At 45.7% G+C, this 114,462-nt stretch overlaps 1 protein-coding gene across 2 annotated transcripts; it reads left to right on the top strand.

Annotated features, from left to right (window-relative positions):
• The first annotated feature begins 249 nt into the window (after positions 1 to 249).
• CLCN4 (chloride voltage-gated channel 4) lies at positions 250 to 77,472 on the top strand. Of its 2 annotated transcripts, XM_077146152.1 has the most exons (12): positions 250 to 338; positions 24,801 to 24,941; positions 28,170 to 28,269; positions 32,189 to 32,376; positions 34,941 to 35,063; positions 47,621 to 47,827; positions 47,949 to 48,029; positions 48,979 to 49,524; positions 52,195 to 52,381; positions 53,360 to 53,758; positions 59,702 to 59,918; positions 73,297 to 77,472. In XM_077146152.1, the coding sequence occupies exons 2-12, from the start codon at positions 24,816 to 24,818 to the stop codon at positions 73,385 to 73,387; spliced, it is 2,265 nt and encodes a 754-aa protein (XP_077002267.1). In that variant the 5' UTR covers positions 250 to 338; positions 24,801 to 24,815; the 3' UTR covers positions 73,388 to 77,472. The 2 variants fall into 2 exon arrangements, with proteins under 2 accessions (XP_077002267.1, XP_077002268.1); XM_077146153.1 differs by lacking the exon at positions 34,941 to 35,063.
• The last annotated feature ends 36,990 nt before the right edge of the window (positions 77,473 to 114,462 follow it).

Here is a 114,462-nt window from a genome sequence, read left to right as displayed (position 1 = left end):
TTTGGGAATCCTGTTACCTGCGTGGAACCTGTGAGAATCCAGACTTCTGTGCGCTCTGTATTTCCCTTCCTCTCTAGGGAAAGGCCCTGCAGCGCTGCACACAGCCAGCCCTTCGCCCTGACGGGGCGGGGCCGGAGCCAGGACCCCCCGGCCCCCGAGCACCTCCCGGCGCCCTTGGGGGTCTCTCCCCTCCCTCCCGCGCCTGGCCCGAGGGCGTCACGCGGCGGCGTCGGGCCCGCCTCCCGGTGACGTCAGTGCGCTCGCCCCGTCGCGCCGAAGAAAGGATGCTCCGGGCTGCCGGCCAGGTGGGCGGCCGTCCGCGCCCCGCGGCCCTGCAGGTAAGCGGCGCCGTCGCGGGGGGGCCCCGGCCCGCGGAGCTGCAGCCGGGCCGCGCCGCGGGGACAGGAGGGGACGCCCCCCTGCGCTGCCCGCGGGCCCCCCGCGCCGCCCGGGGCTTGGCGTGCCCATCCCGAGGAGGTGGGCAGGGGCGAGGCAGGAAGACGTGTCGGGAGCCCCTGGCTCGGGAGGAACCATCTGGAAACCGTGACCAGCCAGGCGTTATCAGGCGAGAGAGAGGCTTTTCAAAGATAACCGCCAACTGTTTTCCAAATGTCATTGTGCTTCTTGAATAATGGCACATTTACGAATTCTCCTGACAGGGGTTTGTCGTCGGTCGTTAGCCGCATTTCAAAGCAAAAAACGTGCTGGGGAGTGGAAACTTCTTGCTTAGCCGTTTAAGAGCTAGATGTGCGATCTAAACCGTTTTGCCTTATTTTGCGAGGTGTCTGCATTGAAAGGAGGTATGTCAGAAATGAAGATTTTTTTTTCTTCCAGGTGTTTTAAGTAGATTAAAAATAACTATCCAAATGCAGCCTCCAGAGATAACATGCAAGTGAAAGAGAGTGAATCAGCTACATCATCTCCCAGAACAAAATGGTCTTTAGAGGGGGCGGGGTAGAGAGGAACAGCAAAAAAAGAAAAACAAACACCCCCCTGCCCCAAACCCAAAAGACACATAAGAATTTCTAGCGTTCTTTTTAATTCCCTTGCTGAATAATTAGCATGCTGAAAGAAGGGGCTCGGTGACTCAGCGGCAGACGGAGGGGGTCAGGTGACTTCTCAGTTCTAGCCTGGTGGGGTGGGATTCTAGTGGATGCTTTAGAGAATTCCCACCTAGGTTTACATTCTTTTCTGTGGTTCAGAAGGAAACCGCAGCCAGGAGATGTGTGGCCAGCCTTAGGAGGAGAATGTGGCATTATTTTTTGACAAACATGACTCCTTTGCATTTGGAAGCTGTGGCGTCAGTAAACTAGTGGAACTCACGGGTTACATAATTTGACCCACCAGCAGCGTTTGGGGGAGCTGTAAAGCAATGCTATTTTCATTGATAATTGAAGAAGACATTTCTTTCAAGGGTTCAATACACTTTGATGTGTTGCTGCGGTAATTCAGTAATGTTTTTATTGCGTCTTTGTAGAGATGATGTAATGGGGGCACGGGATTCCACTTCTGATTTTGGGATTTGTAACCTTGCATGAGTCACTTTGAGTCTTTGGGCCTCCGTTTTCTTGTCCTCAAAGTGGCAGAGTCATTTAGCTTGTGGGGCCCTCCTACTGGGTAGCCTTGAGGATTCTCTGCTATGGGGCATGTCCCAGGCGTCGCAGGCCAGCAGCAGCCCTAGGCTCCACCCACCAGATGTCCTCCCCCAGTTGAGATGACCCAAAATGTCTCCAGACATTGCTAAATGTCCCCTGGGGGGCAGCATCGCACCTCCCCCCACCCCCACCCCCACCCCCATTGAGAACCACCCATTTCGATGGTCTCTAAATATTCTTTTGGGCTCCAACTTTTACAAACTCATTTTTCTATGATTCATTTGATCCTGAGCCCTTGGTCCGAAGGCCAATTCCCTTTCATATTGTCATATGTATTGGATAGTACATGGGAAGGCCTTTTTATGCTGTGGCTCCCAGAAATAGCTTGTGTCACCTGGGGAGGGCTGTTTTTATGACAGTCATACCTGGGCAGCTAGCTTGGCAGAAAGGAGCGTGCGTTAGGAAAAGAGACAAAAAGCAGCAGACCCGAGGCGCGGGGGAACCTGCTGGGGCTTAGGTGTTGGGCGGAGCTGCAGGATGTCACTTGTCCTGTTATGTACTGGCTCTGTACCTGGGGTGCGCCCTAAAAGCTGAGCGTCCCCGTCCTGGCATGTAAAGCTGGGAACACTGGCTCCCACTCAGAGGCCTTGTGAGGATTAGACAGTCTAGTGCTTGATGATCAGCACAAAGCGCTTTGAAAACCACTGGGGCTATTTTTATGTGACTGGCTATTAGATGGTTTGAGGAGCTGGGATGGCCTTGTGGTGAGGTAGGCTGCCTGGAAGATGGCTGCCAGGGCTCTCCGCCCTCTCGCATCCACAGCCTTGCCTAATCCTCTCCCCTTGAGTATGCTCCGGACCTAGGGACTCCCTTCAAGTAAATACAGCGTGGCGGAGGTGATGACTGTCACTGACAAGACTATGGTTTCTGCCTTGCCTCGAGGGCCTTTTCTCTCTCACATGGGTCATGTGTGCTGGGTGAGAAAGCTGCCATGGCATGCAGCTCTCTTGAGCATCTCCCTGGTGCATCTCCCTGGTGCAGCCAGACCCCAGGGCCCTCAGCCCAGCTGCCCCTGGCGAGCAGAAACCTGCGAACAGCCACGTGAGGGAGCTTGGGAGCAGAGCCTACAGGCCCAGTTGAGTGCAGCTTTGCAAGAGACCAGAAGCCAGAGACACCCAGCTCAGCCACCTGTGGGTTTCTGACACAGAAACAGTAAGAGAATGTACGTACGTTATGGCCAGCTGCTATGTTTTGGGGGTAATTTATTATGCAGCAATCGATAACTAATACATGTGTTCATGTAGAAGAATCTTGTGTTTTGGAGATGTGTGCTGAAATATTTAGAGATGAAGTCTCATGACAACCAAAATTTTACTTTCAAATGGGTCCGTCTGAGAGAGAGAAAGAGATGAGGCCAATATGGCACAGTAGGAACAGTTGTTGAGTCTGATGGGTAATGTCCATCAGCCTCCTCTTGATATTGTTCTGTGTATTTGAAAATGTTTGTAATAATTTTTTTTAAGGTAGAAAAGAAATTTCTGGACTCTGCCCACAGGGTCTTGGATTCAGTATGTCTGGGGGTGAGGCCCGAGGGATGCATTTTTAGCTCTCCCTCCAAATTGGGACCTGCTCCCAGAGGTTCCCACCTTGCTTACCTCCTCTCCACTCCTCCCAGACTGATGGAGTCCATAGAGATGGTTCATCTGTTTTCTCCCCACTGGGGGGGGGGTGGTGTTGAGTGTGGGGACTGCTCCCCTCCCCGCCCCCCGCAGAAAATACCACTCTGGCATGTTGGCTGCAGGGGGGGCGTTTGTTAGCCCCATTTTCAGTAGTTGGCTGGAGATGCACTCTCCTTCTCAAGGGCAGCAATGAGTTGCCTTTATGGGTCAACAGTTACTTGCTTCTCATTGAAAGAGTAATACACGTATATAGTGAAAATTTGGGGCCATATCAAGGTTATACAATGAAAATGAAGTTTCCCTTTCATTCGCAACCCCCTGATACCCTTCCCCAAAGGCAACTGCTGAGTTTCCCATTTATTCTTTCAGAAAAGGTCAGTGTGTGACCTCACCTGTATAATTGTATATATCACTTTCCTCTTATTTTCCTTTATGGAGATAGAACTTACCTAGAGCAAAATGCATGGCTCTTATATCAGGTGGTTTTGACAAGTAAAGACCGAGAGCATTACCTGTACCCCTGGGAAGTCCCATCTTGCCCCCTTTAGCCAAACCCTGTGCTACCAGGTTACTTTTGCCCACTGTTGAACCTCAGACAAATGGAATACTATAGGCAGTATGCTTTTATGTCTGGCTTTTCACTCAGCATGATTTTGAGGCTCCTTTTGTTGTTGCAGTGGTTCATTGTGTTTTCTAGTAAGTAGCCTTTGGGGTTAGTCTATATTTGGATAAACTAAAAAGCCTCTGTAAAGAGGAAAAGTTCCCTTGGGATTATGTAAAAATGATTATGACTTAGAAGTTCAAGCTTCAAAAACAAAGCAACCCTTCCATGCCGCTGATGAGGAAGAGATGACCAGAGAAGCTGAGTGACTTGCCCCAGTCGTGTGACCGATAGTGACAGAGCTGGCCAGCAGCCCAGGGCTCCTGATGTCCTGCACAGGGTTTTCTTTCCCCCTGCTCTAGACTCTGGGAAGGCAGGAGCCATGTTTGGCTCATCTGTCACTGGAGACAACACCATATAGTAGGTGCCACATAGTACTTGATGAATGAGCAAGTAAGTGAAATGTTGGTAGCCTGAGAAAAGGCCTCTCGGTATCATGGGAATTAGAAAGGCATTTCCAAAAGATGTGAGCCTCAATATTTGTTCATCCATTATTCCTTCATTTATTTCTTCATTTGACAGTTATTCATTGGGTCCCTAGTACATGTGTAGGCCAAAGTTTTTCCATCTTGGCCTAGGGACCTTTGGGCCTGGATGGTTTTTCGTTCTGGGGCAGGGGAGGCGGGGGGCACTGCCCTGTGCATTGCGTGACATTGAGCAGCATCCCCTGGCTTCTACTCTCTGGATGCCAGGAGCACTCTTCCCACACCAAGTTTTGATAACCTGAAATGTCTCCAGATATTGCCAGATGTCCCCTGTGGAGACCCATCTGTCTGAGTAGTGGGACACACTGTAGAACCAAATGGGCAAGGTTCACGCCCCCCATGGAGCTGATAGTCAAGGTGCAGAAAGAGAAATGAACTATTGTGCAGGGTGTGCTGTTGAGTGAAATAAAGGAGGGGACGAGGGTGGACAGCGCTGGATTCAGAATGCTGGTTTAGACGGGAGGTCAGGCAGGCCTCTCTCAGCAGCTGACACTTAACCAGAGACTCAGGTGAAGTGAGGGAGTGAGCCACATGAACATCTAGAGTGGAATATTCAGGGCAGAGGGGACAGCCAGTGTCAAGGCCCTGGGGCAGCAAGGAGGTTGGTGTGTCCAGAGAACACATGGTGGGAAGTGCTTGGCAGGGGTGGCCAGGGCAGACCGTTTGTGGACTTGGAGGTCATGGCATCACCTCTGGATGGTTTGAAATACTACGCAAAGTCACTGGATGCCTTTGGGTGGGGGAGTGACAGGTTTGGATGACTCTGGCTACTGTGAGGAGCACGGTCAGAGGTGGGTGAGAGAGAAAGCAGGGTGGCTGGCCAGGAGGCTGGACAGTGACCAGGTAAGCGGGGACCTGGGTGACCCACTGAGCTGGCCTGTGTATTTAACTTATCTAGCACCAGTTTGTGCTAGACAGCAGGGTGGCCCCTTGGTTCTCTAAGCAGCCTGGTCCAGTGGGGTGACATTGTAGATGTGTAACTATAGCATTCGGGATCGAGGACACAGAGGCCATCCATATCTCCTCTGTCCTGGATCAGGGCCAGCATCCTACTTGATAGGGAACAGGGGTGTCATAGAGTCAGCAAAGGTGACGGCATGTGTATTCAGCAGGTGACACCAGCCAGGCCCATCCTGGATGAAGTTGGTGTGTCCTCAGGGCTGTTGTTTGGCAGTGGGGATTCTTGGGGTTGTCACTGGAGCCCTGGATACAGCTTTATTGCTGCCCTCGGACCTACCACACTGGTTCCTGTGGCGGGGCTACAGCTTGGCTGTTTTCTGAGCCTGGAATGCTAAGTCCCATGCCTTACCTGCTGGCTGAGCACATGTCACCCATGCTCCATGCCACCTTCTCCGAGCAGCCTTACCGTGTTACCATTGTCCCCTCCTGAGGTCTCAGACCTGTACCAGGGGTGACCTGGTGGCAAAGGCAAGGGTGGAAAGAGAAGGCTGTGTGCTGAGTGTCTCCTTCTGGGGAGGGCATCTGCCTTCCTGTCCTGGGCAGCCAGTTATAGGCCCAAGGTGGGTTTGGGATTTGGGGATTGGCCAAAGTGTGCCCTGCACATAAACGCTCCATTTCCTCCATCCCCTGGGAAGGCTGCTGCTTGTCCCGTGGGCCGGGCCTGCTGACTCATTCTCATGGCTGGCACCGTTTCTCTTACGTGGGCCCACTGCAGCCGCCTTCATTAGTCCTTCCTCTGGGTGGCTGTGTGTACCTGCCTCTTGGTTCTTGGTTTACCTTCTGTTTTTATTTGGCCGAATGTGAAGTTTGTTTCATTTCAGCTGAAGCTGTGAAGGTGAGGGCTGGGTTAAAAGTGGTTTGTGGTTGGGCAGGTCACGGTGGCTCAGTGGCAGAGTTCCCACCTGCCATGCCGGAGACCCAGGTTCGATTCCTGGTGCCTGCCCATGTTAAAAAGGTAAAAAAAAAAAAAAGTGCTTCCTGGTTGGCAGATAGGAGGCCCAACCACGAAGGTTCCAGCAGAGCTGTCTTCCCTGTTGGCTTCGTCAAGCCCTCTGACAGTACCCCTTTCCCCCTGCCCTGAGGCAAGGCAGTCGGAGCGCAGCTGAGCCAGTTCTCCCCAGCTCCCTGCCCTCCAACCCGCTGCCCACAGGCACACGGAGGCGGGCTGCCGGGGCCCCTCCCCTCCCCTTTACACCGTCGTGGGCATCAGCATCCATGGCGGCTCGCTCTAATCCATGGGGGCGTCATGCAGGCAGGAGCTAGGTTGCTGTGGAGGATAGCCCATCAGTAAACGATCAGCGGAAGGCCAGTCTGAGGGGCCCAGGAGAGAGAGGGGACCCTAGCGGCACCCCAACAGGATGGCCTTCAGGGCGTGGGGACCTCCGCCCACCTGGGAGGCCAGAGGGTCAGCGAGGGGCACTTCTTTAATTGAGCTCTTTGTGCACAGTTTAGGAGAGGCTTGGCCAGCAGGGCCCTCTGGGGGAAGCAGCTGCCCTCAGGCCCTGAGGGGACTGCGGCCTACTTGGCTGTCATCTGAGGAAGGGCTCCAAGGGGCCTGAATCTGTGTCCCCTGCTACCTCTATGTGGCTTGGGCACGTGACTCAACCTCGCCCTCGGCCTCAGTTTGCTCATCTGTAGCATGGGTTTGGGGCTGGGAGTCCCAAACACCACAATACATGAAAAGTGCTTAGAACAGCACTTGCCCACCCCCAGCCCTGTACAGAGCTGTTGGTGGTGTTGCTGTTATTATTATTATGGAAAGAGAGCCTCTGGGGAAATTCTGCATCTTTGGCTCTTGGCACCAGGGACACAGCCCTCAACGCCCACGGGCTGGGGGCGGGAAACACTGCCTCCATTGTGTGGCCCGCGCCGCCTGCTCCGGCTCGGGCTGTGTTCCAAATGGGCCGAGTGGCCCTGTGGCCCTGCGGCTGTAGAAACAGGCAGGGGGGCCGGTCATGGTCCCACGCCAGCCCCCCACTCCTCTTTAAGCCAGACTGTGGTTGAGGGAATGCCAGTGAGTGCTGGGGGTTGGGAGGTGGGCCAAGGAGGAAGGAGAGGGAGGAAAACGGAAGTGCCCCTCCTCCCTTTCTGGGGGGCGTGTTGGCGCCAGGCAAAACTTTGAAACAGGCGAAATTTAATCCCCGCATTTCCTTGTGCATGTTCTTCTACTCTGAGCTCCTCTCTCCTTAACACTCAGGTTTGCCCCTGTGGCCCTTGGCCCCTCACCAGGTGACCCCTGCCACCGCCAGCGCCTCCCCACCTGCCCCCCTCTCGGGAGCCCCTCTCTGGAGGGGTCTGAAGGGGTGGCGGCTCCCGGCCTGCTCACGGCCTGAGGTGTCTGCATTTTAAAAAGCACAACTCCACAATCTCAGATGCATTGGAAGTGGGAGGAGTTTCAGGCAAGGTGGCCAAGTGAGCTGACAAGCCTTGGCTGGGGTGGGAGCCGGCCTGCAAGATGGCACCTGAGCTCCTGCCTCCGGGCCTTCGCGCTGTGGGTAGGCCCTTCCACAGCCCCGCACCACAGGATGGGGCAGAGGTGACGCATGTGCCTCCTGGGGCTGGGTCACCAGAGACTTGACTGCTTCTGCCTTGCTCCCTCTGATCTCTTGCTCGGAAGAAAGTCACACATGTTGCATGGAGACACCGGCATGGAGGGGAACAGGGCCTCGTGCCAGCAGCCAGCCCCATTCTACCAGCCTTGCGAGGGGGCTGCCCTGGAAGCGGCGCCTCCAGCCCTCGCCATCAAGCCTTTGGATGCCTGCAGCCCCTGTTCACATCCCCTCAGCCAGAAGGACCCAGCCAAGCAGCTCCAAAATCTGGACCTATGGAAACTGTGTAAGAAAATAAATGGTTTCATTGTTTTAAGCTGCAGCGTTTGGGGGTGATTTATCGTGCAGATTTGGGTAACTCACACACCTGGTAAGAGCCCACTTTTCTGGGCGGTGGGTGGTGGCCTGGTGCCGCCATCTCCCTGGGTCAGTGCCGCCCCAGGCTGCAGCTGCCTCCTTCCGGCCCCTTCTGAAGCTCTGGTTGCTCCGTATTTGTTCACGTTTCTCTCTCTCCCTCTCCTTCTCCCTCTGTACGATTGGGTTCATGCAGGGTTTGATATACTGATTATGAATTAGGGCATATTGATAAGTTTGGGTATATTGATTATAAGTAAATAGGCAACTGCCTATATTTCATGAGAACCTTTATTTCTGTGGACATCTTCACAGCGTAGAGCCTTCAGTAAAACAGCCCCAAATACCAACGGGATTTGAACATCTGGTCGTGATGCCGACACCCAGCAATCGCAGCTGGGGGATGTAATTTCCTGTGTGAGCCGTCCGCCTTTGCTTTGAGCCCCAGTGACACGGGGCTCACCCTGCAATGCAGCGGGCATCCCGTGTCCTGTGTCCACTCCATAGTGGCTCTGCCAGCCTTTTGACCTGAATGATTTCTGCAGGAGGTTGTTATGACAGGACATGATGCATACAGGCATTTTCAAAGGAAAGGAAGGTATTTCACGGGCACTTCAAAGAGATGTTGCAGCATGCCAATTAAAATTTAACCTTTGTGAAGCGAGGTGGTAAGATTTCATTCTAGCCTGATGGCTTTTCTGGATTGTTTGTTTTATCAAAATAAAATATACATGTAGAGAAGTACATGAATTGTAAGTCTGCCACTTGATAAGTTTTCACAAAGTGAGCACACCTGGGGGACTGGCACCCAGACTAAGAAACAATATTACAGGCCCTCAGAAGCTCTTCATGTCCCCTCCAGTCACTCCCCAGCCCAGGGGTAACCACTGGCCTGACTCTGACAGCACGCCTTAGTTTTGCCTGTTTGGAACTTTCTATCAAGGAACCTGTGTTCTCTCTGGCTGTATCGGCCCTCGTCGCTGCACACATAGCCTAGCAGTTTTCTTTGTACGCTGTGGATCTTGTTTCTCTCACTCTTATTCTCTATCATGCCTTTGAGCAATTTGGTTACAGTATTCCTGGGAATGGTTTTCACTGTTTTTTTTGTGTGTGTGTGTGTGTGTGTGTGTGTGTGCGTGCTTGGCGTTCATTGAGCATGTTCTGTCTATGGGATGAGACTCTAATAGCTTAAATATTTGTACAGAACAGAATTTCTTTCAGTTGATCAACGTTTATTTCAGAGAAACTTCTTGAGAGTATTGAAAGGAAGTTTTAAAACCACTGGCTGCTTGAGCCTTCGCCTCCTCCAGGGGGTAAGGGAGGAGGGCCGTCCCCGGGGTGAGATGGTGGCACTGCTAGCTGCTGTTATGGGTTCGCGTCCCACTCCCTGGGCCCCAGCAATTCTGGGTCCGCGGCCCGAGGTTGCGCGTCAGCCAGGATGCCTGCTGCTGGAATTAGGGCGATGTCTGTCTTTATGTTTGCCAAGCTTCTTAGGTTTAATGGATACTGTTACCATTTAGAAGAGATCAGCAAACATTTCCTTAAAGGTCCAGAGAGTAAGTTAAGATGACGATGACAGGCCTCAGTTCTCAAGTGGCTCATAGTCAAATGCAGGAGTAAGCAAGGTTGTAGATTATTATTCCACGAAATGCAGTTTATAAATTAGATTGATATTAACAAACAAAACACTACTGAAAGGCCACAGGGGGAGTAGGAAGGGAACAGAGTGTTCTATTAAGCTAGTGGTTCTCCAGATATGGTCCCTGGTTCCTTAGCATCAGCCTCCCTGGGAGCGTGTTAAAAATGCATGTTTTTGGCCCCACCCCAGATCTGCTGAAGCAGACCCTCTGGGGGGTGGGGCGGACACCCTGGTCGTGCTGGTATCCACCAAAGCTTGTGAACCGTGAGCCTTGGGCAGTGATGGGACAGCAGTGTGTTGCTGGGGAGTGGGCGGCCAGCCACTTCCGTGCTCAGACTGTCCCTGAATGCCCAGGGACCTTGTACAACTTGGGCCCTTTTGCTGCAGAGGGCTCAGCAGTTGCAATGCTGCAGAGGGCTCAGCAATTGCAATCAGTAAGCTATATCCGGGAGCCGTTTCTGGGTTTCCTACATGGAAGGGAATTTTTGATTTGCCTGTAACCATTTTTCCCTTTTGTGGATCATGCCTTTGGTGTCATATCTAAGACCTCTTCGCCTGACCTTGGGTCATGAAGATTTTATGCATTTGTATGGAGCCATAAAACTCTCTCACATGGGTTCGGGATGGGCAGAGCCTTCACAGGTTGATAGAAAATGCCACGTGATTCTGCCTCCAGGACCCTCCTGACCCTCTGCCCTCGGCTTCTTCATCTCCTCACACACTGCTTCTTTCTGTCCCCTGCCCTTGTCCTTCTTCCCAGGTTTCGGAGTTTGGCCTTGTCTCTCTTCTTTCTTCTTGACCTCCTCGCCATTCAGTGTGTGTGTGGTTCACAGGCCAGGAGCGGCAGCATTCCTTGGAGCCCAGGCCCCACCTAGACCCGCTGAAGGAGAAGCTGCACTTTAACAAGGTGCTGGGTGATGCAAATATACATGAAGTGTGGGAGTGCTGGACAGGGTGCCACAGCTGGGAAAGAATCCTGGGCCCCCAGGCCCCAGGCTCCGCAGGGCGTCCCCCTGCCTCTCTTGCTTGCCCCCACCAGGCTTTCTTGGCCCCAGTCAGTGCTGTTGGCATTCGGGGCCAGATGCTTCTTTGTGGTGGGGTCGTGTTGGGTGTTGTAGGACATTGAGTGGCGTCCCTGTCTTCCATCTACTCAAAGCCGGGAGCACATTCTCCCCCAGTCATCACCACCAGAAGTATCTCTGGACATTGCCATGGGAGACTGTGCCCTGGGTCGGGGGTCAGATCACCCACAAGTCCTGCCCCAGAGTGAAACTTGCCTGCAGTGGAGGACCACGTTGGGTGGCCATGACCTGTGGACTTGCACAGTTCGGAGATCATCAGTTGGCTCCAGGGCTACCAAATCTGTCCCTACAGAGAAGTGCCTGGCTGTCTTGTTTGATTGTTTTTGGATCAAGGTAGGATTTCTCTGGCGTGGCCCTTTTTGGCAGGGTGGTATGGAGTGGAGGGGGCCGTCCCACACATTGCCGGAGGCTCAGCGGCATTCCCGGCCTCACCCACTAGATGCCAAGAGCACTCCTCCCCGTTAGGACAGATGTCTACAGACGTTTCCCCAGGTACCCACAATGTGCAGATTCTGCCTCTTCTGTTTGAAACGGGCTGTTTTTCCATGGTCCCTGCCTGCTGTCCTCATTCCCTCCTGCTGTGAACACTTGGGATGGGAGGTGGCCCTGGGAAAGAGACTCCCTTTCTCCCCTGGGCTGTGGGCAATCTCGTGTGGGTCCCACAGTCCCCCCACAGCTTGTCACTGAGCCAGGGTCTCAGAGCCTGGGCCATGTGCCCACATGGGGGGCCAGGGGCCAGGTTTGTTACCAAATGAAGGTGGATGGGTCAGTTTCAGAGAAGCCACAGAAACAGCCCCTGTGGGCCATGCTAGTGCTCCTCTGCTGAGCTTTCATCCAGTGACAAGGCCATTAGCCAAAACCCTAGGAGTAGTGATGTAGTATTGGCCCCTGTTCCCGGGGCTGGCCCTTTCTGAGATGTCTCAGAACTCCCCATGGGGTGGTCTGGGCAGCACCAGGGCAGGGGAATAGACTGCAGCCCCGAGGGGCTGGTCACTCGGGACACAGGCCTTTCTGGCCCCTTCCTGCCCTGCCTTCAGCCTTAGTGCTTTTATTTTACCCCGTTCACTTGAGTATTTGCTTGTTTTTAACTTTATTAAAATAAATTTTTTTTGTTTTGGGTTGATTTTACAGAAAAGTTGCAAAGATAATATAGAGAGATTGTGATAAGCCTCACTCAGCTTTATTAACTGCTAACATTTTTCAAAATTAAGAAACTGAAATATATATCTTAACTATTAACTGAACTCCAGGCTTTATTGGACTTCACCATTTTTTCCAGTTATGTCCTATTTCTGTTCCAAGTAAGATAGCTTTGTGATGCTCTTTGGTAGGGTAAAAAAGATACTGTGGTCTCAGGAGCAAGTTCTGTGAGTGGAGTGACCTGATCTAGAGCCTCTGGATTGGCTCTTTCACCTTGAGCACAGGGGCTTGGGCTTTGGTGGCACTCGGGCCTGTCCCCCAGCTCTGCCACCTGAAGAGCCTGCTGCTTGGGCAAGTCGGTTCCCCCCCAGGCCTCAGTTGCCTCATTTGTACAATGCAGGTGGTGAAGTCCTCTCCAGTTGTGATGGTTCCTGCAGTCCTCCATAGCAGCGTGCTGTTTTGTTTTTTTTAATGCAATTTTATTGAGATATATACACACACCAAACCAACCAGCTGAAGTATACAATCAGTGGCTCACTGTCTCATCATACAGTTGTGCAAACATTACCATGATCAGTTTTAGAACCATTGCTCCAGAAAAAGAAATAAAAATAAAAAGACAACCCAAAACAAGTCATATACCTTATTCCCCCTATTATTATTATTACTAACAGTTTTATTCACATACCATACAATCCATCCTAAGTGTACAATTGATGGCTCTTGGTATAATCAATTAGTTATGCATTCACAACTACAGTTCAATATGAGAACATTCTCATTTCTTACGAAGAAAAAGATCCAATACCCCTTATTATTGACATTTAACTTTGATATACTATACTGTCTTTGTTACCATTAATGCAAGAGTATTACAATGCTACTGTTAACTATAGACCTTAGTTTACATTAATTGTATTTTTTTTCCATAAACCACCCTATTATTAACACCTTGTAATAGTGATGTACGTTTGTTCTAGTTTTATAGTATTTATACAATTAACCACCATATTGTCCACTCTAGGTTTTGCTAAATTATACAGTCCCAGTTTTTATCCTCTAGCTTTCCTTCTGGTGACATATGTGACACTAGCCTTCCTTTTCCAGCCATAATCTACTCAGCTTTGTTAATTACACTTACAGTATTGTGCTACCCATTTCCAAACTTTTACAGTCAACCTTATTGAACATTCTATACTCCTTAAGCATCGATTGCCCAATCTCTGCCCTCTCTCTATCTCCTGTTAACCTATGCTTTCAACTTTAACTCTCCGAGTTCCCTCATTATAGTTAGTTCATATTAGTGAGACTATATAATCTCTGTCTTTTTGTTTCTGGCTTATTTCACTCAACATGTCCTCAAGGTTCATCCACCTCATTGCATGCCTCATGACTTCATTCCTTTCTGCAGCCGCACAATATTCCATTGTATGTATACATCTCAGTTTGCCTTTGGTCCATCAGTCGCTGGACCCTTGTGCTACCTCCATCCATTGGCAGTTGTGAATAATGCCACCATATACATTGGTGAGCAAATGTCTATTCAGGCCTCTGCCTTCGTTTCTTCTGACTACATACCTAGTAAAAGGATTGCTAGGTAATATGGCACTTCTATACTTAGCCTCCTGTGGAGCCACCACACTGCCCTCCATAGGGGCTGCACCAGTCTGCTCACCTACCGACAGTGAATAGGTACACCTCTTTCTCCGCATCTCCTCCAGCACTTGTTGCTTTCTCTTTATTTTTTAAAGCAGTTTTATTCCCACACCATACAGTCCATTTTAACTGTACACTCAGTGGCTCCTGGTATAATCCATACTCATGCTTCCGGACCACAGTCTCTATGAGAACATTTCCATTTCTTCTGAGAAGAAAGAAAGAAAAAATATCCCATACCCCTCCCTTATACCTCCCTCTTGTTTACATTTAGCTTGAGTGTATTGCCTCTGTTACAATTAATGAAGAATATTACAGTGTTACTGTTAACTATAGATCCTACTTTGCATTAATTATATTTTTCCATATACCATCCCATTTTAACACCTTGTAATAGTGACATACATTTGTTCTCATTCATGTAAAAACTTTCTTATGCTTGTACAATTAACCACCATCACTGTCCACTGTAGGTTTTGCTAAGTTATGCAATCCTAGTTCTTGCCCTCTAGCTTTCCTCCTGGTGACATATGTGACTCTAGCCTTCCTCTTTCGGCCATAGCGTGCTATTTTTAAAGCATCTTTTCCTTCGTAAAACACTGTGCCTCAAAAAGACAATGAGTGTATTTAGATATCCCTCAAGTCCGTTTACAGCTATACAGAGCTGGTCTGTCCCACACAGGCCCCATCTGCCTGTCCCATCGTGTCGCCCCCTCCAGGCACTCGCTCTGCTCTGGGCCTTGGCTTCTAACATCGTGATAGCCCCTGGGTCATCTCATTGGCCCAGCTGGGCCACTCGGCTCTCCCCGAACAATGGGTTGGCTTCTGAAGAGCCTGACTCGAGTCTCATGTCCCCACCTGGAGCTGAACCATGGTCCTTTCTGCCTGAGCCTCAGGGGCTGCAGAGAGCGGGGAAGGGCTTGTTCTGCAAAGACAGCTTGTGTTGGTGACACTGGAGGGAGGACCATGTGCCACCAGGGCAAACACAACAGATGTTGGACAGGCCATCATTTAAACACTTTTTAAAATTGGGAAGTCTAACAGACATGCTGAAGCGGGCAGGGACCTAAACGTATAGCTTAGTGAATTGTAACAGAAACCCTTGTACTATCGCCACCTGGTCTGGGAAATAGAACGTGTGGGCATGTCATGCCTGCCTCCCCCTAGAGGAGACTGCTCTCCTGACTTCCCTTCTATCTGCTTTTCTTCAGAGTTCCCATTGACTTACGCACCTGAGCATCATAGCTTCCTTCTGCCTGCTTCTGAACATGATATAAATGAGATCACAGCATGTTTTCTGATGTGTCTGGATACTTTTGCTCATTATAAGCACATTTTGGGGAGCCCTTGCGTCAAAGGGTAGGTAGAAGAAGAGAAGCCACGGAAGGTGACTGCAGAGGAATGGGCCCAGGTACGGGAGTGAGTGACTCTCATATCACCAGCACAGAGGTCTGGAGCCATGGGCTGGGGTGTCAGGTGGTCCCCAGGGACCTGAGTTAGGAGTTAGGGCTTGAGGTCCTAAGGCCAGGGGAAGGATGGCAGGTAAGGCAGAAAGGGGTTGTCTCTTTGCACCGAGGAGCTTCACATTCAGTCTGACAAGGCTGGTGGATGGCAGGAGGTATAGGTTGCAGCGAGATGGAGAAAGGAGGAGGCAGTCTGTCTGTCTCAGAGAACAGATGGAGGTTTGCCGGGGGACCAGCACCAGCTTCCCCAGCGTGGGCTGCAGGGACCTTTCGCAAAGCCCCCTCTGGTGGCCGTATGGTGTAATGACACCCCCCTCTGCCGCTGCTGTCAGCACCAAGCAGCAGCAGCTTGCAGGCGTTAGCTCCTGAGCTCAGTGCCTTGGGTAAGCCACAGAGGTTGCAAGAAGGACTTGGCAAAGCCTGCTGGCGAGGACTCATTGGCGCTTCAGGAAAATCTGTAAGAAGTGAAGCTTTTTTGGCTGTATTTCTTGGGGCACCATCCTGTTCTGTGGTCCTCTGCTCCAGTCGTTTGGTTCTAGAATTTATCTTGTGTCCTGTTCCTTTCATAGTATTTTGCAAGCAGTATGGATAGCCTTGCACATTTTATTAAAGCTCTGACATGACCAGTTTTTGTTCATGAGCCAAGAGCGCCTGGCATGTTGAAGCATTAGAATAGCTCATGGGATGGAGAAATGTTGTAGGCTGTGATAGATATCTCTGTGGGAATGTTTGTATGTGTGTGTGCATGGGGGTGGGGTTAGGAGCAACCTGTTATTTTCCCAAAGCTTCAAGGTTGAAATGTTGCTAGTGAGATCCTTTAGTTGAATTTCCCAGGTCTCGTTCTCTTAAGTAATCCTATGATGGAGGACTGTAGCTACTTATCTCTGTGCTAATCACAGTGGATCAGAATAATTTGCATGCTGGGTTTAGTTGGAAGGGGAAGCTCATAGGCATGCTGGTGGCTCTGGGCCTCCAGGGAGCCTGGCAGGTAGCAGGTACCCAGTCAGTGTTTGGGGTAGATAAAGCAGGGGTCGGGAAGCCATAGCTCCCTGGCCAAATCCAGCCTGCCACCTGTTTTTGTAAATAAAATTTTATTTCATTGGCACCCATCCATCCACATTCATTTACATACTGTATATGGCTGCAGAGTTGAGCCATCGAGACTGAAATTGTCTGGCCCACCAGGCTGAAAAAGTTTACCATCTGGCCCTTTATGGGACATGTTTGCACCCCCTGAATGTCAATTAAGTTGCTGCGAGGGGGCAGGAAGGAGAAAGGTGGCGAGAACAGCTTGTTGGGGAAGCTCATGAGATCAGGAGGAGATTTTAATAGCAGTTTATCTCAGGCCCTTGCAGGCAGGGGACTCTGCTGGTGGTTACCACCTGTGCTGGCTAGCCTGCCTTGCTGATCAGATGGAGACTTTTCATTTTTAAATTTGAGTTATGACCTTTCTTTCCATCTGCCCAAGTCTTCTGGGGATTAGCTAATAGAGAAAGTTTGCCTGTCATATGCCATGGAATGATCTGGGGGAGGAAAACTGGCATGAAAATTGTCAGGTTCTGATGGCACCTGGAGGGACAAGTGGGAGGTCTGCAGTATGGCATTTATGAGTGGATATGCAGAAAATAGTTCAGCGTGGTTCAGAAGGGCTCCAAGTGGGAGACAACCCGGATGCCCATCCACCGTAGAATGGATAAGTTCATTGTGGTTTATTTCCATAATCGAATTCAAGAGAGCAGAGGTTGACAAACAACAGTCGCAGGCCAAATCCAGCCCTCTGCCTGCTTTTGTACAGCTTGTGAGCTAAAAATGGTTTTTATATTTTTCAGTGGTTGAAAAAAAATCCAAAGAAGAATATTGTGTGACGTGAAAATTATATGAAATTCAATTTTAGCGTTGTTGAGAAAGGTTTATTGGCATATAGCCACAGTCATCCATTCCTTTAGGTATTGTCAGGGACTACTTTGGGGTCACAGTGGCCGAGTTGAATAGTCCCACCAAAGACCTCAAGGCCTGCAGAGCCTCAGATATTTACTGAGCAAAGCCTCAAGTATTTAGTATCTGGCCCCCTACAGAAAAAGTTTGATGACCCTGTTTTCGAACAAATAGAACGAACACATGACAATTACCCTTGACAATGTGAATGGCTCTTACAACATAATGTAGAACAAAAGCAGGTGGGAACTAAAGATTTCATTTATATAAAGTTCTAAGTCAGGGAAAAGTAATCTGTGCTGAGAGAGTCAGGATAGTGGTTACCTTGAGGGCAGGGAGGGCCTGAAAGGGGGCTGGCGGGGCCTTCTGCGGGCCGGTGGTGTGGGTGAGTTCCCTTCGCTGAAGTTCACGCCACTGTGCTCCTGGGACTTGGGCGTTATTATGGGTGTAATTTACTTCAATAGAAAGTGCACTTGAGAAAAATGATTTTAGTCTGGCAGTTCCTCAAAAGGTTAGACATAGAGTTACCAGATGATCCGGCAGCTCTACTCCTAGGTAGATTGTATGAAGCCTCCAGGAGGATTGAAAACACGTGCTCATGCAAAAACTTGTACACAAATGCTCAGAGCAGCATTATTCATGATAGGCAAAAATGGAAACAACCAAATGTCCCTCCATAGGTGGGTGGATAAATAAAATGAGCTCTATTCATACACTGGGACACGAATCGGCCGTAAAAAGGGCCACAGTGCTGATACATGCTATGATATGGACGGACCTTGAAGACAAGATGCTGAGTGAAAGCAGCCAGCATATTGTCTTCATTTTGTGTGATTCTACCTATATGAGATGTCCAGAATAAGCAAATCCAGAGGGATAGAAAGGAGGTTCGTGGTTAACTAGTGCTAGGGGTGGGTGGAATGGGTATGGGGTTCCTTGTAGGGGGGATGAAATGTTGGAATCGGACAGTGGTAATGGTTGTGCAACCTTGTGACTGTACTAAAATCCAGTTAGTTGTAGTTGTTAAATCTCAACTTTAAAAAAATGCTTAAAATGTGTGTTAGTTAGATTCAGTTGTTAACTTGGCCAGGTGAGCATACCTAGTCTTGTTGCTGCAGATATAAACCAACAGTATGTGAACCTCATCTGTTGCCAATTATATCTACAGTCAGCTAGGAGGCATGTCTGCTGCAATGAGTGACGTTTGACTTAATTGGCTGGTGCTTAAATGAGAGATTGCAACGTAGCACTGCTAAGCAGCTTGGCATTCCTCATCTCAGCACTAGCAGCTCAGCCCAGGCCTTTGGAGATGCAGAAAGAAGTCACCCCAGGGAAAGTTGTTGGAACCCAGGGGCCGGGAGAAAAGACCAGCAGAGACCATCTTGTGCCTTCCACGTAAGAAAGAATCTCAGTGGAAAGTTAGCTGCCTTTCCTCTGAAGAACCAACAAAATAAATCCCCTTTTATTAAAAGCCAATCCGTCTCTGGTGTGTTGCATTCCGGCAGCTAGCAAACCAGAACAAAATGTAAAGCTGGCTCCTTTAGCTGCCCACGTGTCTGTACAGGCCGGGAGGAAAGGGTTCTGAGGCTAGACCCCTCACTCACTCGCTCTTGCTGCTCTTCCGAGTGCAGGTAACCCAAAGGTGGACGGAGAAAAGCCCGACTTTCCTATCCGGTAACCCAGACCCATCCAGCTTCTCCAGACTGCTCCACAGCCTTGTGGAATAGCTTTGGAGCAATTTCTGGAATTTAACTAAAATGGGTAACATTAGATTTTTGTTCACTAAAACTGCAGTTCTCAGAAAAACAGGATGGACTGAAAGATACGAGATAACTCACTTCCTATACTTTCTCTGCAGTTTTTGCCCAATTTAATCCCCGCTTTGCTGATCTGTGTGTTTCCTTGGTCTGACCAGAGAAAAATTGGAATTGTCTGGAATCATCTGGAATTCTGGTTGTAGCTACTAGTGTGCATTTCCCTCTGATAAGCACAGACTGCCAGTTTTTTACTGGTAACAGCAAGAGGCCATTGCTTACCTATAGGTTTCTCTTTATGTATATTTATCAATCTCTTCTGGATTTAGTGAAATGTTTTGGTCCCTCCTGGTAGGTGTTAGTGCAGCAGTGGTCAGGGGTAGCTTTTGAAGGTGTCCCTTTTGAGGTTATGAGCTAATCATAATTTCCCTGACACTGCTCTGTACTGACTGATGTAAAACACCTGGAAACCAAGATAACGCTGAAATTTCTGGAAAGTTCCATAGTCCTAAACATTATCTGTGGTAGAGATAAATAGTTATGATGAATAAAAACAGGTCTGCTTGTCCCTGAGAGAGTGAAGGGCTGGTGCTGAGCTTCTGTTGCTGGCTCACGCCCTCAGAGGGGAAAGCATCTGTTAAACTGCCTGGCCCAGGACCCTGGTTTTCGAGAGGAGGGTGGTGAGAGTCAGGGAGGGTAAGCTGAGAATATCCCATGGTAATTTAGGGCCAGCCTGGGGACTAAAACATGGATCTCTCATTTAGTGTAGCTTTTCCTCTTCAAATAGATGCATTTCAGATTTGAAAGAAAATAGTCTCTGACAAGTGTAAATGCTTGGAAGAGGTTTTAGGAAAAGGTATTAAAAAGGCAGGAATAGATTCATATTTAAAGGCCTCACTAGTTCTTTTAAAAAAAAAACTAGAGAAACTGTAGGTTTATAGAAAAATCATACAGATGGTACAGAGTTCCCATATATCCCCCTATTATTAACACTTTGCATTAGTGTGGTACATTTGTTATAAATGTTATCATAATTGCCTTATTAATGATAGCCCATGGTTTACATTAGGGCTCCTTGCTTGTGTTATACAGTCCTATGGTTTGTTTTCTTTAAGTTTTATTCTAGTAGCATATATACAACCTAAATTGCCCCCTTTAACCACATTCAATATATAATTCGGTGCTGTTAATCATGTCCATGATGTGCTCTCACAACCACCCTTCTAGAACCTTGGCATGTTCCTGTCAAGAGACGGGGTATCTATTTCCCCTGTCTTTGAACCTGGGTGGAGTTTTGTGGTTGCCTTCATGAATAGAATGTGGGAAAGGGACACTGCATGACTTCTGAGTTAGGTCAGACCAGGTGGTACTGCTTCTGTCTGGTCTCTCTCTTGAGACACTTGCTAGGTAAGAACTCCCACCATCTATATTAACTTATTTAATCTTCACCACAAGTATTTTGGGTGCAGGTACTACTCCTATTCCCATTTTGCAGATGGGAAAACTGAGGCAAAGAGAGCCAAAAGCCCAGGCAGAACCCTACGGCCGGGCACTATTTGGGCCTGATCCTTAGCTCAGCAGTCTGTTTTTTCAGCTCCCTCTTGGGATATCACCATGAGGCCCACAGATGAGATGAAAGAGAACTGGGTTCTAGAGGGTAAATAAGAACTTTCCAGGTAGAGTAAAGGAAGGGTGTTCAAGGTAGAGGGAATAGCTTCTGACAGACGTTTGTTCTGACTTTCTGATAGCCTTGATTAGCTTTGGTTGTTCAGTCAAGCCTTGAATATACTCTTCGTTTCTGTCCTTCTTGATTTGGGTGATTTCTTGCTTGCTTTTCTCTTCTGGAAACCATTATGTTATTGCCGACACCCAATTACACTAAGTCCAGTTTCCCTTTACATGGTGCAGATATCTCCTGACAAGTCTCTTGTTCTAAGGGTGAGCTACCCGATTCAGAGTTGCTTTCCATATCAGACTTGTAAAATACATTGTTAACACACACTCTTCTTCACGGGCCTTGGGTACAGTGAAATGTTTTACTGGACAGAGTCTGTTGTCTCCTTCCATTGGAGCCTTGGACCTTGGCCTCCTGGGATCTCCTGCACAAACTGATTCAAATTCTCTTCTTGGTAACTTTGTCATCTGCTGCTGCTCCAGTCTTCCTCCCCTGTGGTTATTTGCTCTGCAGTCCTGCAGCTACCTTTATATAGCCTTCAGTTCTCCTCTCCTCTGAAGCACAAGTAAAATGTATCTGTGATCCATTGTTACTTATTGCTACATAACAACCCTCTCAAAAAACTCATTGGCTTAAAATAGTGACTACTGATTCCTCTCATGAATCTATAGCTTCTAGGTGGTTCGATTGGGTCACATTAGGCTGGGCTCACTCATGAATCTGTGGCTGGTAGGGACTGGTTGATTTAGGATGGCCTCAGCTGAGATGACCCAGCTTGACTCCATGTGGTCTCTCATCTATTGATGGGCTAGCTTAGGCTTTTTCTCATGGTAGAGGCAGAATTCCAAGAGAAAAAGCAGAGGCTGCAAGGCCATTTCGGGTCTAGGCTCAGAACAGGCACACTGCTACTTCTGCAGCCAGATTCAGGGGGTGGAGAATTCCACTCCATATCTGGATGAAGAGGAGCTGCAAGGTCACATTGAAAAAGCTGTGGATACAACAAGTCAACAATGAAAAGGCAACTCAGTTGAAAAATGGGCTTGAATAGATTTTTCTCCAGAGGGCTACAAATGGCCAATAAGCACATGAAAAGGTACTCAACCTCATTAGCCATTAGGGAAATGCAAGTCAAAAACCACAATGGGATGTCACCTCATACCCAGTAGGATGACTATTACTACAACATGGAAAACAAAATGTTGCCCATGATGGAGAGAAATATGAACCCTGTGCATTGTTGGTGGTATTATAAAGTGGTGAAGCTGCTGTGGAAAACAGTTTGGTGGTTCCTCAGAAAGTTAAGCATAGAATTAGCATATGATCCAGCTATTCCACTTTTAGATATATACTGAAAATAAGTAAACACAAGGACTCAGATATTTGTACACCATTGTTCATAAAAGCATTATTCACAATAGCAAACAGGTGCAAACAACCCAAGTGGCCATCAACAAGTGTATGGATAAACAAACTGTGGTCTATCCATAAGCGGGAATATTATTCAGCCTTAACAAGGAATGAAGTTCTGGTACATGCTACGACATGGATACACTTTGAAGACATTGTGTTGAATGAAAGAAGCCAGACACCAAAGGACAAATATTGTATTATTCCACTTATATGAAATACCTAGAATAAAATTTCATAGAGACAGAAACTAGATTACAAGTTACCAGGAGTTAGGGGGTGAGGGGAATGGGGAGTTACTGCTTAATGGGGGCAGAGTTTCTTTTGAGAAGATGGTAATATCTTGCTGATGGATGGTGGTGATGGTGGCACAGTATTGTGAATGTAATTAATATATTGAATTGTACACATGAAAGTGGTATTTTAAAATAGGAAATTTGGGGTTGTATATATGTTACCACAATACAAATTAAAAAAAAAAAAAGACTGTAGATTCAGGGAGTGGGGGAGAATGCAGACCATTTTGCAATCAGTCTACCGCATGGGTGAGTTTTTCTACAGAGGACCAGACGGTGAATGTTTTGGACTTTGTGGGCCATGGGGTCTCTAGCAGAACCACTCATCTTTGCCATAGCAGCGTGAAAGCTGCCACAAGCAGTAGTAAAAGAGTGTGTGTGGTGGGTACCAATCAAACCTTATTTCTAAAAGCAGCCGGTAGACTGGAGTTGGCCCAAAGGCTGCAGTTTGCTGCCCCCCACTCATGATCAAGTCTGAGTCCTTCCTTGGAACCATGGCCTTGAGGCCATCAGCAGAGATGTCTCCCACCAGCAGAAACAAGTGGGAGAGAAGAAATAGAAGAAGAGTTCCCCTCTAGGGTGCAAATGAATAATCGCCCATGTGGCAGGTTGCTCCTTTTACTTTATTGAGCTGGCAGAAGTTAAATTCATATCTCAGTGAAGTCCTTGGGGTTCATTCCCTATTGCCCCTGCATCTGGCTGGACTCTAGTTCCTCATCCATCTCCACCCCCCAGATGGTTCCCCCCTAGGGCTCTTTTCCTTTCTGCTCCCTGCCTGCTGTCTTCCTGCACGTCTCCAGGTCCTCCTGGCCTCTCTTCTCCAATGCTGCCCCATCCTTGCACTGGCCAGGCCCTGCAGACTAGATCATGTTTCTTTTGCTCTGTGTCTCCCCTGACCATGTCAGTTTCCCCTAAAGTTTAAAGACATAATTGTTCTCTGAGTACCTTGTCATTTCAGGCGTTAGTGCCTAGGTTGATTTGAGATGTAGTTAAATTTCAGACGACACCAACTCCTTTCTCAATAGAGTGTCCAGATGTCTCCTCTTCCGTCTCCTGGCTGCCCGCTGTGGTCGGCAGTATGTCACCTTATTCTTCTTATCCGACATGTTCTTTACCACATAAAAGAGGCCATTTCCATCCTGGTTTTATGGAAGTGAGAATGAAGCGTTGGCTTTCTAATTTTGCTCCTTCCCTTATACTGTTGGCTGCTACTGACTTCTGCAGTGTGGTGCTCCTCCCGGGTACTTGTCGGCGGGTAGAGTTTTCCACTTGGCTCTGCTCAGACTTCAAGCTGGAAGGGCCTTTCCAAGTTTGAAAGCAGCCGAGTTGCACAGACAGGCAATAAATCCATCATGATGGCACTTTATTGCTTGTAAGGTGATTACCCTGCTTTGCCCCTAGCGACTTTTCTATTTGATTAAAATGCAGTTTCATCAGCCCATGGCTGGGTCCCCCAGTATAAAAATCCATCATGGCAATGAGAGCAGGCCACGCGCAAATATTTTTATAACCATCCTTCATTCTTTAACCATCTCTTCCAGCCCTTTTGTGGTCCTCCCCCATAACTCAAATTTCCATGCTCTTTGCCCAAGTCATTTTTATTTTGTGCTCATTCCAACCTCTTGTCTTCTTAAGAGCTCATTATTTTTTCTGCCAACTGTAGGGATACTGGTGGTGCACGTCGGGCCTGCTGCCAAGTGTTTTCTGCCTCTCAAATGAGCTCCTATATGATTTGGAAGGTGGGCTGAAAAGTCAGTATAACATGGAAGATGAGATGTGTCGGTTAGGTTGCGATCGTTTTCTAGGCAAAGCGGAGTGGGAGTGGAATCGTTATCTTAGGTCGGAAAGGAGAAAACCCTCCACTTTGCCACTGGTCTGGCAGCAGCATCCCTTTGCACTATATTTTAAGAAAAATTCAAAATGAGTACCTGCATCCCAAGCTCGTGGGAGGGACTTCACCCATCCAGCGGGTTCCCACCTCCCTTGCCCTGCTCCGCAGGAGCCACTGGTGGGGGGAGCAGGGTGGGGGTGGGGGCTCTTCCACGTGCAGGTGGTCTCGCCTCATTCCTGTTAATTAAAGCCTTGCTAGCATTTGTACTCTGCTACCCTTGTACATTTTAAATATCTGCCGCCGTGACGATCACACGGGCTGCCTGCCTGAGTTGTCCATTTTTTCTCCCCGGAGAACCAATTATAGACTCAGTTACATGTTGCATAGATCCTGAGTGCCGGGCCCGTCCCTGTTTATCCCTCCGGCCATCTTAATTTTATGCCATGCCTTGGTGGAATGTGCAGTTTTTCGGAAATGCATGTATCTCGTTACAACCGAGAGGCCCAAGCTGAATCGCTTCCTCACGCCAGAAAAGGACACGCGTCCATTGCCAGCTCTCTGTCGGATCTCTGCCGGGTCCCTGCCAGGTCCCTGCGGCTGCCCCGCTCACATTTGCTACCGCCAGCTCTCCTCTTCCAGGTGTAACTAGGAGAGATGAGTAGCTCTGGAAACTTGATGGATTTCCTCGACGAGCCGTTCCCTGATGTGGGGACATACGAGGACTTCCACACCATCGACTGGCTGAGGGAAAAGTCGCGGGACACCGACCGACACAGAAAGGTATGTGGCCTTCGTGAGTGTGCGTGGAAAGGATTCCTTCCCGCAGCGGCAGCATGTTTTCCCTCAGTAGTAGCTTTCATTCAATAGCGGGGACTTGGGTTTCTGTGCCGTGCACCGGGCTGGGCCAGTGGGAGAGACAGAGGTACCAGGTGCTCTGGGCTCTGAGGAGGACCAGGAAGGGACCCTGGAACCAGGTCATCTGGGGTCACAGCCTGCCCTTGACACCTGCACGCTGGGTGGCTTTTGAAAATGGGTGCCGTTTCTGGGCCCGATCTTCTCTTTTGTCAAGGTGGAGGTAATTATGCTGAAGAGTAAATGGGATTGTGTGCTTGTGAACAGGACAATTACAGTACCTGGCATCTGACTGGCAGTCAGTCTATGTTAGTGGCCACAGTGGACTTTGGAGTCCAGTGCCAAGGGTTCACATAGGAGGGACAGCCAGGAAAGGGATTTTCGGAGTGGGTGATACTTCAATTGGGTCTTAATGAATGACTGGGTTTACTGGGCAGAGAAAGAGGAAAGGATTCTAAGTGCCATGGCAGCCTCCTTGTTGAGACACAGGGCCCCGAAAGGATGTGGCGCATTTGGGCAGTGTCCAGGGGCTCTGAGGTGCCAGTTGTGGCTTCACAGCCCGGGATGCAGAGGTGAGTCTGGAACATGGACGGCAGGGCCATGTTTGCAGCAAACAGGTGGACCTTGGGGAGGAATTCGTGTTTTGTCTCAAAAGCAAGGACTCTAATCAAGGTGCAGGGCGGAGGGAGAGGCAGGAGGCTGTGCAGTCGGTTCTGGACGAGGAGGAAGAAGGCCTGACTGAAGAGGCTTAAGTGCAAATGGACAGAGGGGCTTAGGCTCAAAAATTATCTGGGGGTGGAGTGGTGGTCAGGATTGAGGGGGTCAACCCCTGGGCTGGTGCCTTTAACTTCAAGGAGGAATGGGGGAGACACAGCTTTCAGGGAGAGGACAGTGAGTTTTGTCTTGGACGCTTTTCGTCGGAGCTGCTTGCCTGATGTGCAGCTCAGGGTCTCTGGTTGGCAGGTGGGGCTAGCTCCACACCGTTGAAGGGAGAGGTGAGGGCTGCAATGGAGGATGATGGGTCCTTGGCAGTGGTGAAGGTGGCCAAGGACAGAAAGGAAGAATGTAAGGAGGCAGCCAGGACCCTGGGTAGGGCCAGCATTTAGCAGGTATGGGTGTGGGAGGTGGACTCAGAGCTGGTGAGGATGCTCAGAAGCAGGAGGTGGCGGTGAAGGAGGGGAGCCTGCCAACAGTGGTCCCCAGGGAGAAGAGGAGAGAGGGTCATGGGGGGCCACTAACAGGGTCAACCCTTCATAGAGAGGGGAAGTAGGAGAAGCAAGGGGAGCCTACTTGAGGGTCGTCTCAGGGTGATTGCTGAGCTGGGGAGTGTGATGGCGTCGTGACCCTTTCTTGGAGGTTGGCGGTGAAAGGAGGAGGACAGGTGGTCAGGAGTGAGGCAGAGTCCAGGCAGGCCTGTAGGAGGAGGGACACAGACATTTCTGGAGGGTGGGGGAAGAAAGACACTGGATAGGGATAATGAATGACTCAAGGTTAGTAAGTCATTCATTCATTCAGGCAGAATGTCTCAAACCTTTCCAATACACCAGTCAGAGGGCTGGGTACCAAGGATATACCCGAAGATGAATAAAATTGCCCTCCTGCCCACACTGATCTAGAACAGGGGATGGCCAACTTTTGTGTGTGAAGAGCCACAGTTAAATAAATTTTCGGACCTAAGCTTTACATTTTCACCTAAGTTTTTTTCTTTTTTTTTTTTTTTTACAGCCTTTAAAAATGTAAAATCGTTCTTAGCTCATAGGCAATACAAAATAGGTTGTGAGGTCCCCACCCCAGCTCTGAAGTCGAATAGGGAAGATTAACAGGAAACATTTAACTTATTGAATGTCAGGGGCCATGGCAGAGAAGATAAAGGAACTGTGTGCCTGCCAGAAATGGGCAGAGGTCAGATTTCCCAGATGTGAGTCTGCTTCCTGACATCTTGAGGAAGGAGCGAGGGCTGGCCTAGGTGAAGGAAGGCAAGGGCGTGTTCCACCCTTAGGGATGTGAAGCCCCAGCCGCGGGTGAAATAGCATAAAGTAGAGAACTGGGGACATGGCAGCGGGTTCCTTATGGCTGCCCCACGGGGTCCATGTGGAAGAGAGTGGAGAGGAGGGCAGGGGCTAGATCCTAGGCAGTGTAACTCCAGAAGGAAGAGAGGAAAACAGCCCATTCTTGAGATTCCCTCTGGATGAGGGAAGCTGCCTGGGGTTGATAGTTGACAGTGACAACGGGAAAAATGGTAGAGCTGGAGGTCCAAGGCTCAAAGGTGGACATTGGTGGGAGACCAGTGACCTGATACTGACATTGAACATCTGGAAATCTCTTGGCTTTTGGCTCCAACATGGAGGAAAATGTGGGAGATGGAGCAGTCGTCACTCTAGAACAGGGGTTAGCAAACTACAGCCTCCAGGCCAGATCTGCTTTTTCAGTTGTTTTTACCAATAGTTTTCTTGGCACCCAGCCATACCTTATTTGTCTATGGATTGTCCAAGGTGGAGAGGCCGTGTGGCCTGCCAAGCCAAAACATTCTCTGTCCGGCCCTCTACAGAAGACGTTTGCTGGCCTCTCCTCTAAAGGGTTGTGTGGGGAATGATGGTCTCAGAGGAATGTAGGCTTCTGTTAACACAAGGAAGTGAAGGGTGGTCTTGTGATGTATGTGGACACGCTTCTGACAGGGTCAACGTGGTCTTGCCTGGCAAATTCAGAGCTCTTGCTGTGAAAATTTGGCCTTGAAAACAAAAGGAAATTTAGTCTCTGTTAAAAAGGATCTTTTATGAACAGCCCTTACAATGTAAGGTAAGCAGTACTATCTCATCCTCGAAATAACATTGAATTAATTGATGTCTCCCTTCAGAACACCTTTTAAATAATCAGAGATTAACGCACATTTAGTATGCTTTTTTAAAAATTAAGTGAATCTTCTTTTTGTGTGCTAATTCTTTGGAGACTGTGATGGTGTGTTGGTAGCTCTGTGATCAGGAAAGCCTGTTTTGTCATCGGGGTGGGGAACAGGCAGAATATTGTGGTTGGGGATTCACCTGCCTAATTACATGACCTTTCTCAAACGCCCTGTTTCTCAAGGAAACAGTTTCAGGGAAGGAAGCATGAATGGGAAAAGGTGTCTGGCTCAACTGCTGTGCTCTGCTCTGCTTCTAGATCACCAGCAAAAGCAAGGAGTCCATATGGGAGTTCATCAAGGGCCTGCTGGATGCCTGGTCGGGATGGGTCGTGATGCTGCTCATTGGCCTGCTGGCAGGTAAGGGAGGGAGCTGGAGCTCCTGGGGCAGGGCTGGAGGTGCGCCTCAAACTACCCAGCACCAGCTGTTTAGAATGAAATTCAGAATATGGAGTGTTTCTTTTTTACTCCCATCCAAGGGATCTATTATTTGAAATATATAAGAGCAAAATACATGGCTGTATATTTAATATAACAGTCTATCATCAATAAGGCATGACCCCAAGCACAGGCGTCTGGAGAGCTGTAATTACAGAGTTGGCCGGCTCTTTCCACCCAGTGTGAGGGTTTCTTACCATACTAGGTTTTATTGAAAGCACACATTTCCCATTCTCTAGTACTTGTTTTTTTAGAAGGGAACAAAATACAGGAACTTTGAGATCCCCAATAATAAAACACCTCATAAGATTGGCTTTTAGTGATATGGGCAGGTTATGTAATGAATTTTAAACATCCTAAGATACTCCAAATAATGCTAGTCACCCATAGATCCGAGGTCGACCTAGGGGAAAGATCTCTAGCCAATCATTGATCTTACTCTGTGTCCTTCATTTTTATAACTCCAATACCATATTTGGTACCCTGTATTTCTGATCCCTAGATGTTTCCAGAGTGAATGGATGAGAAACCTGCCCTCTCAACATGAAAACACACGGACTTGGCATAGAAATAGTTTCTTGAGACATTTCTATTTAGAGGGATGTGAAGGTTATTGTATGAGAATAAAAAGTTTGAACATGTCAAAGGGGTCCATTAAAATCCCCTAAATATAACAGGATAATAGTTATTGTTAGAGGATTGACCCAGGAATTAATTATAAATTAGGTAGAATATAGTCAGGGCTGTAAGAAAGACAGAACACTAAAGGGCAGAAATGTAATTCTGTGATTGCAGAGAATTTCAATTCCTGGGTGATACTTGTTCAATTGTAGATATGATCATAGAAGGGGCTTGGAACGGCTCTGTCCATCGTAGCATGTCATAAATGAAGATGCTTGAAGGTGGATGACGTGGGAGATGGCTGCGAATTTTGATGTCCTTATTTAGAATAGATTTATAAGATATTACAGTTTGCTGTCATTTCTAGCTGCTAAGGAGGAGAAAGAAAGAGGGGAATTGAAGAACCTTAGAATAGCTCTTCTGGTGTCTAGCTAGAGTACACACACAGTCTGGATTCATTGACTAATTTCGGAGCCAGATCGGGCTATTGCAAACAAATCTGGATTTTGACCAGTTGCCTTCAGTTGCAACCAGATTTCTGTCAGTTCTTTCAGGAAAACCTACTACTGCCCGACAACCTGTGCAGAGTAGTGGAACAGTAGCTCTGGAGATCATGCCCTGGCATTGGGGGCTTTCCCCTTTCCGGGAGGGGAGGACTCGGGTCCCATTGCCTGGCCTATGGCCCCCGTGGCACTCTCTGCAAAGGAGACCCAGCAGCGTCTCTTCTGCAGGGCATGTACAGGGAGTGACCACTGAGTGTCGCTGTTGTACCACAGATGGAAGTGTAGTCACTGCCGCGCGGCCAGAGCGCTTCCATCGGCAGTGAATGTGGAGTGGGAAATCGTGTGATTATGAATGCCTGTATAATGGTGGGACTTGGCGAGATCATCAGTCTTGTCCCTGAATATCTGCACGACCCCCTCCTGTACCTTCTTTAGGTCTTCGTTCAAATGCCACCTCCATCTACAGCATTCCCTGAGCACGCTTTCTCAAATCACATCCCTCCCTGTCCTGTCTCTCATCCCCCTCAGCTGCTTTGTTTCTTTTTTTATTTTTGAAATAGTTCTCTGAGATAGAAATCACATACCATTCTACTCACCCACTTAAAGTGTTCAGTTCAGGGCTTTTTACTGTGTTTGCAGTTTTGCAAAATGACCACCATCTGATGCCAAAATATTTCATCACTCCAAAAAGAACCTCCATACCCAATAGCCATTGCCCCCCGAACCCCCTCCCCCGAACCCCTGGCAAACACTTATCTACTTGCTATCTCTATAGATTTGCCTGTTCTAGATATTTCACATCGATGGTATCACAGTATGTGGTCTTTTGCGACTGGATTTTTTCACTTTGCATAATGTGTATTGTAGCATGTGTCAGCGCTTCATTCCTTTTTATGACTGTGTTGTATTCCATTGTGTGGCTAGGCCACATTTTGTGTTTCCATTCATCTGTTGATGATGGACACTTGGGTTGTTTCCACCTCTTGCCAATTGTGAATAATGCTGCTGTGAACATTCGTGTACAAGTTTTTGAATGGATGTACAATCTCTTTTTTCTTGGGTGTATACCTAGGAGTAGAATTGCAGGTCCAAATGGAAAGTCTGTGTTTAACTTTCTGAGGACCTGCTGGACTATTTTCCAAAGAGGCTGCACCATTTTAGCCTGCTTTATTTTTCTCTCTTGCATTTACCACCTTCAAATGAAGGCCCACTTTACTTAATTTTTTTGTCTGTTGTCTGGAGAGAAGGCTCTTGCAGTGGTTCAGGCCAGAAACAGTCCCAAGATGGTGGTCTAAAGGGCAGCAGAGGCAGAGGGGAAGGGGGGAAGTAGAGAGATGCAAGAGCTGTTTCACAGGTAGAATCACCATGGTGGGATTGGCTGGAAGAGAGAAGCATACCTAGGTTTCTCGTTTGGACAAGCACCTGGGCTGTAGGGCTGCTCTCTCACCTGAGCCTAAAGCTGAGGTTGGGCGGAAGATCATTTAGTTCAACATTGGACCCAGTGAGTTTGAATGGAGCTGCCCAGTAGACCCAGGAAGGCAAATAGACTTCATATCGTTTGACAGTTCTTCTCCATGGCATTGGCTACCCTGGGCTCTGTTAAAAAGGTTTGTGAGTGTGTGTCCACGAGAGTGTCATGATTGATTAGCAACATCTGCCAGGGGCACGTAGAGGCTGACGGCATGGGCTGTCTTCTTTTTCACCCTACAGTAGGTGGGGGGGTGCCTGGAAAAGGCCTGGCAATTGATGTACCTTTTTGGCTTTGCAGTAAACAGAAGGGCATGAATAAGGCTGCCTGGGTCAAGAGCCTAATGTGAAAAGAGAGAAAGGGCCTAAGTCAAGCTGTGAGGAAATATACCTTTTAGTAGTTGGGTAGACGAGTAGGGGAAGAGACAGGAGACTGAGAAAACCAAACAGCTAGCAGGAAACCAGGAGGCGCTAATGTTGTAGAAGCCAAGGGAATTAGATGTTTCTAGAAGGGTGAAGTGGTCGCCCATGTGCACTGATGCCAAGAGATCTGGAAGAGTGATTGGCAAACTTTTGCCAGGAAGTCAGTGTTTTCGGTTTTTTTCTGCTGTTGTAATGTGAAAGTAGTCATAGACAGTACGTAAATGGGTGGGCTTGGCTGTGTGCCAGTAAAACTTTATTTATTGAAAGGGGTAGTGGGTGGGCATTGGCCAGCAGGCCTTGGTTTTCAGGGCTAACGGAGGGCATTCCCTTAGCAACATAGACGTCTGGGGGGGGTGCCTAGGGCTGCGGAGCAGGTGGGATGGGAAGCGCATAAGGACAAGGAAAGAGACTGTGGTGGCTGGAGGGGCAGGTGGGACGGAGAGAGGGAGAAAGAAGGCCGTGTTATCAGCACAGGGCCTGAGGTGGGGGAGGAGTGGGATCCAGGGCCAAGGCGGGTGGGCCCTGGCGCCAAGGGGTTGGCAGGGGGTGTGGAGACGAGGCCTGGCCTGGGGCACTCCTCACAGGGCCCTGCGCTGGGCCTTCTGTGTCCTGCTGTCCCCCTCCATTCAGTTATTTCCCTGTACAGAGCCGCAGGTGCTTACCCCAAATACAAAAAATCCAACAAGTGCTAACTAATGCGGTGTCCCCTGAGATGCTCCCCCAGAGAGTGGCAGCCACCCGATGGCCCACGTCCTCCTGTGGCAGCTCCCCACCCGCACACGCACTCTGGGCACTGCGGGGTGAGTGCTCACCTCTCCTTCCCTCAGGCACCCTGGCTGGGGTCATCGACCTCGCCGTGGACTGGATGACGGACCTGAAGGAGGGGGTCTGCCTGTCCGCCTTCTGGTACAGCCACGAGCAGTGCTGCTGGACTTCCAACGAGACCACGTTTGAGGACAGGGACAAGTGTCCCCTGTGGCAGAAGTGGTCGGAGCTGCTGGTAAACCAGTCAGAGGTGGGTGTCAGGGCGGGGTTCCTGGGAAGTCACCCCTGCTTTCATCCTGGCAGGACTTGGTTTTTCATAGCCCTGCTGCTACCACTCGAATTCAGGCGGAAAACTCTTGCCCCCTGTTTTAGGGGTACAGTCTTTTTTCTAAACGCCTTTTATGTATTTGCCTTTATCCTTCTTACTGAGGGTGTTTGTTGATTATGCTTCTAATTAAGGAGAAAAGATAAGTTTTTTTTTTTTAATGGCAACTTTATTGACATGGAATTCACATACCATATAATACACTGATTTAATCCATAGAATTCAGGGGTTTTCTAGTATATTCACAGACTTGTGCTATCATCACCATGATCGTTTTAGAACATTTTCATCATGCTTCACCCCCCCTTGTCCTGCCAATCCGTGTTCCCATTAGCAGTCACTCCCCCCTGCCCCTGCCTTCTGTCTCTATGAACTTGTTTATTCTAGATGTTTCATGTAAGTAGAACATACACCATTTGTCCTTTTGTGTCTAGCTTCTTTTACTCAGCATAATGTCTTCAGGGTCCATTCATGTTGTAGCATTCATCAGAACTTCAGTCCTTTTTAGGCCTGAATAGTATTTCATTGTGTGCACACACCACATTTTATTTATCTATCTATCCACTGATGGACACCTGGGTTGCTTCCACTTTTGGGCTATTGTGAATAATGCTGATATGCACATTGGTGTGCAAATTGTTGTGGGAATACACATTTCCTTTCTTTTGGGTCTCTACCTAGGGTGGAATGGCTGGGTTGCAGGGGAACTCTATGCTTATTCTTTTGTAGAACTGCCAGGCGATTTTCCAAAGTGGCTGCCCCAGCCGTGCGAAAGGGTTCCGGATTCTCCACATGCTAGCCGAGGCTGGTTATTATCTGCCTTTTTGATTATAAGCCCTTCTAGGGTGTGAAGTGGAATCTCTGTGCTTTGTCATCTTTCAGTGCATTTTAGGAGCTCATTAAAGTGGTTTCTAGGACTGCTCCCGCACAGGGGATATGGTGGCGAACCCTGGGGGTGGGCCCTTGCCTTCGGGGCCTTGGGTGCTACTTAGCTCTGGGAAACGGTTAACTTCTAACCCAATTCAGTTGTCAGCACAACAGCTAGGAGCCGCTAGGTGAAGGGGTGGGAGGCCAGGTGGCCAAGCTTCCCGTTAGGGCAAATGTGAGGCCCGTTCAGGCTGGAGCTCTCCTGGGGAGATACATTGAATCCATGTTCCATCGCTGCCCTCCCCCGCAGCTCTTACCCGAGCCAAGGGCGTTTGGAATGCACTTTGCTGTTTTACTAAACCTCTTTGTGCGTGAAATTGAAAATGGATTCCTCCAAATCTCTGAAGTAGACAGGGATCTTGAAATCTCACACCTTCTCACTGCTCTCCATTATCCCCAAATACCTGCCCTGCTTGGGTTGCTGGGCGCGGCCTGCGGCGCTGGCCAGGCGCCAGATTTGATTTATTTCTTCTCTCCCTTGCAGGACGTACTTGGGGGAAATATGGCCGGCTGTCTTTTCAACCATTTTTAAGATTTATACTTTGATTCAAAGAATTACTGTTAGCGAGAGTGAGAAGTTAGTTTTAGTCTCCCAAAAAAGGACATGTTTAAGTGGTTGAAAGATATCCCTCAGTCTGGTTTTTCAACACATTGGGTGTGAATATATGTGCTCGGAAGGCCGGAGCTGCCTCCGGGACAGGTTTTTGCATCTTAACAGGCACACACATGTGGCCGTGGCCATGGCCTGCCTCACACCCGACCTCTATTTCCTTCCCCCGGACTTGAGTAAAATCCAGATGGCTGCCGGGCTGAAGAGACCACAGATGGTGGGTTTGGCCAGAAAGCGTTCTCTTCCCATCAGATAATTTGGAATAAATGGTTCAGTAAATTACTCTGAAGGAGCTGATGGCTTTTCCCCCTCTAATAGTGCTTCTCAGTTGTCAGCATGCATCAAAATGCCCTGGAGGGTGGGTTAAAATATATTTGCTGGACCCTTCTCCTGGAATTTCTGATTCAGCAAGTCAGGGGTATGGCCCGAGAATGTGCATTTCTAACAGTCTCCCTAGCAGTGCTCATGCTGCTGGTCCTGGGACAACATGTGGAGTAGCAGGATTCCAAAATACAGCTCAGACCCCTGTTTGCTGGCAGTGGGGTTGCTTGCTGTGGCTTGGGTGTGGTCTTAACAAAAGTGTAGAGACCCATCCACTGCAGAGGGCACAAAGCGAATCTTCCAGGGGCTCGCTGGCAGCATTGTCTGCACTTCCCTTTCATTAGCGCTTGTGCAAGGGGCGCTTTCCCACCAAGTTTCCTTCATGGTGTCCATTCCTGCTGAGCTCTCCCCTGCGCCACCCACTCTTGGGGATGCAGCCAGGGCCGGGCCTGCGGGTACTGCATACAGCGGGAGCCCCGGCAGAGAGGGCTGGCGGCGGCCTTTGTGTTCCCACAGCTGGGCGGGAACCTGCCGCCGCCAGCTTCGCTCTCACAGTGGACGCGCGGGGGTGGGTCCAGGCGCCGGTACTTGAGGACTCACGTTTTCTTTCCCGTCTGTGTGTATTGTGTAGGGTGCCAGTGCTTACATTCTGAATTACCTAATGTACATCCTGTGGGCGCTGCTCTTTGCATTTTTGGCCGTCTCCCTGGTGCGGGTGTTTGCTCCATATGCCTGCGGCTCTGGCATACCAGAGGTGAGTGGTGTCCGAATTTCTTTTGGACCAATAATGATAGCAAGTCCTTGGCTAGCACTTAGGTGCCAGGCACGGTTACCAGCATGTTACAGGTGTTAACTCCTTTACTCGCTGTGATAAGCCACTGAGGTGGGGACCGTTGGTATTGGTCTCTATTTGATGGATCAAATGACTGAAGCACCGAGAGGTTAAGAAACTTGCCCAAGCCACCAGCTGGTGAGTCAGGAGCTGCCCAGAGAGGTCTGGCTCCAAAATGTAGATGCTTAACCAGCTATGCTCTGTCACTGCTCATACTATTAAAGCCTTGTCTTTGCAAGTTTGGCATAACTCCTAAAGCCTGTGGAGTGGGACTTCTTTAACCTCAACGCATAAATGTGGCTCCGTAACAATGTGTGAGCACATCTGTGATGTCATGTGCAAAGAGGCCATCGTGGAGGCTTGGTGCCAAGAGAGTTTACTGATAATTAAACGCCTTATCACGCTTTGTTCTTTTCCTGAGAAGGGAACAGTCTGAATTCCACACCCAGTGCAAGCACTGCATGTGTACCCCTGTGAGTTTTAATTCTGATAGGTTTTAGCACCTCCATGTAATGAAACGATGAATGAAGTGACATCATCAATTAAGGGGCATGTCTGAGACAAAACTTTAAACCTAGGAGGTTCTGCTAGGTAGAATGGCAGTAAGTGAGCTGATTCCCGAAAAGCCCAGACAGTGAGAATTTTAGCCAGAAATAATTTTAAAAGCCCTCCTATCTATAACTGGTGTGGTTAAGTTCTCCTTCAAGTTGGTCCTTCAGCAGTGTCTGTAGACATGAAGATGGTTTGTGGCCTGATTGTGACATAGATCCCCTGTGTTCCCTACTCTCCATGCCTGCACCCTTGGGTGGTACCCTCCGGCACTGATGCTGGGCTCAGCCACGTGACATGCCCTGGCCAGTGAGACCAGAAAAGCATCTGTGTGCACCGGGGCCCAGGCTGCTCTTGTAGTCGGAGCCCTCCTGTGGACAAGCCTGGGCTCACCTGTGGTAGGACACATGATCCCAATGAGAGGCCCCAGCCATCCCAGCCACACCATCCATGGTCTCCAGTCCCGGGAACAGGCCCAGCACAAACTGGAGGACTACCCAGCTGATCCTGGCCCCAACTGCCAACTAGCAGAATCATGAGCTAAACAAATAGTTGTTCTTTGAAGCAACTTAAGTTCTGGGGTGGCTCGTTAGGCAGCTAAAGTGGATTCATGTGCTAATGCAAAAAGTGGCAAAACTTAGGCAAAGACATCATATAGTTGAAAATTAGTTACTCAGTTGAAATACTGGATAAATCAACTGAGAAAGACACTCTGAAAAAATTTTTCCCCCTCAGAAGACAGAAGAAGGCATAGCCTTAAAGGTAGAAAGTCATACTAATAAAAGAAACCTTGCCTGGATCTTGGTAGATAGATAAAGCTAAGGAAACTTGCATAGGTAGCTTGGAAATAAAATGGTCAGCATGGAACCTTGCCCCTAGAATAAATAGAATGGAGGCTTGTCTTCAAAAACCCAAAGTAGAGTTTACAAGGTTCCTAAACTAAAAGATCAAGGGCCAAATATGCAAGGAACCTCCTGGAGAGTCTTCTAAAATTGGAAACAGCATTTCACTGCATATCCTTATATGGTGCCAGGCATGCAAGAAAAGATGGAAGGTGAAAGAATTAGCATGAATCCTGGTACCTAGAAAAGTGAAGTACTATTGAGGTTCTTCTATTCCAACTGTGCTCTTCAAATATATGAGAAGTTTTATTTGCAAAGAATTCCACAGAGAGAAGAGAGATACTGGAAAAACCAGGCCTTCTCACCTCCAAGGTTTTTTCCTTAGTGGGAAGGAGAAAGAGGTGAAGAGAAAACCAGTGATGCCTGGGAAAAGCTGAAGTCATTATCTTTCCTGGATTTCTACTGTGCTTCTTGAGATTTCAGATAGGTGAATATAATAAAAATAATGGAGGCAAAGAACTTGATCAGTATTTTCTTTTGGTACTGAGTCTTTATTTTCCTGCTTTTGATGATAATATAAACACTTGGGGTTAAGGCCAAAATTTAAGTAACTCAAATGGAAAGAGGGGTGTTGAAATAGGGGACTGGGGATGGGTGTGACTTAGGCCATGGGTCAATAAACGTTTTCTGTAAAGGGTCAGATAGTAAATATTTTGGGCTTTAGGGGCCACATGCTGTCTGTTTCAGCTCCTTAATTCTGCCATTATAGTGTGAAAGCAGCTATAGATAATATGTAAATTAACAAGCATCGTGTGCCAATAAAACTTTATTTGTAAACACTGAAATTTGCATTTCATGTAATTTTCTTGCAAAATAATCTTGAGATTTTTTTTTCAACCATTCAGACTTGTGACCAGCACTCTCAGCTTGCAGGATGTAAAAAACAGGTAGTAGGCTGTGCAGAAACAGGCAACTGGCTGAATTTGGCCTGTGGGCCACAGTTTGTTGACCCCTGACTTGGATACATATAGCGGTTGCAGATACAGTTTAGAGGACAGGATTCAGCCTCCAGATATGGGTGTGTTGGCTGACTTCAGCATTCTCAAAAGCAGCTAAGATATCTGGCAACATACAAATATGAAGAGATTCCATGCAAATATTTGGATTTCCAGCTTTTGAAAAAGTAGGAAAATGTGGCAGCCCTGGACCCCAGTTCCTAGAGGGCAAAAATTGCCTGGAGTTGAACAGACAAGTTTCTACTCTTCAATTGTCCACAGGTCCAACCTAGCCACCTGCTTCCCTTGTGTACATTACTTGCCTGGCTCTGGAGGCATCTGAGCATGCAACCCGTGACTTACAGTTCAGGTTTATACTACTACTTTCTAATATTAGTGTTTGGTAAGGTTTTTGGCAAATACTATTTCACTCCAAGGCTGGCCAGTAGTTTTATTATGATAATGGTGGAAAGATTTTGTAAAAACATTCATTCATTTGGTAAACTTTCTTTGGTGTAATTTATTGGATCTATAGAATTGAAAATATGTAGTCCCTGTCCACAGGGAGGTCATTGTCATAGGTCAGGATGAGAGGGCCACAATATCAAGCTCCTCTTGTCACAGGGAAGTGCAGTGGTCCAGGCCATCCATGGAAAGGCCTGGAGTGATCAACAGAAGCTTTGAGCAACCAGCAAGAACATACAGAAACATCTTTCACAATGTTAAAAAAAAAACAGTTAAATGACTGCAGTAACAGGGTGAGTACTGAATCCAGAAAAAGGCTGCTTCAAAGTGGTAGGATCTCAGAGCATTCTGGCTGTCCTCGCCCCCATCCCCTCACTGGCTCAATGCAGAGCCACCTGCACTCCCAGTGTGGATCCCTGGTCCCAGTTCTAGAGGGAGTAGAGTAACCCTACTGACATGTTAGGAGCATATATGCCTGGCCAAGTCTGTCTGGTGGTGGCCAGAGAGACTCACTGTCCCAGAGCTTTCCCTGCATGTAGAAAGCAGCTCATGGAACTCTCTTACAGAATGCTATGGGAAAGTAGTCAAATTGTGCTGTCTGGGGCAAGGGATTGCTGGCTGTAGGACATGCAGAGCAGTGACCTGATCATCAGAAAACTATTTCCTAGGGAAGAGGGGGCATTTGGAACCATGTAAATGGGGGAATTCCCAGGGCATGTGCCCAAGACAAGACACATGTGCACAAACGATCAGGGAGGCCTCTGCTTTGGCCTGGAGCTATCCGCTAAACTCATTGTATGACTAAACCCTGAAGGAGCACACTGGCACAGGTCAGTATGCAAAGACTAAGAAAGGTGTTTTCTTTTTTTCCATTTTTCGTCATCTTTTTGTTGTTGTTGTTGTTAGCATCTGATACCCAGGGAAAGCTCTGTCATAACACTAGCTGGATGCGAGCTTAAGGAACAAATGTCTCTGTGTCTAAATTCTAGTGATTATATGTTAAAATATCAAAATGCCCAGGTTTCAACAAAAGATTATAAAACGTACAAAGAAACAGGAAGTGATGGCCCAGGCAAAGGAGAAAATTAAAGCATTAGAAACATCAGTGAGGAGGACCAGACCTGGGACATTCCAGACAAAGACTGTGAAAAAATGGTCCTAAGTATACTTAAAGAGCTAAAGGAAAAATGGATAAAGAACTCAGGAAAATGATAGATGAGCACTGTTTAAGTTTGTTAAAGCTGCTGGAATGCAATATACCAGAAATGGACCGGCTTTTAAAAGGAAATTTAAGTTGCAAGTTTACAGTTCTAAGGCCATGAAAATGTCCAAATTAAGGCACCAAAAAGAGGTTATGTTCACTCAAGAAAGGCTGATACCATCTGGAAACCTCTGTCAGCTGGAAAGGCATGTGGCTGGCGTCTGCTGGTGTCTCTGGTTTCTGGACACCTCTGTCAGCTGGGGAGGTACATGATGATGTCTGCTAGCTTTCTCTCCTCATTTCGTAAGGCTTCCCTGGAGGTATTTTCCTTCTGCATCTCCAAAAATCCCTGGCTGCGTGGGCTCTATGTCACTAAAGCTTTTTCTAAAATGATTCTCTCTTAAAGGGCTCCAGTAAGCACCCCCACCTTGAGTGGGTGGAGACACATCTCCATGGAAACCTTCTAATCAAAAGTTACCACCCACAAGTGGTGGGTCACATCTCTATGGAAACAATCAAAAAGATCCCACCCAGCAATATTGAGTGAGGATTAAAGAACATGACTTTTCTGGGATACATGACAGTTTCAAACCGTCACAAACACAAAGAGACTATCAATATAGAGATGGAAATTATGTCAAAGAATCAAACAGAGCTGAAGACCACAGTTACAGAAATTAAAAATTCCCTTGAGGGGTTCAACAGCAGATTGGAGCTGACAGAAAATCAGTGAACCTGAAGATACGACAACTGGAATCATTCAGTCTGAGGTGAGGGAAGAGGAAAGAATAAAGAAAGGTGAACAGAGCCTGAGGAACCTGTGGGACACCATCAAATGTACCAAATACACAACTTGTGCAAGTCTCAGAAGGAGAAGAAAGGGAGAGTCGGAATGTTCAAAGAAATAGTGGCTGAAATTCCCAAATTTAATTAAAGACATAAATATACACATCCCAGATGCCCAATGAGCTCCAAACTGGGTAAACCCTAATAGACCCACATTGGGGCACATTAAAATCACACTGTTGAATGCTAAAGATAGAACTCTGAAAGCCGCAAGAGAGATGCATCATATCACATACAAGGGAGTCTCCCTAAGATTAAGTGTTGATTTCTCATCACAAACATGTAGGCAAGAAAGCAGTGGGATGACATATTTAAAATGCTAAAAGCAGACAATTGCCAACCAAGAATTCTATATCCAGCAAAACTGTCTTTCAAAAATGAGGGAGAGCTCAGGCCATGGTGGCTTAGCAGGCAGAATTCTTGCCTGCCATGCCAGAGACCAGGGTTCTATTCCTGCTGCCTGCCCATGTTTAAAAAAAAATGAGGGAGAGATTAAGACATTCTCAGATAAACAAAAGCTGGGGGAATCGTTACCATTAGACTGATCCTGTAAGAGATGCTAAAGAGATTTCATGCAGTTTGAAAGGAAAGGACAATAGGCAATAAGGTGAAGACACATGAAGAAATAAAGATCTCTGGTGTGGGTAGTGACATAGGTAAATCTGAATGCCAGGACTAGGGTATTTTCGGTGTGGAACTCCACTGTTTACTTCTACAGGCGCTAAAAGGCAATTGCATAAAAGGTAATGATCAAACAGTGGAATTGGACTCATAACGTACGAATGTGTAATTTGCGATAAGAGTTACATAAAGTGTGGGGGGGTGCATACAGAGGTATTGGAACATAGTTTGTGTATACCATTGAAGTAAAAGTTAGTATCAAAGCAAAAGAGTTTGTTATAGATTTGGAATGTTAAATTTAAGTCCCGTGGTAACTACAAAGAAAATGTAAGAGAATATGCAAGCTCATAGAGACGGAAATTAGAGTATAGGTTCCCAGGGGTGGGGGCCAGGGAGAATGGGGAGTTCATGCATAATGAGGATAAGGTTTCTGTTTGGGGAGATGGGAAAGTGTTAGTAATGGAGGAGGGTGAGGGCACCACAGCGTGGTGAATATGATTCATCCCTCTGGATGCTGTACTCTGGAGTGGTTGAGAAAGGAAAGTTAATGTTGTATATATGTTCCCACAATTGAGAAAAAGAAAGAGCAACTGAAGAGATAATGGCAGTTAATTTCAATATATGACCCTGCATAGGATCTATCAAAGTAGGGAAAAAGTCTCGAAGGGACATTATTGGGACATATGAAAAAATTGGAATATAGACTGCAAGCTTTATATCAATGTTAAATTTTTTGAACTTGGTAACTATACTTAAGGTGATTACATAAGTGAATATCCTTGTTCTTAGGAAATGTACATGGCAGTGTTAAGTGTTCAAGGAATATGATATATACAGCCTACACTCAACTGTCCAGAAATTGGATTGGTAAATAGAAAGACAGATAGAATATGATACGGCAGAATGTTAAAATTAGTGGATCTGGGTATCTGATAGTGGTGGTAGGGATAAGTTCTGTATGTGGGATTTGTATATTTTTGTTACTTTCCTATAACTTCAAAAGTATTTCTAAATAAAAAGTTAAAAAAAGGGATTGTCAAAGGAAAAGCTGCACATGGTCTGTCTTCTGTCTTTTGTTGGCTTATATTAATGTATTGCTTCAGGAACCAGAAAAGCATGCTGAATTACCATCCTACATTCTAAATATAGTCAGTTCTGCTGTAACACAACACATGCATTCCTAAAAATCACCAGGTTGTGCAAAATCACACAATAAAAACTAAAGAGTTTATGGGGAAAATGGGGTTGGGGCATAGGGCTCAAAAACTTTGTGACACATCTAAAAAAGATAGGAACCCAATAAAAATGATAGTACAATTTTAACGTATTAAATGGTTAAGAAATATGTAACTATGACAATGAATACATTATTTCCCCTTGAAAAAGACCTGAAGTGGGCATTGGAAAGGTTGCAGTGACTTACAGTGAAATGATGCAAGGAGGATTATCTGTAATCAGAGGGTGAGTTCTGTCCCCAGAGGTGGATGGGTGTGGCTGGTAGATATACGACGTGGGTGCATGCAAACATTTCGTATATTCTTGGGCGGTTTGGTTCAGCAGGGTGCAGTGTTTAGTGTTCACCTGGGGTTTCTCCTGAATGAAGTCACACATAAGCAGACATTGAATTTGTATTATGCTCAGATTGTTCCCTAAAATACCAACTGCATTGAAACAAAGCATTATAATAGAGCTGAAGATATAGCTGAGGGCTGAAAACTGAGCCTGAGGCCCCCTGAATGATTAAAAGAACAGATTGTTGTTGGCATCTCATTTATGATCCTGCTACCCAACAGTGGCATTTTTGACACAAGCCCTTCAAAGGCAAAGCCATGGCCAAGGGAGAATTGATGGGAAATTTAACAAGCATTAAATGGCCTGGTGGGCAATCTCATCTTCCCCTCCCCAAGAACCGAAGCTTTGTGGCTTGGCTTGTGAAAGTCTGTGGGCATCTTATAGACCACCGGGGAGCTGGAAAATGAGCCTTCTCTGTGATGGGCAGGCTGGACTGTGCCTTCTTCCAAGATGGGCATCTTTTTTTTTTGCATTCAGCACTAAATTTCCTACATGATGAAAGCACAAGGAGCACAGTGATGTGACTGCAACTCAGCAAAAGTAGCATCGAGTGAAAAAGTACATTGTAGGAGAATACCTTAAGTATGATTCCATTTCTATAGATCCATCAACAGGCCAAATGAAACCACATACTATTTAGAGATTAACATATCTGGTAAAACTACAGAGACCAGCATGGAAATGATGGGGGCAGATTTGGAAGGTTCCATGGGAGAAGGAGACACAGGGCCTTCAAAGTGCCCACTCTAGTGTTTCTTAAGCTTGGTAACTGGTACATGGGGGGCTCAGTTTATTAATATTCTTTTACTTATATATAAGTACATAATAGTTGCATTTCTCTATTTATAAAAGAGCTCACAATAATCTTTTATAAGGTATCAGGAGCCAAAGTAGAGGTTTTATAATTAACATTTGGTTATAGGGACTTAGCGGGAGCAAAGTTTTCATCATTATTATATTAGAGCTTTAAATTCCTAAATTGAGGATGCAATGCATATTCCAGTTCTTGGTAGAAAGGGGCAGGGCAAAAAGTCAACGTAAGTAAATATTTCATGGATAGAAAGAACTTCCTTCCAGTTAAAATCCAATGAAATATGTAAACCGACTTCATTCCAGTGGGGCCGTGGAGATATTCTCCTTCATTTTAACAAGGAGACAAACTGAGTGATTTAGATCTTATATTGATCATCGTCAGAACTGCTCCCTGCTGGAAGCTGTTATATGAAATACTGTGTAAGAGCAGACTTTGAATACAGTGCATGTATGCGCATTTGAAAGTTGCTCTTCCTCACTGGTATTTGCTTCTGAAGCCTTCTGATTACTTGGAAAGAAATTTCCTTTGGAAACATTCTTTTTAAATGCATAATTTAAAGAAAGCTTTTTTTCTGTGTAGTAAATGCTCCATGAAGTTTGCTTTAATTTCCTTGGCTACTCAAGCAAGTACCATGGGGTAGGTTGTTTAAGCAATGGGAATTTATTAGCTCATGGTTTTGAGGCTGGGAGAAGTCCACATCAAGGCGAAGCTTTCTCCCTGAAGACGGTGGCATTCTGGGGAGCTGACTGCCAGTGATCCTTGGTCCTTAGCTTTTCTGTCAAATGGCTGTGCACATGGTGGCCTCTCCCTTCTCTTCCGGGTTCCCTTGGTTTCAGCTTCTGGCTGCTACCTCTATGGCTTTCTCTCTTATCTGTCTGGATTTCATTCTGCCTATAAAGGACTCCATCAATAGGACTAAGACCCATCCTGACCGAGGTGGGCCACACCTTAACTGAAGTAATCTCATTAAAAAAGTCCTTCTTACGGTGGGTTCACACCCACAGGAATGGATTAAGTTTAGGAACACGTTTTTCTGGCATGCATACAGTTTGAAACCACCACAGTCTACCCTTTGGACCCCCAAAAGACAGTTCTTTCTGTGTGCAAAATGCATTCATTCCATCATATTATCCCCAAAGCCTTAAGTCATTTCAGAGGCAATGCCAAGTACAAAGTCCCATTACAATTGGCTATGGGTGTGGTCTCTCCTGGGGCACTATTCCCCTCCCTCTGTGGACTTGTGAAATTCAGAGAGCAAGTTATCTGCTTCCCCTCTGCAACGGAGGGGCAGGCATAGGATAGTAGTTCCCATTCCCGTAGGGAGAAATTGGAAGGAAATCAGGGTCACAAGTCTCAAACAATTCTGAAACCCTGCAGGGCAAACTCCATTAGATTTCAAGGTCTGAGAGTCATCTGTGGATTGATGTTTTGTCCTCAGGGCCTGAGGGAGCAGCAGCCCCACCCCTTCCAAACCCTTGCTCTTTCCCTGCTCTCCTGGGAGGCTGGTGTGAGGGCCCCACCCTCTCCAGGCATTGGGATGGGGTCAGGCTCTCCCTGAATCCCCAGAAGAAGTTCTATAAAGCCCATTTGAAAGTGAGCAATCAGTTTCTTGGACATGGGACTGTAGAGCGGAGCTGTTCCTCTTTCTGCTCCTGCTTGCATTCTCTGTAGACCACCACCAACTATATAAGAAATCATGTCCTCTGAGAATTTACTTTGAGTTGATGTTTCAGTTCATTACAAAACCTTAACACTCTTACAAATATTTATGTACCAGAAAGTGTTCTGGTTTTAAAGTTAACACCACAAAATCAAAGCCCTGCTTGGTTCAGTCTCTGTTCATTCAAATTAAAGCAAGTGCATTTTGGCATCTACTGGGAATGAATTTCCCTTCTCTAGTGCTTAAGTTTTATAAAATTATTTTAGAGAATTACAAAATACCTATTACATTGTTCAATTCACCACATGTCACGGCTGGCAAAGGCTCAGGTAATTTAGATGCTTGTAATTTTCTAAATGGTATTATGCTTTTAAACTGTACCCTGGGGTCTAAATTCACATTAACTAATTGACAAAAAATTATAGATAATTTTATTCGAAGTAACAAAAAAGGGCAGGATTGTGGCACGCATAATAAAACATCCCTTAAATAAAGGGAATTGAGATCCCTAGAGTACAGGCTCAATTATGCTAACTATCACTAGTCAGAGACTAATTTTAACACTGTTGGTGTGTCTGCCATTAGTTAAAGGCTAGTTAAAGAAATACCATCTGACTGTATTGTTAGAGGACCTCACTTATGCTCTGTAGGAAGGCTCGCCTCAAGTTCGCAGGGAACCAGTGTGGCAGCCCCCATACGTATATTTTCACATTCTCTACTTGAATTAAGAAACAGAGCTCCATCAATAATACCTGAGATGAAAATGGTCCCATTCATAGCCCTTTAAAATTTGGTGGATCAGTTCATTTCACGGCCTCCCCGAGATCGCCAAAGCTGACAGGATGCTCAGTGAAAGGTGTTTCAGGGCTGTCTCTTCAATATTGGGACATTATGGTGGAGCTTTGGGATTCTGTGCTTCTCTTAGGAATGTCACTGCAGCTTTCCTCTTTGGCTGTGTTTGAGGATTATCTGGAGAGGCTGTAAAAACGCCCCATGCCCAGAGCACATCTCAGATCACTTACGTCAAGACTCTGAGGCGAGAGCCCAGTCCTCTGTGTTTCCTGATTACCCAGCTGATTTAGACGAGCACCCACGTTGAGAAGGACTCGAATAGCTATTTTAGAACTCCATTAATGACAGGGCCAGGCCCAGACAGGGCATTGCTAAGTTCTGGAAATGTCTCAACACTGACAAAAGATGGCATTGTATTATGTATTTCACAATGGAAAAAGAGAAATTGACCACAAGTTTGATAGAGTAGATTTGATTGATGACTCACTCCCTGTTATGGATTGAATCACATCCCCCCCCCGAAAGGCCTGTTCAAGTGCTAACCTCCGCACAGTGGATGTGAACCCATTTGTAAATAGGATCTTTGAGGATGTTATTAGTTGAGATGAGGCCAGACAGAATCGGGGCGGGCCTTGATCGGGTCTGACTGGCGTCCTGCTAAGCAGAGGGAGTTTGGACACAGGTGTAGGAGAAGGTGGTAGATAGCCAGGTGACAGAGGTAAAGACTGAGTTATGGATTCCTGGCGAGCCACCAGCAGAATGCTCCAGACTTCAGAGAAAGCTTAGCCTGCCGACACCTTGATTTTGAACTTCTAGCCTCTAAAACTGTGAGATAGTGAATTCCTGTTGTTTAAACCAAATTGTTTGTGGTACAGCAGCCCTGGCAAACTAAGACACTCGGGGTCTAGTTAAGCTGTGGTAACGGGTTCATAAATTGCTAGCTCAGCAGTAAACATTCATTCCATTTCAGCCAGGGTGGGAGAGGCTGGAAGTAAACAGTTGTTCAGTCATTGGAGAGACTTCTCCATCCAGAAGAACACTGTGTGGGCAGAGAGGACGTCTGCTTCTGGAGTTCATCTCTGAGAGGGGCACCCAGTCGAATACTCGTGTCAGGCAAAGCCTTCAATTGCACCTTTAGGAAGAAAGGTGATCTCTGGTGATTACAAAATTCAGTGGGGCTGAAAATGGGACAAAGCAACTCGACCTGTCTTCAAAATCCTTTTCAATACCAGTCTGTAGGATTTGATGGAAGAGAAGTGACCATGATAGATTCAAACGTCTTTGCATCCCCCAAAAGTTCAAAGGTGTGTTATTGGAATGTTGAGCATCTTCATTTTCCAACATTAATGTGTTAAGGGAATTTTCAAACCTACGGAAAAGTTGAAATAATTGGATAGTAAATACCCATACGTCCGTTGTCTTTAGCAGGGATTGGCAAAGTTCATGGGCCAAGAGGCAAAACTGATCAGCTCTTCTTACCAAAAGGCTAATAGTTTTTTTATATTTTGCATTTAAAAATGTGTAAACCTTTCTTACTTGGGCGTCAGACAAAACCAGGTGGGAGTTGTTTGCCTGCATGCTGTCGTTTGCCAGCCCCTGACTAAAGGTACTCAGCAAGCATTTGGTTCCATTTTGCTCTTCGCATGCCTAGTTGCCTCTCCATCTCTTTATGTTGGACGGCTTCCAGTGGCCAGAGGTAATAGTTAAAATAAAAAAAGGTGTGAAACAGAAAAAAAAGGCATTTGTCTCCTCTCAACATAACAGAGGGTAACGTGAACAGGATAAAATATTCTAAGTAAAAGATCTTGATAATTCTTCAGACCTCGGCACCATGTCTTCGTACTTAAGGAACCGTCAAGATTGACTACGTCTTGGTTTTTTTGTAAGGTTTCCATTGGTAAAATATAGAATTATGTATTAATATAATATAAAATTCTGTTATGATAATATAAAATTATAGCAAAATCAAAAACTAAAATAGCCTCTCCTCCATGTGATTTAGTGACTCTAAGCTTCCAAAATGCTTCTCCGAGGAATTACATTGATTTTTCTAGCTATAGCACTGAAGCAGCTTTTCTTCCCTCCCACCCCTGCGGTCTCCATCCTCTGTCCTCTGTTTCAGATAAAGACCATTTTGAGCGGCTTTATTATAAGGGGCTACTTGGGAAAGTGGACGCTGCTAATCAAGACTGTCACCCTGGTGCTGGTTGTGTCATCGGGCCTGAGCCTGGGGAAAGAAGGGCCTCTGGTGCACGTGGCTTGTTGCTGTGGCAACTTCTTCAGCAGCCTTTTCTCCAAGTACAGCAAGAATGAGGGCAAGAGGCGGGAGGTGAGCCAGCTCAGCTTCCAGCTGCCCTGGGGTTTTTTTCATGCCAACCCCTACTCCTAGTCACCTGCATGTGTTTCTTTCCACGCAGGGCCTTGGGCTTATTACAACTGTTTGCTTCTAGGTGCTTTCTGCTGCAGCTGCTGCCGGGGTCTCCGTGGCCTTCGGTGCTCCCATCGGAGGTGTGCTTTTCAGCCTGGAAGAGGTGAGAGTCAGCAACTGAGGCCACGGGGCGGGTTCGAGGGGTGGGGAGTATGTGCGTGGTTGGCAAGGCTGAGGCCACCTGCTCTAACCTCAGAGAGCCAGATTCAGAAGTGTTGAGTAAGAGTTCTGCAATTCATTGAGAAGCTACAATTTCCACGGTCAAAACATCTCTTTTCAAATACTGTTTTTAAAACTGCCAATACAATGTGTTTTTTTTTTAAAGATTTACGGTGTCTTCTCTCATTTTCATAACCGACTTAATTAAGCATTTTTGGTTTTGGCAACCCAAATGGCTCTCTTCCAAGGGTTGGCAAACTTTTCCTGAAAAGGGCAAGAAAGTAAATATTTTTGGCCTTGTGGGTCAGAGGCTCTGTCCCCTCTGCCATGGTAGTGTGAAAACTGCCAGAGGCAACACACAAAGGAATGGGTGTGGCTGGGTGCCATAAAACTCTCTTTCTGGACACTGAAACTTGAGTTTCATATAATTTTACATGTTACAATCTCTTCTTTCGTTTCCAGTCATTTAGAAATATAAAAACCACTCTCAGCTTGTGGGCTGTATGAAAATATTTGGCAGGCTGGAATGGGCTGGAATTTGCTGACCCCTGATCTATTTGGGCACCTGTAGAATCAAATCCAGAGGTTTACTTGCTTTTAGGAGGGTCTTTGTGCCATAAACAAAATTATGATTCAATATTTTCCTTTTCCTCAAAAAAAAAAAAAAAGCTCAATCTAATCTTGGCCTGGGCCCATTCCACTTTTAGACGTTTTTAGATATTTTTGTTGGTGCTCTTGGTCATAATTAAACCTGGTTCATACAGTGGGTGTTGCCCACCTTTGACCTGAGAATGGGTCTTGGATGGCAAGCCCCAGCGGGTGGTTGACCTGGGGTCGGGGCTCACAGCAGCTCTTCTTGGGCCAGCGTCTAATGTCCTATTTGTCTGTCCCAGGTCAGTTACTACTTCCCTTTGAAGACCCTGTGGAGGTCATTTTTTGCGGCCCTGGTGGCGGCCTTCACCCTGCGCTCCATCAATCCCTTTGGGAACAGCCGCCTGGTTCTCTTTTACGTGGAGTACCACACCCCCTGGTACATGGCCGAGCTCTTCCCCTTCATCCTGCTTGGGGTCTTCGGGGGCTTGTGGGGGACGCTCTTCATTCGCTGTAACATCGCCTGGTGCAGGAGGCGCAAGAGCACCAGGCTGGGCAAGTACCCGGTGCTGGAGGTCATCACAGTGACTGCTGTCACTGCCATTATCGCCTACCCCAACCCCTACACACGCCAGAGCACCAGTGAGCTCATTTCCGAGCTCTTCAATGACTGCGGGGCTCTCGAATCCTCCCAGCTCTGTGACTACATCAACGACCCCAACATGACCAGGCCCGTGGACGACATTCCAGACCGGCCGGCTGGGCTCGGCGTTTACACGGCCATGTGGCAGCTGGCCCTGGCGCTCATCTTCAAAATTGTCATCACCATATTTACCTTTGGCATGAAGGTGAGGGGAGGGGAAGAATGATGGCGAGGGGTGCAATCCAGGTCCTTCTAGGGGTAGTACCCTGCTCTCCGAAATAAGATCATTAAGGCAGGAAAAGGGGAACTGACCTTTTTTTTCACATGGGCAGGCACCAGGAATCATTGAACCCGGGTCCCCGGCATGGCAGGAGAGAACTCTGCCAGCTGAGCCACCGTGGCTTGCTCGGAATTGACCTCTTTTTACATTTTCTCATGTGCTGGGCCCATGAAACAAAGCTTCTAATTCCATTTTACAGTGAGGAAGCTCAGGATCAGAGAGCTTAAGTGGCTTGATCCACTCTCGCAGGTTGTGGGAGGCAGAGCTACGACTCAAACTCACTCTTTTAACCTGTTCTCAGAACAGGTGGCACCCACAGATTTACCTGCAGGCTGGGTGGTGCCAGGTGGTGGGCAAAGCCCAGGAGTTTCAATTAATGTACACCGAACATTACCTGTATTCCAGGCCTGTGCCCAGTCCCAGTGATACAGGCCCCCAAACGGGAGCCTGGGCCTTGAAGAGGACACAACTACGGGCACAAAGAGGCCACTAGTCCCATGCCTGTGGCCTCAACTGCACAGTGGGGTATGGCGAGCAGGCCAAGCCAGGCAAGTGGGCCACCACGCAGTGCTTCCCCGCATACGTTCCCTCCTGCTGGGCCCATGCTGGTGAGCGCTGGGAGATGCAGTGTGCTTTCATTAATCTTGATACTAAAGCCAGAGGAAAGGCATTTTCTTTTTTTTTATCCCTTGTCTTTTGGAACACTGTTCAAATCGGTTCAGACATACTCTGACAGCTCCTTGTAAAGAGCTTTCTCTAAGGGAACCTGGCATTATTATTGCCTTAAAAAAAATTGAGTTGAAATTCGTATAACATGAAAGTAGCCATTTTCAAGTGTACATTTCAGTGGTGCTCAGTCCATTCACCGTGCTCTGCAGCCACCACCTTTACCTAGTTCCAGAATAGTTTCATCACCCTCAGATCAAACCCGTACCCGCTAGCAGTCACTCCCCATTCCCTCTTCCCGCCAGCCCTAGCAACCACTAATCTGCTTTCTGTCTCTATGAATTTGCCAGTTCAAGAGATTCCATATAAATGGAATCATACACTATGTGGTCTTTTTTGTCTGGCTTCTTTCACTGAGCACACTGTTTCTAAGGTTTGTCATGTTGAAGCATGTATCAGGGCTTCAATCCTTTTTACAGCTGAATAATATTCAATCGTATGGAGAGACCACAGTTTATATATCCATTCCTCTGCTGATAGACACTTGGGTTGCTTCCACCTTTTGGCAATTGGGAATAGTGCTGCTGTCATTGATTTGTGTGTCTGCACATTTTAATGCAAGGATAGCGTTCATACAGAGAAGCAGACATTGTGTAACCAGCCTCTAGGACCAGAAGCAGAACATTTCCAGCACCCCCCTCCCCCACCAGGAAGCTCCTATCATGCTATATTATGAGTACCTTTCAGATGGTGTTTTAAGGAATCAGTTCTTTTAAAACAGAAAATTGGGTACCCAAATGTGTAGCAGTCAAACACAAGCCTGGATTTTTCTTTAAGAACAAGGGCTGGTGGACTTTATTAAACAACTATCCTCAATTGGCCATCTTCTGGCAAAGGTATTTATTTGTGTGTCTGTGGAAGAGGCTCACAGCATCTTTTGGTGCTTCCTAGAGAGATCTGCTTGGGAGTTCCGGATGTTTAAGCCATTGAGGAGTAAGGGTAAGCTCGCAAAGAAAGGGTGTCCTAAGAAACATGCTAAAAAATCACACTTGAGGCTTCAGCTTAACTTCAATTAGATTACAGACCTGCTTCCATCCTCAAGTTGATGTTAGTCTATGGCAGATGGAAATGGAGCTTCTGCTCAGGATCAGCGATCCCATGTAATCTGAATGAACACCAAGAATCAGATATGTCCTGCAGCACATGTATGAATGCTAGGAAACCTAAAATGTATTTTCACCCAGCAAAATATAAAATAGGCTACCACCAAGATATTTTTGTTTATGTAGTCAATTTCTTTGCTGCCTCTAACCTGGGTTTAAATATTCAACATACTTTCAGGAAAATGGACTTTGTGAGGAAGAGGAAACTGTCTTCCTTGTCTCGCTCTGACAAGTGTGCAGCTGTCATATATTAAAAAGGGTGACGCCCTTGGAAAGCTTCTCAGAAGATCCATGGCAGCTGCAATGGTGGATTCGGCTTCTTTATTTCACCTGTGAGCAGTGGCAGGCCTTTCTTTTCCATTTCCATGCCGAGGCTTGACATTTAATTTTAAAAGCCAATGTGAATGACATGGCAAGGGAGAGATAAAGTGGCAAGTGTCTCCAGTGACAGATGCTCCCTTTGTATGTTATTTGCAGCAGGGTTTATCATTCTTTAATCCACAGCAGACAAACTAGGGTTGGCTTTTGAAGGAGCAGAAATGAAAGTGTAAAATTGCATTCACTCCGAGTCTCAGTTGGTATCTGACCAAGCAGGTAAAATCTCTGTCCCCACTTTTCCCAGCTGACCTGTTAAGAAGCATTCCATCTCCTTTGAAGACTAGAGATAAATGCAGGCTCATCAAGGGAGACCGTATTTACTGGGCTTTGTGAAGTAGGCACCGGGACCCCTTCTCTTATACTGCTTTTTTCTATGTGCCCTCCCCAGATCCCTTCAGGCCTCTTCATTCCCAGCATGGCTGTGGGGGCCATGGCAGGCCGGATGGTGGGCATCGGTGTGGAGCAGCTGGCATACCACCACCACGACTGGATCATCTTCAGGAACTGGTGCAGGCCCGGCGCCGACTGTGTCACGCCAGGACTTTATGCAATGGTGGGAGCTGCAGCCTGCCTAGGTACAGCCCCAGGTTGGGGGACATGGGGTGCAGGGAAAGGTGAGATACAGCAGACTGCAAAGGCTGAGCTGGTACCTAGAATTGGCAAGAAGGAAGACACAGACCTGAGCATTTGCATTGCTCAGCATGGACTGGGTAGTGCTGCTGTACCCCTAAATCTAAGAGGCTTGGCGCACTGAAGGCTTATTTCCTGCTCGGGGTATGTCTGTCTCTCTAAATCTAATGTGAGTTGGTACAGGCCTCCTGCGCACCCAGTCAGTCAGGAACCTAGTAGTCTCCACCGTTTGGTGGTTGTATCATCTAGAACTGTGGCTTTCAACCAGGGGTGATCTCTGCCTCCCAGGGACATCCAGCAATGTCTGGAGATGTTTCTGGTTGTCAAAACTGAGAGGGAGGTGCTCCCAGCATCTAGTGGATAGAGGCCAGGGCTGCTGCTAAATGTCCCACAATGTACCAGGATGTCCACCCAACACAGAATCATCTGGCCTCAAATGTTCCTAGTGCTGAGTGTGACAAGCCCTGGTCTGACCTTATCAGATGATTAGGAGTCGGGAGGGATTCTCCATTTGAATACAAAGGGCAGAAATACCTTGGTAACAAGGGTGGCTATATTCCTTCTCTATGGCCCTAAGAATCTCTATGATTGTCCAGCCTCCGAGGTCCAGGAGAGAGCCACACTGGCTGTGTCAGAAGCCTGCATAACCCACATGGATCCACTCCCTAAAAAGGAGGTGGTCCTGGGTGAATAGACAAGCCAGGGTCCTTCCTGAGAGAGGAAACTACCACTTGGATGTGACTTGCAGCTCCCTGACAGAAGAACCAGTCTATTCCAGAGAGGCAAGGATGGACAACTGTTAGGGATGTCTCCTTGAACCGAATAAACGTGTAGAAAACGTATTGTTTGCAGTTTCTCCTGTCCACAGCCTTGGGACAGTCTGGAGCTGAGCTTTGGAACTTTCCTGCTTTCTTCCATTGCAGGTGGAGTTACCAGGATGACGGTGTCACTGGTGGTCATCATGTTTGAGTTAACAGGTGGCCTGGAGTACATTGTGCCCCTGATGGCAGCAGCTGTGACCAGCAAGTGGGTGGCCGATGCCTTTGGGAAGGAAGGCATCTATGAGGCCCACATCCACTTAAACGGGTACCCATTTCTGGATGTGAAGGATGAATTCACCCACCGCACGCTGGCTACCGATGTCATGCGGCCCCGGCGCGGGGAGCCCCCGCTCTCTGTGCTTACCCAGGACAGCATGACTGTCGAGGACGTGGAGACTCTCATCAAGGACACCGACTACAATGGCTTCCCCGTGGTGGTCTCCAGGGATTCTGAGCGCCTCATCGGGTTTGCACAGAGGCGAGAACTGATTCTTGCAATAAGTGAGTAAAAGGGAAGGAATCTCAGATTTTCCTAAGCGATGGGTGGCAGCCTCTGTACCTCCCAAATTATCCAAGAACTTATGGAGAATGTAAGAAGCTCCACAGACTGTAAGCCAGTATTTCCCAAGTCTTAATGTCTCTTTGTATCATCCTGGGATCTGGTTAAACTGCAGACCCTGACTTGGTAGTTTCAGGGTAGGACCTGAGACTCTGCATTTCTCGTAGGCTTGCAGTTAATGCCGCTGCTGCTGGTCCCCACACCCGTTAAACCCAAGTCTTGGGACAGGCATTCTCAGTTGGTCAAATGACTGTCATGTTGACAGGTGACCTCTTGGGCCCTACTCTGCTAGGAGGCAAGCCGTGGCTGTTACCTTTTCAGGGAATTGTTGGCTTAAGCTGAGAAGGCAAAGAAGACATAAGCCTAGACTGGCTAGGGCACAGATGGTCTCAGAGATGGGCTTTCAGGCAGGCCCCTGCCCCCAGATACCTCCCTCCTTACCACCCAAGCCTTGCACTTCACTTTATTACATTATGTGCCACTCCACCAGTTCAGGGCCCAACTTGATTAACGAGCAGATGTTGTTGGGAGTCAATTCCATGCAGTTGTTTTCCTTTCCGTGTTCTAGCTGAAATCAGCTGTACTGCCCACCAATTTGGGGAAGGAGGGAAGGGGACGACGCTCAGGTGGGGTGTCCCAAAGCCAGGCAGCTCAGAGAAATAGCCTGTGGGCACCATCCACCTAGGATGACTGCCTTGGAAGGGGATGGTGGGAGGCAGAAGGATTCCCAAGACAAAGGATTCCATGGACAGAGGCCTGGGTGTGAGGGCTCAGGGTGGGGGCCCACCAGGTCCTGATGGTGCAGCAGGGGTGGGGACCAGCATCACCTGCCAATGATGCCTTCCTGTGCAACATCCCTGCTCCATGACCCTGTACAACTTGCCAGCAGCCCATGGGAGCTGGGCCCATGACAGGGCTCATGAATGCACTGGCACATCTTACCCCACAGCCTACCCTCTGGATCGCTCATAATGCTTTTTGCTGGAGCTTTCCCTGGTATCCATGCACCAGACAAGTCTTTCGTGGTCCCTGCCCTTCATTGCCCATTTCTAAGCTCTTCCTTTGAATTCATAAAACCTCTTCCCAGGGTTAACTAGCTTTGAAAATATCTTATAAATAGCTTCATCAAAGGCTTTACAAAAATAAGATTAAACAAGCAAGACCCTCTAATTTTAGCTTGTCACTCAAGCTTATTTACCCGCCCCCCCATTGATTTTTTATTTTAGACATGATAGCATGTCTCCCCCAAATTTCTGCTTAAGTGTTCAGTGATGCTTCTCTTTCTTAGAGATCCTGAGGCGTAACAGAGAGATATGCCTTCAGGCCTAAATAGTGCCTCATCAGTACTGAGTTCTTTTGAACCGTATTAGTAGGGTTGTGTTTGTTTTAAAATAATTTAATCAGCAGGCTTTAAAAAATTTATTCACTCCCTAAAATCTTTTAAGTAGAAGTAAAAATTAAAAAACGCAAGTAATAAATGTCAGGGACTCATTGTGTCTGGTGGCGCTGCGGGCACACCTGCTGGGAGAGCTCACTGATTTCCCTGAAACCCATTACTGTAATCAAGTGGGAGGCCAGGCTTGTCATCAGGCCGGTAGAGGAGAAGTGGAAGCTTGCCAGCCCAGCGGGCTCCTAGAAGCTGTGTTTGGAATGTCTAAAGAGGCAACATGCTATGTAAGTAATATCTATATGCTTTCAATCAGACCCATAACATTGTAAGACGCTGCTATTTATGTGGAGTATTTAGTTCTGAACAATCAGAAAAGCTGTTTGCCTGAAATGTGGTAATAGAGGAATCCCTGTACTCTGGTGGGGAAATTCATGACCTGCATTTGCAGAATTCTATGCCTTTCCCTGAATACTGAGCTCTGACATCAGTATTTAGCTAGTACCTATCCCATGCCAATTTCATCTTCAGGAGAATTGGGGGCAAGAATGAAAGTCGTCCACATAGCTTGGATAAGCAAAGAATGGTAAATAAGGTAGATCAGGATTTTCCTTATAGCAATGGCTCACGTTGAAGCAGAGAATGTTTTATTTTTTCATCCCATCTCTGGAACGCCAAGCCACAGCCATTATGCTTGTTAGAGAGCAATTAGCCCCACCTAGGAAATGTGGCCCTCTTCACCGTCACATATTAATACAGGGGGCCGTTTGTAATCCTTGCTCAAATTCCTGGCAAGTGGACTTTAGATTTCATTGCTATTTGCTAAAATGAGGCTCTTTCTTTACTCAGCATGGCTCAAGCTCTTCTAGTTCTGAATTCTGTATTAAGCATATATGTATTCAGAGAGGACTCAGTGGGAAGCTGCAAAGATGATTAAAGAAATGGAAAGTTGGAGTTACAGGCAGGAGTTAAGGGAATTCTCATTTTTGGGGTCCGGTGCATGATTTCGTAATGATTCTCCAGCATGGGGAGGCTGGACATTTGCAGGAATGGCCCTACATCTAGGACTGAACATCAAGAGGGGTGTCAGATCTGTAGGACAAGATATGTAGGTCTGGAATGAAGAGATTTCAGCTGGGAAGGACTGTTAAGTATTGGAGTAGCACCAGAGAAGAGTGGTGTCATCCGTTTCCTTCTGCTGAGGATGTTAAAACATACATGCCTCGGTGAGGTGTAAGTTGGTTTAGGAGCATCTGCCTTTTTCTTGTAAGTAGCCTCTTTTTCTGTTGCTTCATCTTTGTACCGACCCCTCCACTGGTTGCTTCCAGTTTTTGCCTGTAGCCTTTCTCATTAATTGCATTTGCTTTATGGAAGCATTTTCAGTTAGCAAGAGAATAGGGTATTAACCTCCCTAAAACTATCTACTCTACAGTAAGTCTTCTCCGTCTTGGAACTAGTGGCATTTGGGACGGGGTCAGTCTCTGCCATGGGGGCTGCCCTGGGCCTCATAGGGTGCTGAGCAGCATCCCTGGGCTCTGCCTACTGGATGCCAGGAGCACCACACCATCCCCCACTCGTGACATCCCAACATATCTCCAGACCATTGGCAAATGCCCCCTGAGGGCAGGGCTAAAATTGCTGTAAAGCCATTCTAATAGCTTACCAGATAGATGTGTGATTATTTCCAACCCTTCTAAATTTCTTGGTCCATCATAGTTTGTAAAATTCATTTTACCAACACTTTATTAATTGCCCTCTCTGCGCCTGACGTTGTGAACGTATTGCTGGCTAGAAAGTGGAGCGTCAACTTGAATAACCTTAGCCAGTACTCATAAAATGAGATAAAACATCATTTTTCAGGAGCTGTAGCTGCTGATACGAGTTGTAGTGGAATATACCACAAACCTCCTACATTAAAGACAGTTTTAAAAACACTTTAACTACTTGAATGTTAAAACATTGAAATATGCTGTTTGTTACACTTTTAAAAGTAAAAATAATACATATTCATAAAATATTGGCGCAATCAGGAGCAAACAGAAAGAAAAAGTCACCCACATTCTCAACACCCAAAAAGGCCCTTGTTAATATTTTGTATGTTTCCATCCTATCCTTTGGGTCTTTTTAAATGTACATTTCAAGCTATAGTTCTTGATTTCTTTCCCAACATGGGCTCCCAAGAGCCCCTGGGGTTTGAGAGTCCATTCTCTGCTAGCATGGTTCATCCTCTGGTTAGGCAGTTGGTTTGCCTTTCATATAGGAAATGTTTTTTGAGCGTTCACTATGTTCCAGTACTGTCCTAGGGGCTGGGAATAAGAGAAGACAGAACACAGACTGTGCCCTCCGTGAACTTGCCTTCTCTCGTCTCTTTACAGGCGTTTGGGGACTGCTAAAGATTTCCTGTAGATAGTCCACCCTAGTAGAGAAGTAGAAGGAGCTTTCTTTCTGGTTCTTTTTCCATCCACCAGCTTTTGGCCTGTCTCTAGATAGCACCTCCATCCCCAAAGTTTTGAAACCTTTAAGAGAAGTCTTTATAATACAGTTCCAAAGTGGGCTTGCAGAGCCCTCTGGCGAAAACAACAGTTGCCACTCTTGGTGTAGCAAAGAGTACAGCTCAGCTCTCCAGCTCTGACCCCAGTTGATGCCTACAGTTCTTGCTTGGTGGTAAATAGCTCACAGGCTTTCCTTGGTAATGCCTTCTGTGTGAAGTTGGCTTTCTTCTACATGGCAGGTGGAACCAACCATGCTGGCATTCAGTAGACCTATTCATTCATTCACTTGTTGATTTATTGACTCATGCATGCATCTGGCAAATGTCTGTTTAGCATCGACTGTGTGCTAGGCATTTTCTAGGCACTGGGAATGCACTGGTGAGCAAGATTTTACTGAGCTAGCTGCTGTTGGAATCAGAGCTTTAGCCCAGTTTGTAGATTCAGAGGAAATATAAACTTGCTATTTATTTTAACAAGTAGATTGACAGTTTGCTAAGTCATATTTGGTTTTATAAAGGGTTCAGCAAATCCACATGATCGGCTCTGGATTGAGGTTCATGGCTTGATCCAAGCTTGGTGTTCAACCTGATTTTTGAACTGGATGGAGGTCCTATTATGTGGGACTTTGGGGAATCAACCAGTCTGAAAATGAGCAAATAAGTATCTATTGGCTGTTGCTTTGCTACCGTGGTGCTGAAAGATGGAGCATCTTGATTTAGGAGAGACGGATGCAGTGTGCATCATGTAGCATCTACCTTTGAAAGCATGCTGGGCATAAGTGTCATCTGGTATTTGTGGTTGGATCACATCCTGTTTGATGTAACTAGTTTTAACCTGACCACATAATGTGCCGGCATTTGCCCAGCCGGCCCTCTCTTCCTCTTTTAAACAGAGACCCCTTTTCAGACTCAGCCTGACCCCAAATGCTGCCAGTTTTCCACTAGAGTACTCTGTTGCAATAAATGGCCTTAGAGGAGGCAGCTAGAATTTTATTTTTGAAAGAACGATGTAGGTGAATAGTAGTCTTTGAGAAGGCAAAACATGTATTATAGAAACCAGGATTCATTTTAAGGCAAGCCTCACTGTACATTTTTCCTAACCTTTTCCCATGAACCAAAAGAAAGATTAAAATTCCAACAGAAGGAAAATTGCCTTGGAGAAATATCTTGAGACCGATGGATTTATTTCATGTGTGACTTAAAATAGCCTGGGATTCTAGCACCGCCTTAAGTTGTATTTCTAACGAGTTCCTGTTAGCCTACTTTTTTTCAGCTTTCTTTCACGTGGTCTTCTCTACAGGCAGAATTAGGCTAATTGCTACCATAACCGTTTTACTGTCCTTCTTTAAGAAATCCACAAAATGGCCCGTTTTAAAGAGAGAAAATTAAATTCAAGGGGGAAAGGGTGGCTCTTTTCAGGGTGCTTTTTGGGCCCAGTAGACTTATTTGGGATTGAGCAGCGTCTCTGGGCTGTGAACCTGGGCCGGTCCTGTTGGTTTCTTGTTTTGCTCGGGATTCATAATAGCCTTCGGGCCAGTTATAAGTTAGTCTGTCAGAAACAATGTGTTAAGGGCGCTGGGCAGCTCAGCGAGGTTTCTTGTCATGCCAAACTTCAACCCATGTTGAGGTGAAAGACTGTCAGGAAAACAAGGGTAGAGGGTTCTGAGCTCTTTTGGGTGCCCTTGAGTCCAGGAGGAGGGCAGTGCATTTGCCCAAGGAGCCATCTTGATCAGACCCATCTTGTGAGGCTTTGATGGTGAATGGTCTGGTCATGGTGTTGGGGGGGGGCGGGGGTGGTACCGTCATACAGCATCAACTCAGGAGGGACACAGTGTTCACACTTGCTGGCTAAAGCCCTTCATTAAGCAATGTGCAATTTCCCCTGGAGCCTCTTTTCTCTGGGACTCTAGGATGCTGGTGGAGGAAAGATGTGTGCATGTGGCTGGGGGGTGGGGGAGCTGATAAGAAAGGGGTTTTTATGTGACTTTTCATTTGCCTGTGTTCTAGAAAATGCCCGACAGAGACAGGAAGGGATCGTGAGCAATTCCATCATGTACTTCACTGAGGAGCCCCCCGAGCTGCCGGCCAACAGCCCACACCCCCTGAAACTGCGGCGCATCTTGAACCTCAGCCCCTTCACGGTCACAGACCACACCCCCATGGAGACCGTGGTGGACATCTTCCGGAAGCTGGGGCTGCGGCAGTGCCTGGTGACGCGCAGCGGGTGAGTAGCCGGGCAAGGGCTGATGGCACATGCCCTGTGGTGAGGCACTGGGGAGCGAAAGATGACCCGAGCCCACCCCAGTCCTTCAGGAGCTCTCAGTCTACTGGGGAGGAGCAGTGTTTGACAGATGATGTCAGTAAGCTGTGGTGAGGGTGTTGTCAGGAAAATGTCTGGGGAGTTTGGGATCTCAGAGCAGGGATGTCCCATGTACCCTGGGAAGGTGGGAGATGCTTCCATGTGGAGCCTCTGCCTGGGCTGAGTCTGAAGGGGAAGAACCAAAGGAGAAGGGACTGTGTTACCTTTCTACCACCCCAGGGGTACTCATCTCTGGGTGAAGGTACAACCAGTTCTGATGTAATATGACATACATGCTCCCTAAAAATCAGTGCTGTGCAAAAACGCTCATTGCAAATCACAGGGCTTATGGGAAAAACAGGCTTAGGCACACCATGCTCAAAAACTGTCAGTGACACATAAAAGATAGGAGCCTAATAAAAATGGTAGTATAGTTTTACACACAATAACTGGCTAAGAAATGCATCCAAACCACAGTGCATATGGCACTCTGTTGAAAAGACCTGGAGTTTGCTGGTGGTAGTACAGCAACTGCTGCTGCACTCAAGGCTGCAGCTTGTGAGTTCCTGTGAAGGGATAGGCGGGTTAGCTGTAATTGGAGAGAAAGTTCTGGTCCCAGATGATGGGTGTGGCTCCTAACCCACAGGTGAACTGAAGAAACTGGTCAGTGTTTGAGGGGTGTGTGTGTGTGTGTGTGTGTGTGTATGTTATTCATTCCCATGTCCTTGGGTTCAGCTGGGTGCAGTTTTCTGCATTCATAAATCACACCTAAGCAAATAGTAAATTTGCATAATGCTCAGATTGTTCCCTGATATCTCAGTCTGGTTGGAACAAATTCATGTTTTCAAAACAGATGTTATCGCAGAACTGAGAGATTTGGTGACCCTGTGGCGTGGCCTCGGCCACAGCAGTGTTGCATTTGCCCCAAACCAGGAAAGCAGCAATGCAAAGAGAACACACTAAATCAAAGTGCCTTGGTGTGGAGGGGCCATTTTTGTGCTCAGCTCAGTTGGTGGAATGAAGTGGCTAAGTCAGGGAGCCTGGAGCTTAGGGGTTTCCCCCCAGTTTATTCCTTTATGGGCCAAGGGTGGCAGGTGGGGACGGGTTGTGGAGGCATTGGCACCCAATATAGTTGAGGTCTTGATGGAATCCAGAGACTTAACTCTCTGATGTAGTTTCATTTCCAGAGCCAGCACAGTCTAGTTTAATCAGTGGTTCTCAACCCAGCTGATTTTGCCCCTGCTTCTTCTAGGAACATGCGGCACTCCTGGCATTGATTGGGTGGAGGCAGGGGTGTACCCCCGCAAAGAATGATCCAGCCCCAGATGTCACTGGTGCCGGGGTTGAGAGACCCTGGGCAGGATGCCTGCGACTAGCTGACTAAGCTGTGGTTACTCATTCCACTTTCATCTTCCTGCCCCATAACAGGGGCCTGGGAGTCGCCAAGGAATTGGTTTGCCCAGTCACCCAGTGAACTTCCAGCAGGCAGGCCGAGGGGCTGCCTTAGCTCTGACTGTAGCTAGAGTGGTGCCTTGCACAGGGCAGGGCTGATAAAGAGCCAGCAAATGTGCCCTTGTCTTTGAGGCAAGAGTCATTTCTTCTGGGGACTTCAAAGGTGCTAGGTGGTTCTCATGCCTGTGGGTGTGCCCGAATCCCTTGGAGGGCTGGTTAAAAGCAGCCTAGGGCCCCACCCAAAGTGGCCAGTCCTGCTGGTCTGGGGCAAGGCCTGAGAATTTGCATTTGTAGCCAGCTCTCAGGTGAGGCTGATGATCCCGGGTCCTCACTTTGAGAACCGCGGCAGGAGCCCTTCTGTGCTTGAGGTTACAGCGCTGGAGATAAATACCACTCGATCACCCGAATCGTCTCAAGTGTATGGCAGTTTCTCCTTTCCTTTAAAATCATAATCCCACGTCAGTTACCATTGGAATTTCCAGTTCTGCCAGGAAATTCTGCCCTTAACGCCTGCTCACAACTCACAGAGCCCCACGAGGATTTCCTGTGAAGATGTGGGTGCTGAAATTGGCTCAGAATGTTCGGCGAGAAAACAAAATCACACACTCTCTCTCTCCACATATTTTAAGCAAACACAGATGCTGATACGTTAGTGCTGGCAAGGGATCCTTGTTTGGGGGCCTTTCATCTCCTTGGGCTTACAGCCAGGGCAGGCCTCTCTTCTCGCGCCAGCTCGCATTTTTCATATGGCCCCCTCCGCGTGCCTTCCCTGCCCGAGCGAGCCTGAGTGGGCCATGTTTACCTGGATCGCCCATGGATCCCTCAGAACCTGGGCTCCAAGGTCATTGTGCAGCCAAATCAGGAACCCAGAGGGGTCTGACCCCAGAATGCCAGTGACCAGACAGCCTCCAGGGGCTAAGAGAGAATTTGGGTTAGAGTTTCTCTACAGACATTCTAGAAAGGAAAAGGGGGCTCGGGAGATGGTGTCGGATGTCCCCTGAGCCCTGCTCCATGGGCCACAGGGGCTTGGACAAGTCAGCTTTCTGGAAGAGCCCAGATATGCTCCAATCTGAAATATGTTCTTGGGCATAGATCTGGCCATGCCTCATTCACTGGATTCGCTTGAACTGCTACCCAAGGGACGGGGAGTGCAAACGTTTGATTTAAATCAAATAGGACATTTCACACCCTTCTTGACCCTGCTGGGTTTGATGCCACCTCCTTCTGGGTTGATGTTAGCTTTCTTCTTTTGTGATAATTACTGTCACAGGCCAGGACGCAATTTGTGTGCCTACTGAAAGCTGCTCCTGAATTTCTACGTCCCCAGTGCCCTGGTGACCAACTTCACTTTAAGATATTACAGTTCCTGACTTTAACAGAAGTTTTATCAGGACTGCTTTCGGCAAGTGACTGACCTTTTGGTGCAGTGTGGGGGCTAAAGATAAGGAAGCAGCCTTTGTAGATTGGGGAGCATTTTTTTTTTTATTTTTAGGTGGGGAAGATGTCATAGTGGAGTTCTCATCACTTTATAGACACTACTATCTCATTGCTTTTTTAAAGGGTATTGGCTTCACCAGCATGTTAGTGAGCATCTATTTGGACTGAGAGCTGGAGGAGGCTCAAAAAGAGTAAAAGAATAAAAAAAGTCACAGAGCTTGTCATCCCCTGAGGCACATGGGCATCATACAGTTGAAGTGGCGTGGTCCAGGTCAGACTTCCTAGAGGGGCTCATTTTGACACAGGCTTTGACATTTGATAAATGTCAAAGAGGAAGAAGGAGTGTTCTGCACTGAGGGACTGCCCCTGGTTGATGATGCCAACACTGGGTCTCTTCCCATGATACAAAATGGCCTTCAGGTCCTCCATAGCCATTCCAGTGTCTCCTGCAGTCACAGCTTTCTTGGTGGTGTTAATCTAGGTATAAGCGGCTGGCCTCGTATTGATTCCTTTTGGGTTTTAAAGGACACTTGAGATCCCAACACTCGTAAATGCTCATTTTTAACCTCCATCCCCAGTTCTCTTGACCTTCATGTTTCAGTTATGCTTTTTGAGAGAGAAGTCAGTAAGAGAATTCTTTTGCTGGTGCTTTGTTCCTATCACCGAATTCCTAGCATCTGAATGGGGAGCAGGACTTCTTATAGCGTGTGGGTCACTGCCTTCATTTATTTGTTGGTGTTTATTTATCTGTCTATTTATTGTGCAGCTTTATTGAGATAATTCACATTTAAATGAATGGTGCATTTCACCATTTAAAGTGCACATTTCAATGGTATTCAGTATATTCAGAATGGTGCATCTATCACTATAATCAATTTCAGGACATTTTCATCACCCTAAAAAGAAACCCCACATCCCTTAGCCATCACCTTCCCCGTTCTCCCTCCTCCACCCCTAGCCTCTGGCATCTACTAATTTACTATCTGTCTCTATGGGGACAGTACATATAAATGGAATCATATGTAATGGGATCTTTTGTGTCTGGCTTCTTTCATTGGGCATAATGTTCCAAGGTTCATCCACGTGCTGGCATGTATCAGAACTTTGTTTCTTTTGAAGGCTGAGTGATAGTCTGTCATATGGCTAGCCCATCCATTTGCCAGTGGGTGAACATCAGGGTTCCCTTTATTTTGCAGATGAGGATCTGAGACCCAAAGAGGTTAGACAGCAATCTCACGGTTAAGCCAAACTGGTGCTAAGCCTTTCCCATCTGGGCACACTTTCCCTAGAAGCAGTCAGGTACCCAGCTCTGGGGTTGGAGCTGTGCACAGAGGGTCTTTTGGTGGAGGACACTGCCCAAGGGACGTGTCTAGGTAAACACATCCCAAGCCCCCCTCTCCCCTTTGATTGCTGCCTCTGCTCTGCATTCACCTTTGCTTTCCCAGAAGCCAGTGGACATCACTGCACCCTACAGGTTAGCCTTGTAGGGCCAGCACATTCAGAGAGTAGATCTGGGCAAATGAAAGTCATTGGAATACCTGTGTTTTGGAACGCCTGTTGCATAAAATACTGAGAATGTGGGGCCAGGTAATGGGATGTCTGTGTTCCAGTGAGTGCTGTGTTATTTATTCACCCAGGGAGGCCCACCTTTTTTGGAAAGCTCCCAGCTGGGGATGACATGGAAAGTGTCTAAAAGCTGGTGCTAGACATTAGCCATTTAATTGTGGATTGTGGGCAGGTCAATGGTGTTCCAGAAATAAGATGAGCTTGGCAGGGGACATTGCAAGGTGCCCAGCACAATGGCTATAAAGCAACTGGTATGGAAGTATTTCAGTATGTTTTAGCCAAGCCAGTGGTTCTCAATTAGGGGTGATTTTGCCCTCAGGCACAAGGGACATGTGGTACTGTCTGGAGAGACATTTTTGGTTGTCACAACTGGGGGTGGGGGAGGTAGGATGCTCCTGGCACCAAGTGGGTACAGCCCAGGGATGCTGCTGCACATCCTACAATGCACAGGAAAATCTACTACAAAGAACTGTTGTGGCCCAAATGCCAGTAGTGCTGGGAAAGTTGAGAAACCCTGCAGCAAAGCTTTCTTGGGCATGGACAGGTGGAGAGAATCCTGCGTTAGGGACTACCCAACTGCCCTTATGTCCTGGCCTTATCTGGTGACAAAGCTACCTCTCCTTACTGCCATTGCTCTATGGCGTTGAATTAGAATCATCAGAGCAGGAACAAAGCTTATCTGATCCCAGGAGTAAACTTCTTCTCTTTACTTGGGCCTCTGAGCCTCTGCCATGCTGCAGCTGAGTCTGGTGGCCTGGGCTGGGTCTGTCAACACCAAAGGACAGCTCTAAAGAGACAGGGGCTCCCAGCAGCTTCTGCAGCCACAGAAACAGAGTTATTTGACAAGAATTTGGGTTATAGCACCCTTGAGAAAGTTTTTACCTTAGTTGGATGAGTACAATGGGCTCTTCCTATGGCAGGTGGCCCCCAAGCATCTAAGATCAGTGCAGAGAAAAGAAGGTTCCAAGAGCCAGCAGATGGGCTATACACTATTCTGGAGAAGTGAGATCGGAGCCCTGATTTCATTCTCTGCACTTGTTATCATGACCGTTTTCCCAAGAGAACCAAGAGCTTTTTACCACCTAAAAAGGAGTGTTAATGTGTTCCTTTATGTGTGTATAGTGGTTTGGAGCTGTGTGCACCTCAGAAAAACATGTCCTTCAACTTAATCCATTCCCGTGGGTGTGAACCCATTGTCAGTAGGACCTTTGATGAGGTGACTTCAGTTAAGGTGTGGCCCAGCCCAATCAGGACAGGTCTTCATTCTATTGTTGGAGTCCTTTATAAGCAGAATGAAATTCGGATCAAGAGAGAGAGAGAGAAAGCCAACCAGGGGAAGCAAGAGCTGAAGGCCACCAGAACCCTGAAGAGAAGTGAGAGGCCAGGAGAGGCCACCCTGTGCATTGCCAAGTGACAGAAAAGCCCAGGACCAAGGATCAAAAGGAAGAAAACATCATCCTGATGATGCCTTGATTTGTACTTTTTCCCTGGCCTCCAAACTGTGAGCAAATAAATAAATTCCCATTTTTTAAGGCCACCCATTGCATGGTATTTGTTTAAGCAGCCAAGGAAATTAAAATGGCATCTTTTTTTCAAAATTTTAACAAACATTTTTTTGGTGCAAGGTTATATACCTCATTACAAATTTTAGAATTCACACAGTATAGTGTGGGAAGCATCCTGGATGGGATTTTCACTTTAACTGTTTAGTATAGAGGAAGTTGAAGGACCCACTCACTGTTGGACAGTTTTAGTATAACAACATCTTACTTTATGGGACCTATTCCAGTCAGCCAAAGCTGCCAGAATGCAACACACCAGAGATGGATTGGCTTTTAATAAAAGGGGATTTATTTAGTTAAAAACATAGTTTTTCAGAGGAAAGGCAGCTAACTTTCATCTGAGGTTCTTTCTTACGTGGGAAGGCACAGGGTGATCTCTGCTGGCCTTCTCTCCAGGCCTCTGGGTTCCAACAACTTTCCCTGGGGTGATTCCTTTCTGCATCTCCAAAGGTCTGGACTGAGCTGCAAGTGCTGAGATGAGGTATGCCAAACTGCTTGGGCTATGCTACATTAATCTCTCTCTTTTAAGCTTCCCATGAATTAAATTAAACATCACTCACTGAGGAAGGCACTCCCCTTAGATGTAATCAGTCATAGATGAGTTCCACAAGCTAATGATTCAAATTCACAGCAGCAGAACTAGGCACCATCACCTGGCCAAATTGACACCTGAACCTCCCACAGGACCTCATTCAATTGTAGTGTATTTTGGTACATTTTAGAAAATTATTTAAAGAATACATAACCATGGCTAAAGTCAAGTGTTAAAAACAAAAATTCCAGGCTCTATCCCTCCTTACCTCTATTCTTCTCTCTGTAGGCAACCACTTTCCCCCAAGATTTTATTTTGTAATTTTCCAAATTTACAGTGAAGTTGAGACAGTGATTCAATGAATACCCATATATGTCCTCACCTAGATTCATCTATTAACATTTCCCCACATTTGTTTTCTCTTTCCTTCTCTCTCTCTCTATTGTTTTCAGAATCATTTGAGCAGAAATTAATAGTGATAATTCATCTCTGAATGTTTCAGTGTATATCTTTTAAGAATAAGGACATTCTTTTACATAAGCACTAAACTGTAATTATGCTAAATTAACATTAACTTCATAATATCATCCAATATCCAGTCTGCATTCAAATTCCCATCCACCATTCCACCAAGGTTCACACATGGCATTTGGTTGTTTTGCCTCTTAAGACTTTTTAAAAATTTTTAATTGATATATATTATATATTCAAATGCTGTGTAATCACCCAATGTGTACAATCAGTGGTTTACAATATCATATAGCTGTGCATTTATCATCACAATTGGTTTATTTTCCTTTTTTGTGAAAAATAACATATACAAAAAAGCAACATTTCAAAGCACATCACAACAATTAGTTGTGGAACAGCTTTCAGAGTTTGGTATGGGTTGCAATTCCACAATTTTAGGTTTTTACTTCTAGCTGCCCTGGAATAATGGAGACTAAAAGAAATATCAATTTAATGATTCAGCACTCATGCTCATTTGTTAAACCCTACATTCTCTGTATAACTCCACCATCACTTTTGATCTTTCTCCCACCCTTTAGGGGTATTTGGGCTATGCCCATTCTAACTTTTTCATGTTGGAAGGAGCTGTCAGTAATAGTAATATGGGATAGGAGGGTGGAACTAGTTGATGTTTTGGAGAGGCTGGCCCCTTGGCATTTCAGGACTTATCTGATCCAGGGACCCATCTGGAGGTTGTAGGTTTCTGGAAAATTACCCTAGTGCATGGAACCTTTGTAGAATCTTGTATAACACCCTAGATATTCTTTAGGATTGGCAGGAATGGTTTTGGTTGGGGTTTGCAAGTTATCATAGGTAGTAATGTCTAACTGAAGCTTGTGTAAGAGTGACCTCCTGAGTAGCCTCTTTTTTTTTTTTTTTTAAGGAAGGAAGGATAGAAGGAAGGAAGGAAGGAAGAAAGGGAAACATCTCCAAACATTTTCTTGCTTTATTGTATTTTGTTTTTCCGTTTTTGTTACATGGGCTGGGGCCGGGAATCGAACCGAGGTCCTCCGGCATAGCAGGCAAGCACTTTGCCCGCTGAGCCACCGCGGCCCGCCCCTGAGTAGCCTCTTGAATCTTTTTGAACTCTCTCAGCCACTGATACCTTATTTGTTACACTTCTTTACCCCCTTTTGGTCAGGATAGAATTGTTGATCCCACAGTGCCAGGACCAGGCTCATCCCTGGGAGTCTTCTCCCATGCCGCCAAGGAGACTTTCACCCCTGGATGTCATGTCTCACGTAGTGGGGAGGGCAATGATTTCCCTTGCAGAGTTGGGCTTAGAGAGAGATTGGCCACATCTGAGCAATAAAAGAGGTCATCTGGAGGTGACTCTTAGGCATGCGTATAGGTGGGCTAAGCTTCTCCACTACCTACATAAGCTTCACAAGAGCAAGCCTCAAGATCAAGAGCATGGCCTATTGATTTGGGTGTCCCTAATGTTTCACGCAGTATCAGGGGTTTCCCCGGTGGTAAAGTTTAATAGTTCCATAATTTTTCTCCCATCCTGTAAAGGACTTTGCCAATACTTTTTGATTATCTGCTTAATATACTCTGGGATGTATCCAGGCATTACATTAAACTATACAGGATTAAAGGCCCTCATGCTTATTCTGGGCTCCCTGTATTTGGATTGTTTAAAGGATCTGTCCAGACAGGTCGAGTGAGATTATGTGCTACAGAAAATTTGAGTTCTGGACAAAATAGGCCTTTCTTCCTTTGGTCTCAAAGAATAGATGAGGCTCTTTAGTCTTTTATCTCGAACTGTTCTCTATCTTTTTTTCTTTTCTTCTTCTTCATCTTATTGTTATTTATTAGTATTATTATTTTTACAGCAGCTGTAGATTGACAGAAACATCCTGCACATCTCCCTGCCTCCCTCCCCCCCACAGTGTTCCCCACTATTAACACTTTGCATTCGTGTGGTACCTTTGTTATAATTGATGAAACAATATTATCATCATTATACTATTAACTATAGTCCGTAGTTTATAGTAGGGTTTCCCCACCTTTCTTTGTTGATTTTTTTGTGACGGATTTTTTTTAAGAGCTCTGCCCAGTCATTGTTTCCCATTCTGGGTTTGGTTGGAGTAGTCTGGGGCCATGTTTTGGTCCAGGTGGCATCATGAGGTCCGCTTGTGTGACTGGGTTGCTGCTCAGCTCCGTCACTTGGGTGAGGTAGCGATGGGCGGCCTCTCTGTTTGAAGGGACATCTTTCTCTTTGTATATAATCTGTGGGGTGATACTTTGAAACTGGGTGAATTTTCTCTTTTCTAGCAACCAATTACCTAATGATTTTAGCATCCATTGATAATAATTGCCTGAACTAATGATTACATTGGGGGTTACAGAATACTGATTTTCTAATTCTGTTCTGCCTTCTACATTTTCCCTTTATATATATTGAGTTCCCTTTATATATATATATACCTGATATATGTATGTATAGCCATGAAACCTTTCTTCAAAGAATTACAATCCATGGTTCCCTTTTGCATAATGTGCTTCTGAAAGTCCCTTTTGCTATTTTCCCTTCTCCTAAAACTGTTCCCCTGAGCTGGGAGTGGGGAATAGTACCCCCTTGCCACTGTGTGAGAGATGGGGGAACTGCCACAAGAAATCAGTCACTTTTTCAAGGCTGTTTAAGGCCCAGTGTAGTCAGTGACAAAGCTGTCATAGTCCTGGCTGACAGCTTCTTTAGTCAGTGTCCATTTCACTAGGCAGAACTTACTTGTATATATTTTGGGGGTGGGGGGTTGGGTTGTGGGAAGAGGCACTGCTGATTTTCTCTTGGAATTAAATATGCACTCATAGAATGTCATCAAGTAAAAAATAGCATTGTTGCAGGTATTTAGAGCTCTTCTTTCTGACTTTCACACCAACGCTAAGGAATTTTAACTTTTAAGTATGTGCTTTGGCTATCTTGTAGGACAGAAGAACTTTATCATATTTAGCCTCCATTTAAATTCTTCATTGCCAGTGTGTACAGGGACAATTTTTATGCCATGGTAATCAGTGTATGTACCTGCAACTTATCTTAGTAAGTGGTGTGAGGAAGGATTTAATTTTTAAAAGATGGATAATGAGATTTTCCCAGCATTGTTTACTGAACACCATATAGGACTTTGAATATGTGTTTTCCATTTTCATATTCACTAACTATTGATAAGAGATGAGTTTGACTAATTTGACTTTAATTATATAAACAACAGTCCATTTATATTTGTATTTTCTGATTTTTTCCATATATCATCATTTTATATAGATAGATATATAGTAGAAACTTGTGATTTTGATAGTTTTATAGTATCCTGGTGTGAGAGTACCATAGTTTGCTTCTCCATTCCCCTTTACTTGGGTCTGACGGCAGTAAAGTGGGCAGCATTTTGCAAACTTATTTGGCGTGGAACTTCATTTTTTCTCAAAGAAGTTGTGTCCATCTTCTTGTCTCAAACTTTCCATCTTACTCCAGGGGGTGTGATTTGTTCAAGCAGGTGGTCATTTAAGTATTTAATAAAATCAGGAGTGAAGTAAGGACTGCCGTGAGTGGTTGTGCAGGTGTGTACTGCATAATCCAGGAGACACTGTTTACATTGTAGTGTTCTTGAACAGTACTCTATGGAGTTGTGCAAAGTACGAACCAGATGGCCCTATACAAGTGACTCTGTTAGGTGAAATTGTTTGTATAAGATGAAGAGAACAGAATTCTGGAAAACGAGGCAACTTATGTCTGTGGTTGGAGGCAAAGGTGAAACTTCATCCTTCTGGTAAGATAGAATTAAACATAAAGTTAATTTTGATCTTATACTTACAATCCCTTATACTTAAACTTTCTGTGATGTGTTCCAGTTTTTTTTTTTAACTTTTTTTATTAATTAAAAAAAATTAACATACAAAACATTAAGATATCATTCCATTCTACATATACAATCAGTAATTCTTAATATCATCACATAGTTGCATATTCATCATTTCTTAGAACATTTGCATCGATTTAGAAAAAGAAATAAAAAGACAACAGAAAAAGAAATAAAATGATAACAGAGGAAAAAAAAGATTATACATACCATACCCCTTACCCCTCGCTTTCATTTACCACTAGCATTTCAAACTAAATTTATTTTAACATTTGTTCCCCCTATTATTTATTTTTATTCCATGTGTTATACTCTTCTGTTGATATGGTAGCTAAAAGGAGCATCAGACACAAGGTTTTCAATTCACAGAGTCTCATTGTGAAAGCTATATCATTGTTCAATCATCATCAAGAAACATGGCTACTGGAACACAGCTCTACATTTTCAGGCAGTTCCCTCCAGCCTCTCTGCTACATCTTGAACAGCAAGGTGATATCTGTTTAATGCATAAGAATAACCTCCAGGATAACCTGTCAATTCTGTTTGGAATCTCTCAGCCATTGACACTTAGTCTCATTTCACTCTTCCCCCTTTGGTCGAGAAGGTTCTCTTAATCCCTTGATGTTAATTCTCAGCTCATTCTAGGGTTTTTCTCAGTCCCTTGATGCTGTGTCTCAGCTCATTCCAGGATCTCTGTCCCACGTTGCCAGGAAGGTCCACACCCCTGGGAGTCATGTCCTCCGCAGAGAGGGGGAGGGTGGTGAGACTGCTCGTCATGTTGGCTGGAGAGAGAGGCCACATCTGACCAACAAAAGAGGTTCTCTTGGGGGTGACTCTTAGGCTTAATTTTAAGTAGGCTTGACCTATCCCCTGTGGGGTTAAATTTCATATGAACAAACCCCAAGACTGGGGGCTCAGCCTATATCTTTGGTTGTCCACACTGCTTGTGAGAATATCAAGAATTCAACTTGGGGAAGTTGAATTTCTCCCCACTCTCACCATTCCCCAAAGAGGGCTTGCAAATACTTTTCCAGTCACTGATCAAATCACTCTGGGATTCATCGGGGCATCACTCTGGACAAACCAACAAAATCTCATGTCCTACCTGAGATTCTAAGTACTTATGACATTCAATCAAACTATCTACATGAGTTATATTAGGAAATGCTCTAGTCAAAATATAAATTTTGTAACAAATAAACCTTTTTTGCTTTAGTCTCACATATAAGGTGACATTTTAAAGTATTAATTATCATCTATTTTCAGCACCCTGCAATAATGACATTCCTTTGTTCTTCCTCATGCAAAAACATTTTTAAAATTTGTACATTGTACATTTCACTATTATTATACACTCTAGGCATTCCTAGATTATACCATCTCGATCTTTACCATCTATCTTTCTTTCTGATTTCATTTATGTCCCCAGCCCTCCTCCCTCTATCATTCTCACATGAAGCTTCATTCAGTGTTTTAACATAATTGTATTACAGTTAGGTAGTATTGTGCTGTCCATTTTTGAGTTTTTATATTCAGTCCTGTTGCACAATCTGTATCCCTTCAGCTCCAATTACCCAATATCTCACCCTATTTCTATCTCCTGATGGTCTCTGTTACCAAGGAAATATTCCAAGTTTATTCACTAATGTCAGTTCCTATCAGTGAGACCATACAGTATTTGTCCTTTTGTTTCTGGCTAATCACACTCAGCATAATGTCCTTAAGGTCCATTCATGTTGTTACATACTTCATAACTTTATTCTGTCTTACAGCTGCATAATATTCCATCTTATGTAAATGTCACAGTTTGTTTAGTCAACTGTCTGTTGACGGACATTTTGGCTGTTTCCATGTGATGTGTTCCAGTTTTGACAGTACTTTCTATACAGCCTTTTTCAGTGGACCATAGCCTTGACATTTCAGCATGTGTATTCAGCACCATAGGCTGGCTGTGGTAATAAGCAAGCTTGTGTCTCAGTGACCTAGGACAGTAAAGGTTTATTTCTTGCTCACACCCCATCCCCTGTGGAGGGCAGCAGCAGTGGGCTCTATTCTACACAGTCACTCAGGGACTGAGGTCTTTGTACCTTGTGGCTCCTGAGTCAATCCTTTGTGGCCTTGGGGTCTTTCCCTGGGTCGTGTGCCTCTGCTTGGCAGATGAGGAGAGAGAACATGGGAGAAATACACCAGAGACCTCAGGGCGGCCTCTATGACCTCCACCCACAGGCCATTGGCCAGAGCTCACTCACTTGGCCCTGTCCATTCACAAAGGAAATCGGGAAATGTCCACCCATGTGCCCAGGAGGCAAAGGCCCTGGAATTCAGGGGTCAGCATGAGTCAACATTGCAGAGGTGACCTCTTCTTTCTCTATTTTTTTCTTCTCTAGGAGACTTCTTGGCATCATCACGAAAAAGGATGTTCTGAGACACATGGCTCAGATGGCAAACCAGGACCCTGAATCCATCATGTTCAATTGACAAGATGGCACTGATTTTGAGAAAAACACAGTGACTGTGTCATTTTAAAAGACAAAAAGAAACCATAGGTTATTATCTAAATGACGGATCATGTGCTGGAGGCAGTAGAAACATAAACTTTGGTTGAAACGAGGAGAAGAAGGATGATACCTTTAAAAAAAAATCAATGAGTAGACATTTTATAACTCTAACCCCTTATGAGTTTCACGCTGTGTTTCTTAATGAGTTTACTAACTGTTATGGGAGCATGTGGGTGGGTGTAAATGATGTGATTTGTCCGAGGACAGGGAACAAAAAAGCCGAGTGGAGAGACATTCCCCTAACCTTCTTGAGGCTGATACTTGTAACTTATGAGCGTGTGTGAAGCTTCACATCCAAAAGGCAAAGAGAGATTGGTATACGAGCATATTTATTTATTGGTTCCTGAAGTTTTGCTGCTATGTTACTGAATCATACTAAAGACATTTGCACTCACGTTGTTGGTAAAGAAAAAGAAATTAAATTTGAACATAGTGAAAGTGGCAATTATGCATCACGACCATCCCATTTCTCACTCCTATTTGTCTCATCCACTGGTTTCTGAACCAACACGCAGGAAGCCTGCTGCGATGAGCATGAAGAAATCATTTCTCTTTTGAACAGCAGAATCTCGGGACTGCCCGACAGACTATTATAGTGTCATATGCTGCCCTGTGCTGCCTCCCATGCAAAGGGAGGCATCCTTGTTTTGAAGTTCTATGTCCCTGATCTTCGATTCCTATCCCGTAGCTCCATTTTTCTCTTGCTGTTGCCTGCGTATTCCTAAATATTAGTCCAGCATTTTCCATGGGCCATAGCCTATGTGCTCCCAGCTTGCCGCGAGCCTGCTTTAATTTCCAAATAGAATATACAAGAGTCAAAAACAGGCTACCCAGTGTTATTACTTATTTTTTCCTCTCAGATCTTATCAAACATGGCAGCAGAGAGGGTACATTCTCAGGGGGAACTCCTCCAAGTGGATTGCAAGAGAAATACTAAATTGATTCTAAATTGGTTCCATTCTCTTCTCTGTGGGATGCAAAATATCAAGCTTTAATGTATAAGCATGCACTTTCATACTAGCAGTCAAAGCTCAGAAAGGCAGAGTTAAATTTTAGACGGCCAGTTTGAGCATTGGGTATCTCTGTATTTGAACCTAACGACACATTTATTCTTCTAGTCAGGACCTCTGATGTTTCTGCAGGAAGGAATTAAGGTATATTTTGCGTCCACTGTAGAGTGATCTGTGTAAGATGTATCTCACTTGCCCTTTAGTCTTTGTCTCTCCTTTTTACTGATTCGTCCTTATCCTTTTTCAATTTCATTGTCCTTGGATATTGATGGATCAGTTAGGTGTGCATTTGACTGTGAATAATAGAAAACCCAGTAAACGGTGAAGAGCTGAATAAGAAACCTAGGGTGGGGATGGGCACTCCAGGGCTATCTCAGTTCTGTCATCAAGGATCCAGACTCTGGTAGTTCTTTTCCACCATCCTTATCCTTTGTCCTTTGGCTTAATGCCTCATAGTTGCAAATGGTTGCTGCACTGCCAGGTATCATGTCTGCTTTCTAAGCAGGTATAAGGAGGGAGGGGAAGTAAAAAGGTGCAATGTCTATATCAGGAAAGCAAAGCTTTCCCAAAGACATCGAGCTTACATCCACTGGCTAGGATTCTGTCACATGGCTCTCCTAGCTGCATGTGAGTATGGGAAGGGAATTTTTTAGCTAGGCACATTCTTTGAATAACATTTAGATTCTCTTACTAAGGAAGGGGGATTGGTCCTTGGGAAGGGAATATGTCTGTAGGATTGGAGGCCATCATTGTGTCCTGATTGTTACTCTCTCTTTCTTGCCCAATTCCCCCAAATACTCTTCTTTTAATCTTTCCTCCCCACTCCCTCTTCTCTCTGCCACTTGACACAGAACTCCCATCTTCACCCTAATGAAAAAATTTAGTTTGCATACAAACCTAGCTACAAGTGCATTGCTATGAAACTTCTAGTTGATGGAAGGAAATACATATTCTTCAGGTTAAAAAATTTTTAAGTCCGACCATGCTGACAAACCATGGGAAACATTTTTCTGTAATTAACTGGCACCCTCAAAAATAATATCAACTAGCCATTCCAGTGTGGAAATGTCCAATTGATAGAAAGAATTAGATCTTTGGTCCTAATGTGGAATGGAAGCTGTTGTTTCCTTCACAACATCACATATTGGACAATGTTAGTGTTATTGGGGTTTCCTTAGAACTCGTGCAAGTGAAGCTGGATTCTCCTGGAGTTGAAACCCCCAAAAGTCAAAGATTGCCCCATGGAGTTCTATCTTACTCCCCTGTGCTCTCCTCAGATTGTTCCTGCAGTGGGGAGTAGGCATTAGTCATAGCCCTGCTTTATATAATCCAGGAAACCCTTTGAGCTGAACCACATACTTTCCAAAAGGAACATGAAGCAGTGGAAAGATAAGCCAAAGGTCAGTCAGAACTTCTCCTCCAGCTGAGGCGATGGACTCTAGGCCAAGGTCACAGAGGAAGTTGTGTCTGACTCTCCAGTGCTCAGGATAGCGATGGCCTAGAGTTCATGGAAAACTGTTGGAAGTGTCACTTGACTTAACCCAGTCTTGTTTTCCTTTGCAAGTGGAGCCTCTAATTTGTCGTGGGGTTCAGGTTCTCCTCAAGGGAAGGCCGGCGTCAGGCAAAGTTAAGGACAAGGAGGAGACGGGGTAGGCCGTGGTGGGGACTCCCACAGCCAGTCGCCGCCCTGACATGAGGCCCTAACCCAGCCTCACAGCCCCTCCCTTGCTGGCTCCCCTGACACTCCCTGGGGACCGTGCTGCCACTCTCTTGGACGCTCAAAAAAGTTCCCAGGTAGGGATTCGACGGTGTTCGCTGGATCCAAATGCAGAACTTCAGTCGCTTTACCTGGTCACGCGATGACTTGGACGTGTAGGTGAAATAAACATTTTTCAGAATAATGATTTTTTCTTTTCCAGAACCACAGGCTTTTGACATTTGTAAAACTTTCCTGATTCTTTCTGGATCTGTTTTTAATGTAAAAAACATAAATACTGAGTGAAAAGAAGTTCTCTAAGGAGACGTTATCAACCTGTGCTTGTTTTCCCTCCCATTCTCTCATAAGCCAATGTGTTGTAGAAAGACATCAAATAAAGGGTACCCTGAAAGTGATGTGCAGCTTTCTTCAAAGTGGTTTTCAGCGCAGCCCCTGGGCATACAGAGGTGGGTGTGGCAATGAGAGAAAGGTAAATGTGCTAGAAGTAAATCACTCTATGTTCCTTTTTTGTTGTTACTAGAACCAGGCAATCTCAGCATTCTCTATTCAGTATTTATTTCCCAAAGACCCTACAAAGGAGAAGACATGTAAATAGATAGAGTTTAGGCCTTAATGAATCACAGAAACTGAAGATGTTAGAGCAGTTTGTTTCACTTAGGTGAGAGGTGGTTACTTTGAATTATTTGCATATGCAAATTTGCTCCATATTCTGTGCCAGATGCTGAGCTGGAAAAGACACCAAAGCCAAGATCTGTTGCGTTACCTCGTCATTGTAAAGGAATGCCTTCAGTTTAATTTCCGTGAGCAGTGTTTTATCAGACTGGGCTTCTAAACTTTGAAATGATTTACATGAGGTGAGAGCCTGAGTATCTAACTTGGGGAACATTAAACAGACCTGATTCTCACCCCCCGTAATAACTATTTATTCGCCATCCTAGGTGTGCTGGTAATGAGTCCACGTGTGGCTTTTATGAGATTATCTCACATTTGGTGTTGGAGCAACCACATAGCAGTGTGGGTTTTGTTTTGTTTTGTTTTTTAACATTTTAACACTGTGTGTAAACATTGGCACCTTATTAAAAGTTAAATTTTGAACTCTTATTTTAAATAATAAAACAAGCATGTTGTGAACAAAAGAGATAGCAGTTTCACAGCATGCTTCTACCATGCTGTGGTAGAAACCTCCAGAATAGAACCTCCGGAAACCTGACCCTGGTGAGTTGGCTGAAGCTTCTGGTGAAGTGAAACACCCATCTTTAAGACTGTCACACGAGATCAGGATGTTAATATGGTCAGCTGTAAAATCCATTTGGCCCTGGTGACCTATGGCCAAATAAAATTTCAGACTGGGTGACAAGTGCCCCAAGCTGGGGTACGACCACCGTCCCCAGGCCATCTGCATGTCTACCCTATGCGCTGAATCTGGGGAGTACAACCTAGGCAGTGGCCAAATATCCATTCATTTTTTCATTCTCTCTTTCGTTTCACAGAAATGGATCTAGTTTAGTGCTTTGGGAACCACAAGGTTTCATATTATATCTTTCTCCCACCAATATTTTTATTTAGAGAACTTTCCACGTTACAGAAAAGTTGAGAAAAAGAAATGGCACAGAGAATGCCCACATACCCCTGACCTAGAAGAGGTGCTGTTTAATACAGGTGAGGAGCCCCTTTAATTATAAGACCCTTCTGCTTAGGGGAGGGACTAGATGCAGGGAGCAGGGGTATGGGGGGAGGGGCATATCCTAGGCTGAGGGGACAGGTGGCAAGTGTAAATGTCCTGTGGTGGAAATGGGCCTGGCCTGCTGGAGGTCCAGCCTGAGGTGAGTGGCCGAAGTGATATGTGGGGCAAGAAGGGGCATGGGGACATTTGAAGTTGGTCTAGTTTTTTCCTCTCGGGACAGGGTAGACAGGCAGATGCTTCAGGGCCTTGTGAGACAAGGTCAAGGCCTGGAATTCAGAGGAGTGATATGATTTGACTTGTGTCGTATGAGCCTCATTCTGGCCCCTGTGGTATGGCAAGACTGAAAGCTGGGTGTCTGGCCAGGAGGCTACTGGAAATGGGAGAGATGGTGGGGGCTTGCCCCTGAAATTTCTTGAATTCCAAATCTATTCCAAGGTAGAGCCAGCAGTATTTGCTGTTGGACTGGATATAAATTGGTACAACCAAATTGCCACTTACTGAGATGAGGGAGACTAAGCCAAGAACTCCACTTTAGAGATGCAAAATTAGTTATTGGCTAATTCACATCTGGAGTCTAGCATGATTGTTAGGGTTGGAGATAAAAATCAAACCATTAGTATATCTGTGGTATTTAAAACCGTGACTGGAAACTTCTATGGTCTAATAACATTTCCATAGACTCTCAGTATAGAATTTTCAGGGAACCACACCCCTGTTAGATGCTGGTAAGACTACTTTGAATTCCAGCTCCTTCATGTCCTGCCTGTGTGACATTGTCACAGTGATTGAACCTCTCTGAGCCTAGGTTTCCCTATCTTTGTAGAGTGAGCTCTTGAGATCGTCACCAGAAAGTGCCTGGCATGTAATGGTGACCCATACAAAATGGTGGCTCTCCAGCTTCTGCCATTCCAAAGCTCTCCTAGTAGCCTCAATTGGAAATTAATTAATTTAAGGTTAAGTTCACATTACACCTTAATTATAAGACCCTCCCCACACGCACCAAATAAATACAGATTGGGCTAGCCAGTTGCCTTTCTCTCCAACTCCTCCTGCAGTCCTTTCTTCCAAAAAAGAACAAAACAAAACGAAGAAACAAAATCTCAGATTTCTTAGGGGATGTTAAATAACTTCTCGCCAACTCCAAACTAGTGGGAAATTATTAGCAAAGAAACAACTTGGAAGAAAATTCCAATTCTCTCCAACTTTATATTGGCTCGGAGAGCAAAAGAGCACATGTGTGCATGGACACCAAATGAACTTAAAATTTGGAGCTAAAGTTCATGAAACACAAGAATGTGTGTAACTTGCCTATTTTCAGATGATGTAAAATCCAACACCTACTACACTTCCAGACAGAGAAAAGTCTCTCCAGCCTGGTGTTAATGTCGAAATAGTCTTGCTGTTAAAACCCATGAAAACACAGCCCTCTGTGGGCCTCGGATATGTGCAGTTAAAAGCCAGAGAGGCAGAATGAACAGGCAATGATTTGTCTGAAAGGTGACAACCCATCAGGTTTCATTCTGGGGGCTTAGCTAGAGCTAACCAGAATGGCCTTGCAAATAAAGGTCTGGGTCCTTCACACTTCTTTCTGGGCTTTAGCCAGTTGAGACAGGTCCAGAAAGTTCCATCTGCATCTGGGACAGGGGACTCAGGCTGAGCCCAGAGGAGCTTGCTGTGCCTTGTTACAGGTCTTTCCCCAGTTCATTGGAAATTGATTGGCTAGAAAGGAACTATCATATGCAAAGGCAGATAGGGAGCACCGATTTTTGGCAGTTTCTCAACATTGCATTTCATTAAAGGAATGGTTTTTCCTTTCTGAATGAGCAATATGCAAAGAGTACCTTGTGGGGCTTTCCAAACCCCTTTATTTGGTGTTTGGCTCCCAGAAAGAGGGGAGCAATTTCTATTGGGATTCCAGCATCTGTTATGGAACACATATTTCTGAGATTAAAACAGCCTCTCTCAATCCAAACAGATGCTGTCCGAGAAATTGAAAACACATACCTCAATTCAAATCCTGCAGACTGCCCATCGGTTTGGGTCCAGAGGCTGTGTGCTGCCAGTGGGACGAGCCCTCCTTCTAGGGGCTCTGTGCTCATTGCACATGCACCCACTCGCGCACGGCCTCTCGGGCTTTGCACCTGCTTCCAGCTGAAGCGAACCCAAGAGGAAATTGGAACTAGCTTCCTTTTGATGGCTAGGTCTCCTTTCCTGCTGTTTCTCAAACTTTGGCCTGTTTCAGAAAGCCTAGGGCATTTCCAGGAATGGTGGCTGGGTGTGCTGCGTGATTAACCAGGCCATTTCTCCAGGGATTTGCCAAGCTGCATTGCACTGAGGGGCTGTAGTATTAAGTGGTTGTTACAGACTTGGGGCAAAATGGCAGGTCTGAGGGGGTGGGGACGCGGTGCCCACCTGGGCAGGGTGTTTCTGCAGGGTGCGGCTGAGTGTCAGAGCAAGAGCAGCTTCTTTAGCTAGCTAAAGTGAGGAGGCCCATCTCAGGGAGTCCCTTGGTCCAAAGACCGGTCCTTGGGAGTCAGGAGCGTGACTACTCTAGAGGCCTCTTCTTTTAGTTTCTTTTCAGAAATTCTCACTGAGTGACCTGGGAGAAGTTACTTAACCATAACAACCTGCAGCCACATTGTCAGGAAATCAGGGACATTTCCTTAACGCTTGCTCATCGGAGTGCGGGGTAGGGACCAGCTGACTCTGTATCAGCTGAAGCTCTTGTTAGGAATGCAGAGCTCCAAGTCCTACCCAGTTCTAGTGAGTCAGAATTTGCATTTTTACCAGCTCCCAGGGGTCTCCTGTCAAGATGTTCTCCCTACTTCCAGCTCCAAGACCCAGCATTCTCCCAGATTCTCAGGCTTCCAAAGAGGAAGGAAGGGAGGGATGGCTGCGGTAACTGGGCTGCTGAAGGGGCCTATCCAGAATAAACAAGGTGGAGAGAAACTTGGCATGAGGTCTGGAAGTCCTGTTTCTGTGCTCAGCCCCCAGACTTTCCCAATTGCAGCTGCAGTTCTGCATACTGCTCTAGCTCAGGGTTTCTCGGCCTGGGCACTGCGGACATTTGGGACAGGATAACTCTCTGTGGCCAAGGCTGCCTGTGCGCTGTAGGATGGTTAGTACATCCCTGGCCTCCACCCACTACATGCCAGTAGCACCCACATAACCCTTTGTGTGTGGGGGGGGGCAGAATTGCTCCTCCCCTCCACTCCAATTGTACAAAAGGGAGCACTGTGATTTATGAAACATGGAAAAAGAGACCACCCTTAGGAGTAGTCTTGGTGAGGTTTTTGTGAGGTAGGCAATGTGTATGTCCCCGTGGGGTGCATGTTTACGTTTTCTAAAGCTGCTGCAATGCAATATACCAGAAAAGGATTGGCTTTTACAATGGGAATTCATTAGTTTACACATTTACAGATCTAAGGTCATGAAAATGTCCCAAGTAAGGCATCAACAGCACAATACCTTCTATGAAGACAGGCTACTGGCATCTGGGGTTCCTCTGTCATATGGAAAGGCACGTAGCTCAAGTCTGCTGGTCCTTCACTCCCAGGTTTCATTGCTTTCAGCTCCTGGTTACAGTGGCCTCCTCTCTGAGCTTCTATGGGTCCTCTCTTAGCATCTCCGGGGCTTTTTTCTCTCTGCAAGCTCTCCCCAAACTTTTCTGGATGTTTCTCTATGAGCTCTCTGGGATTTTTCTGTCTTTCGTCCTCATAAAGAACTCTAATAAAAGAATTAAGACCCACCTTGAATAGGCTGGGTCACGTCTCAGTTGAAATAACCTAACCAAAAGGTCCCACCCACAATAGGTCTGTACTCACAGGAATAGATTAAAAGAACGTGACCTTTTCTGGGATACATCACAGCTTCAAACCATCACATTGGGGAAAAGTTCCTTTGACCTTTAACCAGAAAGCAACAACTTAAAAGGAAGTGGTGTTTTGGGACCTTTGCTTCTGAGAACCTAACGGTGAGCTCAGGAGGAAGATGGGGGGCTTACATGGGCATAAATATCCAGTTGGTGGTTTAGAAGCCATGGCTTCACTTTCAGCCATCTGTGTGGTCTGCCCTATTCCCCTAACGTGTTATCTGGCAATCTCAGGCCATGTACCTGAGCATGACTAGGAATCACCCTTTGAGAGTTACGTCTCATTAGAAAGATTCCCAGCTGCTTTCTTGAATCAACTTTGGACACTTTTATGTTTGCACCAAACGCTGAGAGCAGGAGCTAGCAAAACTACAGCATGTGGGCCAAATCTAACCTGCCACCTGTTTTTGTAAATAAAGTTTTATGGGCACACAGCCATGCTCATTTGGTTACATATTCTCTATGGCAGTTTGTGCCTTATGACACAGAGCTGGATAGTTAAAGATGGAGACCACATGGCCCATAACGCCGAAGGTACTTACTATTTGGCCCTTTATCAGAAAAGGTTGCCAATCCCTGGTCGAGAGCAAATTAGGGTTGTCAAACCATTGGGTGGTCACTAAGAGTCATTTAGCTTTTGTCCCTGCACTAGGTGGAAAAGATGAAGAGCTGCTTTAAAAACAGAAGAACGGAGAGGCATGGACATTGGTGAACTTGTTAAATAAAATGCTCTTCTATCTTCTCATTTTCTCCAACAGTTTAACTTGTGCAGAAAGACCTGTCCTGATATAGATTTTTTTTTTATACTATATGGTGGGGGTTACATTTCATTCTTTTTCCATGTTACTATCCCATTATTGCAGCACCATTTGTTGAATTATTTTTTTGAGGCGGGGAGTGGGGAGGCGGGAAGTATGTGGCTCAGGATTGGAACCCAGGTCTCCTGCATGGCAGGCTAGTATTCTGCCACGGAACTACCCTTGCAACCCCCCACCATAGATTTTAACAGAGGCATTGGTGGCCACTGTGGAATGTGAAGATGTTTCCCAGGAGGAAAAAGAATGTCTAACCTGTGAATATCACTTTGTCATCTGCCAATGGGTTTTTATGTTTCTTTATGTTTATTCCTTCCAGGAGTCCTGGGAGGTTCTACCCATTGTTCAGAATTGGAAGCTGAGGGTCAGAAGGCTTAAAGCCCAGTGGAATCACCTGCGGATGTTTAACAAAATTGTTATGTCCTGGCACTGTCCCCGGGGTTCTGCTTCACAAGCCTTGGGTGGAGGGGCAGAGTGGGTGTGAGAGGTGATGGGGGGGGTGGGGGCGTGTGGGGGGGTGGGGGATGGAGAAGGGGAAGGTAGGAATCTGTAGGCCGTGCGGGAAGTAACACCCAGGGCGCCAAAAAGGAAAACTGCGTTCCCCCAGAAATCCTGACCTGAGCCTCCCTGCTAGCTTCATTTCCCCACGGGCCCCTGAAGGTGTTAGAAAGAATCCTTATATTCCTGTACTGGCAAGTCACAGGGTTTGGAGCTTTGTTTTGTTTTTGGGTTTTGAAGTGTTTAATTTTTTTTTTCTGAATCAAGTGCTTTGTAGAGATGAACATGCCTGTGCGAGTAAATGAAACCCCCTCTGCTTGGAGCTGAAGTCTCAGTCTTCGCTTCGATTTCAGCGCAGGTGCTCCTCTGTAATTGTATTTCATATTCAACTGTGCAGCCTCCCCCTTCCCAGAGAGGGCTGGCCCTTAATCACTGCTGTGTTCTCCCCCCTGCAGCTGGGACTTCAAAGGCCCCAGAAGTCATATTGTAACCTGAGCCCCAAATCGTCCTGAGACAGAACGCAGAGAGGCACTGTTAGTCATCGCTCCTCAAGGGGAAGGGACATCTCAGCGCCACGTGGGGGTACAAGGACCCAGCCCCATCCCAGGTGCTCTCTGCACCTCTCCCCCCAAAGCCTTGTCACTTCCAATCGGAAAGCTGCACTAACACAGACATAATTCAAGGCTGTGCACTGGTCATCCAGAGCAGGGGGACAGACGTGTATGCCCCAGGAAGGAATGCTTGTTTCAACCAAACATTTGCAGCACCAGCTGCCAATGGGAGAAGCAAAGCAGAGAGGGGCCTCCTGCAGCCTGACATGTGAAAATATAAACATTGATTACAAGCTAGAGAAAAGGGCCGTTTGTGGGTGAAATCACATCCTCTGATTTGGGATTTGTTTTTGTGATTACTGGACCTAGAGAACGCAACTGCAAAGCACATGTTTGTTTCAAGGATGAGTGGTAGGTACCTTGTGAGCACATGACAGTTTCAAGTCCGCATGTTGACCTTCAAGTTTGATGCTAAGAGTTAACCAGAGCAGGCCCTGCTTTACAGAGTAGCTTAATTTTAAGTTCTCAACGCTCAGTTCCAGGAAGCAGATGGGATAACTTGTGGGTCTATTTTATTTCTTCAAGTCAGAGCTAATATTGAGTGCTGATTCCTAAAGCAGGAGTTCTGAAGATCAGAAACTGAGATTGACTCAAATCTGTGAGTTTCTCAAGGTCCAGGACTGTGTTGCCATTATCTTCCTCCAGGGTCAGTTCTAGTATCTGGTATATTGATGACAATCATTATATATTTTAGAAGAATGGATAAATGTTGAAAACCTGGTCCTCAGCTGTGACTTCCTAGAATAAACTGGGGAAATAATCCTGGCAAATTTTTCTGAAAACATGGAGGGTCTCCCCCAGAGAGACCCATCTGCTATTGTGTAAAATGTCACAGAAAGCATTCGGTGTCAAAAGAAAATGGTAATGGGGCTTGGTGTTTCATGGCCTGAGAGGGATTGCTTAGTTAAGAGCCCCCAAACTTCCAAGGAATGAATATGAATATGGAGCCTGAAGACTCTATGTGCCCTGGTATGTCTTTGATCAAACTGAACTTGCAAAGAAGTGTGGCAGACTCCAAATGCCGAGGAGACTAACCGCTTGGGAACCTCACGCCAGTAACTCTACTTAACATGTCACATCAAAGGGGAAAAATGCCCCACTGCCTGGAAAGCTCTTTTGGTGTTCAATGTTGTGAGAGAATAGAAGGGAGATTAAGTTTCAGTATTTCTGGATTTGGTTAATAGATTCTCTCTCTCTTTCAAATATAAGAACTTTGTTATTCTGTTGACTTAGTAGGAAAAGATCCAAAAGGTGCATCTAATAACCAGGTCTGAAAGGGAATACAATTATAACTGCAGAGGCAGAGAGCATAGTAACCTTTAGAGAAGTGGTTCAAAAAATTATTTCCAGCTGTGACATCCAAGATGGCTGCCATTCACCAGCTTGAAAACCCCCATGGGTTGAAGCCGGCCTTGAAGGCAGATCCCAGGACACTTTGCAACTTGACTCCTTCCTCTGGGATTTAAGGAGGCTAATGCAAAATGTTGGGGGCTAATGTTGGAGGAATAACTATATTAAGTTATAGTTTATACAAAGAAAAAATGAAATGCACATGAGTACTCTACTTGCAGCTGCCCACATAGAGCTAGGTTCGTGGAGGTCTCCTCTTGTACCCCACAATGGCTGCAAAAACCCATGGTGGCCCCATTTTGCATCTGGAAGAATCCATTCTTCCTTCAGGCTCAATAGTAAGACAGAAGACAGGGTAGGCCTTCCTTTTATGTTCCCCTTGGTTGCCTGGGCAAGAGGACCCTGCTCTCTTTGCTTTCCTTCTTTCTTTTCTTCCTTCCCCTCCAAGGACCTGGTTTCCATTTCAACACCCTGTCTAGGCTTGAGCTAGAAAATTCCATTTCCATCTTCTGTCCAGTCTGTGCTAGCCAGAGAGTCCTCAATCACCTTGGCTTCTCACATTCTTCAGAGAGAAGCAACCACAAGGTAAATAAATCTCTAGTTGCTAAAACCCATCACTTCTCATGACTAGTGTTGGGGGCTCATGTGCTGTAATTCCAGCCTCACCCCCTGGGGGTAAATAGGGCAGAAAGAGTCAGATCAAGAATTGTGACTTGCCAAAAGGAGAATTGCTTTAGGTGGTACATTTCCTAGCCACCCCTTTTATAGAGGTGGAGTTGGGTGAAAATCAAAGATTGAAGAGCTTAAGCTTTGGCATGATATAGACATGGTTTTGAGTCTGAGCCCTGCTACTCTATAACCTTGGGCAAATCACTTAACCTCTCTAAGCTTCAGTGTTCTCGTTTATAAAAGATGTTAATAACCCATCTGTGATGGTTTGACACTGTATGTAACCCAGAAAAGATCATGTGCTTCCAGCTGATCCATTCCTGTGGATGTAGACCAGTTATGGGTGGGACCTTTTGATTAGGTTATTTCAGCTGAGGTGTGTCCCAGGTGGGTCTTAATTCTCTTTCTGTAGCCCTTTGTAAGAGCCTGAAATAGAGAAAGAGAAGCTGAGACAAGAAGAAGCCAAAAGAGAGAAACACACAGAGGCTCAGAAAGAAAGCCACAGATGGAGCAGCCAGAAGCTGAAAGCAACAGAACCTAGGAGAGAAGTACCAGCAGACGCTGCCATGTGCCTTCCCCCGTGATGGAAGAGTCCCAGATCACTAGCAGCCTCTCTTCAGGAAGAAAGTAAGGTCCTGTTGATGCCTTGATTTGGACATTTTCACAGCCTCAGAACTGTAAACTTATAAGCTAATAGAGCCCCATTGTTAAAAGCTGTTCATTTCTGGTATGTTGCATTTGGCAACTTTAGCAGACTGAAACACCATCTGTCCATGTAGATATAAACAAACTCTTTAAGCAGAAAGAAAGCTCAAAAATGTGATTGTGGCAGACACCTAATGCTCATCAAATCCTTGCTCTCCTTTTCATCCTGGGCACACAGACCACATATCCTGGTCTCCCTTGCAGTTAGGTGTGGCCATGTGACAGTCTGGCTAATGAACTGTGAGCAGAAGTGAGGTCCATAGAGGCTTCCCACACACAAGCCGTCACAGGCTTTCCCTCTGCCTGGCTGGAAGGCAGATGGCCAATGGTGACTTTGGAAGCTGTGTGTTGAAGATGACAGCTCTGCCGTCAGTGTGGAACACCAAATGACTGTGGAGGAGGACTGCCCAGTGGCCCCGTGCCCTGCCCAGCACCGTTCCGCAAGTAAGAAAGCACTGTGGGTAGGGAGCCATTCTCTGCTCTGGGGGCAATTCAATTACTGTACAGTTATTCTCATCATAAATTCCTAGATGGCTGGGCCCTCGTGTGTGGGCGCCACTTTGTTCCCAGCTCACAAGAGCTAAGTGCTCAATTTGCAGGAGTTGTACAAGCTGGTTGATGTCGCATTCCCAGCTTGAAATCAGCCATGGTGGGAGTATTTAAACCACAGAAATTGGCAAATGCTACAGACCAGGCTTTTTTCCCCCTTGGAGAGCACTTACAAGTGGCCCGCTGGCTGGGAATCCAGCCTTTTCCCTCTGCCATATCCCAAAGCCTCATAGCCTGGTGCCTTGTATGTTTGTACAAATCAAAAAATGTTTGTGGTTGTGAATTGAGATCAGGCTTGAATTAATGAAAAGAGAAGCCATTATAAGAGGACGAAAACTATATTCCTGGGACACACTGCAAAGGAAGGACACTTTAATTCTTTGCCCTTCTAAGATAAGGATGTTTGGGGCTCATGGTAGATATTTAGAAATTGTAGGCCTTCAGCCTCCTTTACCCTCCCTGCCTTTCCCGGCTGCCCCTGGTCCATCTGGCCAGTGGGTCCTCCCAGAGCCCAGCGATCCTCCCCTCATCGCAAAGAGCTCCGTCATGCCTCCAGGTCTTACTCGCTGCAAGTTCCTGTGAGGGCAGCTGTGGCCAGCTTGGAGGGGCTACCTCAGTGTGGGCTCCCCAAAAGGCAGACCAGGGGAGAGGGGGAGGAGTGAGGCAGGAAGGGAAGGCTGCCAACTAGGTGGGCGCCATCCGGTGAGTTGCCGCTGTGGGACAACTGGTGACGCCGGGGACGGTGTCGAGCATGTGTCTCACAATTATCCCCCCAGAAAGGGATGAGGGGAGGGGGTCGTTATCTCTCTGCTCTCTTTTAAGTCATTGGCTGATGCTCACGTGCTGCCTAGAATGCCCAGAACCTGTTTAGCCCGCCAGGCCATCTCTACTGTTTCTCCCCACCAAGGCTTCCTTGAGTCATCAGAGCTGAGCTGCCTGCTGTATTCTGACCTTCCAGTCTGGATTCCAGACGTGTTCTCCTGGCTGCCCCTGACCATGGCTGCAGTCCCAGGCACACCACCGCCTCCGTGTGCATCGGTTCCTCTCAGTGCAGTCAGGGACAGCATGGATGATTCGAATCACAGTCTCAAAATGACGATGCTGGAGGGCCCCTCTCTTGTAATCTGACATGGTTCTGCTCGTCTTGGTTTTGATATCCTTCACTGGAATTTCTGCACTGTGGTAGATATCATAATTGTCCCCCCCACCAAATATCCCTACCCAAATCCCCACATTATCCTAGTGGGCACAATCTCATCACTGAGGTCCTTCCAAGAGGGAGGCTGGAGGGTCAGAGACAGAGAAGGAGAGTCAGAGACAGAGAAGGGGCTGTGACAATGGAACAGATCAGAGTGATGCAGGGCCATCAGCCAAGGAATGTGAGAGGCCTCTAGAAGCTGGAAAAGGCAAGGAAATAGATCCTCCCCTAGAGCTTCCAGAAAGGGACACAGCACAGACACACCTGGATTTGAGTTCACAAACCTCATTCAGACTTCTGACCTCCAGAACCTTAAGAGAATACGTGTGTGTTGTTTCCCACCACTCAGTTAATGGCCAATTGTTACAGCAACCAGAGGTAACGTGTACAACCACATAGTCAGGTTTTTAAAATGGTGTACTTCTGAATTGCTTTTTTGTGGATCAACACACAAGTGGGATGTTTGGCAGTCTATTTTCAATTAGTTTCTGGAATCAGCTTTGTAGATTAACTGTCTGCAGATCAAGGTCCTAGGCTGGCTTCTCTCTGAGGCCTGCTCTCTCTGATCACACTCAGGTAAGTCACCCACTGCCAGGAAGGGAGACCTGCCATCTAAGCTGGTTGCAGACTGTGGCCCAGTTATTTCGGAATTAATGCTGCTTTTGATCACCTGCACCATCTGTGAACAGTCCCTCATCCAGATGATTGGAAAGTCTCTGCCCAAGCACTCTGTTTCTGGCTGCTTGAAATCATAACATTTTTGTAGCCCTGCTCCTCTGGTGCTGGAGAGTACTAATGATTTTTATTTTCTCACCAAATTCGTTGGCTAATTCATGAATGTGCTTCATTCTGGATCACAACAGCAAATATTTCCTGAGCACTCTGCTATGCCAGGCATCCTCTAGGCCCAGTAGTTTATGTCTTCCTAGTGTTTTTGAAGTACATCTTCACTCTCCCTGCTTTCTGGGTGAGGAGGATAAGGCTTTGTGGCTGCAGACGCTCGCAAGGTGGTGGATGGCCCAGGTCTTTTCTAAAACCAGGCCCCGATTTTCGAGTCTGCATTTCTAACCAGCAATTGTGCTGTCACCACTGGAAATGGCCAAAGTTTGTTCCCAGAATTGGGGCTGAAGTTGGCATCTCATTTTAACTGGTAGTGGATAAGTCCAAAAGTCAGGAGGCAAAAACGTTAACTGTTGCACTTTCTCCTGAAAACAGGCTGTAGGGAAGGGAGGGATCACCAGTCCATTTCTGGCCACCCACATTCCTTGGCTTATGGTCCCATCAGTCCAATCTGTGTGTGATGGCTGTGGGGCTCATTTCTATTTCCACAACCTGGGCTTTAGCTTTCATCTCCCAAAGAAGTGAAGATGATGAAAATGGATTAAAGAGGATTGGTGCTTGTGTCTAAGAATGGTTCAGAGGGAATGTCTACTTAACAAACAAGAAAATTGCTAGTTCTTTCTGCCCTTCAATTACCTTACTTCAGTTGCCCCAAGTTGTCTAGTGTGCCAACATTCGGCTTGTATGATGACTGGGTAGCTCAAGGATTCCTTCCTTCTAGAATGGTTCTGTAATGGGGGCAATTTTGGTCCTCACAGGATATTTGGACATGTCTGGAGACATTTTTGGTTGTTACAACTGGGGGTGGGGGGTGCGGAGTGCTACTGGCATCCAGTGGGCAGAGGCCTGGGATGCTGTTCAACCGCTTCCAATGCACAGGACAGCCCCCACCATGGAGAGGCTATGGAATTCTGCTCTGCCACAAATGGGTATTCAATTGTAGCAGAGAACACCACTCACTGTCTGTCACAGCCTTCAGCTGCCTGTCCCATGCAATGCCCCCCAGGGCACCACATGCAGTCATCAGTTCCTGTGAGAAGCATCAGTTCCCATAGTGGAGGTGGTTCACGCCCAGTAGGTGGCATTCAAATCCCCAAAATAACCAAATGACACAAGAGGCACAAAATGATGGGGCTTTATCTGCAGATATATAAATCTCTATTTGCATCTCCCTTTTAAATGCTTATCCAGAACCCCCACTTTCCCAACATAGGCTCTCAAGATTCCCTGTTTTCCAGCCTGTCCTCGTCCCCATCTCCCTCCCTCCTAAGCTTGAAGAGTAATCTATTTGGATAAACATTTCCATAGGAATCTATACCAGGCCTCTCATTAAAATTTTTTTTCCATGAAGGGCTAGTTAGTAAATATTTTGGGCCAGAGCAAGTTCATGCAGGTTCTGATCCCATAAGGGAATAAGTTCCTGCCCCTCCCTGCACGTTTGCCTGTGGTGGGCAACCCTGGGTAGTGGTCACGCTTTGTGCCCAGTTACCATCTGCTGGAGCCCTTCTCCAGGGGAAGAGTGACTGGCTTGAGGTTGTGGCCCAGCCAGGGCTGGGGGTCGGGGGTGCTGCCTCGATCAGTTCTACTCTGATGACCCTGTAACCCAACGTGTAGGTAGCAACTGTTGTGGGCCCTTGGCTGTGGCCACTGACCCGGGAGGCAGGCTCTGGGAGCAGAGCAGGACATGTGATGGAAAGTGATGCCCTGGCTTGGTCTCACAGCTCACAGGGATAGCCTGCTCCAGGCATGCCTGCAGGATGTACAGACACAGGTGGCGGGCTGCACTTGGCCCGCGGGTTGTTGTTTGCCAGCCTCTGAGTAGACCATATGGCAGATACCCAATTGGTGTTTCTAGGCTTGGAAACTGTATGTCTCACTTGTGAAAGCAGTGTTAAAAGCAGTAAGAAAAATCTGACACCTCTGTTACTAAGCTAGTCTAGAGGTTTTTATAGCTAATACAAGGCTGAAAAAAAGGTGTTGCAAAGCTTCTCTTTGCAAATGAATAAGCAGGTCACAGAGATACCCAGACTCAGGGAGCTGAATGGAATGTCTTGTCTTTTGCATGCTGAAGTTTAGTCTCTCTACCCTATCCCCATCTCCAGCCATCTTGTTGGAGTACATAACCTTGCAAAAATACAGGCACCAGAAGTCAGATTCTGTTTGTCCTTGTGATATATAGCTCAGTTTTGGCAAACTAATGTTTTGAGAATAGTAACCAGTGAATTGATGCTATCTTTTGCTATATAGTCCTCAAAGGCAAATATGAGAAGCAGTACATTTGGAGAGAATAAAAGAACAGACAGCTGTAACACCCGAAGTTTCGAATGTCATTATGAACCGCATGTTGCCCATGCCACTGTCTGGCATTTGCAATATGGACGTGTTGTGGAAGACAAAATGCCTTCCTAGTCAAAGCCCCAGAGAATTGTTTCCCATTACACTAGCCACCACTGTCTGTCAGCAAGTATTTTTTTTCACTCAGACACATCACAAAATAGCTGCCACCTTGCTTTTTCCTCAGCTAACCTTGTCCTGTGTCCTCCTTCAGATACATGCTCATCCATTCTGCCTCAGCCAACTCAGCTCAGGTCTGTGGAATGTCAGCTCTTCTCTGCATCCCCTTTAAAATCTTTCTTGATGCCATTTGTGCAATGATTTTGAGGACTGGGACTCTTTCCAAAGTCTTTAGCTGTACGCAAGTTCAGGACTAAATAAATATCAGGCCTGCCTCTCTGTCTGGAAAGTGATCAACAACCAACAGAAACTTGGGAGGATTTTAATGGAAAAATGGGAAATCTGTGATAGCGAAAGAGAGACTGGGGTCTAGGAAACAGGGCAACATGCAAAGAGATGAAGTCAGTGTATGATGAAAGGAGCACTTACTGAGGGTTCTGCCACCTTCTGGATCCTTCTTTACCTTCTATAGCACCTGAAATTTTGCTGCTGGAGATTTCTTCTGCAGGCCTTCATGTCATTAGGGAGAATGACAAGGAGCAATGTCCTCCTGCCACCTGTAAGTGTGGCGCTTATAGGGTCCCAGCCTTGGCCTACTCATCCGTACATTCTCTCTATCAACCACTTAATCTGGGCTCTCAGTTTTGACCATCACTCCCAAATCTCTGACCTTGATCTATTTCCAAAACTCCAGATTGGCTCCCCTAACTTCCTGCTTGGATGCACCTGGAGGTCCCTCATGCACTTGAAATTCAACACATTCAAAGTTGGAATAATCTTCCCTCCCAACACGTCCTCAGAGTAAGCTCTGGCAAGAGCTTCCCTATCCATCCCCTACCATGTGCTGTCAAATACTAAGTCTTTCAACTGATGTATGCCTTTGAATCTAAAGTGAGTCTCTTGTAGACAGCATGTAGTTGGATTATATTGTTTTTATCCATTTTGCAAATCTCTGCCTTTTGATTGGAGTGTTTAATCCATTTATATTTAATGTAACTACTGATGAGGTAGGAGTTATATATGATATTTTGCTATTTAGAAAATGACTTCTGTTACTCCATTACTGCCTTCTTTTGTGTAAGCAGATATTTTCTAGTGCACTATTTTAATTTCCTTGTTTCTCTCTTCCTCCTTTATTAGAAAAGTTGTGGGTTTACAGAACAATCATGCATAAAATACAGGATTCCCGTATACACCCCCCACCACCTTGCATTGGTATGGAACATTTGTTATAAGAGATGATAGCACATTTTAATAATTGTACTATTAATTAAAGTTCATGATTTAATTTATGGTTCACTGTCTGTGTAGTGTACTTCCATGGATTTTTAAAAAATCTTTATTCTGTTACTATATATACAATTAAACATTTCCCCTTTTAATCATAATCAGATATATATTTCAGTGCTGTTAATTGTGTTCACAATGTTATGCTACCATCACCACCATCCATTATCAAAACATTTCTATAATTCCAAATAGGAACGCTGTATATTTTAAGTTTTAACTTCCCATTCCCTATCCCAACCCCATCCCCTCGTAACCTGTATTCTAGATTCTGACTCTATGATTTTGCTTATTATAATTATTTCAAATCAGTGTGATAATACAATATTTGTCCTTTTGTGATTGGTTTATTTTATGCAACACAATGTCTTCAAGGTTTACCTGAATAATATTCCATTGCAGGTATATACCACATTTTATCTATCCATTCATCTCTTGATGGACTCTTGGGTTGCATCTATCATTTGGCAATTGTGAATGATGCCACTGTGAACATCAGTGGGCAGATATCTATTTGAAGCCCTGCTTTCAATTCTTTTAGATATATACCTAGTAGTGGGATTTCTGAGTCAGACAGTAATTCTATACTTAGTTTTCTGAGGAACTGCCACCAGTGGCTGCACCGTTTTGTGTTGCCACCAGCAATGAATGAGTGTTTTTATTTCTCTACATCCTCTCCAACACGTGTTATTTTCCATTTTTTAAAAAAATAGCAGCCATTCTAATGGGTCTGAAATGGTATCTCATTGTGGTTTTGATTTGCATTTGCCTGATGGCTAATGATAGTGGGTATCTTTTTATGTACTTTCTGGCCATTTGTGTATCTTCTTTGAGAGCTATAAATACTGGTATTTATTATTACCCAAATGGTTACCTTTACTGCAGGTCCTTATTTCTTTATACTGCTTTGAACCACTGGCTAACATCCTTACCTTTCAGGCTGAAGCACTCCCTTTAGCATTGCTTGTAGGGCAGGTCTAGTGGTGATGAACCCCCTCATCTTGTGTTTATCTGAGAATGTTTTAATTTCCCTCTCATTTTTGAAAGAGAGTCTCATTGAATATAAAGTTCTTGGCTGGAAGTTGTCAGCACTTTAAGTATTTCAACCCACTGTCTTCTTGCCTCTATGGTTTCTGATGAGAAATCAGTACTCAGTCTAGTTGGGATTCCCTTGTACATAACGTGTTGTTTTTCTCTTGCAGCTTTTAGATCTCTCTCCTTGTCCTTTGCATTTGATATGTAATCAATACATGATGGGATGTATTTTTCTTCACGTTTATCCTGTGAAGCTTCTTGGATGTGCATATTCACATCTTTTGCTAAATTTTGGAAGTTCCCTGTCATTATTTCTTTGACTATTCCTTCTGCCCTTTTCTCTTCTCCTTTTGAGATTTCCATAATGTGTGTATTGGTACACCTGATGGTGTCCCACAGCTGTCTTAGGCTGTTTTCAATTTTAGCATTTCTTTTTTCTTTCTGCTCCTTGGCATGATTCATTTCAAGTGTCTTGTCTTCACATTCATTGATTCTTTCTTCTGTCAGTTCTAGTTGGCTCTTGTAACCCTCCTGGGCATTTTTCATTTCAGTTATTGTGGCCTTCAACTCCAGTAGTTCTATTTGGTTCTTTTCTAAAATTTCTATCTCTTTACTTAGACTCTCATATTGCCTATTCATTGTTTTCCTGATATGTTTTAGTTCTTTCTTTGTATTTTCTTTCATCTCTTGAACACTTTCAAGATCATGTTTTTAAAGGTTTTGTTTGGTATGCCCACATACTCACCTTCTTCATTGGTGCTTTCTGGAAACCGAAAATAACAAGTGTTGGAGAGGATTCGGAGAAATAGAAACACTCATTCAATGCTGGTGGCAGTGTAAAATGGTGCAGCCTTTGTGGAAGGCGTTTTAGCAGTTCCTTAGTAAACTAAGCGTAGAATTACTGTATGACCCAGAAACCCCACTGGTAGGTATATTTTTAGCTTCTTCCTTTGGATGGGCCATAATTTCTTGATTCTTTGTCTTGTTCTCTTTTGTTGCACAATGTACACTTTCATATTTAAAAACGGTAACTCTGGGATTTACTCCCTGGGATGTCTGTTTCTTTGTTTTGTAACTAGGTAGTAATAAGGCAGAGATTTTCTTAAGCTTCAGCCCTCGTGTCAGGAAGGTCTGTCCAAGGCCAATGCAGTTTGCAGGGTTTGCTTGTCTTTTTGGGCTTCTGTCTTGTCCTGGGCTTTTGCTTGTTACTTGTTCAGACATTCCCCTGTCCTTAGGACTTTGGTTGTCTGCTCTGTTTCCCAGGGGACAGACCTCCCTCTCTCAGGTATTTGGATCTGGCAGGTCTTTGTCCCAGACTGCTAGCCTTTACAGATTTTTACACTCCTTTCATTGTCTCATGCTGCTTTTTCCTGGAGGGCAAATTCTTGGAGGAGGGTCGCCCTGGGAAGGATTTTCCCAAGTTGGTCTTTCCCAGCCTAAACAGAGCCAGGAACCCACAAAGGGGGTGCAGACGGTTCCAAAGTGCCCTGGGGAGGGGATCAGGAGGAGGTGTCAGGAGCCTCTTCTATGGCTCTCCAAAGCTGAGCTTTCCTGGCCTGTCCAGAAAATGAACCCCTTCACCTAACTGTCCCCATAGCCCTGAGGAAGTACAGAGTCTTTAAGCCTCCACCTTCCTTGCCTCTGAATGGGGAGGGTTGAAACAGTGGTTGCCACTGCGGCCTGGTTGAAACAGTGGCTGCTGCCACCTTTGTCTAGGGCAGGTCAAAACAATAGCTGCTCCCAGAGCCCAGGTCCAGTGATCTGAATTTGCCCATCAAAAGCTGAGACCAGTGCTCAGCCATGACCACCCTGGTCTTGGGGAAGATGATTTTTATGTCCCTTTCTGTTAGCAACAGCTAGGCAGGGCGGGGACTCCATGGTGACTGCTGCAAAAGTGGGGGATGGGTGCAGGTAGCTGTAGTGCAGAGAGAGAGTAGTTTATAGTTCTTTACCATAATTTATCAGCCTCTTCCTCCCTACTCTTCCATGGATGGTCTAAAGTGTTCTTCTGACCTCTGGAGTTTCAAAATAGCTGGTTCAGACAGTCCCTGCCTGTTTAGTGGTTGTTTTGGTGGAAGGATTGAGTCATGAGCTCCCTACTCTGCCATCTTCCCTGGAAATTACGTCCCCTTGTTTCTTTTACTGTATATATTTTGATATACAGTAAGTATATATACTATATATATATTTATACTATGTATATAAAAATATATACTACATATTTATTTTCTTAGTGGTTGTCCTAGGGATAAAAAAGTAACATCTTAATTTATAATCTAGTTCAGGTTAATATTAACTTAATTTCAATAGCATACAAAAGCATTGCTCCTATGTAGCTCCATTCCCTCCCTGGATCCAAGCTTAAAGTTTTATTTGGTCAGCATTTCTTAGATCTACATCTGCCTTTTATTTCTCACTGCCTGTCCTGAGTTGGGTCCTTATCACCTTATCATAAGACCTTTGCGATATCTTCCCTGCTGGCACTTGGCACCCCAGCCTTCTCTTCCTCTCACAGTCAGTCTTTGGCCATGCACCCTTTGCCTGCTGTTTCCACCCAGCAGTCACAAACCCATTTACCTGGCATCCCAGCCCTCCATGGACTGACCTAAATCTGCCTTCCTTAATTTACTCTTCTTTGCCCCTTTTGTACATCCTATGCTCTAGGGATATTGCCCTGTCCTGTGGCTTCACTGAAATATCAATGCCTTTAATCAGCTCAACCAGTTGCTGGCAAACTTTTTCTTTAAGGGCCAGATAGCACATATGTCAGGCTTTGGGGCTATTATGTAGATATTTATAACACCATTTAAAATGTAACCATTTAGAACTTTAAAAATTATTCTTGGCCCCCCAAACCATACAAAAGAGGTAGCAGGCTGGATTTGGTCTGTGGGCCCGAGTTTGCTGACCCTTGGCTTAGATAATCCATAGTTTCAGCAATGAGTAGCCGGTAGGGTCTGACTAATGCTACTAACATATAGGGCCTCTGTTAGAACAAAGTTAAGAACTTTGAGGATTGGAAAGTGTGAAGTTAAGAGAAGGAAAAGGAAGTGAAATAAATGGTGATGATGATGGTAGTGGTGATAGAGGTGGCATACAACTTAAAGGAGGGAAATGGGGATGGCTTCTTTTTTGGTTGCTAATAACAGAGACCCAACTCCAGCTACCTTGAGTATACATGTGTGTGCACATGCACACAAATACACACCAAAGAAAAAGAAAAAGTCAAAAGAAATAAACTTTATAACTTTGTTGCTCATGTAACTGGGAAGTCCAAGGGAGGGATTTCAGGAACAGCTGGATCCAGGTATTCAATGGTGCTCTCTGGGTTCCTCTTACAAAGAGCCTGAAACAAAGGCTGGCATGCCGGCCACTTCTCATGGAGCCATTGACCCTGGACAGAACCTGATATAGGTCCATGTGACTTCCAAAGACTACCTTCCGTTGGAGTTGCCTCCTGCCAACAGGCACATTAGGGAAGGGTATGGAACTCCTTTGTCTGGGGGTTGGCATTAGCCTGGTTAACCTGGAACCCTGTGGTCTGAGGAATAGTGAGGAAACATATTATTGACCTATACTTGTTATCATTTCTCTGAGACTTCTCTGTCAAATGTGTCTCCAAACACCTGGTTTGTGCATCATCGGCCTTGGGTTTACAAATTGGGAGTGAATTTTATGGGAAGGTGGCATATAAAATTATGGGTCTATAAATGACCATTGTAAGTCAGCCAAGTGAAAGGCATAAATTCCAAGTCATACAGTATGAAGAAACTGAGCTGAAATGGCTGTTATTTTCCCTGGCAGGCAAACAAAAATGAACAAAATCCTTATTCTTCTGAGTGTGTGGGAATCGGCATGCATTTCCATGGTGACTTCCTGTGCCTGCATGCAAGGGAACGAAATGGAAGGTCTGGTTCACTGATCTGGAATCTAATCATTGAGATTTGATGTGAATGCAAACAATAATGGTTTTCTGTGGCACCTTCATCCTGGAAATCCAGTATATGTCATGGGCAATATTATAAATCTTTCCTCGTGGTACTAAGAGACAAATTGAAGATGGATAATATTTCAATTGTGTTTGTAGCTGGATCAACCAACAGGCAAAGGGTGACATGATTGTCACTTTCTAGCCCTAAGAATGGAACTCTTTTCATGTTTATTCCTGTTAAGTCATAAACTGTGACAAAGGTGAATGATTTTAACTTACATAAAAGTTGTACTGAGTCCCTGTAGCCATGAGAGAGTGTGGAAGCATCCAGGGCAGAGACTTCACTGGTGCAGAGATGAAACAGTTTAGGCAATGCATGGGATATCACCATACTTTGGGTTTTCAAGAGCAGAAAATTTATTTTATCAATATCATCAGAGATATTGGAAATGACTCAAACTAACCAAACACCTAAGAGACTGAGGGATAACACAGAACATAAATGCAAGAAAATAACTTTGTGTAAGGCTGGAATATTTGTGTCGACCATCGTAAGCCAGGCATCCAGGCACCCAGAGAGTTGGCCTAGAAATAAGAAGAATTGGCAAATTAGAAAAGGGGCTGGTGGATGGTCCCAAGGGTTACTCCAGCCAGGTCATGGTGACCCTGATAACCATTCTAAGGAATAAAAGTAGTCGTATTTTTCAGACTCAGTGCCTGCCTCTCTCCTGGACAAATGCAGCCCAATTTTGCTTCTATAACTCACCTTTTTCTAGTCTACAGGTAGACCAGCATCACCCCAACTTAAAAAAATACTTTCTTTAGAAAGAATATAACACAACTGGATATTTACAATCACTTTTTAGAGCTTCCTCTGTGAGAAGATGCTGGTATAATTCTGGATCTTACTAAGATCGGGGACGACTTCCTCTCTGTGCTAGTGCTAATTGTCTCTTTGATTTTTAAGCTTCTTTGATGGACATTTTAAAACACCAAGAGGCAGGCAAGTATGGGGAGAGTTTTTCTACAGTTTCCTTATTCTTATTTTTACCTGTGACCTTATCAAGTAATGAGCACATATTAATCACATAATTAATTTTTTAGCCCTTTATTGGGAAGATCTCTCTATGTAGAAATCTCTATGTAGATTTTTCTCTATGTAGATTTCAAATACAGAAAAACGTGAAGTGCCCATTCCAAGTGGAGGGTTGGACAAAGGGGGGTATCCCAGCAGTCAAGCTTGGCTGGTGTGGTGGGTTCAATTGGGCACACCAGTATGGGCATGTTTTTGGTCTTGGTCTGCATTCTGGTGGGTGTGGACCCATTGTAAATAAGACCTCCTCAAGATGTTGCTTCAGTTAAGGCAAATCAGGATGGCCTTTAATCTGGATCACTGGAGTCCTTTATTAGCAGAGTGGAAGTCAGACTGAGATAGAAGCATGGGAGCAGCAAGGCGCCAAGAAGTCATGGGACCCAGAAGAAAATGAAAAAGATTCTGCATGTACCACAATGGAAAAGCCAAGGACCCAAGGCTCACAGGCAGCTAGCCCCAGAATGCCACAGTCTCTGGGGAGAAAGCATCACCTTGCTGATGCCTCGATTTCAGACTTCTCCTAGGCCCCAAACCATGAGCTAATCAACTTCTGTTGTTTAAGCCAATCCATTGGTCTGTATTTGTTTAGCAGCTAGAAAATGAAAACAGCCATTGTTTTAGTTCCCTAGGCTACTCAAAGCAGATACTATGAAATAGGTCTGGTTTAAACTATGGGAATGTATTAGTTTACATTTAGAGGCCAGGAAAATGTCCCAATCAAGGCATTATCATGGTGATGCTTTCTTCCCCAAGACCAGCTGCTGTGATCCTGGGCTCCTCTGCCACAGGGCAAGGTGCATGGAGGCATCTCATCTGCTGTTCTCTCCGTCCTTTTCTGGGTTTCCTTGCCTTCAGCTTCTTGCTCCTGTGGCTTTTTTTTCTGTCTCTCTGTATTCATCCCATTTATAAAGGACTCAAATAAGAGAATTAAGGCACATCCCAAATGAGGTGGGTCACACTTTTAACTGAAGTAACTTCATCAAAAGATCCTACTCGCAATGGGTCCATATGCTCAGGTATGGATTAATTTTAAGAACATGCTTTTCTGGGGTGCATACAGCTTCAAACCACCGCAGCCAGCATGACCCAGGGACTTTGCTTTACCTGGGGCAGAAATGATGGGAGTCAGTGATGTCTGCTTATCCCTAACAATATCATTAAGATAGCAAGTCATCATTTTTGAAGAGAGGAACCTTTAGCTCAGGGATTTAATACTTTTATCTCCAGTTCTCTTCTCTTTATGCAGAGTATCCCAATTATATTTGGAGTTTGAAACAAGAGCTTTGCAATACCTTATTTTTGTTCCTAAAGGGTCAGTTTAGGAATCTGTACTTTCTCAGGAGAATAAAAAATTAAGTCACTTCTAGTGACCAAAGCATCCCATGCCTGTTAATCTCTAGATTTTTCCAGAGCAGCAAGGTCTTCCTGGAGTTCTGGCTATCTCCCAGACTCTTCAGTAACCCATTTATGCACGTATATTCCTGACTTCTGAATTTATTCATGATCTGTGACTGTTTCAATTGAACTCTCTTAAATTAATCTCATTTCTTTTATGTGGCAAACATGGTTAAAATGCATCAATTTTACAATGTTTCCTTGTATTTTCCAGCTCTTTTGAAGTGAAGTGGGGGACATCTGCCAACCTCTAGTGAGTGTATGGAAACTGCATGTGTCACTTATGGTAGTGAAAAACTAGTGTGCTTCTTCCATCCCTCTATTTCCCAACCATGGAAACCTGGGAATTCCTCCATCACCAAATGGAGGAAACGTGATGGAGTCACCAGATGGAGGAGAGTTCAGCCAACTTGCACTGGACTTTCATGTAAGTGAGAAGTGAACTTATGTCATGCTAAGCCTCTGAGATTTTTGTTACTGCAGCATAGCCAGTCCTATGCTGACTAAATCTCATTTCTATGTCCTTGTATTCTCTATGATCTGATTACAAGTATTTTAAAAGTATGGTGCTGTCATCTTCAAATATCTGAAGTATAAGAACAGGCTAAGTGGAGAAACATGTTGGTTAGCCTCCTTTAGGACTTGGATTAAACAAGTAGCCACAAACAAACGAACAAACTCAAACCCAACCTTTTTGTTCATATAGTCTCCCCTTGAAAACTACCAGGATCCCAGAAGTGATTGGCCTGGATATGGTGTTGAGGAGTGTCCTTGGCAGTAGGGCAGAGGGGAATGAGTAGAAGGCTCCAGGGAAAATTGTGCATTAGCTAGTTTTCTGTATTCTTGTCACTTATCTTCTGGTGTCCATTACTTAGATACTGGACTAGATTTGAGCACCCAAAAATCAGACTATGCATCAGCTAAGGACACTAGCAATAGCACACACACACACACACACACACACACATCATTCTGGAGGGGAGGGTTAGATATTTTTTAAAAAGCTAATAATCAAGGGGAAATCATAAATTTGTTTGATTTCTTATATATATGTATATATTTTGGCTCAGTATTTTTTTTATTTCAGTTAACAGTGGGAAACGGTGTTGGATGTGGATGGGGTTTCTGCCATAGTCTTTCAGAGCTTAGGGCCTCTAAAGCTCTTAAGAGGACCCTACCTAGATATTTCGTTATAATTCTATCTTGCATCCAATTCCTCTCAAATGGCTGCTAATAGGCATTTTTTTCAATAACCAAGTGTCTTTACATTTTAGAAAGGTAGAGATGGTTCAGGAAGAGTTTGAGGCAGTGCTTGACTCATTGATTGTCAAACTGTTTTCCTAGGGCACACAGCTTGACTACTTTTCCCAGCATGCCTTACGGTTAGGTGGGGCATGTGTCGTATGCCATCTCTAGACATGGCCCATATACACTCTCCATGTGATTCTCCACACTCTTTATCTTTCTTTGAGGGCTGGCCTAATGCATAGCTTCTAGTGAAAGAGTTCAGGGTCCTCAGGGATGGTAGAGCCAGTAGATTGAAGGAACTGGGTCCTTGAACAACTGCCTGTAGCAGAGTCTATCTGTGTTGAACTGTGTGATGTATATGAGAAGTAAACTTAAAAAAACCTTTTTATTGTAGTAACATATATGCAACTCAAAAAGGCCACTGAGATTTTGTGGAGTTTGTTGCTGCAGCAGTTAACCTATCCTAACCAATGCAGAGCTCTTAGCCAAACACAGTTTATTCTTCCCTAGGAAGAGTACACTGTATGAAACTGTTCCTTAGGTGCCTTTAACACTTCTGCTGAAGGTTAAGTGTTTGAGAGTCACCATCTTTGGAAGAATATTCAGATACATCCTCTCAAAAGAAGTGTTGATTAGTTTCTCCCTCCTGAACAAAACAAAATGGTAACAAAAGTTTACCTCTCTTATGTAACTGCCACACAGTATTGAAATTATTGTTAAAGTGTAATTTTAGGCAAAAGGGGGAGATTTATTCCGTTTTAGGAAGTGGGGTAATTTCCAAAGATGGCCACCATCAATTCCTCTCCTCCCTGCATATGCATTCTGCTCCATCCATCAAGAATGGAGTCTATCTCACATCCTCTGATATCTGGACTGGCCTTGTGACTTACTTGGACCAATAAAATGTGAAGGAAGTGACATTCTGGGACTTGTGAGCCCAGTCTTTATGAGAAATGGCTGCTTTGGCTTCCTCCATCTTGGAAGCCAGTCACCATTTAAGATGTCTGACTCTTCTGAGGCCACCAAGCTGTGGGAAAGGAAGCTCAAGGCAAGTCACTCACTTCATTTAGGCCCCAGGTGTGTGTGAAGCCTTCTTGTACCATTAAGCCCCGCCCAGGTGCTGGCTGAGAACAGCTGACTGAGTGACTCCAGCCAAAGACAAATGGAGAGAAGACTCATGTAGCTGAGCCCAGTCAACCCACAGACTCATGAGAAAAATTAAATTGTTGCTGGTTTAAGTCACTAAGCTTTGGAGTGCCTTGTTTCACAGCAAGCAATAACTGAAATAGAAGGGATTCTAGGTGTAAAGTTCCAACTGGAAAGGATTGTAAAGTCTTCCTGGAGATTGTTCATTGTTGTGGCTGAAGTCACAGCAGTAGAAGCCTCTCCCTCTCAATGAGGTCTGAGCAAGACTTTGGTGCTTGGGGGCATGTGGTAGCTACGCTCCTGTGCTCACACTTGGCCCTTGGCAAATGTTTGAAAGTAAATTTTCACTTACCTCTTTTTTCCCTTCTTAGGCCAAGAGCACTTCTAGAGGGGTGATCACACACTGCCCAAGCGTAGGACAGGGCCTTGATAAGCTAGCAGGCTTTGACGATCTATTGACTGAGTCTGTGCTGGGTAAAGGGCACTTATCCTTTGAAAGGGTGAGTAGGTGGTGGGCAGGAGCCATACCTTACCCACAGTGCCTGGCCTCCAGATCAAAGGAAGTATCTAAATGAAGAAGGGTTTCTGTGTACTTGAATAGTTGTAGTAAATCAATAAAGTTGCAACTTGATAGAAAGAGAAAGAAATTCCTTGTCTTTAGACCAGAAGCCACTATCTGAGGATACAGGTCAATCAAGTTTCGCTTGAAACAACTTTTCTTCTTGCTCTCAGAAAATATCCTTCTCTCAAAAATGATTTAGCACTCGCTAGTCAGTGTGATGGCCTGTGGGCACAGACAATGGCAGAGAAAGCCCTGCATAAAGAAAAGCAGATGAGAAGTGGAGCATACCTGGACAGAAATCTGCCTGGTGGAGACAATATATGCAAAGGCTGTTGCTTACCTGTTTTGCCGCACAATCAGGATATAGCCATCTTGATTTTAATAGCCAGGTAGAGAGTGTTCCATTCATAGATCAATTTATAATAGAGCTGGAGGAATTCTTTAACCCGGGTCTTTGTGAAGGTAACAAAAGCATTAGCTGTGAAGAGATGAACCATGCCATGGAAAGATAACTGCAACCATTTTGATATTAATTTAAGTCAATATTTGCCAGTCAGGGAAGGCCTCTTTTGTGCCTTAACTCTTCTCTCCCACCAGCCCTGGGGGAGCCAGGGGTGGCATGATGAGTGCCGGGAGGTGGTAGGGACAAAGTGGAGAGGTATCAGAGGCCAACCATGCCCCTGCCCCTCCTGCAAGTCTGAGTCGGGTGTGTGGCGGACTAGGGGAGGCTCTGAGTTAGATGTGCTCGTCTGGCTTTGCTTTTAGGCTACAGCAGACTCTAGGACCTAGGATTCGTGGTGAGGATGAGTAAAGTTGTCCAGCTCGGACCCCATCCAGTGCAGCTCATTTAATGTATTGGCTCCATCAGGAATGAGTTTTTTATGCTCTTGCCCTTTGTCCCAATCCAAGGGCTCCTTTAGCCTCTGTCAGCTGGGGCCTTGGCTGTAATTGGTATTTAATGTGGAGTAGAGATGGCAGACACGTGTGAAGGTCCTCTCTTTGGCCAGAGTGGGCTGGTTCTGAGTTAGAAGCGGATTCAGGAAAGGAAGGAGATGGCGGTGTAGGGAGCTCTAGGATGTAGCCCGTCGCAGCTACTACATAGCCAGGAACTTTCTGAAACGATGGTTTGAGGGGGCCTCTGGAGACCAGACACACTACATACGCCAGCCAGGAGTGACTGCAAGGATGAGACTGAGAAATTGCGGGGAAAAGCTGGAAGTAAATCTTTCCACACTGGGGAGGCTGGTGCCCGGGCCCCATAGCTCACTCCCTGGCGGGAAATAGAAACGCTTGATACAGTATTTCTACTGTATACACTAAGCTATCTAGGCAAGTAAAGGGCAGGGGTCGGGGAAGCCTTGCGTTTAGAACCCCCTGTACGCTCACTCGGACCGTCCGCAGAGGGCTTCCGGGCCTGGGCAAAGCCCGAGGCAGAACCCAGTCGGCCGCCACTGAAATCGATTTGCTCCAGCAAAATCGAGTTGGAATGAACTTCAAAGCCCCCTCAGATCAAGAGAAGCCAGAGCTTAGGATACAGGATAAGAAGGAGGTAAAATTGTGATTAAAATAAAAGAAGTCATGCCAGATAGTGAGAGTTGCCACAGGGCGTCTTCCATGGTCACTTTGCAGATGGTTATCGTGACTCTCCTAACACCCAGCCCTGAGTCCGGAGATAGGAAGTCAACAATGAAAAAGACCCTGCCCCACATTTCAGGACACACGAAATTCAACACACAGAATAGCAGTGGGAACATACATGCAAACCCTGTACAACCAGGAGCAAAACTCTACCCTAGGTGCTAGGAAGCCTGAGGGGTCATGGAGGGCTTCATGGGGGTGGTGACAATTGGCCTGGGCTGCAAAGGAAAGAGGTGGTCATTTTCTGCCTTGGTAATGGTAATAGTGAGTTCTGGGGAAGGTGAGAAGCTCCCAGGGTTGGCAGTGGGGAGGCACTATGAGATTTTTTTAAAAGAAAATGACTTTAAGTAGCTCTGTGGTGCCTTATTATAAATAACTGCATCTTTTTAACCACTGATAATTTAAAATGATGAAAATTCAAATAGTGAGAAGGGATGATCGAATGAGAAGCAGTGTCTTAGTTTTGTCCCCACCAGCATCCCTTCCTCTGTCCCACCCCATTTCTTGCCAGGGCTCTAAATAATACCTTCATGGAAAAATGTCAGGAAGGAGGCCTTCAACCTGGGACTGGTGCTGACCTTGGGAGGTTGAAGGGCTAGAAGGAAATGAGAAAGAGCTTGTCCTCTGTGACTTTACCAAGTAGATGTGGTAGATATCGATGCCCAACTCTGGAAGATGAAGGTGTTGTTCAGTTCCACTCTCCTCTGCCTGCCAGAACACTGTCCTGGGTGCCACTTGTGCTCACCCAGGCACCAGCACCCACTGTATGGTCAAAGATATTGCAAGAGGGTGGACCCCTTCTCTTTGGAGGATTTTCACTGTTGCACTCAATTGTCATCACTGGTCAAACTTCTGCTTCAAGTGGAGGCGAAGGAGTGCAGCTTCAGGTTGTTTCCTTGATGTCAGTCCCTCTCCCCGCTCTCACCCTCTCTTTTCCCTGCTGGCTTGAGCCGAAAAGTTGCTCCTGGTTTACGGAACACAACTTGGCTCCCATCTCCGTTGCAATTTCCACCACATCATCTGGAGGTGCCACCTCTGTTCTCTTTCATCTGTCAACCTGAATTGCAGCTCCCAGATACTTGGTGAAATGGTTTGTTCTCTGATGAGTCCTCTCATTCCCCCAGTCCCTTCCCTGCTTGTCCCTTTCAGTTCAAATGAATGGGGGGGGTATTCATTTTCTATTGCTGCTCTAAACAAATAACCACAAAAGTAGCACCCCACGATAACACCCATTTATCAGCTCACAGTTCTGTAGCTCAGGAGTACAGGCACAGTGTGGCTTAACTGCGTCCTCTGCTCAGGATCTCACAAGGTTGAAATCAAGGTGTCACCAAGGTGTCACTGGAGACCCTGGGGAAATACCTGCTTCCAAGCTTGTTCAGGTTGTTGGCTGAATCCAGACCCTTGCGGGTATAGGACTGAGGTCCTCTTTTCCTTTTTGGTTGTTAACTGGGGGCCAGCCTGTGCCCCTGGAAGCCACCTACATTCCTTCTCATGCTTTCTGTGTGGCCCCTGCCAGCCACAGCAGGTCAAGCCCCTCTCATGCTTTGCATCTCTCCAACCTCTCCTTCAGTCTCTCTACCTCTAGCGGGAGAACGCTGTTTGCTTTTAAGGGCTCACGTGATTAGATTGCATCCACCCAAATAATTGGAATAATCTCCCTATTTTAAGGTTGTCTTAGTCTGCCAGATGTTTCAAGCTTGCAAAGTTAACAAAGCAGATTGTGGCTTGTCCTTTGAGTGCTGAGAATTGCCTTCATTTCTTTACATGATCAAAAATCAATGAATGAGTGAATGCACTTATTCAACTGTTCATTCCTCTATCTTATCAAAGAATCTGACTCAGTCTCCAAGAGATGGGAGCTATTCCTGAAGCATTGCTATGGCGAGGATGGAAGAAATGTAAGAACAAGGACTAAGCAAGGCAATAGAGAATCATTCGCCCCAAGCTTCATTCAAGGTGTGGGTCCTTGTATATTTAAAATATGCTTTCATTTTTGGAAATGTAATCCACTCCTTAGTTTTCTGGGCTCCACCCAGTGTGTAAGGTGAAACACACTGAGGAGGGTACAAAGGGAAATAGGTCCTCTTCAGCTGACCTCTGAACCAAAAATATGTCCAACAAAAACCACAAGAAAGGAAAAACTTGCCTTCTTTCTGGGTGGAAAATACTGAGTCATCATGTACTGGTGATAAATAAAATTATCAATTCATAAATTCCTAGTAATAAGTTTTCACTTGTCAGTGACTAATGACCCATTATCTCACTGATGGGAAATAGCGCCTTCTAGTTCCTGGTACATCCAGCTGCCAAATTACACATGTCAGCCCCTGCTAGTCCCTGACAACATCTAATAAATGAGCTCTCCCCATCCCGATGCCATCTCTACAACATAAGAAACATTAACACCTTTTGTCAATGGCTACAGATGCTGATGGCTTCCTCAAAGGAGGAAGGAGTTCAGAATACATTCTCTTTTGGGCACAACTTACTCATGGCAGGCCGTGGGTAGCCTGACACGGACTGCCTGACCTCAAAATCAAAAAGGTCATTGCAAGTCTGGCTGTCCCAGAGCTGAGCTGTGCATAGACATTCACAATTGGAAAGGTCGTTCTTTCTCTCCACTTTCCCTATAGGATACAGAGTATGTTTCATGTCACCATTTCTTGAGGTGTAAACAGTGATGTTGGGTCCACTCATCTCTCACTCAAGGAGTTTATTCTGGCCCTTTAGAGTACAGTAAAAGCTGTCATTTGACTGGATTTCCTTTTTTTTTTTTGCTCGTTATTTACCTTAAGAAATGAATCATTGTGTGGGTCAGCTCATGTGTCAACCTGGCCAGGTGGTGGTGCCCAGGTGTCTGGTCAGACAGGCACTGGTCTATCTGTTGCTGTGAGGACATTTCGTGGACTTAAATCATCAATAAATTGATGCATCTATGGCTGATGACATCTGTAGTAGGCTAAGGGGAGTGTCTTCTGTGATGAGAGATTTTAATTCAATCAGTTGAAGGGTTTTAAGGGGCACGTGATGGCTTCAGCCTTCAGAAGAGAACTTTTGTCGCTACTTCAGCCAGGCTCTCCTGAGGAATTCATAGAAAACCTTTATCAGAGGTGCCAGCTTTTGCAGCCTGCTCTATAGAATTTGGACTCGTGCATTCCCACAGTTGTGTGAGACACTTTTATACAATCTCATACTATTTACAGATTTCTCCTGCTGGTTCTGTTTCCCTAGGTCCCCTAGAGAACCCTGACTAATGCAATCATCAAACCTGGGCAACTGTGATATAAAATTCATGCATCTTAAAAAGCAAAAGGAATCGAAACTATATAGATTCTTAGCCACTACTCATTGTAAGTAGCTTGCTTTGAGCTAATATAACCTGCAAGCTCATTTTTCCAAAGAAACTGAGTTTCTGGAGTGACTGAACACTTTCAGCTCAAGAACGCTTGCACATCCTCCCACCTCCTGCTTCCTGATGTTAACCACCCAGTACAGATATTGGACCTGCTGGTTCTGGGTCTCATTTCCAGGCAGGAAATTACAATACTAACCTGGTGTGAGAGGTGGTGTCTCTTAAACCATGTCTCTTAAACCATGTAGACCTGGAATGTTTTTCTCTGGATGACTGGTCAAGAGCTTAAAGGGTGGAATATATAGAGTCCACATGTGTGATGGATAGGGGCAACCGTCAGGAATCCTTGCTTTGGCAATCACTAACTTTGTGACCTTGGGACAAGTCACTTAAAGCAATCTAGTTCTCCCTTTTTCTTCTGCAAAGCGAAAGGATTGCTCTCAGTGTCCTCTAAGATCCTGTCAGTTCTATAAGTCTAGTTTCTAGACTTGCACCTATCTGTGCTCTCCCAACTAGGAGGTCTCCTTGCCTGGATCTTTGCAATGGTAACTCAGGGTTCTTGCCCCTGGGTAATGCGATTCTCCATTTGGAAACACTTGACAGATTGTAATGTGTTTCCTAAATGTATTAGGGTTCCCCAGAGAAACGGAACCAACAGGACATATGTAGATATAAAGAAATTCATCATAGGAATTTGCTAACATAACCGTGAGGATTGGCAAGTTCAAATTCCGTATGGCAGGCCACAAGCTGAAAATTCCAATGAAGGTGAAGTTGAATTCACGAGGAGAATTCAACTGCCTGGCTGAGATAGAGGCAGAAATTCTACTTTCTGACTGCTGAAACCTTCAGCTCTAGCTTTTAAGGCCTCCAACTGATTGGATGAGGAGACTCCCCACATTGTTGAGGGCAATCTCCTTTGTTGATTGTAGATGCAGTCAGTCATAAATGCAATCAATTGATTCTAGATGCAGATCCATCTATGAAACACCCTAATAGTAACAACAGGTCAGTGCTTGCTTGACCAAGTTGGGCACCATAAGCTAGCTAAGTTGACAAACAAAATTAATCATCATACCAAATAGCAGTCATTTCCCATGAACTTCAGGTTTGTGCCACATCCTGTCCCACCTGTGTTTATATTTGGTAAACAAGTTTCTTTGAATTGACTCACTTCCTTTTAACTTAAATTTGTTTCCAGAAACTTTGTATCATTTCAGTTAAAGGGATACATGAATGTACACCCATGGTAGCAGCAATAACTACAATGAAAATAAAACATCACCCAGGGGCAGTTACCCTGAGTTACAGTTGCAGAGTCCCAGCTAAGCAGACCCTCTAGTCTGAGTAGCCACTTGTAGGTATGAATCTAGAAATTATTCCAGCAACATTACCCTTCAAAACTTCAGGGGGAAATAATGTTTTCAGATGGACATAGAATTCATTGCTACTAAACCTGCTCTAAAGAAATGTTACCAGCAGCTCTTCACACTGACAGGAAATGACACTAAAGTAAAACTTGGATCTTCAAGAAAGGACAAAGAGCAGCCAGTGTGGTAGTCAACAGCTTTGAGGGAGTAATGATGTCTCTTGGACAGATGTAGAGGTAGAAGGTGGCATGGGAGCAAAATATCTGAGGCACCATGGTGCTATAAAAGGCAGTCAGCAGCTACATGGAAGGGGATTTGGAATGATGAGTTTTCCCAGTAAAGAGCCCGCATCTAGCACAGCAGCCTCAGTCAGAGCTGCTGTCGGATTTTTCCATGGCCCATTTGTCTTCTGCACCTGTCACATTGGAGAGTTCAGTGCAGATGAATGGGAATTCCCACTCTTCCATCTTTCAAGTCTTAAATGGGGCTTCCAATCAGTATGATTCCCTAGGGTTTGCGGTATTGGCCATGGTTTCCTTTTTCAGTAGGGAGGGAGGATTCCAGAGTCTTCTGCTCCCTTTCTACCCCAGGTCAGGAAGCCAAGTTGCTCTTTAGCCAGTTCTGAGCATGCACACAAGATTTGGGAGAACTAAACCCAGGGTGGGCAGAGGGCCCCGCTGGGCTTACCATAAGGTAGAATGAGGTCAATTTCTGTTTAATTCCTGATCCCCTTTCAGCTCCATCTCTCACCAATGGACATCAGAAACATTTTGGTTCCCTAGAAATTACTGTTTACCCCGAGTCCAAATGCTGGACATCAAAGGGATAAGATACCAAATATCTACTACTTTCCTTGATGGGGCATTCTCATTTAGCTCTGGTGATTGTTTTCCTTGTCATGTATTTGTGAGGAGCCCAGGCCTTGGAGGGGTTTAACCCATGGGGTTCATTACTGGTGGTGGTTCCATTCATAGGGCTCTTCGTGGCAAATGTTGCTTGGATGTCCCAGACCCAAATCCCAGAGGTGCCCAAAGTGCACACCACTACCCGGAGCTTGGGGGTGTGGTCTCCTTCCAGCTGGTTTTACGTGACAGTAGGGTCACAGAAGAGGGGATCAAGTTCTATTGTTATACTTGAAGGTTGGAATGGGCTTGTATGGTTGTGATGGTTAGTTTTCTGTGACGACTGGTCTAGGCTATGGTGCCCAGTTATTTTCTCAAATGCCCATCTTGGTGTTGCTGGGAAATGTGGTTAACATCTACAGTCAGTTGACTTTAATAAAGGATATTAGCTCCACAATGTGGGTGGGCCTCATGCAATCAGTTGAAGTCCTTAGAGCAAACACGAGGTTTCCCAGAGAAAATGTTCTGCCTCAAGACTACGTCCCTTCCTCTGAGCTTCCGCTTGTTGGCCTGTCCTACATATTTTGGACTTGCGAGCCCCCATGGGCATGTGTGCCAATTCCTTAAACTAAATATCCTTATAAACCCCATTAAAACAACAGTAGAGCAAAGAATGCAATAGAGAAGGAGCTACAGGAAGTCCAAGGGAGGAGGAGCATGTAGGCTGGGGCTGCAGATTGGAATCATCTGAGGAGGGTTACAAGCAACTCATGCTCAGCTGGCACCACCAGAGGTTCTCATTCAACTAGTGTGGGTGCCACCAGGGCGTTGGAGTTCTAAATGCTCCCCAGATGATTCTCATGTGCAGCAAGCACTGAGAACAACTGATTGGAAGGATGCAGAGCAGGCTGTGCCCAGTTCCAGGTGAGGCATCTTGGCACTCAGGCCATCTACTCAGGACCTCGCCAAACTTTGCTGTGCCTTTGCATCACCTGGGGCTCTTGTTAAATCAAGTTCAGATTCAGCAGGTCTGTGTGAGGTCCACGATTCTGCATTTCTAGCAAGCTCCTGGTGCCCGGCCGCTGCTGACCCGTGGGCTGCACTTTGACTAGCTGTGACCTTCCAGCCCATTTTCCAGGCGAGACAGTGGAGGCCCAGTGAGCAGTGGGTGCTCTTCCCAAGGTCTGCAGGTGAGTTGGGACTGGGATCAAATCGCTTTTCTCCTGGTAACAGGTCTTCCTCAGGTGAAAAAAGGATTCAAGTGTGTAAGCCATCAATGACAACATAGCGCTGATTCCGATTGTCCCCAAATTATGAAGATTTAGCCAAGCGAAAAGAAAAAATCATGATTGTTGAAAGTAATACCTATTATATGTACTCCATATAAGCAAAATGAGTATAAATTATATATTTAAGGCACAACTCTGTGCAGATTTAGGGTGCACATGTATGTGTTTTTCCTTATGAAACACAATGTTAATGGGTGAGAGGAAACTCTGATGTGTGTTACTGGGCTGAGGGTGAGATAGCTCAGGGCTCAGAACTTGGCGCATAATTTAGACCAAGTTTAAAGCCGGAAGCTCTCAAACTGTGCCATGGGCCACTCTATTGCTTGAGGTTATCTCTGGTTGGCCTGTCACCCGTAGAACAAATTCTTTTGTTCCCCTTCCCCCTTCCTTCTGCTCCTTTCCTTTCTCCCCCACTAACTCTTTGCCCTTGGACAAGCCACTTAAACCTTTACCAAACTCACTTTCTTCACTGGTTAAAAAGCACAATAATACTAATTTCTCAGGTCACTGTCAGAGATAGCATAGGAGAAAGTGGAAAATACTTAAGGCTGCTGCTCATTATTATTGCCATTGCTGTTATCTGTCTAAGGCCAACTCGGACCATGGGTTTCCCTTAAACATTGAGAAGACAGAGTGACAGAGTTGAAATGACTCTATCAGAGAGTAAGCAAAGTGGACAGAAAGGCTGTGGCTTTATTTTGCCATATGCCTGGCTGCCCAAGACTATGGAGGTGGCCTGGTATGAAGGGGCACAGCGTTGCCATGTGCTTTCAGGGCCCATCTCAGGCCTGCTGTCTGACAGCTCCAGCTGGACCCACACGCATGGCTGCTGTCATCAGCTGTGGCTTTCAGCAACATGCCCTATTTGCTCTGCATTTGGAGTGAGATTTCTGTTCCCACCCTGTTTGGTACAGTGCAGCTGTGTGCAAAGCCAAATGAGAACTCGCATTGCCTGAAAATCACCATGCAAAGATGGCATTTGTTCTGTAGGAATGGCTACAAAACGGTTGGTGTTGAAGAGAAATAATTGACTGTGACTAGAACCCTTGACCCCTTAATATCAGTGGCCACCATTCCTGACAGCAGTGACATTTGGGGAGGCTGTGGCGTTTCATGTTTTTCTTCCAGTTTATATGGACTTTAGTCATCCTGCCGTCTGAGAAAACACCAATGTCAGGAGAACCTGACATGAGCCTGAAGATTTTAAAATTGGAAGTGGTTCACTGAAAACATTTTTGGGGTGCATTTCCTGTGTTTTCTTGGGTTTGTCTTCTCAAAGTGAAGTTAAGATATTGCACAGAGATGTCAGAAGTCCTGGGGGATTGTGGGTTGCCTCCATCCCCTCCAAAAGATGTACAGTTTTTGCTTTGCAAGGAGTTAGATGAATTGACATCCAGTGACTGCAAGGCACTGACAGAGGGCCAGGAGGCAATTTTTAGTTCCATTAAAATTCTCATCATGTTTGGAAGAATGAATCTTGTTAACTGTGGTCTGATCAAAGTAACTTACTCTTAGGAAAATTTATAATCAGATATTAAACATCTGTATGATCAGTTTTGTTTGGTTGGCTTCAAACGCCAGTGTATTTTCTGGGCATAGCCTTAAATGCAATAAATCGATATTTTAAAATATATTAGCTGTATAATTTTATTCTGCTTCATTAGCTTATGCAAGGCCAATAAAATCTGACAGTGGAACAAAAGACCCTCCTTGGGGTGATATTTTAATTGTTGTAAACTGTCATATAGATTAAGGGGCCAGCTGAGCCCTTATAGTTTCTTGGGGACTAGAGAAATCATTAAAAAATGCATATTCTATTTCTGAGATAAAATAATGGCCACGAGTCTGGCCATAATATTCTCTTTATGTGAATTTACCAAATACAAAGCCATGAATTATACTAATTTCCAGAAACCATATTCCAGAGAGCTACCATGAAATGTTAGAGATTAGATATTCATAGCATTTCGTTCTCACTCCTCCCCATCTCTTCCTCCTCCTTTTCTTCTAACTTTTTATTATGAGGAATTTTGAATTAACATAAAAGGAAATGTAATGGTAAAATGAAGCCGTTATACCAAAAATCATCTATTTCCATCATGATATTTGCCCTTTCCCTTCTGCTCAACTTGGAGTCAAATGGTTTCCTTGGTGGTTTCTTTCCAGCAGCATGTGGGAAACACAAGATTGAATTGGATCCTTCTACTCGGCTATGATTTCCTCTTTCCCTGGAGTGTTCATGATCCCTTCCCCAGCAAGAAGGAGCCACACGGAGTATGTGAGAACTGAGGGACTTTAGAGCAGGGGTCTGCAGACTAGGCCCACGCACCAAATTCACTCACTACCTGTTTTTGGAAATAGAGTTGTATTGGCACACAGCCACATCCTGTCATTCATGCATTGTCTATGGCCACAGTAGAATTGAGAAGCTGGAACAGAGACAGTATGGCCTATGAAGCTAAAAAAAAAAAAAAGTACTCTTTAGCCCTTCACAGAAAAAGTCTTTTAACCCCTGCTTTAGAAGAACAACTGTTTAGATGAGGGCATTAAATTGAATCAGCAGCTTTAGTAGTTAGGGTCCCATCAGGAAAACTGAGTGCCTGCCAGATAATTTGAGAGAGAGAGTTTAATCTAGGAAATGAGCTATATAGGTGTTAGAAGAGCAAAAAGGGGTAAAAAAAAAAAACAGGCAAAGCATCTAAAGCTTAGCAAGATAGGAAGGCACCACCCTTCTTACGACCTGGGGGTCAGAGGGTGGCATTGCCAGTGCCCAAGACCTGGGGTGGCCTGGAGGGAGCTGGAACCCTGGCAAAGGCCTGCCCGGGTGGAAGTG

The sequence above is a fragment of the Tamandua tetradactyla genome, chromosome X (genome assembly GCF_023851605.1).
Source record: "Tamandua tetradactyla isolate mTamTet1 chromosome X, mTamTet1.pri, whole genome shotgun sequence".
NCBI lineage: Eukaryota > Metazoa > Chordata > Mammalia > Pilosa > Myrmecophagidae > Tamandua > Tamandua tetradactyla.
The sequence above is the reverse complement of the archived record's forward strand: the minus strand, read 5'-3'. Positions and strand labels throughout refer to the sequence as shown.

Coding starts and splice junctions, on each gene's coding strand:
- CLCN4 (XM_077146152.1), top strand. CDS start 24,816: ATGAGTAGCTCTGGAAACTTGATGGATTTCCTCGACGAGCCGTTCCCT. Junction 28,270..32,188: donor GCTCATTGGCCTGCTGGCAG/GTAAGGGAGGGA, acceptor TCCTTCCCTCAG/GCACCCTGGCTGGGGTCATC. Junction 47,828..47,948: donor ATGAGGGCAAGAGGCGGGAG/GTGAGCCAGCTC, acceptor GTTTGCTTCTAG/GTGCTTTCTGCTGCAGCTGC.